We start from the raw sequence: 133966 nt of genomic DNA, 5'->3' as shown, positions 1-133966 counted from the left end.
AGGGGTGAACACTGGCGCGCCGCTGCTTCCGGTTCCGGTACCATGGCGGCCAGGCTCGTGAGTTTGGCTCGGGCCGGATTCCAGAGAACTTTCCGGAACCTGGGTGAGAAAAGGGGGTGGGGAGAATGTGTGTGAGGGTCTCTGTGAGGGTTTGTGTCTGTGTGGGTGGGGAGTTGGGCCCCCACGCCCCGGTTAGACCTGATCGCCGGGTCGATTCTGGAGGGAGAGAGAGACAAGGTCACAGAGAAACAGACAGTGACCCAGAGGGAGGGAGACCCAGAGAGACAGTGACCCAGAGGGACAGTGATCCTGAGGGAGGGAGACCCAGAGAGACAGTGACCCAGAGAGACAGTGACCCAGAGGGAGGGAGACCCAGAGAGACAGTGACCCAGAGGGACAGTGACCCAGAGGGAGGGAGACCCAGAGGGACAGTGACCCAGAGAGACAGTGACCCAGAGGGAGGGAGACCCAGAGAGACAGTGACCCAGAGGGACAGTGACCCAGAGAGAGGGAGACCCAGAGGGACAGTGATCCTGAGAGACAGTGACCCAGAGAGACAGTGACCCAGAGGGACAGTGACCCAGAGGGAGGGAGACCCAGAGAGACAGTGACCCAGAGGGACAGTGACCCAGAGAGAGGGAGACCCAGAGGGACAGTGATCCAGAGAGACAGTGACCCAGAGAGAGGAGACCCAGAGGGACAGTGATCCAGAGAGACAGTGACCCAGAGGGACAGTGACCCAGAGGGACAGTGACCCAGAGAGAGGGAGACCCAGAGGGACAGTGATCCAGAGAGACAGTGACCCAGAGGGACAGTGATCCTGACGTGTATTGAGGGGAGGGAAGTATACGGCTGCCTCTGTTGGTGCTGGTGGAGGGAGTGAATGTTTGTGGAAGGGGCAGCAATGAAGCAGGGCTGCTTTGTCCTGGATGGTGTGGAACTTCCTGAGTGTTGTTGGAGTCACTCTCATTCTCACCAACCTGCCTGCCGCAGATGCGTCGGCTGATTTCAGAGTTTTACAGCTGGTTCAGTTCAGTTTCTGGTCGATGTAACCCCCATTCCTACCATCACTATCATGGACAGATGCAGCTGTGACAGGCAGGTTGCTAAGGATGAGGTTAGGTATATTTTTCTCTCTTGTTGGTTCCATCACCTGCAGTCCCGGTCTAGCAGCGATGTCCTTATGGACCCGGCCAGCTCAGTCTGTGGTGGTGCTACCAAGTTATTCTTGGTGATGGACATTGAAGTCTCCACCCAGAATACATCTGCACCCTTTCCACCATCTGTGCTTCTTCCTAGTGGTATTCAACATGGAGAGGAATGGGGATGGAGTTTGTTTATAGTTTATTTATTAGTGTCACAAGTAGGTTTACATTAACATTGCAATGAAGCTACTGTGAAAATCCCCTAGTCGCCCCATTCTGGCGCCTGTTCGGGTACACTGAGGGAGAATTTTGCATGGCCAATGCACCTAACCAGCACCTCTTTTGGACTGTGGGAAGAAACCAGAGCACCCAGATAAAACCCATGAAGACACGGGGAGAATGTGCAGACTCCACACAGGCAGTGACCCAAGTCAGGAATCAAACCCGGGTCCCTGGCGCTGTGATGCATTAGTGCTAACCACTGTGCTGTCCCATGATAATCAGGCAAGGAAGCCTCCTGGTATGTTGAACCTGATGTCCAGAGTCCAGGGTTCGATTCCCGGCTTGGGTCACTGTCTGTGTGGAGTTTGCACATTCTCCTCGTGTCTGCGTGGGTTTCCTCCGGGTGTTCCGGTTTCCTCCCACAGTCCAGCGGGTTAGGTTGATTGGCCATGCTAAAATTGCCCTTGGTGTCCTGGGATGCGTAGGTTAGAGGGATTAGTGGGTAAATGTGTAGGGATATGGGGGTAGGGCCTGGGGGGATCGTTGTCGGTGCAGACTTGATGGGCCGAATGGCCTCTTTCTATGCTGTAGGGTTTCTAAGATTTCTAAGATGTTGAGGACTCCCTGAAAAATTCCTTCCCAAATCTGTGCCACTGCCACCTCTGCTGACTCTCTGCTGCCAGTAGGGCAGGACACACTCAGGAATGGTGATGGTGGTGTCTGGGACATAGTCACACTCACAGAATCATACCTTAGACACAATGTAAGGCTGTTGTTTGACTAGTCTGTGAGACAGCTCTCCCACGTTTGGCCCAAGTTCCCAGATGTTAGGAAGGAAGATTTTGGGTTTGTCATTGATGTTTTCAATGTCCCAGACCAGGAAAGGATAGCATTGTTTAAAAAGCGATAGCACGAAATGCCCAGCACTTATAGGCCAATTAGTCTTACATCGGTAGTGGGCAAATTAGTAGAATCAGTCCTGAGAGATAGGATTAACTGTCACCGAGAAAGACATGGACTAGTCATGGATGGTCAGCATGGATCTGTTAAGGAAGATCTTGCCTGACAAACTTGATTGAATTCTTTGAGGAAGTGACAAGGAGGGTTGGTGAAGGTAGTGCAGTGGATGTTGTGTACATGGAGCAAGGTGTTTGACAAGGTAGATTGGTCAAAAAAGTAAAATACCCTGTATCCCATGGATATGTGGCAAACTGGATCAAAAATTGGTTTAGTAACAGGAAGCAAAGGATAATGGTTGATGGATGCCCTTGTGAATGGAAAGTTGTCTTAAGTGGGTGCTCCACAGGGTTTGGTGTTGCGACCTTTGCTGGTAGCTATACAGTTGTAGCAATTTGTGACTGTAGTTTTGTTTCTTGCGATGTTCTTGCCTGGCTGAATTTAGTAGCATGAAGCTTCAGTGTGGTATTTGATTACTGAATGCTACCACTAGACCCTCTGGGCCACACCCTTCTTATTGCTTTGTGTAGAAATTATGAAGATTAGTCATGCGTGTGCTGCCGTTTGGTTAGCTGTCAATTCCATTGAGCCTGCTGCCATATCCCTTAATGGGCTAACTCTCGAAAATCTAGTACTTAGTTTTGAAATTATAAAGACCTTGGCTCGATGGTTTAATGGGCAAAGTTTTGATTTCCACACATCTTTTGTGTGCTTCCCAGCATCACCCCTGAATGGTTCAGTTCCAATTTATTCCCCTTATGGACAACTCCCATTATTAAATCCTTTAATCATCTTGAATACTGTACTGAGATCACGCTTTAATCTTCAATGCTCAAGGAATTACAAACCTGGACGATTCAAACTGTCCTCATAATTTAACCCTTTGGCAGTTAGGGTGTTGGTGAGGCCACACCTGACGTATTGTGTACAGTTTTGGTGTCCTTATCTGAGGAAGGATGTCCTTGCCATAGAGGGAGTACAGTGAAGATTTATCAGACTGATTCCTGGGGTGGCAGATCTGTCATATGAGGAGAGACTAAATCGATTAGGCTTATATTCATTGGAGTTTAGAAGAGTGAGAGGGGATCTCATAGAAACTTATAAAATTCTAACAGGGTGAGACAGGGTAGATTCAGAAAGAATGTTCCCAATGGTGGGGGAGTCCAGAACCAGGGGTCATAGTTTGAGGATAAGGGGTAAACCTTTTAGAACTGAGGTGAGGAGAAATTTCTTCACCCAGAGGGTGGTGAATGTGGAATTCATTACCACAGAAAGTAGCTGAAGCCAAAACATTGTGTGATTTCAAGAAGGAATTTATATATAGCTCTTGGGGCTAAACGGATCAAGGGATATGGGGGGAAGGGGGGGGAATCAGGATTTTGAATTTGATGATCAGCCATGATCAGAATGAATGGTGGAGCAGGCTCGAAGGGCCGAATGGCCTACTCCTGCTTCTAGTTTCTATGTTTCTGTGTAATCGGGGGTGGGGGGGCGGGGTGGTGGTCTGTGCTGCACCCGCTCCATTGCCAATATATTTCTCCTGAAGTGAAGTGTTTGTTATGGAATGCAGTGTTTGAAATGGGGTCAAACCAGAGCTCTGCATAACAATGATATAACTGCCATCTGTTTGTATTCCAACTTCCTTACAATAACGGTTAACATTCCAATAGCCTTTTCAATGATTGTTTTGAACCTCTCCACTAGTTTGGTTCTGTACATGAATCTCGAATCTCCCTGTTCCTCCACACTGTTCACTATTTACAAAGTACAATGATCCATCTATCTCTGTTCCACAATGGATAATTTCCCCACACACAACTCCACCTGTCACAGTTTAAGTGAGTGGACAAAACTATCAAAGTGCCTTAGCGACGTTCTGCTTCCATCTACACGAGTTACTGTGCTTCTTATTTCTAACTCTATTTCTTCATCTAAGTCGCTGATAAATACTGTGAAGAACAGAGGCCCAAGTGTAGATTCTGTCAATTGCAATACATACTTACAATTATCTGTACTTGTGTCTCCTACCTCCTAACTGCTTTGACAAAGCGTCATCTGGACTCGAAATGTCAGCTCTTTTCTCTCCTTACAGATGCTGCCAGACCTGCTGAGATTTTTCAGTGTTTTCTCTTTTGGTTCCCTCCAAACCAATTCACTCCCCATTTTGATTGGTTACCACATGCTTTCGTTTTTCCCAGCAGTATGATCTCAAACGTGATAAATATTGGCCAGTATAATCATCAAATCCTCCTTAGATACGCAGATACTGCCAGAGGACTGGAGAATTGCAAGTCATAAAAACATAGAATCAGAGTGCAGAAGAGGCCCCTCGGCCCATCGAGTCTGCACCGACACATTCGAAACAGCTGAACTCCCAATTAATCCCATCTGCCAGCACTTGGCCCATAGCCCTGAATGTTATGATGTGCCAAGTGCTCATCCAGATACTTTTTAAAGGACTAGAGGGATCCCACCTCTACCACCCTCCCAGGCAGCGCATTCCAGACCCTCACCACCCCCTGGATAAAATCTTTCCTCTCATCCCCCTAAACCTCCTGCCCCTCACCTTGAACCTTTGTCCCCTCGTGACTGACCCTTCGACTAAGGGGAACAGCTGCTCCTTATCCACTCTGTCCAAGTCTCTCATAATCTTGTACACCTCGATCAGGTCGCCCCTCAGTCTTCTCTGCGCCAACAAAAACAACCTAAGCCTACGCAACCTCTCTTCATAACTTAAATGTTCCATCCCAGGCAGCATCCTGGTGAACCTCCTCTGCACCCCCTCCAGTGCAATCACATCCTTCCTATAATGTGGCGACCAGAACCGCGCACAGTATTCTAGCTGTGGCTTCACCAAAGTTCTGTACAACTCCATAATAGCAAATTGGATTATTATCTAAATGGAAAAAAATTACAACATGCTGCTGTACAAAGGGACCTGGGGGTCCTTGTGCATGAGACGCAAAAGCCCAGTCTGCAGGTGCAACAGGTGAAGGCAAATGGGATGTTGGCTTATATCGCAAGGGGGATAGAATATAAAAGCAGAGATGTCTTGCTGCATCTGTACAGGGCATTGGTGAGGCCGCAGCTGGAATACTGTGTGCAGTATTGGTCCCCTTATTTGTGGAAGGATATATTGGCCTTGGAGGGAGTGCAGAGAAGGTTCACCAGGTTGATACCAGAGATGAGGGGTGTTGATTATGAGGAGAGACTGAGCAGATTGGGTTTGTACTCGTTGGAATTTAGAAGGCTGAGGGGGGATCTTATAGAGACCTATAAGATAATGAAGGGGCTGGATAGGGTAGAGGTGGAGAGATTCTTTCCACTTAGAAAGGAAGCTAGAACTAGAGGGCACAGCCTCAAAATAAAGGGGGGTCAGTTTAGGACAGAGTTGAAGAGGAACTTCTTCTCTCAGAGAGTGGTGAATCTCTGGAATTCTCTGCCCACTGGAGTGGTGGAGGCTACCTCGTTGAATATGTTTAAATCACGGATAGATGGATTCCTGATCGGTAAGGGAATTAGGGGTTATAGGGATCAGGCGGGTAAGTGGAACTGATCCACTTCAGATCAGCCATGATCTTATTGAATGGCGGGGCAGGCTCGAGGGGCTAGATGGCCTACTCCTGCTCCTATTTCTTATGCTCTTATGACCTCCCTGCTTTTGCAATCTATACCCTGACTGATAAAGCCACCCTTGTTTAAAAAAGGTGCAAGGTTAACCATGGCAACTACTGGCCAGGCAGTTTAACCTTGGTGGTGGACAATCTTTGAAAAATACAATGCAGGACAAAATGAACAGACGCTTAGGATAATGATGGCTCAGAAGGAGGCCATTCAGCCCCTTGAATCGATTCTGGCTCTTTGTTCAGAAATCCAGTCAGTACCGTTCCCCGGTCCTGCAGATGCCTATCCAATTTGCTTTTGAAGTTATCATTCATTTTTGCTTCCACCATCCTTATAGGGAGTGAGTTCCAGATCCTTACCACTGGCCATGTAAAAAATATTCTTCCTCACACCCCCTCACATCTCATCCCAAAATCTTAAATCTGTGTCCTCCAGTCCTTGTACCATCAGCTCATATAAACAGTTTTTCCTTGATTACCTGGATTTCTGAACAGAGAGCCAGAATGGACTCAAGGGGCTGAATGGCCTCCTCCTGTGCCGTAATTATCCTAAGCGCCTGTTAATTTTGTCCTGCATTGTTTTTTTCAAAGATTTTCCTAAACCTGTCGTGGAATCTGCATGGGTCGAGTTAAGAAACAACAAGGGGCAAAAAACACCGGTGGGGGCGGCCGGTGGGGGCGGTTTACAGACCACCAAACTGTAGTGGTGATGTTGGGAAAAGCATTAGACAGGAAATCAGAGATGCATGTGTTAAAGGAACATCTGTGATTATGGATGACTCTAATCTGCATATAGATTGGGAGAGTCAAATTAGTCACAGCACAATTGAGAAGGAATTTCTGGAGTGTATACGGGATGGTTTTCTGGAGCCGTGTGTTGAGGAACCAAAAAGGGAGCAGGCCATCTTGGACTGGGTGTTGTGCAATGAGAAAGGTTTAGTTGACAATCTAGTTGTGTGAGAACACTTGGGGATGAGTGACCATAATATAAATTTCTTCACCCAGAGAGTGGTGAATGTGTAGAATTCACTACCACAGATTCTGCTTGAGGCCAAAATGTTGTCTGATTTCAAGGAGAAATTAAATATAGCTCTTGGGGCTAAAGGGATCAAGGGATATAGGAGGAAGGAGGGATCAGGGTATTGAATTCGACGATCAACCATGATCAAAATGAATGGTGGAACAGGCTTGAAGGGCTGAATGGCCTACTCCTGCTTCTAGTTTCTATGTCATAATCTTGTACACCTCGATCAATTTCTATTCAACATCCTTTGCTCCAAGGAGAACGATCCCAGCTTCTCCAATCTAGTTTTGTAGCTGAAACCCTTCATCCTTGGAAACATAGAAGATAGGAGCAGGAGGAGGCCATTTGGCCCTTCGAACCTGCTTCGCTATTTATCACGATCATGGCTGATCATCCAACTCAGTAGCCTAATCCTGCTTTCTCCCCATAACCTTTGATCCTATTTACCCCAAATGCTATATCCAGCCGCCTCTTGAATACATTCAACATTCTGGTAAATCTCCTCTGCACTCTCTCAAGGACCTTCGCATCCTTCCTAAAGTGTGGTGACCAAATTTGGATGCAGTTTCCTAATTAACCAGAGCTTTAAAAACGTTCAGCATAGCTTCCCTGCATTTGTACACAGTACCTCTATTTATGAATCTCAGTAAGAAGTCTTACAACACCAGGTTAAAGTCCAACAGGTTTATTTGGAATCACAAGCTTTTGGAGCGCTGCTCCTTCATCAGGTGAGTGGAGTACTCCACTCCACTAACTCCATTCACCTGATGAAGGAGCAGCGCTCCGAAAGCTCATGATTCCAAATAAACTGTTGGATTTTAACCTGGTGTTGTGAGGACTTCTTACTGTGTCCACCCCAGTCCAACGCCGGCATCTCCACATTATGAATCTCAAGATCCCATATGCTAACCACTCTCACAATATGTTCTGTCACCTTTAAAGATCAACACATCCCAGGTCCTTCTGTCCCTGTACATTCTTCAGAACTCTGCTATTATGTCGATAATGCTCTTGCCTTTCTGCCTAAATGCATTACCTCACACTTTGTATTAATTTCCATCTGTAATTTCTCTGTCCATTTTGCAAGCCTGTGTCCTGTTACAGTCCATTTGTATTGTCCACATTGTTTGCTACGCCCCTGGGTTTGGTATCATTATCACATTTTGAAAAAAGGCATATCTGAAAAGTCTTAGCACCAACGCTTTCCAACACCCTCCTCTACCACCCTCCAATCTGAAAAACAACCTTTTACTGCAACTTGCTTTTTCCATCCTTGAGCCTTTTTTTAATCCAATTTTTAATCCATTTGGACACTGATTCTACTAACCAGCTTTTTATCCCAAATCCAGGCAAGATTGGTACGTTATGCCCAGCCTTTCTGCTATTTCCACCCTCACTAGCAACTTGGGAAGCAAGCCATCCAGACTAGGTGAACGATTTCATGTTCGCTACCATTCTATTCTTATATTCTCTCTTGGGTAATTGTGGATCAATTAATTGCTAACAGCAAATCATGTCTGGGTGTTTTTGTTGAGGGAAGCGGGTTGGTGAGGGTAATGTGGTTTATGTGTTGTCTGAGGACTTCCAGAAGGGGTTTGACATCGTGTCACATTATAGACTTGCCAACAAAATTGAAGCCCATGGAATAGAATGGACAGGAGCAACATGGAATTGAGGTTTGCTGAGTAACAATAGTGTCAAAGAGGTTTACAGTATGGAAACAGGCCCTTCGGCCCTACTTGTCCATGCCGCTCATTTTTTTAACCACTAAGCTAGTCCCAATTGCCCGCATTTGGCCCATATCCCTCTATACCCATCTTACCCATGTAACTGTCTAAACGCCTTTTAAAAGACAAAATTGTACCCGCCTCTACTACTGCCTCTGGCAGCTTGTTCCAGACATTCACCACCCTCTGTGTGAAAAAATTGCCCTCTGGACACTTTTGTATCTCTCCCCTCTCACCTTAAACCTATGCTCTCTAGTTTTAGACTCCCCTACCTTTGGGAAAAGATGACAAGCAACAGAGTTTATTTTCAGACTAGCAGAAAGTCTATATTGGGTTCCAAATGAGACAAAACATGGAGGAAAAGCTGGTGGAGAGGCATGTACATGGCAGAGGATTCATTTTGTTCAGAATATAATGGAGAGACAATAGAAAAGCGGGTGCAGGAGCAGAGGGTAATGTGTGCACAAAGTTGTGATAGTAGGGGATTTTAATTTTCCACATATAGATTGGGACTCGCATACTGTTAAAGGTTTTGACGGGGTAGAGTTTGTAAAATGTGTTCAGGAGAATTTTCTACATCAGTATATAGAAGTGCCAACTAGAGAGGATGCGATATTGGATCTCCTATTGGGAAATGAGTTAGGGCAGGTGATGGATGTGAGTGTGAGGGAACACTTTGGATCCAGTGATCATAATGCCATTAGTTTCAACCTGATCATGGATAAGGATAGATCTGGTCCTCGGGTTGAAGTTCTGAACTGGAAAAAGGCCAAATTTGATGAAATGAGAAGGGATCTGGGAAGTGTGGATTGGCACAGGCTGTTCTCTGGTAAGGATGTAAATGGAAAGTGGGAGGCCTTCAAAGGAGAAATTTTGAGAGTGCAGACTTTGTATGTTCCTGTCAGGATTAAAGGCAAAGTAAATAGGAATAAGGAACCTTGGTTCTCGAGGGAGATTGTAACACTGATTAAGAGGAAGAGAGAGTTGTATGAAATGTACAGGCAGCAAGGAACACATCAGATGCTCGAGGAGTATAAAAAGTGCAAGAAGCTACTTAAGAGGGAAGTCAGGAGGGCTAAAAGAAGACATGAGGTTGCTTGGGCAGACAGAGTGAAGGAAAATCCAAAGAGCTTCTATAGGTATGTTAGGAGCAAAAGGATAGTGAGGGATAAAATTGGTCCTCTTGAAGACCAGAGTGGTACACTGTGTATGGAACCAAAAGAGATGAGGGAGATACTAAATGGTTTTTTTGCATCCGTATTTACTGAGGAAACGGGCATGGAGTCTACGGAAATAGGGCAAACAGGTAGGGAGGTCATGGAACCTTTACAGATTAAAGGGGAGGAGGTGCTCACTGTCTTGAGGCAAATCAGAGTGGATAAATCCCCAGGACCAGACAGGGTATTCCCACGGACCTTGAGGGAAGCTAGTGTTGAACTTGCAGGGGCCCTGGTAGACATATTTAAAATGTCAGTATTCACGGGGGAGGTGCCGGATGATTGGAGGGTGGCTCATGTTGTTCCGTTGTTTAAAAAAGGTTCCAAAAGAAATCCGGGAAATTATCGGCCAGTAAGTTTGATGTCGGTGGTGGGCAAGTTATTGGAAGGTGTGATAAGGGATAGGATCTACAAATATTTGGATAGACAGGGACTTATTAGGGAGAGTCAACATGGCTTTGTGCATGGTAGGTCATGTTTGACCAATCTATTAGAGTTTTTCGAGGAGGTTACCAGGAAAGTGGATGAAGGGAAGGCAGTGGATGTTGTCTACCTGGATTTCAGCAAGGCCTTTGACTAGGTCCCTCATGGGAGGTTAGTTAGGAAGGTTCAGTCGCTGGGTATACATGGGGAGGTAGTAAATTGGATAAGACACTGGCTCAATGGAAGAAGCCAGAGAGTGGTTGTGGAGGATTGCTTCTCTGAGTGGAGGCCTGTGACTAGTGGTGTGCCGCAGGGATCGGTGTTGGGTCCATTGTTGTTTGTCATCTATATCAATGATCTGGATGATAATGTGGTAAATTGGATCAGCAAGTTTGCTGATGATACAAAGATTGGAGGTGTAGTGGACAGTGAGGAAGGTTTTCAAAGCTTGCAGAGGGATTTGGACCAACTAGAAAAATGGGCTGAAAAATGGCAAATGGAATTTAACGCAGACAAGTGTGAGATATTGCACTTTGAAGGACAAACCAAACTAGAACGTACAGGGTAAATGGAAGGTAAATGGAAGACTTTGAAGAGTGCAGTTGAACAGAGGGATCTGGGAATACAGGTACAGAATTGCCTAAAAGTGACGTCACAGGTGGATAGGGTCGTAAAGAGTGCCTTTGGTACATTGGCCTTTATAAATTGGAGTATCGAGTATAAAAGTTGGAGTGTTATGGTAAGGTTATATAAGGCATTGGTGAGGCCAAATTTGGAGTATTGTGTACAGTTTTGGTCACCTAGTTACAGGAAGGATGTAAATAAGTTGAAAGAGTGCAGAGAAGGTTCACAAGGATGTTGCCGGGACTTGAGAAGCTGAGTTACAGAGAGAGATTGAATAGGTTGGGACTTTATTCCCTGGAGCGTAGAAGATTGAGGGGAGATTTGATAGGGGTGTATAAAATTTTGATGGGTATAGATAGAGTGAATGCAAGCAGGCTTTTTCCACTGAGGCTAGGGGAGAAAAAAACCAGAGGGCATGGGTTAAGGGTGAAAGGAGAAAAGTTTAAAGGGAATATTAGGGGGGGCTTCTTCACGCAGAGAGTGGTGGGAGTGTGGAATCAGCTGCCGGATAAAGTGGTAAATGCGGGGTCACTTTTAACATTTAAGAAAAACTTGGACGGGTTCATGGATGAGAGGGGTGTGGAGGGATATGGTCCAAGTGCAGGTCAATGGGACTAGGCAAAAAATGGTTCGGCACAGACAAGAAGGGCCAAAAGGCCTGTTTCTGAGCTGTAATTTTCTCTGGTTCTATGCTTTTAAAGTATTGAAGGTGGCAGGAAAAGTTGGAAAGTGGCTAAATGCAAATGGGATCCTACGTTTGATCAGTGGAGACTAGAATACAAAAGCAAAGAAGTGATGAATCTTTTAAAAACACTTTCACATGAATACAAATTGTGTTCAGTTCTGGACATCACATTTCAGGAAGGTTGTGAAAGTATTAGAGATGGTGCAGAAAAGATTTATGAGAATGGCTCCAGGGACGAGAAACTTCAATTGCATAGATTGGAGAATCGGAGGTTGTTCCCCGACAGAAGGAAAGATTGAGAGGAGATTTGATGGAGGTGTGGACGGAATTGTTACAGAAACTATTCCCATTTGTGGAAGGATTCAGAACGAGCGAGCACCAATTTAAGATGATTAGCAAAACAACCAACAGAGACATGAGGAAAATATTGCACAGTGAGTGGTTAGAATCTTGAATGCTCTGCCTGAGACAGGGTTAATTGAGGCATTCAGAAGGGGATTAGATAAGTACCCGAGGAGAGAAAAAATGCAGTGCCACAGGGAAAGGGCAGAGCAGTGGGACTAGTTGAATTAACTCTTACAGTAAGCTGACACAGATACAACTAGCCAAATAGCCGCCTTCTGAGCTGTCACCATTGTTACAATCCCTGTAGAGACTAATAATGTTTAAAAAGAGATGAATTTCCTAGTGACCGATGGAAATTACTAAAGGACAAGATTTACTGCTTTTAGATTTTTACTGTAACAAGCAAACTAAAATCAACATTTGCTAAATATTGCTTAAAAGGCAACTAATGCACCAAACTGGAGAAGAAGTACTTTTGCATTAACTAATTAATGTAATCAAGATGCGTCAGCAACACCCACCATTGTGCACTTTACTTCTGGCAGATATACAGCATTACAGGAATATCTCCAAATTATCTGCCAGCTCTCCAATAGGCTACTTCCACTCACTATGCTCGGTTGAAATTTCCAGTGTCCTTCAAAAATTGTTCCATTCAGCCTGCATTTTCTGGATCCAGTTTTCACTCGCAAGGCCCAGGTTGGCCACTCCTTGTTCCTTCAATTTCCAATAGTCCCATTTGTTCCGTTACCTTCCTTCTGAATAAAAAATGAACTCTCACCAGCATACTGTCTGGTTGTTAACAGTCCTTTGCTTCTCCGCAGCAGTATCCATCCCTGCCCCCCCCCCACCATGGAAACCAGATCAAATGGGAATGTCTCCAAACAAGCATTCACCGTTACTCCACCACCCCCCTTTCAGAATATTCTGTTTCGCCTTGTGTTTTATAATGTCCCATGAACAGTCTTGTAAAGCTCAACGTTCATGACCATTCTATGTTTCTATGGATTCGGGGACAACCTATGGAATCTTTTATACCGAAACTGTGAAGGTAGGAACTCTGATAAAGCAGCATTTCCTCAGTACTGCACTGCTGTATCAGCTGGGATTATGTGTGACATTTCCATAGTGGAACTTGAATTCATGAAGTTTTGTCTGCAGGCCAAGGCTGACTATCTTACTGTAATCTCTTTTCATTTCTGGCAGAAGGTGCATCTTCGAGACGTTAATGCACCTCTTCACTGATTGATTTGCTGTTTATAGAGTTTTAGATTTTTAGATTGAAATTCAGATTCCATTAATTATAGATTTATAACTTTTTAGAATTACCTTAGTTTTTTATCAAACCATTTTATGATGCATGTCATGATATCTCCATAATATTGTGAAACGTGACCTATAATATTTAGGGATATAGACCAAAAGTAGGCCACTCTTGAAATTATTTTGCTTTATTTATCTATTTGAGTTGTAAAAAATATTGCTCTTGTGATTTCATTACAGTTCCTGGCCACAGTGTTTTAGCATCACAGACCAGGTTTGAGGGATCTGTTTCAGACGCTCGACGTAAGTAAATATCAAGCTGCAATTAGTTTGATGTTGATGTTGACTAAAATGGACTAAGTAACGCCCGGGAGGTGTGGGACTGACTCCTGCTTGCAGTTTCAGTCCTGTCTACTGCAGCTTCTGGTGTTGCAGGGACCAGGGGCTGCCGGCCAGTCAGACTGACCAGTAGCTCTCTGAGGAAGGACTTATTCCAGAGAGAGAGGGGCTGAGATTCTGCCTCGGAGCGTTAAATGGCTGTGGGGCTGGAAGTATTGGTGGGGATGTGTTTCCTGCTGACTCTTCAGATTCTTTGTCTTGTAGATGATGGACAGGCTTTGGAGAGTTAGAAGATGAGCCAAGCACTGCAGAGTATTCGGCCTCTGACCTACTCAAGTAGTTACACTATTTATTAATGCTTAGATCATAAGAAAGAAATACGAACATAAGAAATAGGAGCAGGAGTAGGCCATCTAGCCCCTCGAGCCTGCCCCGCCATTCAATAAGATCATGGCTGATCTGAAGTGGATCAGTTCCACTTACCCGCCTGATCCCTATAACCCCTAATTCCCTTACCGATCAGGAATCCATCTATCCGTGATTTAAACATATTCAACGAGGTAGCCTCCACCACTTCAGTGGGCAAAGAATTCCAGAGATTCACCACCCTCTGAGAGAAGACGTTCCTCCTCAACTCTGACCTAAACTGACCCCCCTTTATTTTGAGGCTGTGCCCTCTAGTTCTAGTTTCCTTTCTAAGTGGAAAGAATCTCTCCACCTCTACCCTATCCAGCCCCTTCATTATCTTATAGGTCTCTATAAGATCCCCCCTCAGCCTTCTAAATTCCAACGAATACAAACCCAATCTGCTCAGTCTCTCCTCATAATTAACACCCCTCATCTCTGGTATCAACCTGGTGAACCTTCTCTGCACTCCCTCCAAGGCCAATATATCCTTCCGCAAATAAGGGGACCAATACTGCACACAGTATTCCAGCTGCGGCCTCACCAATGCCCTGTACAGATGCAGCAAGACATCTCTGCTTTTATATTCTATCCCCCTTGCGATATAGGCCAACATCCCATTTGTCTTCTTGATCACCTGTTGCACCTGCAGACTGGGTTTTTGCGTCTCATGCACAAGGGCCCCCAGGTCCCTCTGCACAGCAGCATGTTGTAATTTCTTTCCATTTAGATAATAATCCAATTTGCTATTATTTCTTCCAAAGTGAATAACCTCGCATTTGTTAACGTTATACTCCATCTGCCAGATCCTCGCCCACTCACTCAGCCTGTCCAAATCTCTCTGCAGACCTTCTATGCCCTCCACACGATTCACTTTTCCACTTATCTTTGTGTCGTCTGCAAACTTTGTTACCCTACACTCAGTCCCCTCCTCCAAATCGTCTATATAAATGGTAAATAGTTGAGGCCCCAGTACCGATCTCTACGGCACGCCACTAGTTATCATCCGCCAACCAGAAAAGCACCCATTTATTCCGACTCTCTGCTTCCTGTCGGATAGCCAATCCCCAATCCATGCTAACACCGTACCCCCAACTCCGTGTGACCCAATCGTCTTCAGCAACCTTTTGTGAGGCACCTTATCAAACGCCTTTTGGAAATCCAAAAACACCACATCCACCGGTTCCCCTCCGTCAACCACACTAGTCACATCTTCATAAAAATCCAACAAGTTCGTCAAGCACGACTTTCCCCTCATGAATCCATGCTGCGTCTGCTTAATCGAACCATTCTTATCCAGATGGCCTGCTATTTCTTCTTTAATGATGGATTCCAGCATTTTCACAACTACAGACGTTAAGCTAACCGGCCTGTAGTTACCCGCCTTTTGTCTATTTCCTTTTTTAAACAGCGGCGTAACATTAGCCATTTTCCAATCCGCCGGCACTACCCCAGAATCCAACAAATTTTGATAAATAACGACTAACGCATCCGCTATTACCTCTGATATTTCTTTCAGTCCCCGGGCCCGGGGACTTGTCCACCTTCAGTCCCGTTAGTCTACCAAGCACTGCCTCCCTGGTAACATTAATTGTATTGAGTACCTGTCCTCCTACCAACCCTCTATCGTTAATATTCGGTAAACTATTTGTGTCTTCCACCGTGAAGACCGACACAAAAAACTTATTTAAAGTTTCAGCCATTTCCTCATTTGCCACTATTAAATCCCCCCTCTCGTCCTCCAAGGGTCCAACATTCACTCTTGCCACTCTATTCCTTTTTATATATTTGTAAAAGCTTTTACTATCATTTTTTATATTTCGAGCTAGCCGAGCTTCATAACCTATCTTTCCTTTCTTTATCGCTTTCTTAGTCGTTCTTTGTTGTTTCTTAAAGTTTTCCCAATCTTCCGATTCTCCACTATTTTTGGCCACTCTGTACGCATCGGTCTTTAATTTAATACTCTCCTTAATTTCCTTCGTTATCCACGGCTGGTTATCCCTTTTCTTACAGTCCTTCTTTATCACCGAAATATATTGTTGCTGAGTACTGAAAAGGATCTCCTTAAAAATCCTCCACTGTTCCTCAGCTGTCCTACCTACCAGTCTGCTCTCCCAGTCCACCTTGGCCAATTCAGCCCTCATCCTATCGTACTTCCCTCTGTTCAAACGGAGGACAGTGGTATGGGACCCTACTTTCTCCTCTTCCATTTGTATTAGATATGTTTATGATACTGGTTTCCTTCTATGTACATTAACGCTACTAAAGTGAAGGTTTGGTTATTTTTCTGTAATCCAATGAGATAAAGACTGAAATTTGGAAAGACCAGGGTGCCGGTTATGGAATGTGATGTCTCTAGTGTGTGGGTGAAGAGAGTTGCCATGCTCTTTGCTTTTTGTGTGCTAACATGCTTCCCATTTTCTTCACACATGCTGGCTAGCAGCAATGCAAGAAAGAGCCAAAATGTGTAAGTTTCTTCCTGTAAGTGCGCAGCCTGTCCACCAGCAAGTCCTTGGCTCTGTCTCCTTGTGGAAACTTGGTCCCTCGTGGCCCCAGGCTGAAGCTTCAGAGGAGGTTTGGCCTCAGAAGTGTAGTGTTCAGGCCCTTAGACCCACCCTGCTACTTATGAACCAAACTCCTAGCTGCGCGCAAACAACCCCAGTGTGTGAATACTTCAGGAGAGGTGAAAGCCAAAGGAGAAAAGACTGAAGTAAAAATCTGTATTGGAGCCCAAAGGCAGACTAATGTGTAACTCTTGCACCAAGCTGGCAACAAATGTGTTTCTCTTAACTGGAACAATGTCATTGACATTAACAATGGGGGGAAGGGGGGGGTGGGGGGAGTGTTTGGACAGCTTGTTATCTCCATTACTTTTGTTAAGGAATATGCACATTTGGAGGAAATTGGACTAAGTAACGCCCGGGAGGTGTGGGACTGACTCCTGCTTGCAGTTTCAGTCCTGTCTACTGCAGCTTCTGGTGTTGCAGGGACCAGGGGCTGCCAGCCAGCCAGACTCACCAGTAGCTCTCTGAGGAAGGACTTATTCCAGAGAGAGGGGCTGAGATTCTGCCTCGGAGCGTTAAATGACTGTGGGGCTGGAAGTATTGGTGGGGATGTGTTTCCCGCTGACTCTTCAGATTCTTTGTCTTGTAGATGATGGACAGGCTTTGGAGAGTTAGATGATGAGCCATGCACTGCAGAGTATTCGGCCTCTGACCTACTCAAGTAGTTACACTATTTATTAATGCTTAGATAATTTATAAAATTTTCAAATCTGTTTACGTTAACATTCTCTTCAAAATGCACCAAATATGTAAGCTTTCTTACTCGGAGAATGGATGAATGACATTTCTTTCGCAATGCTGCACTTTACCTTGCAGCTACTGTCCGACCGAGGAATGAACTACTGCACAACCGGCTGTCTGCATTTGGTGAATATGTTGCTGAGATTCTTCCCAAATACATCCAGCAGGTGCAGGTAAAGATGTCAGCAATTTGGCTGTTACCTCGACTTAAGTTGGGTTGCTGAGTTTTAAACGTCAGTCAAAGATCTGTATTTGGGTGGTCGGATATTGGGTTGGTGAATCTGAAGTTAGGCTTTTCATTGGATATCTCTTCCCTTGTTGGCCAGGTTAAAAATTGGCCAGGTTAAAAATTGCCCCTTAGAGTCCTGGGATGCGTAGGTTAGAGGGATTAGCGGGTAAATATGTGGGGGCAGGGCCTGGGTGGGATTGTGGTCGGTGCAGACTCGATGGGCCGAATGGCCTCCTTCTGCACTGTAGGGTTTCTTTGATTCTATGATTCTATTGTGTCAGTTAGCTGGCCTAATAAGTAGTTTTCTGAAACCTGGATTGGAATCTAGTGCTGTGCAATGAAATGATTATTAAACAGGAAGCAGTCATCACCGGAAATAACAAGGGGGGTGTCTCATCCAAGTAACTTTTTAAGATATCTTTCTGTGGCACTTCTGTGCAAACATCAGATGTGAAAATCTGTACAATCCTTTGTTTTTAGTTTCTTCAGTTTGGCTTTTTTGTCTTCTGTGATGCCAGCATAAATTATGGTAAGAAATCTCACAACACCAGGTTAAGGTCCAACAGGTTTATTTGGAATTACGAGCTTTTGGAGCGTTGCTCCTTCATCAGGTGAGTGGTGTAGAAACTTGATGTCTGTGTCGAAGGAGCAGCGCTCTGAAAGCTTTGATTCCAAATAAATCTGCTAGACTTTAACCTGGTGTTGTGATGAGACTTCTTACTGTGCCCACCCCAGTCCAGTGCCAGCATCTCCACGCCATAGCATAAATTATGGTAAAAATAAAATTAACCGGAGAAAGTGCTTTGACTATAAAATTGTTTTGCTTCACTGGAATATTATAAAATGTAGTTATTATTCTGATCAACCTCTTTGTCAATACATCATGAGTCATCTTTGCCTTGTCTTTGTTAAACAGGTGACTTGTGTCAATGAGTTGGAGATTTTTATCCATCCGGATGGCATAATCCCAGTGCTGACCTTTCTGCGGGATCACACCAACGCTCAATTCAAATCACTTGCGGATGAGACTGCAGTGGATATCCCTTCCCGTCCATTTCGATTTGAGGTAATAGAGGAAGAGTGAAAGAATGTGATTTTATAATTATTATAACATATTTATCACAGCTTTAAAAACTAGCTTTTAGAAACTATTTGAAAATAATTTACAAATGTTATGGAGACGAATTATTTATTGGTTTGGAGAGCAGTTTTACTGCAGCAGTAATATATTTGTTAAAAGATAATGATGGCAAGTGCTCAAGCTTCTCAGTTCCAAGATCTCACACCCCCATTTGAGACAAGAGGATGGATGCAGCTTGATTTGGCAGAATAATTTTTCCATGTGCAATCTCTTTCTGTTCGTGCAAGATTATTAGATTAGTAAACAGGATGCTGCTGATAATTGCTTCGTAGTACAGAACCAGAGTTTTCTTCAGGACAAATGCAAGAATATCAAATTTCAAAGGGAGCAACAAGTTGCACTGCATGAGAAAATGGTGCTGATTGGTTGACAAGCTGACACTGATTTGTCAATGAACCATTGTTACCTTGTCCTGTCAGAAACTTGGATAAATTGTGGAAGAGCCTCACCTTGATTGGTGCCTAGGTTCTCACTGTTCTATTGTAACTGAGATTTAATTTTACAATCTTTTCTGTAACCTTTCCAGATTGTGTATAACCTGCTTTCACTGCAGTTTAACTCTCGTATCCGAGTGAAGACTTACACTGATGAGTTGACGCCACTGGATTCCTTGGTACCTGTATTCAAGGCAGCAAATTGGTATGAGAGAGAGGTGAGTTGAAGCAATTGGAGGAAATGTTATGATGAGTCGATTATTACTAGTTCATCTCCAAGGATCTTCAGGGTTAGAGAGCAGAAAATAATTAAACCATGGACAAGGGAGTATTCAATTTTGGAGGTCAGAGGGTGTAAGATAGACTGGGATGGACAGGGAATTATGAAGTACAGCGGTGTATTTAAAATGTGCAACCAAATCTTAGCAAAAGCAGTTTATGCTCTGGAAATTTAACTCTTTTTAAAAAGCAGGCATTGAGTCCGATTGCCAGCAGGATTCAAGGTGGAAGGAAAAACGGCGAAGAACGATTTGCAGTGTTACATTTGGGATTCTTCACCGGTTCTGACAAAGGGTTCTACCTGATGTACTAACTTGTCCTTTTGGATGTTAGTGAAGTACACAGAGCGACTAGGATGATGCAGTTATTTTTATGCTGATGGGCTTGTGGGCAAAGAGTTGATTGTGGATTCCAACAGGCCAGGGTTGTTATGTGGCAATAGATAAATGTGTTTGAGGATAGCTGGAGTGGGATCCAAGATTGAGTTAATGTGTGTTGTCTGTAGAAGGAGCAGACTTGGTGAGCTGAATCGCCTCAGCCTGTTTCCTGATCTTCCTATTGAAATCAGGAATGCGGGACTGCCACCGAGAGTCAAACACTGATTTCTGTGTGCTGTAAGGTCCATGTGAACTGTAATGTGATTTGAAATGATTGTCCTCTGCTTCATAATCACAATGTTTTATTTTACAATTCACTTTATTTATTTCTGACTTGACACTTAAGACTAGATTTTTTTTAACCAATTTACAAATGTTGAATAATTTGTTTAAAATTTAAAACAAAAATGTGTAATATCTTTCATGAAATGCAAACACCTGTTGGTGGGTGTACAAGCATTTTGAAACCTTTTACCTAAACCTTAGAATTGTCAATCTTTTTAACCGAGTTCTTTAAGGAAGGCTAGAATGTTACTTTGTCCTCCTACTTCCTCCAGATTTGGGATATGTATGGTGTGTTTTTTGCTGACCACCCAGATCTAAGACGAATTCTCACAGACTACGGGTTTGAAGGTCATCCCTTTCGCAAAGACTTCCCACTCTCTGGCTACGTAGAGGTAAAAAAAAACATTTTGTTTTAATGCTGTACATGTATTAAGTTATTATTTTTCTTTTCCTGTGTCCCATTCTCCCACTCAATACTGCCTGTGTCACCCCCACAAGCCGCCCAGGTCAACTTTGCACGTTTTGGAGTGGAAGTCTGCACCAGCTATTGGCACAGTTTTCTTGAAATAATTGTAAATAAAATGCTGGAGTTGAACGTCCTGTCTTGTTAAATATTATATCCTTGGTCATATCTTTGGCTAACTCCTCCTTTTCCTTCCAGGTACGCTATGATGATGAGGTCAAACGTGTTGTAGCTGAGCCTGTTGAACTTGCCCAAGAATTCCGCAAATTTGACCTGAACAGCCCATGGGAAGCGTTCCCAGCACACCGTGAGCCAACTGAACTGCCCAAACTTGAGGAAGGAGAGAAAAAACCTGAGGCTAAATGAAGGGGCAGCTGAATCTTTTGGGGAAAACCTTGACGCATGTCAATTTTAATGTGGACCTAAAATAGCTGTTTTCTGTATAACCGAATGGATTGTGAGAAACTGATGTAAATAAATGACAGTTATAAGATTATTTTTTTTGTTGCAGTTTTAATTGCATTAATCGTCTCTGTGCCGTGAAGGAACAGGTTTAACTTGGAAGCTGGACAGCAGTGAGATGGTGATGTAGCCCAGCTGATTGCTGTGTGTGCTTTAGACCATTCCTATGGCGAGAGGGCTGGAGACAGCTGCAGCTTGGTGATGGATTGGACCAATCCAGAAGCAGATAATAAAAGCTGTGCTTCCAAACCTTCAAAGAGGTGGAGGGAGGGAGGGAAGGAAGGCTCACTTTGTGTATGGTAAGATCTTTGTGGGAGGCTCTGTGTTTCTTTGGGATCTGTTCTATTTTTGTGTCGGGAGTTATTTTGCAGATGGGGTTTAAATTGCACACAATCATATGAGGCTCACTCATTGGTTTTGACACATCTAACCTGCCTCCCAGTTCAAAGTTATCCTTGCAGCGTATAAACTTGTCCATCATATTTTTAGATGTTTTATTACTGAATTTTATGGCCAGTATATTGAGTTATGTAATTCTTTGGGAAGGTGTGTGAAATTGATCCAAACTTGCATCCTCCATCAAGTAGAAGGTCAAGGGCAGCAGATGCATGGGAACACCTGGAAGTTCCCCTCTAAGGCACACACCATCTTGATGAGGAAATATGTCACTGTTCCTTCCCTATTGTTGGGTCAAAATCCTGGAGCTCCCTAACTGTAATGTGGGTGTACCTACACCTCAGGGACTGCGTGGTTCAAGGCAGCAGCTCACCACCATCACCTTATAAAGGACAACCAGGGATGGACAATAAATGCTGGTCTAGACTGCAACATCCACATCCTATGAATGAATAATTAAAAAAGCCATGACATGATAGGGGCGGCAAGGTGGCACAGTGATTAGTACTGCCGCCTCACAGCGCCAGGGACCCGGGTTTGATTCCGGCCTCGGGTGACTGTGTGGAGTCTGCACGTTCTCCCCGTGTCTGCATTGGTTCCCTCCGGGAGCTCTGATTTCCTGCCAAAGTCCAAAGATGTGTCGGTTAGGTGGACTGGCCATGCTCAATGCATGGGGTTATGGGGATAGTGCGGGATGGATGGGCCTGGGTAAAATGCTCTTTCGGGGAGTTGGTGCAGACTCGATGGGCTGAATGGCCACTCTGCACTGTAGGTATGTTATGTAAATAATTTGCTTCCATTGAAAACTTAGTTGACCTGATTTGACAGGTTCAACATGTATCTGAGCAAATTTCTTTCTAATTATGACGAAAGAAAAACATTTCAAATTGGAACTGTGCTGGAAATGAGAAATTGTTCCTCAGAGGACAAGTTAAATGGTTCAAGAATAGATCATTTGTCAGAACAATGAATTGAACAGTAGACATTGGCTTTGAGCAACTGGAGAGTGGAAGCAGAATAGGAAAAACCAGGAGGTAGCATGCAAACTATATTCACAGAAAAATAAGTAATGAAGTAACGGAAAGAGAGAGAAGCATTTATACAGCGCTTTTCAGAATCGCAGGATGTCTTGAAGCATTTTACAGACCAAGACAACAAAACGATTTTGAAGTGTAGTCACGGTTTTAATGCAAGAAACATGACAGCTGTGTACACAGTGAATTCACACAGTCAGCAATATGATAATGGCAGCTTTGGATAGTGGCAGCACACCCTCAGTAATGCACTGGAGAGTCGGCCCTGATGTCTCAGAGTCAACATTTGTAACATTGAAGGTTTTAGATTTGGAGTGTGTAATGTCCCTAGAGTAGCTACACCAAGGTGAGCGAATGCTACATTATTTGCAGTTCTGTTTGTGGATATAGAGTTAAACCATTCAAGTTGAAGTAAAAGATTCCATTGCACTATTGAGAGAAGACCCTACATTCTCTCTATGTCCTGGTTCAGTCATGACCATTAAAAATATAATTGTGATATATTTGTCTCATTTGCAGTTAGTGGAGCCTTACTGTGTGTTAATTATCTGCTGTGTTTGTCTATGTAACAGTGACTGCACTTCATAAACAATGACTTACTGTTTTGCTTTGAATATCCTAAGGATGTGATTAACTCTGTGTTCTTACAAATGATTGGCCCGATATATATTTTCTATTAATATCCTATTGAGACTGATTCAGCATCAGCGGACTCGCAATTCGCATTTAAATGTTGGCTTTGATGTGGTGAAGCTTCGGTTGTAAAATACCAGAAATGTTCAGCGTGTAGTGAGATGAGGAGTTAACCTTTCAGACTGTTGATCTTCTCTAAGAACTTGTAACAGTTAGCTATGAGCCAGGTTTTGAACAGAGGCAGTGAGTGGTGGTGGGGAAAAGGGGAGGTCTGTGATGGGGTGTGTGGCAGGAGTGATTACAAGATGAGGAATGATGGCATTTTGCAGCTTCCCAGGCTCAGCATCAAGTTCAGCAGTAATAAAAGAACAAAGAACAATACAGCACAGGAACAGGCCCTTCGGCCCTCCAAGCCCGCACCGCTCCCTGGTCCAAACTAGACCATTCTTTTGTATCCCTCCATTCCCACTCCGTTCATGTGGCTATCTAGATAAGTCTTAAACGTTCCCAGAGTGTCCGCCTCCACCACCTTGCCCGGCAGCTCATTCCAGGCCCCCACCACCCTCTGTTTAAAATATGTCCTTCTGATATCCGTGTTAAACCTCACCCCCCTCACCTTGAACCTATGATCCCTCGTGAACATCACCACCGATTTGGGAAAAAGCTTCCCTCCATTCACCCTATCTATGTCTTTCATAATTTTATACGCTTCTATTAGGTCACCCCTCATCCTCCGTCTTTCCAGTGAGAACAATCCCAGTTTACCCAATCTCTCCTCATAACTAAGCCCTTCCATACCAGGCAACATCCTGGTAAACCTCCTCTGCACTCTCTCTAAAGCCTCCACGTCCTTCTGGTAGTGTGGCGACCAGAACTGGACGCAGTATTCCAAATGCGGCTGAACCAACGTTCTATACAACTGCAATATCAGACCTCAACTTTTATACTCTATGCCCCGTCCTATAAAGGCAAGCATGCCATATGCCTTATTCACTACCTTCTCCACCTGTGACGTCACCTTCTAGGATCTGTGGACTTGCACACCCAGGTCCCTCTACGTATCTACACCCTTTATGGTTCTGCCATTTATCGTATAGCTCCCCCCTACGTTAGTTCTACCAAAATGCATCACTTCGCATTTATCTGGATTGAACTCCATCTGTAATTTCTTTGCCCAAATTTCCAGCATATCTATATCCTTCTGTAGCCTCTGACAATGTTCCTCACTATCTGCAAGTCCAGCCATTTTCGTCCGCAAACTTACTGATCACCCCAGTTACACCTTCTTCCAGATTGTTTATATAAATCACAAACAGCAGAGGTCCCAATACAGAGCCCTGCGGAACACCACTAGTCACAGGCATCCAGCCGGAAAAAGACCCTTCCACTACCACCCTCTGTCTCCTGTGACCAAGCCAGTTCTCCACCCATCTAGCCACCTCCCCCTTTATCCCATGAGATCCAATCTTTTGCACCAGCCTACCATGAGGGACTTTGTCAAACGCTTTACTAAAGTCCATATAGACGACATCCACGGACCTTCCCTCGTCAACCATTCTAGTCACTTCTTCAAAAAACTCCACCAGGTTAGTGAGGCATGACCTCCCTCTCACAAAACCATGCTGACTATCGTTAATGAGTTTATTCCTTTCTAAATGCGCATACATCCTATCTCTAAGAATCCTCTCCAACAGCTTCCCTACCACAGACGTCAAGCTCACCGACCTATAATTTCCCGGGTTATCCTTCCTACCCTTCTTAAATAACGGGACCACATTAGCTGTCCTCCAATCCTCTGGGACCTCACCTGTGTCCAGTGACGAGACAAAGATTTGCGTCAGAGGCCCAGCGATTTCATCTCTCGATCTGATTTACCTCGATCTGAGCACATTCTTCACATGAGAACTTAAGAACATAACATAAGAAGTAGGAGCAGGAGTAGGCCATCTGGCCCCTGGAGCCTGCTCCGCCATTCATAAGATCATGGCTAATCTTTTTGTGGACTCAACTCCACTTACCCGCCCGCTCACCATAACCCTTAATCCCTGTACTGTTCAAAAATGTATGTATCCTTGCCTTAAAAACATTCAATGAGGTAGCCTCAACTGCTTCACTGGGCAGGGAATTCCACAGATTCACAACCCTTTATGTGAAGAAGTTCTTCCTCAACTCAGTCCTAAATCTGCTCCCCCTTATTTTGAGGCCATGCCCCCTAGTTCTAGTTTCACCCGCCAGCGGAAACAACTTCCCCGCTTCTATCTTATCTATTCCCTTTATAATCTTATATGTTTCTATAAGATCTCCCCATATTCTTCTGAATTCCAATGAGTTTAGCCCCTGTCTACTCAGTCTCTCCTCAGAAGCCAACCCTCTCAACTCCGGAATCAACCCAGCGAATCTCCTCTGCACCCCCTCCAGTGCCAGTATATCTTTTCTCAAGTAAGGAGACAAAAACTGTTGTTGGGAAATTGTTAGAATTCATTAAGGAGGTAATAACAGGACACTTGGAAAGTCAAAGCACAATCCATCAGAGTCAGCATGGGTTTATGAAGGGCAAATCATGTTTGACGAGTTTGTTGGAGTTCTTTGAGGATGTAACAAGCCAAGTGGATAATGGGGATCCTGTAGATGTAGTATATCTGGACTTCCGGAAGGCGTTTGATAAGGTGCCGCACAAAAGGCTAATACACAACATAAGGTCACACAAGGTTAGGGGTAATATATTATCTTGGACAGAGGATTGGCTAACAGAAAGCAGAGAGGATAAATGTTTTTTTTCTAGATGGCAGGAAGTAACTAGTGGGGTTGCCACAGGGTTCGGTCCTTGGGCCCCAGCGATTTACAATCTATATTAATGACTTTGATTCAGGGATAGATGGCACTATGGCCAAATTTGCAGATGACACAAAATAGGTGGGACAGTAAGTTGCAATGAGGAAATAAGAACCTTACAAATGGATATGGATAGGTTAGGAGAGTGGGCCAAAATGTGGTAGATGGAGTTTCACATGGATAAGTGTGAGGTCATGCATTTTAGTCGCAAAAATAGGATGGTGACTGATTATCTAAATGGAGAGAGACTTTGGGGTGCTCCGGTGCAGAGGGATCTGGGTGTCCTCATTCATGAGTGACAGAAAACTAGCATGCAGGTACAGCAAGTAATAAGGAAGGCAATTGGAATCTTGGCATTTATTGCTCAAGGAATAGAATAGAAAAGTAGTGAAGTGTTGCTGCTACTGTACAAAGCACTAGTGAGACCCCACTTAGAATATTGTGTACAGTTTTCATCCCCTTGAAGAGGGATATATTTGCATTGGAGGCGGTTCAGAGGAGGTTCACTCGATTGATTCCAGAGATGAGGGGTTTGCCTTACGAAGCGGGTTTGGGCAGTTTAGGCCGATACTCCCTGGAGTTTAGAAGAATGAGAGGAAATCTGATTGGAGTGTACAAGATGATGAGGGGGATTGACTAAGTAGATGAGAGGATGTTTCCTCTTGTGGGGCAATCCAGAACGAGAGGTTGTAGTTTTAGGATAAGGGATGGCAGATTTAAAACAGAGTTAAGGAGTCAAAGGATGGTGAATCTGGAATTCACTATCGCAGTGTGCGGTGGATGTCGGGACATTGAGTAAATTTAAGGAGGAGATAGACAGATTTTTAATTAGTAATGGGTTTGAAGGGTTATGGTGAACAGGCAGGAAGGTGGAGTTGAGCCATGATCGTATTGAATGGCAGAGTAAGCTCAAGGGGCTGAATGGCCTCCTCCTGCTCTACCTCACACTTCACTGACCTGAAACCTGGCCTCTATGGCCAACCGCGACCACCCACCCAGATCAGTGACACTTATCCCCCCCCCTCGTATCAGGAGCCTTGTAGCTGGCCCTGCCTCCCCCCACCGCACCCCCCCCCTCCTCCCCACACTGCCCAGTACCCTCTGCCTCCTGGGTGGCAATGCCAATTTACATTCTTACCTCCAAACTCCCCCTTGGAAGTGAGGTCAGCAGGTTGTCGTTTTAAAAAGAACGGCTGTAAAACCTGTCAGTGTGAAGTGGTGACACTGGGCACGGATTGTCGAGTGTTAGGGGAGGTTACAGTGGGACTGCCCACTATGAACTTAAATTCAGTTCCTGACTTTCTGGGGGAGGGGTGGGGGCAATCACTGTGGGATATCTCACCATTGTAAATCCCAGCTTTTTGGCTCCCGTGATATTTATCCCCGGCCCCAAATCCATCCGTGGCAAATGGGGACGAAAATCCCAGCCAGAATTTCTCCTTCTGATCAAATCCATTCATCATTTAAAACATTTTAATCACGATTCGCCCCCACTCCATCACAACCTTTTTCTGTTGAAAATAATTTGAACTCGCCACGTCTTTACATCAGTATAACTGCTGGAAACTGTCCCCTTCCCAATCTGACTTACACCAAATCTGTTGATATCAAAGTGATGATGTCACTAGAGAGGTTAGAAATTCTTGACTGTCGATGTTTGTCGACAGATTGTCAGCGTCTTGTCGCAATTCAGAGTCGATCCATTTCACTGGTATTCTTTCCAACAATAATGCTTTTGAAATGTCACTCGCAGACCAATGGTTTCAGATATTTCAGCACACCAGGATGATAGAGAGTGGGATAGCTTGATCTTGGTTTCAGATAAAGCTCGGCACAACATTGTGGGCAGAAGGGCCTGTTCTGTGCTGTACTGTTCTATGTTCTAATTTGTGTTTGTCCGCGGATCACAGAATTTATTCTGTGTCAGTAATCTTTGCTGACGAGTGGCTGTGAGAGTTGTCTAACAATTAGAATGATTTTTCTTTCGCTTCAGATCAGCCATGATCTTGTTGAATGGCGGGGCAGGCTCGAAGGGCCAGATGGCCTACTCCTGCTCCTATTTCTTATGTTCTTATGAATGTCAGTGCAGGTTCACACACACTGTAGTTTACAGATATATTGTCTGAGAAAGTTTGAGTTTTGCAGTTTTGCAACACAGCTGTAAGCCTTGGCAAAGAGGCAAGTCTGAAACCTGGAATGCCAATGAGGAGTGTAGGATTCTGTAGCAACGCTGAATTGAATTGAGATACCTCCCCTCATCCAGAACTTGTCTTACTCCAGTGTCAGGATAAATCCTGCCCCCAATAGGCTGCAAAGTCAGTGCAAAGCAGAATACAACAACAGAAAGTTATTAAAATATACAAAGACTAAGTAATGGAGTTAACCTTTTATACTTTGAAAATCCTAGAGTAGGTACTTCTGTTTTCTGAAGGTGTTTTTACTGCATTGATGTAACTTTTAGCCTCCTTGAGTACAGACTGTGAAAGGACTGGCTGACTGTGTTAAGTGTAATTTCCTCATTTCTTTCATATCTTTTATAAACCCAAATCAAATCCTCTTATTAGATGCATTCGATGTGTTATTCTCTGCATCCAAAGATGTGCCGGTTAGGTGGATTGACCATGCTAAATTGCTCCTTGGTGTGGAGATTAGGGGGATTGGCCTTGGTAAATGTGGGGGTTACAGTAGAGTGGGAGAGAGTCTGGGTAAGATACTCTGTCACTCAGTGCAGACTCGATGGGCTGAATGGCCTCCTTCTGCACTGTGGGGATTCTATGACATTGAGAAAGAAGCTCAGGAGAAACAGTGAACTTAAATCAATCCACAAGATGGCAGTATCTTACATGTCCCCAAACAAGAGAGGTGGAGAACTCCAGTAAGCGCAAAGTTTAAGCATCATGGAGGGAATTCAAAAACAGCATTGGGAGATAAATAACAATGACAAAATTCCAACAGTCAGAATAAATTAATGAATTAGATTTTACACATACAGGAAAATAATGAAAGATGAAAGGGAAAAATAAAAAACTTAAAAAAGATTAAAACATAAAATAAAAATCTTGATGCGTAAGCCAAAGTATTAAGAATACCCAAAGTATTAATTTAACACTGGGGAAAGCAGCACAGAAAGTAACATTCCCGTGTAGGAGTGTGGTTAAATGTGATGGTTGGTTTAAGAGACAGACCACCACAGCAGCTGCTTCAGGGCAGAAGCAGACGAGGCAGCCAGAGTTCCTGTTATTTCACAGTTAATTTCATGGTTTGGAACAGATGGGAGCCGCTCTGAGAAACACATTCGGAGACAGAAAGATAAATGTCGAGATTGCCACTGCTGTCAACACTTGTACAAGTGTGGAGTTACTTTCAGAGCTTTGTAGCAGTAAGTTTATCAATCTTGTTACTGGAGATCTTGCATTTATGAGATGTGTAATATATGCGACTAAGTAGAGAAATAAGAAGTTGAACACGAAACATGACATGGTTAGTTTAATAGATTTTATATTTTAATTTTTTTAAATTTAAGTGTTTTAAAGTAAGAGAGAATAAATAAATGTGCACCATAAAGATTATTTTTAAGTTGCCAGAAGCTTTCTTACCTTTTGTACTGGATATAAAATGATCTTGTGGTTTAATTAGATGTTACATTTGGGATAAGGAGAGATGGTGCAAAATACTTCATGGAAGCGGCTGCAGTTGATCAATTTTATGAAATGGTGGCGACTAATTTCCTAAAACTCACCAGAGGTGATTATTTTTATAGAAAACAATCCAGATTGTTCTCCCACCTCGATTAGTTTTTATTTACTCATGGGATGTGGGTGTCATTGGCTGGATCAGCATTTGTGACCCATCTCTAATTTTCCTTGAACTGAGTGTCTCCCCCGGCTGTTTCAGGGGACCGTTAAGAGTCAATCACATTGCTGCGGCTCTGGAGTCACATGTCGGCCAGGTAAGAATGGCAGATTTCCTTCCCTAAAGGACATCAATGAACCAGATGGGATTTTGTTTTACAGTAACCTGTGAAAGTTTGATACAAGTTTTATATTCCAGATTTTATTCATTGAATTTAAATACTACCAGCTGTGGTGGGATTTGAACCTATGTACCTGGGGCATTAGCCGGGGCATCTGGATTAATAGAAAAGCAACGTTGTCCCATCTCCCCCAACACTTGATTCTACTGAAACTCCTCAACTATAGTTCAAATTAACATTGGTAAATTTGGTTATTTTTGATGTATTACGTTTTTGAGAAGTCCAAACCTGTTGCCATTAATCTCTGTGTGAGTGATTGGATTTGTTTGTGAAGGTTTTGAATAAGAACAATTGTAATGCAAAGCGACATTATCTGTCAGTGGCTCTGACATGGTAGCACTAATGTTCAGAAAATGCCAAATTTCAAGTTATCATTGCAAACTCTTGTTCTTTGTTTAATTTTGTGAAATATTAAGAACATGTTAAAGATGTGAGCTGTGTTGTGCTGGCTTTTGTGTAACTCAAGCCTTGCTCTTTCTGGTTAACATATGAGTCTGATGTTTTATCGATGATTCTTATTAATCTCAAACATTATTTCCTCGAGTGTAAGATCATAAAACGCAAGAACAGAAGTAAGCCATTCGGCCCATCGAGTCTACTCCGCTATTCAACGAGAGTGTCTACCTATGTCTATTTTCACACTGAAAAATTGACACATTACAGACAAGACGAAACTAGTGTAGGCATGGGATAGAGATCAGAATGTGAGGATTACAGAAATAAAATGTGTTATTACTCAATGAGAAGTTTCATCGTGAAAAGATCTTGGGGTTAATGAGAGAAACTTCAAATTTGGATTCTTTCAGATTTGAGTCACCTTAACCCAAGGGGAAATATTTGATCTCAGGCTGACAATTATTAATTTTGTGACAATTTAAGATTTATTTCCACAAACCTTTGGTTTTCTGCCTTTTGTTAAATACTCAAGTCAGCAGCAGCTACTTTTATGTAAGATATCATTTATGTTAATGCTGACAACACTGATAAAAGTCCACTGGGTAATAGCAGGCAGCAGTGACACCGGTTCCATTTGTGTAAAGTAATTGCAGCCAATTCAGCTTTCTATTCTATTCTATTTGTGTTCTAAGCTAAGGAAATTGATTGGAACTATCTATTCTTGTGAAGGTAAATAAAGTTTTAAAGTTTAAAGTTTATTTATTAGTATCACATTAACACTGCAATGAAGTTACTGTGAAGTTCCCCTAGTCGCCACAGTCCAGCGCAAGTTTGGGTTAATGCACCTAAACAGCACGTCTTTCGGACTGTGGGAGGAAATCGGAGCACCCGGAGGAAACCCACGCAGACACGGGGAGAATGTGCAAACTCCACACAGACAGTGACCCAAGCTGAGAATCGAACCCGGGTCCCTGGCACTGTGAGGCAGCAGTGCTAACCACTGTGCCACCGTGCCGCCCCGGGTCCCTGGCGCTGTGAGGCAGCAGTGCTAACCACTATGCCACCGTGCTGCCCCGGGTCCCTGGCACTGTGAGGCCGCAGTGCTAACCACTGTGCCACCGTGCCGCCCCGGGTCCCTGGCACTGTGAGGCAGCCGTGCTAACCACTGTGCCACCGTGCCGCCCCAGGTCCCTGGCACTGTGAGGCAGCCGTGCTAACCACTGTGCCACCGTGTTGCCCCAGGTCCCTGGCACTGTGAGGCAGCAGTGCTAACCACTGTGCCACCATGTCGCCAAATACAAATTGGTTCAATCTGTTATCTTTCTCTTATCTATTTCTGTGTATTTATAAATATGCAAATGTGAACTTTGCCTATGAAATTGTGAGAATCTTCAATAACAATCTTATTAACTGGCAATATTTTTCTATTTTTTTCTCCCTTAGTTAAAATTATGCTTTTCACCCTCAAAGAAGGTGTAACTTTAATCTAACCCACCCACTGGGAAAAGAATGGGGTTGATTAGCTGTCTTACACCCTGCCCAGAATCATTCTTTATCTAGTGTGATCTTTTATAAGGATCTTTTATAAGCCGGTTCAATTCCCAGCTTGGGTTACTGTCCGTGTCACATTCTCCCGTGTCTGTGTGGGTTTCCTCCGGATACTCTGGTTTCTTCCCACAGTCCAAAGATGTGCGGGTTAGATGTATTGGCCATGCTAAATTGCCCCTTAGTGACAGGGGGATTAGTTGGGTAAATGCATGGGGTTATGGTGATGAGGCCTGGGTGGGATTGTGGTCGGTGCAAACTCGATGGACTGAATGGTCTACTACTACACTGTAGGGATTCTATGATTCTGTATGAAATAAGCAGCATAGCTAAACCTGCCAGATTCCCCCCCAACAGGGTAATATTAACCCCGATATTGGATGTGATGGTCTTTATTGAACAGAATCAGAATCCCAGTTTGAGTCCAGTCCTAATGTTGTAAAACACAGTTGTCTGAATAATGAATGAGTAGAATGTGACTGTAGTTCATTAACATTGAATATAGAACAACGTTATTCACAAAGCTGCTGAATCATCATCACATTTTAATCAGTTATCACTCTTTATTTCACTGTTAGGTACCAATGTTTAATGGAAATGGAGAGGCCTCTGCAGATGATGCCGGATTGTTTTAGACATGTAGAAATGTCTTTCGGAAATTTCCAAAAGGAAGCCATGGTTTCAAGGGAAAAGCTTTATGAGACAGAGATTCTTGCACCAGCTCATGGCCAATTGTGGCAATTCTCCAGCTCTCAAAGCAAGCCAGTGGCTGCCATGTCTTTGGAAACACTGCCTTTGGACAAGAAGACTTTGGAAGATAAATCTCTGGGACACGTGTCTTTAGAGGTCAACCCACCAAAAAAAAGGTTTCGTAACTTCAGCCAAATGAAGGCAAAATCTTTGGAAGAACACGTATTACGATTACAAAATCTTTGTCGTATCTGTGGTGCTTCCTTTAACACCACCAGTTATGACATGAAATACTCAGTTAGTGGCCCTGTCGATGATGTCACACAAGAGGTGCTCAGAAAAATGGGGTATGGTGACTGTTTCTGGCCAGAGCTCATTGCTAATGCTTTTAGGATTGATGTCAAAATGGATACAGAAGCGAGATGTCCCACCCACTTCTGCTACAACTGCTGGCGAGTTGTTATTCAAACAATCAACAACACAACAAATGAAGATGCGTTCTTCCCGATCGGTACAGTTGTTGAATGGAAGCCACATTCCAACCTCTGCAGCATCTGCAATTTTTCAAGTGGGACTCGCAAACGAAAAGGTCTCAAACGAAGTCCACCAGTCGTAAAGAAGGCCAAAGTAACAGTTGACACTCCAATCAGACCAGGAGTCATTAAAAGAAAAGATCAAAAAAATAGTACAAGTATTATGTTGGCTAAAAAGATTGTCAACTGCAAGAAAATCCATCTAACTTCCAAACTCCTTGTACTGGATTATCCCAATAATTTTATCCAGTCAGTTTCCTGTCAGGTTTGCGAGCACTTACTTGCTGACCCTGTGCAATCACCATGCATGCACCTTTTCTGTAGAACATGTATTCTCAAATGTATCACAGTCCTGGGCAAGTATTGTCCAGTCTGTAGGTTTCCTTGTGATCCCAAAGAGTTTCGAAGCCCAGTCAAATCATTTCTAAATGTTCTGAATTCACTGGTTTTAAGATGTCCAGTGACAGACTGTGAAGTAGAGGTGAGACTAGGTGAATATTCTAACCATGCCCGAAACCACAAAGAAAGGAGAATGAAGCATGCTTACTCACCAGTAAACAAAGGTGGACGGCCAAGACAGCATTTGCTCTCTTTAACCCGAAGAGCTCAAAAACATCGCCTGCGAGATCTGAAACTTCAGGTGAAGACTTTTGCAGACAAAGAGGAAGGTGGTGATGTGAAGTCTGTGTGCCTCACTCTGTTGTTGCTGGCTCTCCGAGCTGGGAACGAGCACAGACAAGCAGATGAGTTGGAAGCGGTCATGCAGGGACGGGGATCAGAGTTGAAGCCAGCAGTCTGCCTTGCCATTCGAATTAATACATTTCTAAGTTGCAGTCAATATCATAAAATGTACAAGACAGTCAAGGCTATTACTGGGAAGCAGATCTTCCAGCCATTACACGCACTCCGAAATGCAGAGAAAACATTGTTGCCGGGTTATTATTCATTCGAATGGCAGCCTCCTCTTGCAACGATCTCCACAAACACACAAGTGGGGATAATCGATGGTTTGACTGGTTGGGTTCAGTGTGTTGATGATTACCCAATGGAAACTATCTCAAGGCGGTTTCGGTATGACGTGGCGCTTGCTTCAGCTGTGAAGGAGATGGAGGACGATATCTTGGAAGGTTTAAGAAGCCAAAATGTAGATGAGTTTGTGAGTGGACCGTTTACGGTTGTAATCAAGGAATCTTGTGATGGGATGGGGGATGTGAGTGAAAAACATGGATGCGGTCCCATAGTTCCAGAAAAGGCAGTGAGGTATTCCTTCACAATCATGAGTATAAGTGTGATGAATGAAGATAATGAAAAAGTGAAGGTGTTTGAAGAGATGAAACCAAATTCTGAGCTGTGCTGCAGGCCGCTTTGCCTGATGTTGGCTGATGAATCTGACCATGAAATATTGACTGCAATACTGGGGCCAGTAATTGCTGAAAGAGAATCAATGAAGACCAGTGATTTAATCGTTGAAATTGGAGATTTGTACCGATCTTTCCAGTTTATCTTTCGAGGCACGGGATATGATGAGAAGCTTGTTCGGGAAGTGGAAGGGCTTGAAGCCTCGGGTTCTATCTATGTCTGCACATTGTGTGATTCCACACGAAGTGAAGCTTCAAAGAACATGGTTCTTCATTCCATAACAAGGAACCATGCAGAGAACTTGGAACGCTATGAAATCTGGCGTTCAAACCCATATCACGAGACAGCTGATGAGTTACGTGATAGAGTGAAAGGAGTTTCAGCGAAACCATTTATAGAAACTCAACCCTCCATAGATGCCTTGCATTGTGACATTGGAAATGCGGCAGAATTCTACAGAATCTTCCAGGATGAGATTGGGGAAGTATACAAAAATCCAAATACATCAAAGGAGGAAAGGAAAAGGTGGCAATCAATGCTGGATAAACACTTGAGGAAAAAGATGAATTTGAAACCTATAATGAGGATGAATGGAAACTTTGCGAGAAAACTAATGACAAAAGAGACTGTGGAAGCCGTGTGTGAACTGGTTCCATCTGAAGAAAGGAGAGAGATTCTCAGAGAGTTAATGCACCTTTATCTACTTATGAAACCAGTGTGGCGTTCCACATTTCCAGCTACAGAATGCCCAGATCTTCTGTGTCAGTACAGTTTTAATTCCCAGAGGTTTGCAGAACTGCTTCATACAGAATTCAGTCACAGATATGAAGGAAAGATCACCAACTACCTGCACAAGACCCTAGCTCATGTCCCTGAGATCATCGAGAGAGACGGTTCCATAGGCGCGTGGGCAAGTGAAGGCAATGAATCGGGCAACAAGCTTTTCCGTCGCTTCAGGAAAATGAATGCAAGGCAGTCCAAAAGCTATGAGTTGGAAGACATTTTGAAGCATCATTGGCTGTATACTTCAAAATATTTACAGAGGTTCATGGATGTGCACAATATGTTAAAGCTTGGAAGGTGTGCATCTGCCCCAGCTGAAATAATCAGCCAAGATAATACAATAATACAAAGTAATACAATACCTGGAGATGATGCAATACTTGGAGATGATGCAATACTTGGAGATGATACAATACTTGGAGATGATTCTCTTGATTTTTAAGCTGAATTATTGGAGCTGGAATTCTGAGTATCTTTAACCTGCAGCAGACTGTGAACAGTCTGTACAATGTGGGTAGTTGGGATTATCATGGTCAAACCTGATATGTAATGTTGACATTGGTGAAGAAGTTCCAACAGTGTTATGGAAAGTTAGCGCAGTGTTGGACAGGTTGAGTGAGAAACATGTCAACTGCAGCCCAAATAAAAAGTGTTCACACATGAACCTTTCTATTACTTTTGGACCATGTTAGATATTCACAAAATGTAGCAACATCGGTGCTTAAATGTGAATGAAAAGTGGGTGAGACAGTAACATTGAGTAAGGTGCAATTTTACCAGATAGTGGTTAATATTTTCTGAATTCAGACTTTTCAAAATCAGTAATGGTGGTTTTACTGTGGGAAGGGAATGTTGACGATGTTCCTTCCAGTCGGTTCGTATCGCTCAATCTTTGCTGTTTTTAAATTCCCATCCAGCGTGATTGATTTATTTTGGTAAATACGGCAGCAGTATTTAAGATTAATTTTAAGATTTTAAAATGTTTTTTAAATTAGATTGGAGATAAAGCAGGAGCAAGTGATTGCTGTGCTATTTCATAGCCTTTTTTAAAAAGGTATTTGGAAAAAGTTACTCTGCTCCTATATGTTATCAATTAGTTTGATTTATTGAGAATTACGAATGGATTGTCTGCTTGTTCATTTAGTGAGGCCAGAAGATTGCCTGTTTTAGAATGACAGGAGCATCATGAAGTGATCAGTGTAACTCACCGTATCTATGACATTGGGACCATGGAGCCATTGTCTTTTCAAAACAAAATCAATGAATACTTTTTATTTTGGTGACACCGCTTCTAGTTATTGAAGCTGAGGTGACCTTTTCTTACTTTTTCTACAGAGACACAATAAAGGCTTGGTTTTATATATATATATACCACTTGCTTCATGGATGAAGGAGCTTTTAAAACTTTGGCTGTTATTTGTTTTCCAACTTTGAAATATAAAGTAATAAAATCAAATGAAACGTTGGCGAGTCACTGGACCTGACATTATTCCAAGATCTGATAATTAGCCAGAACACTGGGAAAACACAGTCTAATGCATCGTATGTATTCTGCCTCAGATAGTTAATGTTGTACTTGGTTTTGTTTTGTCCAGAGTTGAGTGTTAAGGCTCCAATGAATGGACACCACTTTGTCCAATATCAAACCCATTGGAAATCACTTGTGTAAAGTCGCTGCTGCCGATGTGTTTACCCAAGGTAGCAAAACCAAATTGGGATAGAAGTTTAAAGGCAGTATGATACAGGCTGAAGTTGTGTCTGTTGACAAGCAAAATAAATCATAATTACTGATGTGTCGAATTTATATTCATCCAGATTTGAATTGTGATCAATATTATCTAGGATAGGATGGGGTCAAATGCTTGATTTTTCTTTATTCTTTCATGGGAAGTGGGCGTCACTGGCAAGGCCAGCACTTGTTGCCCATTCCCAGTTACCCTTGAACTGAATGACTCGCTGGACCATTTCAGAGGCAGTTAAGAGCCAATCACATTGCTGTGGGTGTGGAGTTAGATCGAAATACTAGATGGATCGGAGAATGGTTTGCATTTTATAGCAGATTTAATCTTTAACTTTGCAAAAGTAAATGCTTCTTATGTATCAGTGACTTTTTTATTGATCATACATAGAACCGAACTGGGTTGCAGAATTGTTTCCAACCCAGAATTATTTTGCATTGATGCTTGTCATATTTGTAATGTTGAATTTTTACTGGAATCTACATTTTCAGGAATTTTTGAAGTAAATTTTGATATTAAAGAACTTTGTGCTTTCAATGAAGCAGGCTGAAACTAGTTTCCCATGTCGATTGCTTCAATCACTATTTCATGGACTCTATTTACTGAAAGACCCTTGGCGTTAAACATTAGTTTGATAATTCCGTTTCTTTCAATTGTCTACTTTTGTGTTGCTTTTTAAAAAAAATAAAGATTTACAACTTAACTTTGAAGCATTTAGTTGTGTATAATTTGTAGTTTACTGTGTTTTCCGTGTTTTTGGGGCGAATGAGATCAAAGGTTTTGGGGAGAAAGCAGGATTAGGCTATTGAGTTGGATGATCAGCCGTGATCGTAATAAATGGTGGAGCAGGCTCGAAGGGCCGAATGGCCTCCTCCTGCTCCTATCTTTCTATGTTTTCTAGTTATGTTCATTCCATTCTCTTACAATTTACCTGTTAACGGAACTGTCGGTAATTTTCTGGCTGAGAAATTTGACTTCCACCAAAAACTGGTGTGAAGTCATAGAATCCTACAATGCCGAAGAAGGCCATTCGGCCCATCAAGTCTGCACTGATCACAATCCTATCCAGGCCCTATTCCCGTAACCCCACATATTTACCTTGCTACTCCCCCGACAATAGGGTCAATTTAGCATGGCCAATCAACCTAACCCGCACACCTTTGGAAGTCTGTGGATGATTATCCTGCAGGATGGTTCGAGCTACTGTCCAGGTCATTTCTGATCGGTGACACATGTCAGTGCCATTGCTGAGTTGCAAACAATACACGGGCACCTTGCTGCAATTCGCTGGATCCAGGAGGCAAGGAAATCAGCCGGACCCTAAACTGAGGCAGCAACAGTTTGGGTTTGAGAATGGGAGGTGACGGGGAGGGAGGGGGTGGAGGGAAGTTTGAACAGATCAGGGTTTTTCTGTGGTTCTGGGATGAGCAATTCCATTCCCAGAACACAAACTCCGAATTTCCTTGCCCAGTTGAGAAGTCGGGTTATTTTGCACACACCTGGTATAAGGAAAGCGAGTGTACACGACATCCATTCGCTTGTTGCTGGATTTTGCAGTTGGCGTCCTCACACCAGCAGAGAACCCTCATTTAAAGTTTATTTATTTAGTGTCACAAGTAGGCTTACATTAACACCGCAATGAAGTTACTGTGAAAATCCCCTAGTCGCCACACTCCTGTTCAGGTACACTGAAGGAGAATTTAGCACGGCCAATCCACCTAACCAGCACATCTTTCAGACTATGGGTGGAAACCGGAGCACCCGGAGGAAACCCACGCCGACACAGGGAGAACGTGCAGACTCCACACAGACAGTGACCCAAGCCGGGAATTGAACCCGGGTCCTTGGTGCTGTGAGGCAGCAGTGCTAACCACTGTGCCACTGTGCCACCCCATTTACACATTTACACAGCTTGCAGCTATCTCACTTATCTCACTTTCTAGTGCAGGGATGGACAACCTGGGCGAGTGAGTGGGCCACACGAGTGATCCTACTTAATCCCAGTGGGCTGCAGGATTGAAATTGGGCTTCTTCACTAACTATAACTCACGAATAAGATTAAATACATTCAATGCACCCTGAATATTTCATGAGTTATAAAAAATGCATAATCAGTTTGGGTTTGACCAGGTCACCCAACTCCTGACCTCATAGCAGCCTTATAGGAAGGATGTGATTGCACTGGAGGGGGTGGAGGGGGGATTCACCAGGGTGCTGCCTGGGATGGAGCATTTAAGTTATGACGAGAGATTGGATAGACTTGGGTTGTTTTCGTTGGATCAGAGAAGACTGAGGGGTGACCTGATCGAGGCCAATCCACTTAACACGCACATTGTTGGACTGTGGGAGGAAACCGGAGCACCCGGAGGAAACCCACGCAGACACGGGTAGAACGTGCAGACTCCACACAGACAGTGACCCGAGGCCAGAATTGAACCCAGGTCTCTGGCGCTGTGAGGCAGCAGTGCTAACCACTGTTAAACTGATGAAAGAATCCACTGTTTTCAGTATCTTCAGGATGTACCACAGAGTACAGCACGGATCCAACTGTTGTCAATAAGCTCACTTTCTGCAGACCAGTGCCCAGTTGAGCTTCTTTCATGTTGATAGGGGTTACATAAGAACATAAGAAATAGGAGCAGGAGTAGGCCATCTAGCCCCTCGAGCCTGCCCCGCCATTCAATAAGATCATGGCTGATCTGACGTGGATCAGTACCACTTACCCGCCTGATCCCCATAACCCTTAATTCCCTTACCGCTCAGGAATCCATCCATCCGCGCTTTAAACATATTCAGCGAGGTAGCCTCCACCACCTCAGTGGGCAGAGAATTCCAGAGATTCACCACCCTCTGGGAGAAGAAGTTCCTCCTCAACTCTGTCTTAAACCGACCCCCCTTTATTTTGAGGCTGTGTCCTCTAGTTTTAACTTCCTTACTAAGTGGAAAGAATCTCTCCGCCTCCACCCTATCCAGCCCCCGCATTATCTTATAAGTCTCCATAAGATCCCCCCTCATCCTTCTAAACTCCAACGAGTACAAACCCAATCTCCTCAGCCTCTCCTCATAATCCAAACCCCTCATCTCCGGTATCAACCTGGTGAACCTTCTCTGCACTCCCTCCAATGCCAATATATCCTTCCTCATATAAGGGGACCAATACTGCACACAGTATTCCAGCTGCGGCCTCACCAATGCCCTGTACAGGTGCATCAAGACATCCCTGCTTTTATATTCTATGCCCTTCGCAATATAGGCCAACATCCCATTTGCCTTCTTGATCACCTGTTGTACCTGCAGACTGGGCTTTTGCGTCTCATGCACAAGGACCCCCAGGTCCCTTTGCACGGTAGCATGTTTTAATTTGTTTCCATTGAGATAGTAATCCCATTTGTTATTATTTCCTCCAAAGTGTATAACCTCGCATTTCTCAACGTTATACTCCATTTGCCATATCCTCGCCCACTCACTCAGCCTGTCCAAATCTCTCTGCAGATCTTCTCCGTCCTCCACACAATTCACTTTTCCACTTATCTTTGTGTCGTCTGCAAACTTCGTTACCCTACACTCCGTCCCCTCCTCCAGATCATCTATATAAATGGTAAACAGTTGCGGCCCGAGTACCGATCCCTGCGGCACGCCACTAGTTACCTTCCTCCAACCGGAAAAACACCCATTTATTCCGACTCTTTGCTTCCTGTCGGATAGCCAGTCCCCAATCCACTTTAACACACTACCCCCTTATAGGGATCAGATGGGTAAGTGGAACTGATCCACTTCAGATCAGCCATGATCTTATTGAATGGCGGGGCAGGCTCGAGGGGCTAGATGGCCTACTCCTGCTCCTATTTCTTATGTTCTTATGTTAAGGTCGGGGTCTTGGTGGGTTGGTGTGTGTCAGAGTTGCTGTTCATAGAATCATAGAAACCCTACAGTACAGAAAGAGGCCATTCGGCCCATCGAGTCTGCACGAACCACAATCCCACCCAGGCCCTACCCCATATCCCTACATATTTACCCGCAAATCCCTCCAACCTACGCATCTCAGGACACTAAGGGGCAATTTTTTTTTAGCACGGCCAATCAACCTAACCTGCACATCTTTGGACTGTGGGAGGAAACTGGAGGACCCGGAGGAAACCCACGCAGACACGAGGAGAATGTGTAAACTCCACACAGACAGTGACCAAAGCCGGGAATTGAACCCAGGTCCCTGGAGCTGTGAAGCAGCAGTGCTACCCACTGTGCTACCGTGCCGCCCCGGGTCCCTGGAGCTGTGAAGCAGCAGTGCTACCCACTGTGCTACCGGTGTTGATGGTGATTTGCTGCTCTGAAGTAAAAAAACATTCCAGAGTGTGATGATTATTTTTATTTCTTTACAGAATTAGCACCAGAGGAGTAAAGTTAATTATGGTTGTTTGAACAAACACAGCACCAAAAGTACATTTTCAGCCTTGTTTTGTGCACCCAATATTAAAGCAGTGACATCACCAAAATATTGGAGCTAAATTTACAAAATGTTCAGACAACAAACATCCAATGTTTCTGCACAGACTCGTTTAAATATTCCAGTTTATATAATAATGATTATTTTATAAATGACTCTGCTTCCCTGTACATTGAGAATCTTGTGCAATTTGTAGCAAAGTCGAAATAAGAGCAGACAATACTTACCCCGCAGGCGGTGAGAGAAACAGATTTCATAACCACAGATACTGCCTGACCGGCTGAGTAGCTCAGACTTCCAGATGAATATAGAATCACAATAAATACAGCATTGAGGGAGGCCATTTGGCCCATTGTGTCTGTGCCAGCTGTCTGAAGGAGCAATTCACCTTGTGTCACTCTCCTACCTTCTCCCCATAGCCCTGCACACTCTTCCATTTCAGAGAGTAATCAATGGTCTCTGAATATTTTCATTGAATCTGTCTCCACCACACTCCCAGACAGTGCATTCCAGATCCTAACCACTCGCTGTGTGAATCTGTCTCCACCACACTCTCAGACAGTGCATTCCAGATCCTAACCACTCGCTGTGTGAATCTGTCTCCACCACACTCTCAGACAGTGCATTCCAGATCCTAACCACTCATTGTGTCAATCTGTCTCCACCACACTCTCAGACAGTGCATTCCAGATCCTAACCACTCGCTGTGTGAATCTGTCTCCACCACACTCTCAGACAGTACATTCTGATCCTAACCACTCGCTGTGCGAATCTGTCTCCACCACACTCTCAGACAGTGTATTCCAGATCCTAACCACTCATTGTGTCAATCTGTCTCCACCACACTCTCAGACGGTGCATTCCAGACCTTAATCACTCGGTGTATGAATCTGTCTCCACCACACTCTCAGATAGTTTCAGATCCTAACCACTCGTGATAAATTTTCTCCTCATGTCGACATTGCTTCATTTGCCAATTACCTTAAACATTTGCACTTTCCTCTTGATCCTTCCACCAATGGGAACAGTTTCTTCATATCTGGTAAATGGGATTAGCGTGCTTTTAGTTGTTGTTATTGTTGGTGCAGACCTCGATGGGCTGAATGGCCTTTTCTGCACTATATGACTCTGTGACTCTCCCTGTTCTGACCAGACTCCTCATGATTTTTAATTCTGTTATCAAACCTCTCAGCCTCATCTTCCAGGAGAAAAAACAGTCCCAACTTTTCCAATCTATCTATATCCCTGGAACCTTTCTCGTGAATCTATTCTGCACCCTCTCTAATGAAGCATATTTTACTTCTGCACAGTACAGTGATATTGTCACATGGCAATTCTAGATTTGGAGTATTGTGAGCAGTTTTGGGCCCCATATCTAAGGAAGGATGTGCTGGCCTTGGAAAAGGTCCAGAGGAGGTTCACAAGAATGATCGCTGGAATGAAGAGCTTGTCGTATGAAGAACAGTTGAGGACTCTGGGTCTGTACTGGTTGGAGTTTAGAAGGATGAGAGGGGGGATCTTATTGAAACTTATAGGATACTGCGAGGCCTGGATAGAGTGGACGTGGAGAGGATGTTTCCATTAGTAGGAAAACTAGAACCAGAGGGCACAACCTCAGGCTAAAGGGACGATCCTTTAAAACAGAGATGAGGAGGAATTTCTTCAGTCAGAGAGTGGTGAATCTGTGGAACTCTTTACTCCAGAAGGATGTGGAGGCCAGGTCATTGAGTGTCTTTAAGACAGAGATAGGTAGGTTCTTGATTAATAAGAGGATCAGGAGTTGTGGGGAAAAGGCAGGAGAATGGGGATGAGAAAAATATCAGCCATGATTGAATGGCAGAGCAGACTTGATGGGCCAAGTGACCTAATTCTGCTCCTATGTCTTATGGTCTTATGGTCCAATGGTCTTAGATCTTTTTGTTAAATAGGAAAATGGACATTGTTTTATTTAACAAGAGTTCAAATCTTGGTACAGTCTTTATGTTTTGTTCAATGTAAACTATACGATGCTAACACTGAGAGGACTTTTAGCTGAATATTTGTTGTGTGAAGCATATCGAGACCATACAATTATGTTGGCTATTTTTGTGCAATGATAAATTTAAAATAAGATGGATATCAGAATGCACAAATATAGCCGTGACCCCAAAGGTTAATTTCTAAATTGCTGCAAATTGTTAACCATTTCCAAGTCTCCGATTAAACCTAAAGGTTTCACATTTTCAATCAAACAGTCTCTTCAGAAAACTCTTCTTCATCGGAGTCCTCTTCAGAGTTGCGGGTGATTTCTTACGTGGAGATTTTATTGGGGTTCGCTTTATCTGTTTTTTATTTTGTGGAGTTTGAATTCCTCTGTCAATGTGATGCTCTTTACAAAAATACTTGGTGTTTTCCTGAGAAAACTGGATGAGCTGAGATTCTGTGAGATCCATGCACTGGGCATGTACCCAGTGCCCATCATCCCCGCCACTGGAGCAGAAAATCATCGCAGGCTTGTTGAATTCGGTGGAGTAATACGGAACCCAGATGTTAACGTTCACATTGCAGGTTGGGCTGCATTTAATCCAGTAACCTTCCTCATCGCCATTATCCAAATTCTCTGCATCATCAGAGCCCTCAGCCTCCACTTCAAAGGTAAATTCTTCTGAATCTTCGAGTGTGCTGCATTCTTCGGGATCAGTGAAGGATTCCTGGCTTGCAGAAACTTGGCTTTCTTCCTCCAACTGTCCGAAATTTACAATGTAGAAGAAGTTTGCATCAGTTGTATTTTGTTTGCTTTCTCCTGGGATGCCAATTAACACTGCACTATTTCCCATGTTGCTCCCAAACCAGGTTTTACTTGCTTTAATGTCATTCGACCATTCTGGGGGCTCCCTCTCCAGAATCTGAATGTTATCATCCTCCAGAATGATGGTGTTACAAACCATTCTCTTCTGGCTCTCTGACTCATAACCACCGACAATGATGAATTCATCTGAGCTCGCTTGGGTCACTATTCCACTGGAGACAGCAATGCCACTATTAAATATTGTACACTTTACACTGGAAGAGACCCCCAACAGATCGACTTTAAGACTCAGTAGTCTTGAAGGGCGATGGTTGTTTTCAATCGAATGGCCGCCGAGTATGTAGACTGTGTCATTTTTTGCAATAGAGACATGAAATGAAAAGCCAGCGTCTATTTCTGGGATCAGATGTGAAGTGCAGTGACCCGTGTTTATATCAATCAGAAAAACCTCTGGTGAACAATCGACCACGCTGTTCCAGTTTTCTGTGGTTCTTTGCCCTGGGGGCCGGTAACTTCTGCCCCCAAACAAGATGCCCAGGGTTTGCCCCTTGTTCTGAATCACATTGAGGCTGTGACCATATCTTCCCTGAGGGACGTCCCCTTTCAAATTCTTTTCAATGCAGCAAAGCAAAGTTCTCTTATTCCCAGTGCTGCTGTGAACCATCATGGAGTAAAGCAAATTGGACAACTCGCTATTCGGATCTCTCCCACCGTGGATGAGGTAGAAGAGGCTGTTTGATTCTGAGGGGTCAGAGTAATGAGTTACTGCGGGACAGCGCAGAGGGGGGAGGTAGCAGGAATCAGGAGAAAATGAAACTGCTTTCAGTTTGAAAATGTGGCCTTTGAGATGAAGAAGGAAAATGCCTGTGCTGCAGGACCTCTTTGGCCACCCTTTCTGACCAAAGAGAAAGACTTCATCACGGAAATTGAATAGTGAGAATCCAGCGTAGATGAGATTAGTGTTGGTGCTGTGGGAAACCATTCGCAGGGACATTTCTGCACTGGAGGAGCTGGTAACCCTTGCAAAGGAAAGAAACATGAGATAATATTAGAATTGGAAGATTTATCACAACATTGATGACCATGGATTGTGCTAACCACTCTGCAACTTTTTATATAGCTGCCAAGATGCTGCTTTTCCCTGGAATCTGTCTGATCAATCAACAATTAAAAATGACCTTCGCTTTATATTTCAAAATTCAATTACTTTAGGTTGTGAAGATATTTTGTTATTAAATGATGAAAACATTGTACATTGATTTTTTGTAATGTGCAAGCTGTAATTGCTTTCAACCTTTGTACTAAACTTCAGTTGCAATAAATCTTCACCCAACTCAGTAAAGCCTTTGACAAGGTCCCACATGGGAGACTTGTAAAGAAGGTAAATTCACATGGGATACAGGGTAATTCGATAAAGTAGATTCAAAATTAGCTCAGTTGTAGGAGACAGAGAGTGATGACAGAAGGCTGCTTTAGTGGCTGGAATGATGTGCAGATGCTGGCGTTGGACTGGGGTAAGCACAGTAAGAAGTATCACAACACCAGGTTAAAGTCCAACAGGTTTATTTGGCAGCACTAGCTTTTGGAGCGCTGCTCCTTCATCAGGTGAGTGAGAACTTGTGTTCACAAACAGGGCATATATAGACACAAACTCAATTTACAAGATAATGGTTGGAATGCGAGTCTTTACAGGTAATCATGCCTTAAAGGTACAGACAATGTGAGTGGAGAGAGGGTTAAGCACAGGTTAAAGAGATGTGTATTAGAACATAGAACATAGAAAAAATACAGCACAAACAGGGCCTTCGGCCCACAAGTTGCGCCGGTCATGTCCCTACCTACCTAGGCTTATATATAGGCTTACCTATAACCCTCAATCCTATTCAGTCCCATGTACTCATCCAGAAGTCTCTTAAAAGACCCTATCAAGTTTGCCTCCACCACCACCGACGGCAGCCGATTCCACTCACCCACCACCCTCTGAGTAAAAAACTTACCCCTGACATCTCCTCTGTACCTACTCCCCAGCACCTTAAACCTGTGTCCTCTCATAGCAGCCATTTCAGCCCTGGGAAAAAGCCTCCGAGAATCCACCCGATTGTTCCCAGCTAGGACGGTTAGTGAGATTTTGCAAGCCCAGGCTAGTCGTGGGGGTTACAGATAGTGTGACATGAACCCAAGATCCCGGTTGAGGCCATCCTCATGTGTGCGGAACTTGGCTATCAGTCTCTGCTCAGCGATTCTGCATTGTCATGTGTCGTGAAGGCTGCCTTGAAGAACGCTTACCCAAAGATCAGAGGCTGAATGCCCGTGACTGCTGAAGTGTTCCCCGACTGGAAGGGAACACTTCTGCCTGGTGATTGTCGAGCGGTGTTCATTCATCCGTTGTCGTAGCGTCTGCATGCTCTCCCCAATGTACCATGCCTCGGGACATCCTTCCCTGCAGTGTATCAGGTAGTCATGATGTGGAGATGCCGGCGTTGGACTTGGGTAAACACAGTAAGAAGTTTAACAACACCAGGTTAAAGTCCAACAGGTTTATTTGGTAGCAAAAGCCACAAGCTTTCGGAGCCTTAAGCTCCTTCTTCAGGTGAGTGGGAATTCTGTTCACAAACAGGGCATATAAAGACGCAAGCTCAATTTACAGAATAATGGTTGGAATGCGAACACTTACAGCTAATCAAGTCTTTAAGATACAAACAATGTGAGTGGAGAGAGAAGAGATGTGTATTGTCTCCAGACAGAACAGCCAGTGAGACTCTGCAGGTCCAGGCAAGCTGTGGGGATTACAGATAGTGTGACATGAACCCAATATCCCGGTTGAGGCCGTCCTCATGTGTGCGGAACTTGGCTATCAGTTTCTGCTCAGCGACTCTGCGCTGTCGTGTGTCATGAAGGCCGCCTTGGAGAACGCTTACCCGAAGATCAGAGGCTGAATGCCCGTGACCGCTGAAGTGCTCCCCAACAGGAAGAGAACAGTCTTGCCTGGTGATTGTCGAGCGGCGTTCATTCATCCGTTGTCGCAGCGTCTGCATGGTTTCCCCAATGTACCATGCCTCGGGACATCCTTTCCTGCAGCGTATCAGGTAGACAACATTGGCCAAGTTGCAAGAGTATGTACCGTGTACCTGGTGGATGGTGTTCTCACGTGAGATGATGGCATCTGTGTCGATGATCCGGCACGTCATGCAGAGGTTGCTGTGGCAGGGTTGTGTGGTGTCGTGGTCACTGTTCTCCTGAAGGCTGGGTAGTTTGCTGCGGACAATGGTCTGTTTGAGGTTGTGCGGTTGTTTGAAGGCAAGAAGTGGGGGTGTGGGGATGGCCTTGGCGAGATGTTCGTCTTCATCAATGACATGTTGAAGGCTCCAGAGGAGATGCCGTAGCTTCTCCGCTCCGGGGAAGTACTGGACGACGAAGGGTACTCTGTCCACCGTGTCCCGTGTTTGTCTTCTGAGGAGGTCGGTGCGGTTTTTCGCTGTGGCACGTCGAAACTGTCGAACTTCAGCGGTCACGGGCATTCGGCCTCTGATATTCAGGTAAGCGTTCTCCAAGGCGGCCTTCATGACACACGACAGCGCAGAATCGCTGAGCAGAAACTGATAGCCAAGTTCCGCACACATGAGGACGGCCTCAACTGGGACATTGGGTTCATGTCACACTATCTGTAACCCCCACAGCTTGCCTGGACCTGCAGAGTCTCAGTGGCTTCATCTTCATCGATGACATGTTGAAGGCTCCGGTTGTCTGTACCTTTAAGACTGGATTATGTGTAAAGACTCGCATTCCAACCATTATCTTGTAAATTAAGTTTGTGTCTGTATATGCCCTGTTTGTGAACACCAGTCCTTACTCACCTGATGAAGGAGCAGCGCTCCGAAAGCTTGTGCTGCCAAATAAACCTGTTGGACTTTAACCTGGTGTTGTGGGACTTATTAGTGACTGGAAGCCAGTGTCCAGTGGTGTACCACAACGATCTGTGTTGTGCTTTTCATCTGTGTTGGGCTTTTCATCATTTATGTAAATGACATTGATGACTATTTGGGGGGTAGGATTAGTAAGTTTGCGGATAACACAAAGATTGGCCAGGTGGTGAACTTGGAGGAGTGTCTTGGGCTATGAGAAGATATAGACTAAATGGTCAAATAGACTAAGTGGCAGATGGAATTTAACCCTGAAAAGTGTGAGGTGATGCACTTTGGAAGGAGTAATTTGACAAGGAAGTATAAAATGAATGGTAGGACACTGGGAAGTTCTGTTAACAAAGGGACCTTGGTGTGTTTGTCCACAGATCTCTGAAAGTGGAAGGGTATGTTAATAGGGTGGTGAAAAAGGCACATGGGACACTTGCCTTTATCAATCGAGGCATAGATTACAAAAGCAGGTAAGCCATGTTGGAGTTGTATAGAACTTTGGTGAGGCCACAGCTGGAGCACTGTGTGCAGTTCTGGTCACCACATTATAGGAAGGATGTGATTGCACTGGAGGGGGTGCAGAGGAGATTCACCAGGATGCTGCCTGGGATGGAGCATTTAAGTTATGAAGAGCGGTTGGAAAGACTTGGGTTGTTTTCTTTGGAGTAGAGAAGACTGAGGGGGCGACCTGATCGAGGTGTACAAGATTATGAGAAACATGGACAGAGTGGATAGGTAGCAACTATTCTCCTTATTTGAAGGGTCAGTCACGAGGGGACATAGTTTTAGAAACATAGAAACATAGAAAAACTACAACACAAACAGACCCTTCAGCCCACAAGTTGTGCCGAACACATCCCTACCTTCTAGACCTACCTATAACCCTCCATCCTATTAAGCTCCATGTACTCATCCAGGAGTCTCTTAAAAGACCCTATTGAGTTCGCCTCCACCACCACTGACGGCAGCCGATTCCACTCGCCCACCACCCTCTGTGTGAAAAACTTACCCCTAACATCTCCCCTATACCTACCCCCAAGCACCTTAAACCTGTGTCCTCTCGTAACAGACATTTCCACCCTGGGAAAAAGCCTCTGAGAGTCCACCCGATCTATACCTCTCAACATCTTATAAACCTCTATTAGGTCTCCTCTCATCCTTCGTCTCTCCAAGGAGAAAAGACCGAGCTCCCTCAATCTATCCTCATAGGGCATGCCACTCAATCCAGGCAACATCCTTGTAAATCTCCTCTGCACCCTTTCAATCTTTTCCACATCCTTCCTGAAATGAGGCGACCAGAACTGAGCACAGTACTCCAAGTGGGGTCTGACGAGGGTCTTATATAGCTGCATCATTATCCCTGGACTCCTAAACTCAATCCCTCGATTGATAAAGGCCAGCACACCATACGCCTTCTTAACCACCTCCTCCACCTGCGGGGCCGATTTTAGAGTCCTATGGACCCGGACCCCAAGGTCCTTCTGATCCTCTACACTGCTAAGAGTCTTTCCCTTTATAAGGAGAGGGACAGGAGGTTTAGGGGGGGTGTGAGGAAAAACGTTTTTACCCAGAGGGTGGTGACGGTCTGGAATGCGCTGCCTGGGAGGGTGGTGGAGGCGGGATGCCTCATATCCTTTAACAAGTATCTGGATGAGCACTTGGTAAATCATAACATTCAGGGCTATGGACCAAATGCTGGCAGATGGGATTTGGTGGGAATTCAGGTGTTTTTAATGTGTCGGTGCAGACTCGATGGGCTGAAGGGCCTTTTCTCCGCTGTATGATTCTATGATTCTATGAACTCATTTTGTCTCTTTTCAATCCCAGCCCAGGATATGCATCATATTTTAGCTACTGTTCCATCTTTGGAATGTTACAGGCTTGGGGCCGGTGGGGGGTGGGGAGGTGGGGGGCGGGGAGGTGGGGGGCGGGGAGGTGGGGGTAGGGTTGAGTGAGGGTGGGCGGGGGTGGGGTGGGAGGAGGAGAATGTTGGCAGTGTCTCTCTCCCAACAGAGCCATGGCATTGATGCTTCTGGAAGGGTGGATTATACATTAGCTGGAGACAATGACCGAGAAACCGGTAAGTGGGAACTAGAGTAGAAATAATCCCCGTGATGGGAGAGGTTGACAGGCTGGAGTGCGATGGTATTGCTGACAAGTTCTGGAGAATTCCACTGTGTACGGCCTGCTATCTGAAACAGCCTCTCACTACAACACTCTGCTTTCTCCCCTTCACCTCAATCTCCATCCATCTCACTGCTGCCTATTCCTTTAGTCCATGCACAACATCAAATGCACTTCCCTCATCCAAATAAAAACCTCAATCCAGTTAATTAAACAGGATTTCCCCTGAACAACTCCCTGCTGGTTCTCCTTTAATATCCACACTTGTCCAATTGGCTGTTAGTTTTCTCATGGGCTTTGTTTCCCCATTGTCAACGGTAACCTGGCTGCCCTTGTGTAACATTTCTAATCCTCCAGTCCTTTGGCACTGTGGTAAACCACTGTTAGCTTATTGCCTGTCTGTGTGTGTGACATGCCTGGACATGCCCCTGCCGGCCCGGCCTGGGACTCCTCCCCCCTGGTCCAGGTATAAAGGTGACTGCTCCCCACCCCCTGCCTCAGTCTCTGGACCAGTTCATCGGCATGGGTGTGCTCCAAGTCTTTTGCTAATAAAAGCCTATTTGTTCTAGCATACAAACTAGTCTTTGCTTGATTGATAGTGCATCAGGCACCAGCCCTGCATTGAATTGGAAGATTGAGGTCAGTATCTTACCCTTTCTGTCCCCTCACAAGTAGAGACCACCTCCCCCACCCTGGGTGGCTGATCCTCCCTATGTACCTCTACTTTATCTATTTTATCTCATCTATCATTCCAGCGACCTCTTTGTGAACCCTAGCTTGGAAAATACTTTTCCCTTTTTGGGAAAGTCTGTCTCCTTGATAACCATGGCAACTATTACTTAAAGAACAGCCTTCCTGAGTAAGGTTCATGTGGTCTGAACAATAGTCAACACCTAACATGGGGAATGAGTGTACCATTGAATGAGCTCAAAGCATACAGCTAATAAAGCAACCTTGTAAATAAAGTCCCGATCATTCAGGTTGGGTCAACAATTGCAAATGCAGTTAAAGGACACACTTACACTATTTAAGTGGTTGTAACTTGTGAGTTCAATGTGCAAATATAATAGAGAGGTTGAAGGTGAACTGACATTCAGATAAATAAAATGGCCATGGTGATTTGCAACTTAAGGAATATCTCTTGCCTGAACTTGCTGGTCAATTTGAGTCATATGGAATGATATTGAGTTTACAGCAGAGACAACGGCCATTTGGCCTTTGTCAGAATGTATGTGCCACATGAATCTCATCCCACATGCTACTTCAATTGACCCTCTCAGCATCTGGGGGCTTCACCCCCACCCCCTGCTCCCCCAGTATTTATCTCGTTTCATTTTAATAAATTTGTTAGTCGCCTTGGTGACTTCTTCTGGTAGCAAGTTCTATATGGTTTGGGCAAGGAGGTTTCTCTGGAAATCCGGCGTTCCTAACATTCAAAATCAACTCCCGATGGATCCTCATATCACCACTTTGCCAGTCAGCTTATACTTGGCCTTTGTGATTTGCCTGTGCTGTGCTGTGAGGATTTGGGGCAATAAATAAGAGTTAATATTAATGTAAAATGTGTAAGAATTAGGGTAAGTTTATGTAATAGGAGTGACTAAATTAATGTGTCCCAATGACTAGCTGCTATTGAAAGCTGTCCTGTTTATTCTGCACTGTGCTATTCATGGGGTTAATTATTTGGGGTAACAATATGTTGGAGGTATTTCTGGGACATATTGTGAAGCCACAGGAGACACGAGGCCTCAATCTGTCCCCCGAAGCCAGAACGGAGATTCCGGGATGGATCTTCCCGGGGGACCATTTCTGGCGGGACCATGTCGCTCAGCCTTGTGGGAATTGTAGTTTCCGACCCCACCCACCCAGCCTACAGCTCCCGGCGTGCCCCGCGCCCCTCGGCGTTGCTCGGCGACAGGGAGAAGGTAAGAAAGCCGCAAACTGCTGCAAAATGTTCAATTGTGCGTTTTATAGAATAAAAAACCGCAGCGCAGCCTGTCATCAACAAATAACACCTGGAACAGGAGCTGGAGCTGGAACAGGAACTGGAGCTGGATCTGGAACAGGAACAGGAGCTGGAGCTGGAACAGGAGCTGGATCTGGAACAGGAGAGGGAACAGGAGCTGGAACAGGAGCTGGAGCTGGATCTGGAACAGGAGCTGGAACAGGATCTGGATCTGGAACAGGAGCTGGATCTGGAACAGGAGAGGGAACAGGAGCTGGAACAGGAGCTGGATCTGGAACAGGAGCTGGAACAGGATCTGGATCTGGAACAGGAGCTGGAACAGGAGCTGGATCTGGAACAGGATCTGGATCTGGAACAGGAGCTGGATCTGGAACAGGAGCTGGATCTGGAACAGGAGAGGGAACAGGAGCTGGAGCTGGAACAGGAGCTGGAACAGGAGCTGGAACAGGATCTGGATCTGGAACAGGAGCTGGAACAGGATCTGGATCTGGAACAGGAACTGGAACAGGAGCTGGATCTGGAACAGGAGCTGGATCTGGAACAGGAGCTGGAACAGGAGCTGGATCTGGAACAGGAGCTGGATCTGGAACAGGAGCTGGAACAGGAGCTGGATCTGGAACAGGAGCTGGAACAGGAGCTGGATCTGGAACAGGAGCTGGAACAGGAGCTGGATCTGGAACAGGAGCTGGATCTGGAACAGGAGAGGGAACAGGAGCTGGAGCTGGAACAGGAGCTGGATCTGGAACAGGAGCTGGAACAGGATCTGGATCTGGAACAGGAGCTGGAACAGGAGCTGGATCTGGAACAGGATCTGGAACAGGATCTGGATCTGGAACAGGAGCTGGATCTGGAACAGGAGCTGGATTTGGAACAGGAGAGGGAACAGGAGCTGGAGCTGGAACAGGAGCTGGAACAGGAGCTGGAACAGGATCTGGATCTGGAACAGGAGCTGGAACAGGATCTGGATCTGGAACTGGATCAGGAACAGGAGCTGGATCTGGAACAGGAGCTGGAGCTGGAACAGGAGCTGGAACAGGAGCTGGATCAGGAACAGGAGCTGGATCTGGAACAGGAGATGGAACAGGAACTGGAACAGGATCTAGATCAGGATCAGGATCTTTGTCAGGATCAGAATCAGGATCAGGTTTTGGGTCAGGATCTGGATCTAGATCAGGATCTGGGTCTGGATCTAGACCAGGATCTGGGTCTGTATCAGGATCTGGATCTAGATCGGGATCAGGATCTGGATCTAGATCAGGGTCAGGATCTGGGTCATGATCAGGATCTGGATCTACATCAGGATCAGGTTCTGGGTCAGGTTCTGGATCAGGATCAGGAGCAGTGCAATGTCTTGGATACTCTCCCACATTCCGCACCTTCACCGCAATCACTTTCCCACTTTCACAGAGTGACAACAGGTGCGAATAAAACCAAAACCTTATTAGTTAGGGGAAATGTTAGGGGGAAGTTTTTCACTCAGAGGGTGGTGGGCGAGTGGAGTCGGCTGCCGTCAGTGGTGGTGGAGGCAAACTCAATAGGGTCTTTTAAGAGACTCCTGGATGAGTACATGGGACTTAATAGGATTGAGGGTTATAGGTAGGCCTAAAAGGTAGGGATATGTTCGGCACAACTTGTGGGGCCGAAGGGCCTGTTTTGTGCTGTCGTTTTCTATGTTTCTATGTTTCTATCACAAAGTGGCCAATTTCTGTTCCTTTCTGGGGTGTTATTGGCTGGGCCAGCAGTTATTGTCCATCCCTAATTCTGCTGTGAGCCACCTTGAACCACTGCAGTCCCTGTAGTGTAGGTACACCCACTATGCTGTCAGGGAGGGAATTCCAACATTTTGACCCAGTGACAGTGAAGGAGCGACTGATATATTTCCAAATCAGGATGGTGAGTGACTTGGAGGGGAACGTCCAGATGGTGGTGTTCCCATGTATCTGCTGCTCTTGTCCTTGTAGATGGCAGCCGTGTGTACTATCCACTGCAGCAACTCATCAAGTTCCTTAGCACCTTCCAAACTCATAACAAAGTACTGTTCTTTGTTCTTTGATAGTGGTCATGAGTTTGGAAGGTGCTGCCTAAGGAACTTGGTGAGTTGCTGCCATGCATCTTGTAAATGGTGCACACGGCTGTCGCTGTGCATCAGTTGTGGAGGGAGTGAATGTTTGTCGAGGGGTCGCAATCAAGCGGGCTGCTTTGTCCAGGATGGTATTGAGCTTCTTGAGTGTTGTTGGAGCTACACTCATCCAGACAAGTGGAGAGTATTCCATTACATTCCTGATTTGGGCCTTGTAGATAGTGGATAGGTTTTGGGAAGTCAGGAGGTGAGTTACTTGCTGCAGTATTCCTAGCCTCTGACCAGCTCTGGTAGCCACATCTGTTTATGGCTAGTCCAGTTCAGTTTTGGGTCAATGTTAATCTTTAGCATGTTGACAGTGGGGGATTCAGTGATGGTGATTCGATTCTCTCTTGTTGGAGATGGTTCCTAGTACTTGTGGCGTGAATGTTATTGCCACTTGTCAGCTCAAAGCTGGATATTGTTTAGGTCTTGTTGATACTCAGGATATGTTTCCTCTTGTGGGGGAAGATGAGAAGTAGGGGACATAGTTTAAAAATTAGAGATCTCTATTTCAAGATGGAAATGAGGAGAAACTTTTTCTCCCAAAGGGGGTGATTGCTGCTTGGAAGCAGCGGAGGCTGGGTCTCTGGATTTATTTAAGGCAGAGTTGGACAGAATTCTGTTAGGCAAGGGAATCAAGAGTGATGGGGGCCACACAGGAGTGTGGGACTGAGATCAGCCATGATCTTATTGAATGGTGAAGCAGGCTACAGCGGCTGAGTGGCCGATTGCTGCTCCCATGTTCCTACATTCAGCTGAACAGTTGAACTATGGCACTTCTGACAGTGCAGTGCTCCCTCGGTGCATCACTGAATTGTCAGTCTTGTCCTTGTACAAACAAACATCCTCGTGTGTTTGGAAGACATACTGTAGTAATATACAGTACATGAAGGCCCTCTGCTGCTTATCTCTGCCCTCTGCCCTTTATCTCAGTACTCTGCTGTATACGAAGGGCCTCTGCTGTTCCCTCATTATATATTGAAGAGACTCACCATCAGGGTGCAATGTGTTTGTCAGTTTTGAGTTACTCTGTTTTTTATTTTCTATACTGTATCCAGCCTACAGTATGGATATAAAAACATAGAAACATAGAAAACTACAGCACAAAACAGACCCTTCGGCCCCACAAATTGTGCCGAACATATCCCTACCTTTTGGGCCTACCTATAAACCTCCATCCTATTAAGTCCCATGTACTCATCCAGGAGTCTCTTAAAAGACCCGATTGAGTTTGCCTCCACCACCACTGACGGCAGCCGATTCCACTCGCCCACCACCCTCTGTGTGAAGAAATTCCCCCGAACATTTCCCCTGTACCTACCCCCTAGCACCTTAAACCTGTGTCCTCTTGTAGCAGACATTTCCACCCTGGCAAAAAGCCTCTGAGAGTCCACCCTGTTAATATCTTATATACCTCTATTAGGTCTCCTCTCATCCTACGTCTCTCCAAGGAGAAAAGACCGAGCTCCCTCAGCCTATCCTCATAAGGCATGCCACTCAATCCAGGCAACATCCGTGTAAATCTCCTCTGCACCCTTTCAATCTTTTCCACATCCTTCCTGTAATGAGGTGACCAGAACTGAGCACAGTACTCCAAGTGGGGTCTGACGAGGGTCTTATATAGCTGCATCATTATCCCCGGACTCCTAAACTCAATCCCTCGATTGATAAAGGTCAGCGGGGCCGATTTTAGAGTCCTATGGACCCGGACCCCAAGGTCCTTCTGATCCTCTACAGTACTAAGAGTCTTTCCCTTTATATTGTACTCCTTCATCCCATTTGACCTGCCAAAATGGACCACTACGCATTTATCTGGGTTGAAGTCCATCTGCCACTTGTCCGCCCAGTCTTGCATCCTATCTATGTCCCTCTGTAACTTCTGACATCCCTCCAGACTATCCACAACCCTACCAACCTTCGTGTCGTCGGCAAACTTACCAACCCATCCCTCCATTTCCTCATCCAGGTCATTTATGAAAATGACAAACAGCAAGGGTCCCAGAACAGATCCCTGGGGCACACCACTGGTGACCGACCTCCAATTAGAAAAAGACCCATCTATACACACTCTCTGCCTCCTTTGGGCAAGCCAGTTCTGGATCCACCGGGCAGCAGCAGCCCCTTGGATCCCATGCCCTCTCACTTTTTCTAGAAGCCTTGCACGGGGGACCTTATTTTTACATTTACAACATCTTGCATTAACAGTTTTGTTGTGGACCATTTTCTCCTTTGAATTCTAACATTCCTGCTCTTGTCTTTAGGCTTGGTGCATGTGAAAAATAAGTTTCAGTGAGGGGGAGGTGATGGCCTCGTGGTATTATCGCTAGACTATTAATCCAGAAACTCAGCTAATGTTCTGGGGACCCAGGTTTGAATCCCGCCACGGAATTTGAATTCAGTAAAAGAAATCTGGAATTAAGAATCTATATGAAACCCGTCCAGTTCACTAATGTCCTTTAGGGAAGGAAATCTGCCATCCTTACCTGGTGTGGCCTACACGTGACTCCTGAGCCACAGCAATGTGGTTGACTCTCAACTGTCCTCTGAACCAAGAGCAACTAGGGATGGGCAATAAAAGCTGGCCATGAATAATAAAAAAAGGGTTTTCTTCTGAAATACAGTTCATTGCAGGTTGGCCTCAGTGGTATTTGTTGCAATGAAAGATGGTGTTAACCACTAAACCACCTGCAAGGCTGAGGAATCCACTTGGCAGTGTTTGTATTAGAACCAGTTTTTAAAAAAAAGAGTTTGGTTTGCCTTCACAAACCGATGCAGCAGCATCCGTTTTTACAGAAATCTGACAATATCACGCCATTATCATTTCTAGAACCGTTCCTAGTATTTTTAATATGGAATTTAGATTGAAATTCTTCAGTCTCTGAGTAAATAATTAACTTGGACACAATCAGCATGTTAAATAACGGGAATTCGCCACCAACCAGCAAGCGGCAGAAAATGGGCCTCTTGCCCATGTTCTGAAGGTGTTTGTGTAAATGGAAAATCTTCATTAGTTACGGAATGGATAATGAGAGGATCATGCCTACTTTTTAAAGTAATTAGTCTTATCCCAGAAATACAATGTTTTAAATATCTCCCGAAGTCTACTTGCACGGTTTAAAACAACAGTTAAAAAACTCAAAATGCAGATTATTTTAATCGAGCAGATGTAATTTTACATGAATGTAAAAACAAATGATGAGGAAATCTACAGGAATTTTGAATGATTTATTGTTTTAAGTTTAAAGTTTATTTATTAGCGTCACAAGTAGGCTTACATTAACACCTCAATGAAGTTGCTGTGAAAATCCCCCAATCGCCACACTCTGGCGCCTGTTCAGGTACTCTGAGGGAGAATTTAGCATGGCCAATGCATCTAACCAGCACATCTTTCGTACTGTGGGAGGAAACCGGAGCACCCGGAGGAAACCCATGCGGACACGGGGAGAACGTGCAGACTCCACACAGTCACCCAAGCCGGGAATCGAACCTTGGTCCCTGGCGTTGTGAGGCAGCAGTGCTATCCACTGTGCCACCGTGCCGCCCATATTGGGTGAATTGGGTAGTTTGGCATTTATTTTGATCTGTCATTTCTTTATTAGGTGTCAGCTCTGGCTCAGTTATAAACTCTCAGCTGCAATGTTAACCCGTTCACGCCGGCGGGATTTTCCCATCCTGCTGCAGTGAACAGAGATTTGGCTGGGTGCCAGATTCACTGACCTCGCTGCAGCAGGAGCGTGGCATGAACGGCCGGTAAGATCACACTCAACATCTTTGAGGCAGCAAGTTGTGGGTTCAATCCCACTGCAGAGACTTGAGCACATTACCCTGTCTGATACTTAAGTGCAATACTGGAGAATTGCTGCACTGTTGGTGGTACTACCTTTTGGATGATATTTTAATCTCTGAACTGAATGTAAACAATCAGTGCTATACTTGAGGAGGTTATTCTAGTGTCCTGATCAACATTTATTCCAGAACCCAGTGCTCCAAGTGGCTACAGGAAGGCACTGGGCCTGCTCACTGAATTTAAATATTTGGATTTGTTAGATCCAGCTGACTGAACTAGCAGTTTTACTTTCAGAGTGTAGCTTTTATTCAGATCAGTTTAGATTTTAGCTGTTCACTATTATTGAATCCTTCAGCAGTTTGAAGTGGGAACAGCAAACAGTTGATCTTCACGTTTTTCTTCATCAGTACATACAGTGGAGTAGAGAGTCTTCTATTCCTCTATGTTTACTGGTTTAGAATTAAAAACACTGTTGCCCATTGAGTCTGCACCAACTCTCTGAAAAAGCATGTTACCCAGGCCAATCCCATCCCCCGCCCTATCCTCATAAACCCGTGCTTTTACCATGGGTAATCCCCACCTAACCTGCACATCTTTGGCCACTAAGGGGCAATTTAGCATGGCCAATCCACCTAACCAGCACGTCTTTCGGACAGTGGAAGGAAACCGGAGCACCTGGAGGAAACCCACACAGACACAGGGAGAATGTGCAAACTCCACACAAATAATGACCCAAGGCTGGAGTCAAACCCAGGTCCCTGATGCTGTGAGGCAGCAGTGCTAACCACTGTGCCACCGTGCCGCACATTGTCAAGGAGATAATGTGCAGAATAGATTTCTGTTTGCAGTTTTCATGGTTAATGATAACCACGGCAGACTGGGTACTAACTAATATTTTCCTTTGATTAAGTATCATCTAAAATTCAGCATTTACACAGAATTTGCTTTGTCCAAATTTATAATTAGTCTGACTTTAGCAGGTAGAGTAACCCTTGGTTACTCTGCGGAGACCTTTCAGATATTTGCACTTTTTGAAAAGGCATCGAGCCAACCTCCAGTTTGTTAATTTTATTGCTATTGTAGAAACAGAAGAAGTTTGTGGACTGTCCTTCCTTGAATCTCCTTCTTGTTTTCTCTATTTTCCCTTACTCAGTTTCACATTGGCCAACCCTGGTATCTCACCTATCTGACCAGTCTCCATGTCTAAGACCAGCCTTGATTATGGAGAGAGTTTACCTCTCCAAATATCAACACTGCCAAGGTGTAAACAACTACAACCGTCATTTTAATGTGATTTAGATTTAACTTTGAGGCAGTTACAATTGGAAACTAACTGACCTATTAAAGAGTTTAAATTCAAACCCCCTGCCATGGGGATCGTAGTGGGTGAGGGGCGGAACATGCAAAGGTGTGTTGACCTCGGGCGGGATTTTCAGGTTTTGGGCCGAGCACGACTGGAAAATCCCACCCAAAATGTTTGTTCTTAGACTGTGACTTAAACAGATTACAGGATAACTAAATGATATTTACAGTATTTCAAAAACTGGACCGTATAGACCAGCATATACCAGAGGTCGGAACATCATCAAATTTAAATTAAAATGGTTGTCGAGAGTTGTTTTTCAAACTGGAGGCCTGTGACCAGCGGTGTGCCTCAGGGATCAGTACTGGGTCCAGTGCTGTTATTTGTCATTTATGTTAATGATTTGGATGCGAATATAGGAGGCACGGTTAGTAAGTTTGCAGATGACACTAAGATTGGTGGCATAGTGGACAGTGAAGAAAGTTATCTCCAATTGCAAAGGGATCTTGATCAATTGGGCCAGTGGGCTGACGAATGGCAGATGGAGTTTAATTTAGATAAATGCGAGGTGATGCATTTTGGTAGATTGAACCAGGGCAGGACTTACTCAGTTAATGGTAGGGCATTGGGAAGAGTTACAGAACAAAGAGATCTAGGGGTACATGTTCATAGCTCCTTGAAAGTGGAGTCACAGGTGGACAGAGTGGTGAAGAAGGCATTCGGCATGCTTAGTTTAATCGGTGAGAACATTGAATACAGGAGTTGGAATATCTTGTTGAAGTTATACAAGACATTGGTAAGGCCACACTTGGAATACTGTGTGCAATTCTGGTCACCCTATTATAGAAAGAATATTATTAAACTAGAAAGAGTGCAGAAAAGATTTACTAGGATGCTACCGGGACTTGATGGTTTGAGTTATAAGGAGAGGCTGGATAGACTGGGACTTTTTTCTCTGGTGAGTCGGAGGTTTAGAGGTGATCTTATAGAGGTCTATAAAATAATGAGGGGCACAGATCAGCTAGATAGTCAATATCTTTTCCCAAAGGTAGGGGAGTCTAAAACTAGAGGGCATAGGTTTAAGGTGAGAGGGGAGAGATACAAAAGTGTCCAGAGGAGCAATTTTTTCACACAGAGGGTGGTGAGTGCCTGGAACAAGCTGCCAGAAGTAGTAGTAGAGGCGGGTACAATTTTGTCTTTTAAAAAGCATTAGATAGTTACATGGGTAAGATGGGTATAGAGGGATATGGGCCAAATGCTGGCAAATGGGATCAGCTTCGTGGTTTTTAAAAAAAAGGGCGGCATGGACAAGTTGGGCCGAAGGGCCTGTTTCCATGCTGTAAACCTCTATGACTCACTGACTCTAACTCTTCTTACAATTTGGGCTAAAGAAATGGGTACTTGTCATTGTCTGTATTTATGTTAAATCTATTTCAGTTGACCTTTTATCTCTATCTCTGTGCTAAGTGTATTTCAAGTTACCTTAACTTTCTTCCAATACAGTGACAGTTGTCAAATATAGTTTTTGATTGCTGTCTTTTCTGGTTCCAGGTTTCCTTCGAATAAGACTTGAGTAGATTAACTATCAGTCTATTGTATCTCTGATCCATTTTACTGACTGCATTACTATTCTTTGAATGCAGAAATTAAGCGTGATTGGTATCAGTTAGATATTTATATATTAGTACAGTATGAGATCTTCACTGTTAGAGAGAGAGGAAATAGACCTATACAATGACATGATCCTTCTCCCACTCAATTTTCTGAGTCACAAATGGTAATTACTTTAGTGTCTGAACTTTTTTTCCAGTTTGTCCCTTCTTAATATATAACATAACCATAACATTAATGGATAGAGTTTTGTAATAAATTGTATTTAGTATTTTTCTGCGCTAAGTTATTTATGCAGAGACTGGCTCCGATTATAATAATTCCTGGCCAACACTCAGCAACTTCCCTATACATCCAAAGACTTTGATTAATCAGTCACTGACAAGAGCCTTTCAAAACAGTCACGCTATTTTAAATATGTAATAAATCTATCGACACACATGATTGCAATGGGCTGGAGCAGCCACTGTGGCAGGACAGTACCCTTACCTCCAATCAATGTTTTTACCCGTACAGCACAAAGCGTTTTAGGAGACTGAACTTGCTTGTAGAATGAGAAGTTGCAGAAAACTTGGTAAATACTCTGCATAAGTCAGCGTTGCAGAATTTTGAGAGTTTACAGCTGGGTGCAGATGGTACCAGGCACTATTCTGATGCGAGTGGCTGTCTGATTGCTGCTGTACAGCAGATGCAACAATGATGTGGTAAATGTATAAGATAACCAGGACATCAATGAGTACACAGCTATCTGCTAGGTTTAATCTTAAATCCTTTAACACTCACACCCTCCCAAAACTTGGTAAAATCCTTCAAAGGAAGTTTCCTTAGTTATCTTACTATTAATCTCATTTTAAATGAAAGCCAGGGTTTAAGCGTTAAGGAGAGACTTTCTGCTGGTTCTTGCCAACAATATCAGCATAATCTGGATGGAATTGGACAAAGCAGCAGAATGTAATTGAGACATTCGAAATGCTTTTACACTGGGTTCAATATTCAGTCTGACTCCATACATTCAGTTGAGAGATTCCCACTGATTCTGCTTTGCAGGGAGAGCTCTTCAAGTTGCTCTTATTTTTTTAGCTGTTACAGGTGCAGGCCCATTTTAAGTTTATCGTGTCAAAAAGTATTTATTAAGGAACTGACTTGTGTACATCAAGAAACCAGCAAATAGTTCATATAGTATTTTAGAGTCAAGTTTAGTGATTTGAAATCAAGCTACATACAGATGGAGGGTTGCATTCCCTTATTATCAATGCTTAATTTTAGTGATTAACCCATTTTCAGCGAGATTAATAAAACTGCAGAACACCTTTGCTCTGCCCGTAAACATGAGCCTGACCTTCCTGTCACTGCCATTGGAACTCAGCATCTTGCTTTCCTGCCCATATTTCTGTCCTCGGATAATGCGATGCTCCAGTGAAGCCCAACGCAAACTGGAGGAACAGCACCTCATCTTCTGATGAGGCACTTTACAGCAAAACAAAGAACAAAGAACAATACAGCACAGGAACAGGCCCTTCGGCCCTCCAAGCCCACGCCGCTCCCTGGTCCAAACTAGACCATTCTTTTGTATCCCTCCATTCCCACTCCGTTCATGTGGCTATCTAGATAAGTCTTAAACGTTCCCAGTGTGTCCGCCTCCACCACCTTACCCAGCAGCGCATTCCAGGCCCCCACCACCCTCTGTGTAAAATACGTCCTTCTGATATCCGTGTTAAACCTCCCCCCCCTCACCTTGAACCTATGACCCCTCGTGAACGTCACCACCGACCTGGGGAAAAGCTTCCCACCGTTCACCCTATCTATGCCTTTCATAATTTTATACACCTCTATTAGGTCACCCCTCATCCTCCGTCTTTCCAGTGCGAACAACCCCAGTTTACCCAATCTCTCCTCATAACTAAGCCCATCCATACCAGGCAACATCCTGGTAAACCTCCTCTGCACTCTCCCTAAAGCCTCCACATCCTTCTGGTAGTATGGCGACCAGAACTGGACGCAGTATTCCAAATGCGGCCGAACCAACGTTCTATACAACTGCAACATCCGAACCCCAACTTTTATACTCTATGCCCCATCCTATAAAGGCAAGCATGCCATATGCCTTCTTCACTACCTTCTCCACCTGAGACGTCACCTTCAAGGATCTGTGGACTTGCACACCCAGGTCCCTATGCATAGCTACACCCTTTATGGTTCTGCCATTTATCGTGTAGCTCCCCCCCTACGTTAGTTCTACCAAAATGCATCACTTCGCATTTATCTGGATTGAACTCCATCTGCCATTTCTTTGCCCAAATTTCCAGCCTATCTATATCCTTCTGTAGCCTCTGACAATGTTCCTCACTATCTGCAAGTCCAGCCATTTTCGTGTCGTCCGCAAACTTACTGATCACCCCAGTTACACCTTCTTCCAGATCGTTTATATAAATCACAAACCGCAGAGGTCCCAATACAGAGCCCTGCGGAACACCACTAGTCACAGGCATCCAGCCGGAAAAAGACCCTTCCACTACCACCCTCTGTCTTCTGTGACCAAACCAGTTCTCCACCCATCTAGCCACCTCCCCCTTTATCCCATGAGATCCAACCTTTTGCACCAACCTACCATGAGGGACCTTGTCAAACACTTTACTAAAGTTCATATAGACGACATCCACGGCCCTTCCCTCGTCAACCATTCTAGTCACTTCTTCAAAAAACTCCACCAGGTTAGTGAGGCATGACCTCCCTCTCCGGCCTTCCGGTCTCAACATTGAGCTCAACTTTAGACTGTAATCTTTTTCCTCCATTTTGACCGTTTTCTTAAGTATCCCAAACACTTTTAGTCCTAATCCCCTCCCCTCCCCCGCCCTGCCTTTCTCACTTGTTCTTTAGTTTTGCTTTGCACTCAGCACTGATCTTTACTCTTCCATTATTGTTCCTTCTGTGGCCAACAGGTCCGAGCATTGGACTTGAACCTGGAGCTTCTGGTCCAGTGGTCGGGGAGCTATCACTATGCCACATGGCCTCATGTTTATTCAGTAACCAGACATCAAAAGCATTCAGATGACAGCTCAATGTGGTGAATAGATACAGAAGGTGCTCAGGATTAGTTGTTAATAGCACCGTTAGATTATAAAGAGGTTTTTGTGTTGCAGTGGACACTGTCCTTGTCGAAGAGCCAGAAGCTCTGGGTTCAAGTCCCACTCCAGAATTTGATGGCCTAGGAAGGTGCATTCATGAGACAGTCAAATAGGTTAACTATCAACCCCTATCAATCCTTACAAAACATGCCAATGGCAGGCAGTGAGAATGGGAGAGATTTCTCCTCAACCATGTGATGGAAAGAACATTGGAGCCTTGGCCATCACTATCCATTGCTCCAGACTACAACATGCAGGGAAAAGTTCATGTTGCCTCAGCAACTTGGACTCCCTGAGTGAACTGGAGCATACTATCACCCCTCTTGATTCTGAGTTTATAGAATTCATAAGATAATTGTAGGCATAATGTGGGACTGCTATTGGCAGCATTCTCAACTTAATTTCCATAGAAATAGTCACTACTTTATTAGACAAATTTGCTAATGCTTAACAAGTTAAGTATTAATATTCTAAATTGGGGCAAGGCCAATTTTGATGGTATCAGGCAGGAACTTTCAAACGTTAATTGGGGGAGTCTGTGGGAAGGAAAAGGGACGTCTGGTAAGTGGGAGGCTTTCAAAAGTGTGTTAACCAGTGTTCAGGGTAAACACATTCCTCTTAGAGTGAAGGGCAAGGCTGGCAGAAGTCGGGAACCCTGGATAACTCGGGATATTGAGGCCCTGATCAAGAAGAAGAAAGAGGCACATGACGTGCATAGGCAGCTGGGATCAAGTGAATCCCTTGAAGAGTATCGGGGGTGTAGGAGTAGAGTTAAGAGAGAAATCAGGAGGGCAAAAAGGGGACACAAAATTGTTTTGGCAGATAAGGCAAAGGAGAATCCAAAGAGCTTCTACAAATACATAAAGGGCAAAAGAGCAACAAGGGAGATAGTAGGGCCTCTTAAGGATCAACAAGGTAATCTATGTGTGGATCCACAAGAGATGGGTGAGATCCTAAATGAATATTTCTCATCAGTATTCACTGTTGAGAAAAGCATGGATGTTAGGGAACTTGGGGAATTAAATATTGATGTCTTGAGTGTACATATTACAGAGAAGGAGGTGTTGGAAGTCTTAAAGCGCATCAAGGTAGATAAATCTGCGGGACCTGATGAGGTATATCCCAGGACGTTGTGGGAGGCTAGGGAGGAAATTGCGGGTCCCCTAGCCGAGATATTTGAATCATCGATAGCCACGGGTGAGGTGCCTGAAGATTGGAGAGTGGCAAATGTTGTGCCTTTCTTTAAAAAGGGCTGCAGGGAAAAGCCTGGAAACTACAGGTGCAAAAGGTTAAATCTCACGGGATAAAAGGTGAGCTAGCTAGATGGGTGTAGAACTAGCTTAGCCATAGAAGACAGAGGGTAACAGTGGAGGGGTCTTTTTCCGGTTGGAGGTCTGTGACTAGTGATGTTCCGCAGGGCTCTGTATTGGGACCTCTGCTGTTTGTGATATATATAGATGATTTGGAGGAAGATGTACCTGGTGTGATCAGTAAGTTAGCGGACGACACAAAGATTGCTGGAGTTGTGGACAGTGATGAACATTGTCAGAGAATACAGCAGGATATAGATAGGCTGGAACATTGGGCGGAGAAATGGCAGATGGAATTTAATCCAGATAAATGCGAAGTGATGCATTTCGGTAGATCTAATGTAAGGGGGAGCTATACAATAAATGGCAGAACCATCAGGAGTATAGACACACAGACGGACCTAGGTGTACAAGTCCACAGATCCTTAAAGATGGCAGCACAGGTGGAGAGGGTGGTCAAGAAGGCATATGGCATGCTTGCCTTTATTAGACAGGGCGTAGAATATAAAAGTCGGCATATGATGTTGCAGCTGTATAGAACGTTGGTTAGGCCACATTTGGAATACTGCGTCCAGTTCTGGTCGCCACACTACCAGAAGGACGTGGAGGCTTTGGAGAGAGTGCAGAAGAGGTTTACCAGGATGTTGCCTGGTATGGAGGGTCTTAGCTATGAGGAGAGATTGGGTAAACTGGGGTTGTTCTCCCTGGAAAGACGGAGGATGAGGGGCGACCTAATAGAGGTCTATAAAATTATGAAGGGCATAGATAGGGTGAACAGTGGGAAGCTTTTTCCCAGGTCGGAGGTGATGAACACAAGGGGTCACGATTTCAAGGTGAGGGGGGCAAGGTTCAACACAGATGTCATGGGGACGTATTTTACACAGAGGGTGGTGGGGGCCTGGAATGCACTGCCAGGCAAGGTGGTGGAGGCGGACATGCTGGGATCGTTTAAGACTTATCGAGATAACCACATGAACAGACTGGGAATAGAGGGATACAAACGAATGGTCTAGTTGGGCACATGAGCGGCGCCGAAGGGCTTATTCCTGTGCTGTATTGTTCTTTGTCCTTTGTTCTTTTGTTCTTTACAGGCCAGTTAGCCTCACATCTGTGGTGGGTAAATTGTTGGAAGGTATTTTGAGAGACAGGATCTACAGGCATTTAGAGACGCAAGTACAGATTAGGGACAGTCAGCATGGCTTTGTGAGTGGAAAATCATGTCTCACAAATTTAATTGAGTTTTTTGAAGGGGTAACCAAGGAGGTAGATGAGGGCAGTGCAGTTGACGTTGTCTACATGGACTTTAGCAAGGCCTTTGACAAGTTACCACATGGTAGGTTGTTGCATAAAGTTAAATCTCATGGGATCCAGGGTGAGGTATCTAAATGGATACAAAATTGGCTTCTTGACAGAAGCCAGAGGGTGGTTGTAGAGAATTGTTTTTCAAACTGGAGGCCTGTGACCAGCGGTGTGCCTCAGGGATCAGTGCTGGGCCCACTGTTATTTGTCATTTATATTAATGATTTGGATGAGAATATAGGGGGCATGGTTAGTAAGTTTTCAGATGACACCAAGATTGGTGGCATGGTGGACAGTGAGGAAGGTTATCTCCAATTGCAGCGGGATCTTGATCAATTGGGCCAGTGGGCTGACAAATGGCAGATGGAGTTTAATTTAGACAAATGCGAGGAAATGCATTTTGGTAGATTGAACCAGCGCAGGACTTACTCAGTTCATGGTAGGGCGTTGGGGTGAGTTACAGAACAAAGAGATCGAGGGGTACATGTTCATAGCTCCTTGAAAGTGGAGTCACTGGTGGACAGAGTGGTGAAGAAGGCATTCGGCATGCTTGGTTTCATTGGTCAGAACATTGAATACAGGAGTTGGGACGTCTTGTTGAAGTTGTACAAGACATTGGTAAGGCCACACTTGGAATACTGTGTGCAATTCTGGTCACCCTATTATAGAAAGGATAGTATTAAACTAGAAAGAGTGCAGAAAAGATTTACTGGGATGCTACCGGGACTTGATGGATTGAGTTATAAGGAGAGGCTGGATAGACTGGGACTTTTTTCTCTGGAGCGTAGGAGGCTGAGGGGTGATCTTATAGAGGTCTATAAAATAATGAGGGACATAGATCAGCTAGATAGTCAATATCTTTTCCCAAAGGTAGGGGAGTCTAAAACTGGAGGGCATAGGTTTAAGGTGAGAGGGGAGAGATACAAAAGTGTCCAGAGGGGCAATGTTTTCACACAGAGGGTGGTGAGTGTCTGGAACAAGCTGCCAGAGGTAGTAGTAGAGGCGGGTACAATTTTATCTTTTAAAAAGCATTTAGATAGTTACATGGGTACGATGGGTATAGAGAGATATGGGTCAAATGTGGGCAATTGGGATTAGTTAAGGGGTTTTAAAAAAAAATAAGGGTGGCATGGACAAGTTGGGCCGAAGGGCCTGTTTTCATGCTGTAAACCTCTATGACTCTATGATTCTATGACTAGTCAATAATTGAAAATTGGCTAGTGAGGTGAAATTCGGCTGCTTATAGTGGCCCCACTTGTCCTGACGGGAATGCAGGTGAACAAAGAACAAAGAACAATACAGCACAGGAACAGGCCCTTCGGCCCTCCAAGCCTGCACCGATCATATGTTCCTAACTAGACCATCCGTTTGTATCCCTGTATTCCCAGTCTGTTCATGTGGCTATCTTGATAATTCTTAAATGATCCTAGCGTGTCTGCCTAAACCACCTTGCTTGGTAGTGCATTCCAGGACCCCACCACCCTCTGTGTAAAATACGTCCCCCGTATGTCTGTATTGAACCTTGCCCCCCTTACCTTGAACTTGTGACCCCTTGTGTTTGTCATTTCTGACCTGGGAAAAAGCTTCCAATTGTTCACCCTATCTATGCCCTTCATAATTTTCTAAACGTCTATTAGGTCGCCCCTCAACCTCCGTTTTTCCAGGGAGAACAACCCTAGTTTACTCAATCTCTCCTCATAGCTAATACCCTCCATTCCAGGCAACATCCTGGTAAACCTTTTCTGCACTCTCTCCAAAGCCTCTACGTCCTTCTGGTTGTGTGGCGACCAGAACAGGACGCAGTATTCCAAATGTGGCCTAACCAACATTCTATACAGCTGCAACATCATATGCCGACTTTTATACTCTATGCCCCGTCCAATAAAGGCAAGCATGCCATATGCCTTCTTCACCCCCTTTTCCACCTGTGCTGCCACATTTAAGGATCTGTGGACTTGTACACCCAGGTCCCTCTGTGTGTCTATACACCTGATGGTTCTGCCATTTGTTGTATAGCTCCCCCCTGCATTAGATCTACCAAAATGCATCACTTCGCATTTATCTGGATTAAATTCCATCTGCCATTTCTCCGCCCAATTTTCCAGCCTATCTATATCCTGCTGTATTCTCTGACAATGTTCATCACGATCCACAACTCCAGCAATCTTTGTGTCGGACGCAAACTTACTGATCACACCAGCTACATCTTCTTCCAAATCATTTACATATATCACAAACAGCAGAGGTCTCAGTACAGTGCCCTGCGGAACACCACTAGTCACCGACCTCCAATCAGAAAAAGATCCCTCCACTGCTACCCTCTGTCTTCTATGGCCAAGCCAGTTCTGTACCCATCTAGCTAATTCACCTTTGATCCCGTGAGATTTAACCTTTTGCACCAGCCTGCCATGAGAGACCTTGTCAAATGCTTTACTAAAATCCATGTCGACAACATCCACGGCCCTTCCCTCGTCAATCATTTTTGTCACCTCCTCAAAAAACTCAACCAAATTTGTGAGGCATGACCTCCCTCGTACAAAACCATGTTGTCTATCGCTAATGAGATTATTCAGTTCTAAATGTACATAGATCCTATCTCTAAGAATCTTCTCCAATAATTTCTCTACCGTGGACGTCAAGCTCACTGGCCTATAATTACCCGGGTTATCCTTGCTACCCTTCTTAAGTAATGGGACCACATTTGCTATCCTCCAATCCTCTGGGACCTCACCTGTGTCCAATGAAAAAACAAAGATTTATGTTAGAGGCCCAGCAATTTCATCTCTTGTCTCTCTCAGTAATCTAGGACAGATGCCATCTGGCCCTGGGGATTTGTCTACCTTAATGCTTCCTGAAACACCTAACACTTCCTCCCTTGTAATTGACATTTGTTCTAATGGGTCTACACATCCCTCTGAGACACTACCAATCAACGTGTCCCTCTCCTTTGTGAATACTGATGCATAGCATTCATTTAGCATCTCACCTACTTCCTTGGGTTCTAAGCATGATTCCCCTCCTTTGTTCTTGAGAGGTCCGACTCTCTGACAACCCTCTTGTTCCTAACGTATGTATAAAATGCATTTCGATTCTCCTTAATCCTGTCTGCCAAGGACATTTCGTGACCCCTTTTTGCCCTTCTAACTCCCTGTTTGAGCTCTTTTCTACTTTCTCTGTGTTCCTCCAGTGCTTCATCTGTTTTTAGCTGCCTGGACCTTATGTATGCCTCTTTTTTCTTTTTGATTAGACCCACAATTTCACTGGTTATCCACGGCTCTCGAATCCTACCTTTCCTGTCCTTCCTTTTTACAGGCACATGCCTGTCCTGCACTCCTATCAACTGCTCCTTAAAAGACTCCCACATGCCAGATGTGGATTTACCCTCGAACAGCCTCTCCCAATCTTCAGCCACCAAATCCTGCCTAATCCGGCTGTAGTTAGCCTTCCCCCAATTCAGCACCTTACCCATAGGACAACACTCATCCTTTTCCATGACTATCCGAAAGTTTACAGAATTGTGGTCACTGTTCACCATATGTTCCCCCATGAGGAGCCTCATTATAATATATTTAAATATAATTTGTGGGTTATATTTAATTTAATTATATTTAAATATAATTAGTGGATTTTCCTCCTGTAATATCCTCCCAACATGGCATAGACATTTTGAGACTCTCCCTCGGTTCTCTGTCTCCTCTGTCATTCCTGCCTTCTTCAATTTAGTTTATTCTATACACTGCTCCCAATGTGGTCTCCTCTACACTGGGGAGACTAAACGCAGACTGGGTGATTGCTTTGGGGAACACCTTCACTCAGTCTGCAGTGGTGAGGCTAACTCTTCTGGTGTTTGCCATTTTAACACAGCATCCTACTCCCTTGTCCACATATCCATCCTTGGTCTGCTGTGATGTTGCAGTGAAACCCAATGGAACTTGGAAGAACACACCTCATCTTCTGATGAGGCACTTTACAGCCTTCCAGACTTAGCATTAAGGTCAACAACTTCAGATCATGAACTCACTTCTCCATCTGAACCCCCTTTTTTAATCCATTTATTTGTCCCAACCTACCCACAATCTCCATCTCCCTTGTCTTGTGCCCATGATATCTTTGTCAAACCTCTCCTGAGATCCAACCTACCCTTGACTTTCTGTTTTGCTCTACCGGCTCCACACCCAACCTCCCTTAAACAGTATAAAATCGATCAGATTTCCTCTTCTTAGCTCTGAAGAAGAGTCATACGGACTTGAAACATTAACTCTGTTTCCCTCTCCACAGATGTTGCTGAGTGTATCCAGCTTTTCCTGTTGTTATTGGAAGATCAGTCTGGTATATGCCAGTCAGGAGCGCGCACTAAGACTGTAATTAATGCCCCTTTTTGCTCATCTGGGAGTCACATTTATTTCCTTGTGGATTTGACATCTCAGACGTAGAGAGCCACAGACTTTGCCCAATTAGCAGGCTTCCCTCGGGTGCAGGATTTTATTGATTGCATCCATGATGCCAAGAGACCCCAACATAACGTTCAGACACCTTTGACAACCCAAAATCCTTCCACTCACTCAATGTCCAGGTAGTTTGTCACTGCAACATAACCTTCCTTCACATGTGTCCAACGTTCCCTGGCAGCTGCCATGACCCCTTCATACTGAAGCGTTATTTCAGCAGCACGGTAGCACAGCGGGTTAGCACTGCTGCCTCACAGCGCCAGGGACCCGGTTTCGATTCCTGGCTTGGGTCACTGTCTGTGCGGAGTCTGCACGTTCTCCCCGTGTCTGCGTGGGTTTCCTCCAGGTGCTCCGGTTTCCTCCCACAGTCCAAAGATGAGCAAGTTAGGTGAATTGGCCAAGCTCAATTGCCCCTTAGTGTCAGGGGATTAGCAGGGAAAATATGAGAGGTTACGGAAAAGGACCTGGATGGGATTGTGGTTGGTGCAGACTCAATGGGCCGAATGGCCTCCTTTTGCACTGTAGGGATTCTATGATTCTATGAATACAGATGCTTGGCTGGCTTCTAGGGGACAAGGGAGAACTTGGCTAATGACCCCCTGTAGGAAGCTACAAACGGAGGCAGAGCAGCCATATCGTCACCAGGAGCACCACTGAACAGGGCATTGGCATTTTAAAAACGCACTTCAGCTGCCTCGATCACTCAGCTGTAGTTCTGCATTATGCCTCAGTGAGGGTATGCAGAGTAGTGTTGGACTGCTGCATGCTGAACATTGCAGAGTGGAGGAGCATACAGATCGATGATGACAAGGCTTTGGGCAGAGCCCCAATCTCTGGGGAGGAGGAGGAAGTCCCTGTTCAATCTGATCATTCAGAACTGGATATAGATGAGGAGGCCGCCAATGGCAGGGCAGGTAGGGTAGTTTGGGAAGAGGTGAATGGCCAGGTAGTCAGTAGGGCAGCTCTGTATTTTATAGACATACACCAAATCATGTACAAGTGTAAGTAAATATATTCACCAAGTGCTCAAACATGATATATACAATGTGAAAGATGCAACCACAGTGAATCCATTCGTGCTCTAGACAAGACAGCACCCTTTGCTCTCACACTTGTTCAGTCTTCTTGTTTACTGAACCTGGGAATTTGTCATTCCTGAGGCCCAATGAAGAGAACAAATGTGGTGAAAACCTCCTGGCAGGTCTCCAGCCCCTCCCACTTTGCATCTTCCCAGGATTTTCCAAGTGTTCCAAGTAGTGGTACACACTAGCGGTACACTCTGGCGATACACTCGAGCAGTGCACGTTAGCAGTGCCCATTTGTGGCACACATTATCGGTACACACCTGGAGTAGGTGCCAGCTCAGTGATCCAAAGATGTGGGGTTAGGTGGATTGGCCATGCTAAATTCTCCCTCAGTGTACCCGAACAGGCGCCAGACTGTGGCGACTAGGGGATTTTCACAGTAACTTCATTGCAGTGTTAATGTAAGCCTATTTGTGACTAATAAATAAACTTTTTGAACTTTAACCATTTTAACTTGGTGGGACGGAGCATTCTTGGCCTCAGATTCTTCTGCCAATGATTATTGGTCACATCTGAAGAAACCCGGCACAAGGACGTACTTCAGGAGTCCTCTGGGCTGGAAGGTTTATGAGGTCCATGCTGCAGGCGGGTAAGAAATTCCCCTCAGCCTTCTCCAATGAAGACCTCTCAGGCCCACAACTTCACTCGTGTTTAGAGTTTGATTTTCAGACACAGAGTTTTACCATGTGCTGAACTTGGGCTGAATGCCTCTCGAGTAGGACAATCGCATCTTTCTCTGTGATCCAGATAAATTGAGCAATGAAGAGTCATCAGTTGAAACTGCAGAATGTGTGATGCAGAAGATTATGGAACATGGAAAGCTTTTCTACAGGAAGCGGTTATGATTTGAGCAGTTTTAGTATAGTTAGGGCATCATGATCAGCACAGGCTTGGAGGGCCAAAGGGCCTGTTCCTGTGCTTTTCTTTGTTCTTACCCGTTTCCCCTTCCTTAAGATGCCTTACGGTAATTCAGGATAGGTGTTGGTTAAATTGTTAAAGTAGTGTCTCTCTAATTCATATATAGGAATGGACATGCCTTAGTTATGGCCCAAAGCAATATTGAGATGACTTGATGGGTGTAATCCAGCCCTTGGGTCTAAGATGTGCGGGTTAGGTTGATTGGCCACGCTAAAATTGCCCCTTAAGTGTCCTGGGATGCGTAGATTAGAGGGATTAGCGGGTAAAATATATGGGGATAGGGCCTGGGTGGGATTGTGGTCGGTGCAGACTCGATGGGCCGAATGGCCTCTTTCTGTACTGTAGGGTTTCTATGATTTCTATGATTTCTATGATACGAGGAATGTTCAGAGTTCCATGTTGCTGCAATGCAGGTGTTTGACTTCTCAACATTTTTGTGCGCTTGTTTCAAGTTGAATCTGATGTTTTCAAAATGTATAATATTTAGTGAACTGATCACTGGAATATAGTTCTCTTTATTCTGTAATGTTATGCTTCATAGGATCTCTACAGTGCAGAGCGAGGCCATTCAGCCCTACGAGTCTACACTGACTCTCTAATAGAGCATCTTACTCAGGCGCTATACCTGTATTTACCCAGCTAATCCCCATAATCTATACATCCTGGGACACCACGGGGCAATTTAACATGGCCAATCTACCTAACCTGCACATCTTTGGACAGTGGAGGAAAATGGAAACCCACGCAGACACAAGGAGAATGTGCAAACTTCACACAGTCACCCAAGCTGGGAATGGAACCTGGGTCCCTGGCGCTGTGAGGCAGCAGTGCTAACCACTATGCCACCCCTAATCGTTGACATTCTTTAGAATGTACTTCGGCAAATGTTACATTTTTTGTGGTTGTTTCTGTGTGAAGGGCGCTTCTCAGAAAGTGAGCTGACAGATGCCAGAGTTTAAACCACAGAATGAAAAGTTATTTGCCTTGTTTGATTCATTACAATTGAACTCTTCTCCACGATTTAGAGATTTAGATCAGTAAGCTTACAGCTTGGCTCATTAATTTTTTGGATGTTATTCTCATTACTGAACAGAAAACAAAATCCTGGATTGTTAGTGTTCAGGTGCAAGTTGTAAGGTGAAGTTGGCTCATTATAATGAATATTTGATCCTCTCAGTGTTATTGGGACAGGATAACGGACAGATTATCTCTGACAGAAGCTCGACAGAAGCTGATGGTCACTTTAAAGCAACTGTGGGCAAAGGTGGAACTAGATGAGGTTGAACAATGCCCCGTTCAGTAACAAACCTTTCGTGGTCTCGCAGGGAAGGCTGGCTTCTTTTTGCAGGTGAGAACCATCCTGCAATAAACAGCAGTGTCAAAGCAGCAGGGATGTCGGTGATAGAGCGTGTGGATGTTATTTTCCAAAGGCCAAAGCCTAGGAGCAGGGATTTGCTGGGCTTTGCAGTGTTTCTCGGGTAAATGTACAAATATATGTTGCTTCCAGCAAGCCACAGTTTGAGCTTGACCGACCATCTTAAATCAGTTGTTAGTCGAGCTTTTAGGTCACTCAGGATTGTTAGCCATTGGCCGACCCAGTGATTGGTTGATTGAAGCAAACAGCTTGTTGCCTGAGTACAGACCGTACTCACCCAGCCCTCCCTTGTAAAACCCACTGTGAGATGTGATTCTATGATTGGGCAGCACTATCGCCCAATTCATTCTATGCTGTGTACTGTTGACCACATGACCTTCTCGAAGCACTAAGTACGCTGTCAGAACAAGGAGTCTCAACTTTCATGTTGAGGAGGTGACTGATGACTCCAATGATTGGATGGCACATGTCTACTGTGTACCCTCTTCCAGAGATATATCTCTTTTATATTTGAGGATGTGACACCCCTCTAGCACTATCAAAGAGAAAAAGAATAAGATGAACATGATATACCAATCACATGAGCTTGGGGAAGGCCTTCTACCTGTCCTACCTCACTGCCTCTTTGCCACCCACCCCAGAATCTCCATGATTCTCTCCTTGTTAAGACTCAAGGATCACAGCTTCAATTTACATTTCAGCCTCCAGTTACCTCTGAATACAGCTGACTTCGTATATGTCCACGTACAAGAACCTGACCCTGTGTTTAAGGGTGGCAGTTAAAGATGGAGCATGGTGGGACGTGTAGGTGGTTGTAAGGCCTTGATGAACAAAAGTGTTTTAACACTTTCTTAACTTTGTGTCCATGAGCTATGACTGCAGATTTAGGAACTAAACGGATACACGTGCTGGCCGAGGGCCTGTCTGCTGGTTCAGGCAGATCTAAGCATCATCCCATGGCAGTTCTTGAAGAAGGGCAGTGAGCTCTCCCATTGTGCAGCATTCCTTCCTTAACCCACCACCAAAACAGAATAATGAGACACGCAACTCGACCGCTGTTCGTGGAATCTATAAATTGTTGGCTGTGGCACATTTTGGGACATTGTGAGAATGTTATAAACTGCAAAGTCTTCATTCTTTCAGGAGGAAAGTTATTCTGCTACTTGTATGAAAATAAACAGCGCAGTGAGCATGAGTATTTGCACAACACGATGGTGCTATAAGAAAGTTGTCTGATCACTTACTTGGTAACAGTTGCGTTCTCCGGGATATCTTTGGCCACTCCAGCGTGTCAGTTGTCACCTCAACAAATAAATAAATGATGTAATTGATTAAAATAGATTTTTCAGGTAAGTTTTAAAAGTTCTGCAGCAGTTTGTATGTTTCCTAACTCAGTTGTCAGTGATAGAAGTCAAAACAATCGATAGCAAGAATGTTTCCTGTTACAAAACCACGGAGTTTTGCATAGACCATTCAGAAAGCCTGGTGTAAACATTTTGTGCAGGTTCATTTGAGATTCCCCAGAGATCGGATTTGCAGAAGTTCGAGTTTTGCTCAATTACAGATTTTGTTATTTTTTGAAATGTTAGACAGCGTGTTTCATGATGCAGCACCTTGATCTCATTGTTAAAGACAGTAAGGAGTCTAACAACACCAGGTTAAAGTCCAACAGGTTTATTTGGTAGCAAACGTTGCGTTTGCTACCAAATAAACCTGTTGGACTTTAACCTGGTGTTGTTAGACTCCTTACTGTGTTTACCCCAGTCCAACGCCGACATCTCCACATCATTGTTAAAGAGCATTTTACATTTCAGAAACACCTCACTCGGAGTTTGTTTTTATGTTCCATTTTACTTTGAAGGTTTCTCAGTTAAAATGCGAGAAATTTTTAAGCAGTTCAATTTTATCACCTTTAATGATGAATGATAAATATATCAGTAAAAAGACACGCAATTCCCAATAAAAATCTTACTGGAATCAGTTTCAACAAGACCTTGAGTTTCCACTAAGCTGCATTTATACAGCATGTGAATTTTTAAAAAGTCACATATATGTCCTTGCTTATCACCAAACTTTAGACTAAAGAAAATGGCGAAGAAATTTGAAGGCACCATGCCTGTAATTTAGACACCGAGTGGGTGCCTCAGCATCATGATCAACTAGGAGTGGTGCTGGGTGCTGGTCACATTGGATTAGACAGCCCTGTCCAGGGTACCTGCCAGAACTAATTAAGATAATGAAGAAAATTTTCAAATTAAGGTCCTACACCTACTGTTGCTTTTTCAAAAAATGCTTTTCATGGTTGAATAGTTGGCGTGTAAGCTGTTGGAGGTGTGAGCAGAGAATTAGAGAGCAGGATTCTTAGCTTGGCAACACTTTATTGATTTTTGTTTCCAGCATTGTAGTCATTACCTGGAAGATATGTTCCTGGCATTGGCCTCATCAACATCCTCGTGGCACTGGTGGCAAAGGTGTAGTCTGGAGGACTTCCTGCCCCAAGCAGAGACAATGATCTCCCTTCTTCTCTCCAGTGTCTGCACCAGGGTCTCCAATGAGGTAGCTGACAGCCTGGGGTACTCTGCCTGGAGCCCTTGCAGTGGAATTAGCCCTTTCTAGTCTGCAGCCAAGGTGCCCCGATCCTTTAACAGGTGCTGCCTCTCTTTAAATGGTGTTGGAAATGTTCACTTTTCTGATAAAATCTTCTGGTGACCATCCATTTGCAATTTTCCATGGAAATTCTCAAGTTGTGGTCAGTGACTCCCAGCTTCTCCAGAGAAGGTGCTGTTGAAGCCCTGGCAGATGGAATTCATTATGATAAAAATTACATAGATTTTTAACTTTTGTGTTTTAAAGTTTGTTTATGATTTTTCACTTTGTTTCTAAATCCAGTGTACGTCCTAGTCTTTATTTTGTCATGAAGTGATCAAAAAAATCAAGGATAATCAGTACAATTTCTTTTCCTGGTTGAGAAATAAAAGCATGCTGGAAGTACTCAGCAGGTCAGGCAGCATCTGTGGAGAGAAACCAAGTTAATGTTTCAGCCCAATGACCTTACATCAGAATTGGTTACTTCCCAGTTAGCTGTTGGTGAGAATCCTTCAACGTGATTGGCTGCTTAACCTGTTCACTGTCAGCACTATTGCTAGACACTGCCAGAAGCCAGACTCCCCGAGAATTGACGGCAGGAAGGTGGACTACCTGCCACAGGGATTACTAGGTCTTTGTGGGCAACCTTCTTTGACGTTAATGTTGAGTGCCATCACCAAAATATTCAGGCCCCCATGTTATATTTTTAATAACTACTGCCACCTTCCTTTTGTATTCTAGGTTAAATGTCTGCTGTATTCGATATGCCTGTTGCGTTGGGATCACAACCTAAGCAGGAAGGAGGAATAGCCTTTGATGTTTTGGAAAGGTTTTGTAGCAGCCATGAGCAAACGTATGCTGAATTCCTGGAATCATTTATGTACCTGAGAAAAGGTAAGCAGCTTTGTCAGAAGATGAATTTTAAATGATGATGATGAGGAAACCATAAAGAGATGCTGTTCCTTTTGGCACCATTGATAATTCCACTGCAAATAATGTAAAATTGCACTTGTTTTGAAAGGTGTCCCTTCTCCCCCCGCCCCCAGGATCCGCTCAATCCTATTTGCATGTCACCAATGTAAAATCTGCAATGAATTTGCATAATTAGACAGCATAATAAAACTTAATTTTAAAAATTGCCTTAGAAGTTAATCCCTGATATATTTTAAAAGTTGATTAAATTAGCTGAAAATGGGGCATGTCATAATGGAGAGGTGATGGCCTAGTGGTATTATCATTAGATTATTAGTCTAGAAACTCAGCTAATGTTCTGGGGACCTGGGTTCGAACCCTGCCACGGCAGATGGTGGAATTTGAATTAAATTAAAATAAAATCTGGGATTAAGAATCTACTGATGATCCTGAAACCATTGTCAATTGTCGGAAAAACCCACCTGGTTCACTAATGTCCTTTAGGGAAGGAAATCTGCCGTCCTTACCTGGTCTGGCCCACATGTGATTCCAGAGCCACAACAATGTGGTTGACTCTCAACTGCCCTCCAAGGGCAACTAGGGATGGGCAATAAATGCTGGCCAGCCAGCGACGCCCATGTCCCAGGAATGAATCATTTAAAATCAGTGCCCATTCACCACTTGGCTAAACTGATTTAAAATGGCGAAACATTTTCAAACATACTGTAAAACTATTTCTCAGTTAAATCGGCGAGTCCATGAAATGAAAAGTTAATTTGAAATCTTGTCAAATGTACCTATTAATGTCCTTGTGCCCATAAATGAGTAGAATTAGTGCAAGCTCCCAATGGTGATGGATTCACTCTGGGGAGGGTGTTGTGAGCGGATTCTGCTTCGAGGATGATGGGTGGAGTTTTCTTCTCCCCCCAGCAGCAGGATTTGTGATGGGCTGGAATGCAAAAGTCAGATATCCACCAGCGGGAAGACAAGTTGGAAATTCCCCCACAGGGCTTTGATGGGGAGCAGACAGGGCTGTGCTGTACATCTGAAACTGAGCGTGTTACATTGGCAAATCTGTATCCCTGTGTGGACACATGAACAAAGGAAATGTGGAAGAGGAATAAAGAGACACATTCCTGTTCAGATTATAAAATGAAAAACTTGGGGGTAAAGTGTGTGCAAATATTGGTGCTTATTACTTTCATGTCGAAAGGATTGGTGATTGTACCAAGCATCAGACAATAGCTCCAACCAAAGTGCATGTTTAAAATTTCTCAAAAAAACAACTGTAGAATCCAAACTGCTGAAAACCCAGACCATAGCGCAGCGAGTCACTGGAAAAGCAGAGGAAGGCATTCTTGGAAAGATTTGTGACAGTTTGAATGCATCTCATTTAGAGGCATCTTGTGCAGCTTTCTGTTCTGGATACTACCTGGCTCAGAACAACACCTCTTACTCTGAACACTTAGCCTTGCTGGGACTTCAAGGTTACAATGGTGTTGACACAGGAATTGGATTGCATTTCAGCTTCAGTGCTGCAGAAATTACTGACCATGTAGCTACCCAGATGGGGAAGAACATTTGCCAGCATATCCAAAATGATGATTCTTATTCATGAATGCATCAGCCTAAGTAACAAAACTACTCTTGGAGTTTACCTGAAACGTGAAAGTGATAAAAAGGATGGTCCACACTTCATTTTTAAAACGGATTGAAGTTCCAGATCAAAAAGCTGATCCAATTGTTTAATATTCATAGAATCATAGAATCCCTACAGTGCAGACCACAATCCCACCCAGGCCCTATCCCCATAACCCCATGTATTTACTCTAGTAATCCCTCTGACACTAAGAGGCAATTTAGCATGGCCAATCCACCTAACCCGCACATCGGAAACCGGAGCACCCGGAGGAAACCCACGGAGACATGGGGGGAATGTGCAAACTCCACACAGACAGTGACTCAAGCCAGGAATTGAACGCAGGTCCCTGGCGCTGTGAGGCAGCAGTGCTAACCACTGTGCCACCGTGCCGCCCAAATATCGTCTTCATTATCTCAAGAAACATGGTTTTGATGACTCCTACCTGAAGCAGCATCTTGTAGGGTTTTCTGGTGATGGAGCGAGTTATACTGGGCACCAAATCAGGTATAGCTCACAAACATCTGAACAATACCCAGATATTATTGTTTGGCATTGCCTGAGCCACAGATTACAAGTTGCAGTAGGCGTTTCGGTGACAGGAGTTAGTGGACTGAAACATTTCCATTCATTCATGGACAGGTTCTACTCTGTGTAAACAGATTGCCTCTCAATCAGAGCAGCTGGATTTAAAGAGAAATGGAAAATCCTGGACAGGAAAGACCTGTTTCTCCCTAGCTGGGGGTCAACTACCAGGGGGCATTGATTTAGGGAGGTTGGTGGAAGGATTGGAAGGGACATGAGGATAAACTTTTTCATTCAGAGGGTGGGCATCTGGAATTCGCTGCCACAAAGTTGGTAGTTGAGGCTGAAACCTTCTAATCTGTGGTTCAGGCAATGCCAAATAATAATATCTGTCTCTGTGTCTGAAATGCTGGAAACTGCCAGGCTATGGACCAGGTGCTGGAACGTGGAATTAAAATAAGCAGCTTTTTTTAGGCCAGTGCGGACACGGTGGGTGAAACTCTACCGCCCCGGGGCGGACAAGGTTCCCAGAATGGAAATCTCCGTTGGCCTCGGATGGGATTTTACGATCTCGCCAGAGCAAGGCTATAAAATCCCGCCCAATGGCTGAATGGCAAGATGTAACCAGTGGGCTGCCACAGGGTTCGCCCCTTGGGCCCCAACTATTTATGCTTGATATTAATGAGTTGGATACAGGGATAGTAGGCACCAGAGCGAAATTTGCAGATGACACTGAAATAGGTGGGATAATAAGTTGCGATAATGAAATCAGAAGTTTATAAATGGATATGGATAGGTTAAGTGAATGGGGCAAAATGTGGCAGATAGAGTTTAATGTGGTTATCCATTATCCATTTAATGTGGTTATCCATTAATATGAGGTTATCCATTTTGGTCAGAAAAATAACAAGGCAACGTATTATCTAAATGGAGAGAAACTTTGGAATGCTTCAGTGCAGAGGGATCTGGGTGTCCTTGTGCATGAGTTGCAGAAAACTGGTATGCAGGTACTGCAGGTAATAATGAAAGCAATTGGAATTTTGACATTTATGGTAAAGGAATAGAATATAAAAGTAGTGAGGTATTGCTGCTACTGTACAAAACATTAGTGAGACCGCATTTAGAATATTATGTATAGTCTTGGTCCCCTTACTTGAGGAGGAATGAGTTGCATTGGAGACAGTTCAGAGGAGGTTCGCTAGATTGATTCCAGAGGTGAGGGGTTTGTCTTACGAAGAGAGATTGGGCAGTTCAGGCCGATACTCCCTGAAGTTTAGAAGAATGAGAGGAAATCTGATTGGAGTGTACAAGATGATAATGAGGATTGACAAAGTAGACGTGGAGAGGATGTTTCCTCTTGTGGTGCAATCCAGAACGAGAGGTTGTAGTTTTAGGCGAAGGGGTGGCAGATTTAAAACAGAAATGAGGAGAAACGACTTCTCCCAAAGAGTCGTGAATCTGTGGAATTCACTACGGCAAAGTGCGGTGGATGCCGGCATCTCCACATCATTAACTTAAGGAAGAAGTGGATAGATTTTTAATTAATAATGGGTTTGAGGGGTTACGGTGAACAGGCAGGAAAGTGGAGTTGAGTCTGAGATGAGATCAGCCATGATGGTATTGAATGGAGGAGCAGGTTCAAGGGGCTGAATGGCCTCCTCCTGCTCCTGTTCTTACGTTCTTATGTTTCTGCACCATAGCATTTCTATGGAAAGCTCATAACTGAAACTGTAAAGTGTGATTATACTGTGACAAATTTATATACACAGTTTCCATTATAAATAGGAATTTTAATGGAAGCAGTTGACAGAAAAAGTACCAAAAATGATACAACACGCAGGGTGTTTTGTAAAAAGGAGGCGTATATAAATGTAAGATTTTTAAAGCATGTATTATGTGTTCAGTGGTTTTTTTTATTCATCGGATGTGGGTGTTGCTGGCTTGGCCAGAACTTATTGCCTGTCCCAACTTACCCTTCAGAGGCAGTTAAGAGTCAACCACATTACTGAGGCTCTGGAGTCAAATGTGGCCAAACCAGCATAGCATATTTCCTTCCCTAAAGGACTTTAACCTACCTGCCAGATGGGTTTTTACAGCAAGCGGTCATGGTTTCCAGAATTTTATTGAATTCAAATTTCACCATCTGCCGTGTTGGGATTTGAACCTGGGCTCCCAGAGCATTACCCTGGTCTCTGGATTACTAGTCCAGTGAGAATACCACTGCACTGCCAACACCTCGCTGTTAGGGCAGAATCTTCCCAAAAAATGCAGTGTGTTGTCTCAGGTGAGAAAAGCTGCCTGTGGAGCCTGTGAGCTTCACACTGTTTTCTCGCTGTATTGCTTTTTAAAAGGGGAAACAAGATTCACACCGCCAGCAGCAGAAGGAGACAAAGCCAGGAACACTGAGATTGGGGCCCTGATCTCCGACTTGTCCCTCACCACCCCGGGCTATACTTACCTGTGCGTCCCCAGCTTGGACATCACCACTGGCTTCCATGTGTGAATTGAGTGCAGGAATCACACTGACTGGGATGGCAGATACATTGTGGGTGGACATTACAGCATCAGCCTGGTAACTACATGTTAATGTATTGAAATATGTAGAAATTTAATTACACATTAATTAATTCAAGTGAATTATTTAATTAAATAATATTTTATTTAATCTTCCTGTCCCACCGGCGAGATTTAGTGGCCATTACACTAATTGTGCCCACTATCAACAGGACTGCGAAATCATGGCCTTATTATTTGGAATACATCAAAGACCACAAAATCCTGTATTCTAAGAAAGTTTGTAGTTTTATAGCCTGTTATATGGCAATAATTCTGGAAGTGGTTATTTGAGTTAATTTTGTACTGCTATGACCAACAAGAGAGAGCCTCCAGCTAAAATCAAAGGACATTCTACTTGTGGTTACCTCTTGGGTTTATTTCGAAAAGATTACAGGATTTGCCCTATATTGCAGAACAACTTTCAGCACTCCTCTTGTATTTTCTAAACGTTACTGTTTGAATTTGAAAACAATTGCTGTTTGAAAAACATGTCCTTCATAATGATCCAAATCCTGCGGTCTGCCCACATACTCTTTAGATGTGTCGTTCAGTGAAAGATGCTCTGCGGCTTCTGGTTGCAAGTTCGTACCCCGCTTTCTGGAGTTAATTTGTAAACAAGAGTATCACTAATGGTTACCTGTGTAAATGGAGTGATGAGCTTGCACTTTCTTTCAGAGAATCTGGAGAAGCAGAAGGTGTTGCCTCCTGAACTTGGCACCAAAGCAGAAGGTTATGATGAATACAAACTCGCTCAGAGGGAATTGTCAGAAAATTCAGTACAGGAAGGAGGAAAATCACCTAAGAATGACCAAGAGGCAAGTTTGGAAAGATTTGATTTGATTTATTATTGTCACATGTATTAACATACAGTGAAAAGTATTATTTCTTGCGCACTATACAGACAAAACATACCGCTCATAGAGAAGGAAATGAGAGAGTGCAGAATGTAGTGTTACAGGTGTAGAGAAAGATCAACTTAATGTAAGGTAAGTCCATTTAAAAGTCTGAAAGCAGCAGGGAAGAAGCTGTTCTTGAGTCGGTTGGAACGTGACCTCAGACTTTTGTATCTGTTTCCTGACGGAAAAAGGTGAAAGAGAGAATGTCCGGAGTGTGTGGGAACCTTAGTTATGCTGGCTGCTTTGCCGAGGCAGCGGGAAGTGTAGACGGAGTTAATGGATGGGAGGCTGGTTTGAGTGATGGATTGGGCTACATTAACGACCTTTTGTAGTTCCTTGTAGCCTTGGGCAGAGCAGGAACCATACCAAGCTGTGATACAACCAGAAAGAATGCTTTGTATGATGCATCTGTAAAAGTTAGTGAGAGTCGTAGCTGACATGCCAAATTTCCTTCATCTTCTGAGAAAGTAGAGGCGTTGGTGGGCTTTCTTAACTGTAGTGTCGGCATGGGGGGACCAGGACAGGTTGTTGGTGATCTGGACACCTAAAAACTTGAAGCAAAAAAGAGTGGCATTTATAAGTTTCCATTCAATTTCGTTGAGTACAATAACTTTAGATTTTTTATGCAGAAAGGCAATACTTTGGTATTCATGAGGAATGTATGAGGAAGCTCAGACTTACCATGGAGGCTCCTGAAAGGACAGTTACACTTTCACACTTATGGCTGATTTAGGTTTACCAAAACACTCTTCTGAGATTAAAACTTGTAACAATATTTGCATATGTCGCATCCTTCATAATGATACAGATTGCAGCTTCAGTGGGTCTGCCCACATACTCTTCAAATGTGAGCTGTAAACCTCTTGTTTCCATGTTGTAAACCTCTGCGACTCAAGGATACTATTAAACTAGAAAGAGTGCAGAAAAGATTTACTAGAATGCTGCGGGGATTTGATGGTTTGAGTTATAAGGAGAGGCTGGATAGACAGGGACGTTTTTCCCTGGAGAGTCGGAGGTTTAGGGGTGATCTTATAGAGGTCTATAAAATAATGAGGGGCACAGATCAGCTAGATAGTCAATATCTTTTCCCAAAGGTCGGGGAGTCTAAAACTAGAGGGCATAGGTTTAAGGTGAGAGAGGAGAGATACAAAAGTGTCCAGAGTGGCAGTTTTTTCACACACAGGGTGGTGAGTGTCTGGATTGAGCTGCCAGATGTAGTAGTAGAGGCGGGTACAATTTTATCTTTTAAAAAGCATTTAGACAGTTACATGGATAAAATGGGTATAGAGGGATGTGGGCCATATGCAGGCAATTGGGACTAGCTTAGTGGTAAAAACTGGGCGGCATGGACAAGTTGGGCCGAAGGGCCTGTTTCCGTGCTGCAAACCTCTATGACTGTATGACTCAAAACCCCAGGATCTTCCATAGATCTTTTTAAAAATGTTTAGTTCTATTTATGGTGAAGAATTGATTGTCAATTGAAGAATTGGTGGGCTTGATGATAGCTGGAAGAGTTAAGGTATTCATTCCAAGTGCAATCATTGTCTTTTTTGCTTTAAGCAGTCTGATATTTCAATGTAAAAGGAAGGAAGCAGAATACTTATTTGTAGAATAACTAAACATTGATACGGGGAGAATCAGGCTGACTAGGAGATTGCGGTTATATTTTAAACTGTTTTGGTCGAACCTGTATTTATACTTGGCAAAAAAAGTCACATTTCAGCTTCCATTATGAGTGAGTGATCTCAAGATCACAGGGAGGTGGTACTCTTACTTCAAACATAGTTCACTAAAAAACCTTATCATAACTGAGGTAAGAATTGCATGTTCCTGTTAAAAGCTTCTAGAAACTGAAAAGATGGTAGTTCATTTTAAAAGGGAGATCAAGACTAGACTTAAACTTGAAATATTCACCCAGCACATCAATAACTCTGGCATCTACCTGAAAACGTAGAAAATTGCCTAAATATGCCCTGTCCACAAGAGCAGGACAAAAAAAGAGGAGCTCCTCATGGACACAGAACCCCCCAACGGACATGGAACCTCTCACTCCACCAATAGACATGGACCCTCCCCACCCACCCCCAGTGAAACCATGCCAACAGACCCGGGTGGCAGTCCAGGTGGAACACTGTTACCTCTGTGTTCACACTTTGTGACACTTCAATTTCTGTTATATAGAACATAGAACATAGAACATTACAGCGCAGAACAGGCCCTTCGGCCCACGATGTTGCACCGACCAGTTAAAAAAAAAAACTGTGACCCTCCAACCTAAACCAATTTCTTTTCGTCCATGAACCTATCTACGGATCTCTTAAACGCCCCCAAACTAGGCGCATTTACTACTGATGCTGGCAGGGCATTCCAATCCCTCACCACCCTCTGGGTAAAGAACCTACCCCTGACATCGGTTCTATAACTACCCCCCCTCAATTTAAAGCCATGCCCCCTCGTGCTGGATTTCTCCATCAGAGGAAAAAGGCTATCACTATCCACCCTATCTAAACCTCTAATCATCTTATATGTTTCAATAAGATCCCCTCTTAGCCGCCGCCTTTCCAGCGAAAACAATCCCAAATCCCTCAGCCTCTCCTCATAGGATCTCCCCTCCATACCAGGCAACATCCTGGTAAACCTCCTCTGCACCCTCTCCAAAGCCTCCACATCCTTCCTGTAATGTGGGGACCAGAACTGCACACAGTACTCCAAGTGCGGCCGCACCAGAGTTGTGTACAGTTGCAACATAACGCTACGACTCCTAAATTCAATCCCCCTACCAATAAACGCCAAGACACCATATGCCTTCTTAACAACCTTATCTACTTGATTCCCAACTTTCAGGGATCTATGCACACATACACCTAGATCCCTCTGCTCCTCCACACTATTCAAAGTCCTCCCGTTAGCCCTATACTCAACACATCTGTTATTCCTACCAAAGTGAATTACCTCACACTTCTCCGCATTAAACTCCATCCGCCACCTCTCGGCCCAACTTTGCAACCTGTCTAAGTCTTCCTGCAAACTACGACACCCTTCCTCACTGTCTACCACACCACCGACTTTGGTGTCATCAGCAAATTTGCTAATCCACCCAACTATACCCTCATCCAGATCATTAATAAATATTACAAACAGCAGTGGCCCCAAAACAGATCCCTGAGGTACACCACTTGTAACCGCACTCCATGATGAATATTTACTATCAACCACCACCCTCTGTTTCCTATCCGCTAGCCAATTCCTGATCCAATTTCCTAGATCACCCCCAATCCCATACATCTGCATTTTCTGCAGAAGCCTACCATGGTGAACCTTATCAAACGCCTTACTAAAATCCATATATACCACGTCCACTGCCTTGCCCCCATCCACCTCCTTGGTCACTTTCTCAAAAAACTCAATAAGGTTAGTAAGGCACGACCTACCTGCCACAAAACCATGCTGACTATCACCTATCAATTCATTACTCTCCAAATAACTATAAATCCTATCCCTTATAATTTTTTCCAACATCTTGCCGACAACAGAAGTGAGACTCACCGGTCTATAATTCCCGGGGAAGTCTCTGTTCCCCTTCTTAAACAATGGGACAACATTCGCTAACCTCCAATCTTCTGGTACTATACCAGAGGCCAACGACGACCTGAAGATCAGAGCCAGAGGCTCTGCAATCACTTCTCTTGCCTCCCAGAGAATCCTTGGATAAATCCCATCCGGACCAGGGGATTTATCTATTTTCAGACCCTCCAGAATATCCTGCACATCCTCCTTATCTAGACTGTGCTAGAAAAGTTACAGCACAGAAGGAGGCCATTCAGCCCATCTTGTCCATGCCAGCCGGTGGACACCCAGGTGTTACTTGTAGCAAATGTTTCCTGTTTGCGCTAACCAAAGCACAGTTGCTAACATGTTTATGGTCGAGTGAACAGAGAGCATTTCTTCTGTCTTGTTTCGCACAGAATATATTAGTTATTGTACTTTATCTTAGCAGTATGTCAAATATATTTATAAATTAAATAACATTTGGTGTACTTCATGAAGACTGTAGAAAAATGTGAAGTTATGCTTTTCTATTCACCTTTATAATTGTATTTTTCTGACAATGTGATGTTCAAACATTGTAAACCTGAAATGAAACAATGTGGGAAAGTGCAAGTCACAAAGGAAGCTGAGTGCCAGAGTTCCAATCGTCTTGCCAAATGGGCTGTTTCATCGGTTTCTTGCTGATTGAAACTTTCCACTCTCTTATCCCAGGACAAGCTGCCTCTAAAGCTGCTTATTCAGCATTTGTGTTGACAAAACATGTAGAGCTTTGCTGATTTAGGTATGCCTCCTACAGGCAGAGTCTATTACCTACCAACTGCCTGTCCAACACAGAGTGCGCTGTTTTGGTAGATTAAGCGGGACAGTGAAAGTAAACAGACTAGTCAGAACGGTTATAGCACAGCAGGAGGGCATTTTGCCTGTTGCGTTCTTGCTGGCATTCTGCAGAAACAGTTTAACCGGATTAGCTCCCTGCCTGTTCTTCAGAGCCTTGCATTTATTTTTCCTTCAGGTGTTATCCCTTTTGAAATTGATGATTTAAATCTGCCTCCCCCACTCTCATTGGCAGCTTGACATTTTAAATTCAAACTCAAAGAACAAAGAACAATACAGCACAGGAACAGGCCCTTCGGCCCTCCAAGCTCACGCCGCTCCCTGATCCAAACAAAACCATTCTTTTGTATCCCTCCATTCCCAGTCCGTTCATGTGGCTATCTAGATAAGTCTTAAATGTTCCCAGTGTGTCCGCCTCCACCACCTTGCCTGGCAGCACATTCCAGGCCCCCACCACCCTCTGTGTAAAATACGTCCTTCTGATATCCGTGTTAAACCTCCCCCCCCCTCACCTTGAACCTATGACCCCTCGTGAACGTCACCACCGACCTGGGGAAAAGCTTCCCACCGTTCACCCTATCTATGCCTTTCATAATTTTATACACCTCTATTAGGTCACCCCTCATCATCCGTCTTTCCAGTGAGAACAACTCCAGTTTACCCAATCTCTCCTCATAACTAAGCCCTTCCATACCAGGCAAACCTCCTCTGCACTCTCTCTAAAGCCTCCACGTCCTTCTGGTAGTGCGGCGACCAGAACTGGGCGCAGTATTCCAAATGCGGCCGAACCAACGTTCTGTACAACTGCAACATCAGACCCCAACTTTTATACACTATGCCCCGTCCTATAAAGGCAAGCATGCCAAATGCCTTATTCACTACCTTCTCCACCTGTGCCGTCACCTTCAAGGATCTGTGGACTTGCACACCCAGGTCCCTCTGCGTATCTACACCCTTTATGGTTCTGCCATTTATTGTATAGCTCCCCCTACGTTAGTTCTACCAAAATGCATCACTTCGCATTTATCTGGATTGAACTCCATCTGCCATTTCTTTGCCCAAATTTCCAGCCTATCTATATCCTTCTGTAGCCTCTGACAATGTTCCTCACTATCTGCAAGTCCAGCCAAACTCCCTGGTTTTCAGACAGTAAGAAATTAGTTAGCATTTTCCTGTAGTGTATTGGACTGCTTCAAGATTATCAAATTCGTAATGATTTTAAATATAACATTGAGAAGATGGACAGAAAGTCATGATTCAGTCTGTATTATTTGTGTGAATTAAGCACTTTAAAAAAATTAGAAAACATCTTCTTCATAGAACAGAATTGTAGAATCTCTACTGTGCAAAAGAAGGCCATTCAGCTCATTCAGCCTGCACCGACAACAATCCCACCCAGGCCCTATATCCATAACACCATGTATTTACCCTGTTAATCCCCCCGACATTAAGGGGCAATTTATCATGGCCAATCCACCTAACCTGCACATCTTTGGAGTGTGGGAGGAAACTGGAGCACCCGGAGGAAACCCACACAGACACAGGGAGAATGTGCAAACTCCACACAGACAGTCACCCAAGGCTAGAATTGAACCCGGGTCCCTGGCGCCATGAGGCAGCAGTGCTAACCACTGTGCCACTGTGCTGCCCATGTTTCGACCTTGGGGTTGAGCCCAAGTGTGATCGATAATGTTCAGATCTGAACAAGTTTACTCCATGCTGCAATCCTGTCCACTACATCACCCAGCAACATGGCACAAGCATGTTAAACATTTATATATGACCATTATCAATTTGGAAGTTCTTTCTTCTTATTTCTGTTTAGTTAAGAGCTCTAATGGACGCAGCGGAGAATTAATTTTAAAACCCAACATGATGGATGGTCAGGAGTTAAATTGGTCAAAATGTGGAACTGACCTGAACTGCTAAGAACGCACCTGTTCCAGTCTAACCATGGCAACCATCTCAGTAACCCGCCCAGGAGAGACACAACAGTGTTTAAATTAGGCTCTGTTCCTCAGAGTTTAGGAACAATTTAAATTTAATGGTTGCAGTTTGGAAAACACTGAAGTCGACAGGAGGCAAAGTCACCAGGATCTCTGCTATTTCCCAGTGTTCTGGACACAGGTATACACCTCCATTTTCTCCCCATCTCCCACGGCCAGAGTTGGAGTGAATAATTCCATTTTGACATGAATTAATCCATTAGTGAAAAGAGTATTTGGAAATGACTTCTTTCTCCCTTTGCTTCAAGAAATATTGTATTGTTGCAATAGTTACTTCATCAGGAAATGTAACAATGCTTCCTTGTTTGACTTTCTTTCAATGTTTTAAACTTTCCACTGTTAGGTCTAGGGGGACATGGCGGCACAGTGATTAGCACTGCTGCCTCACAGCGCCAGGGACCTGGGTTCAATTCCTGGCTTGGGTCACTTTCTGTGTGAAGTTTGCTTATTCTCCCCATGTCTGCGTGGGTTTCCTCCGGGTGCTCCAGTTTCCTCCCACAGTCCAAAGATGTACAAGTTGGGTGGATTGGCCATGCTAAATTGCCGAAGATCTGTAGGTTAGATGGCCTCTTCTGATAGCCAGATAAATATCTACAGATAACAAATAGATTTCACAAGTTTACAGTTTAGTTTTGAAGATGTTAACGATTGAAGAATTTCTGTTCACTTTCTTCTTGTCTTTTAATTTATTTAAGGTAAACAATTACCTTGTCATTGAGGAAATGCACAGTGAGATAGTTACTGCTCACTTAAACAATGCTGGTAGGTATCAGTATTTTATGTCGCTGTTTTTGCTCTGTCATTATTATGTAAACTGAGCAAGTGAATTTCCCAAATTTTGTAGTCAGGACTTGTCCAGAAACATTTGATTTCAAAAATGAAGACTTCTCTGTCAGACAAACGCGTTGGCATTTACATTTTCCTTGATTCGCGGGGAAAGTGTTTAGCTTACATTTCCACTCTCCCATTAGCTGAAATAGTTTCCAGTCAACAGAGAAACCCTACAGTACAGAAAGAGGCCATTCGGCCCATCGAGTCTGCACCAACCACAATCCCACCCAGGCCCTACCCCCATATCCCTACATATTTACCCACTAATCCCTCTAACCTACGCATCTCAGGACACTAAGGGCAATTTTTAGCATGGCCAATCAACCTAACCCGCACATCTTTGGACTGTGGGAGGAAACCGGAGCACCCGTAGGAAACCCACATAGACACGAGGAGAATGTGCAAACTCCACACAGACAGTGACCCAAGCCGGGAATCGAACCCAGCTCCCTGGAGCTGAGAAGCAGCAGTGCTAACCACTGTGCTACCGTACCGTGGCAAACATGGAACTATTTGCCAAGAATAAATCCATTTGATTCTAAATCCAATCAAAAATAGATACTGTCTGGTACTTTAATCCTTGCATTTCAATATTATGAAGTATTCACTCATTAATGAGAATTTTAAATAAACTGAGGCACTCTGTTGACATGACTAGTTAAAATCATTGAATCATAGAATATTACAGCACATCATTGGCCCAATCAGCCTCTGCTTTTGAGAGAATTGTCCAATATATATCTCTCTGCTACTCTTTTCTGGAGCCCTGCCAATCTGTTCCCTTCAAGTGTTCAGCCAATACACTTTTGAATATTATTCTGAGCCTCATTTCACCCCCTTTCAGGCAGTGCATTCAGGTGACAGTAACATCCTGTGTGAAAAAATATTTGGCTGAATTCTATGGGGCATTGTAGTCTCTGCTAAAAGGTGTCTGGGAGGCCACCAGCTAAAGAGTGGCTTTCCCTGGCCGTTAACCCCTGGAGGTGGGGTTTCTGCCCCCCAGAGACGGGACGTCCCACCTGGATGAGCTGCTGGTCAGTCACAGCTCAACTGCTCCACTTGGAGTGGTGGCCACTGCTGGTACTGCACTCAAGGCTGGAGGAGGCAAACTGTGCGGAATCACGTCGTAGGTGTTGCAGATTTCATTGAATGCCAAGCTGGCAGGCCCAGGCCAGGGCGGAGGTGGGGGTCGAGGTTTGAGAGATCATGTGGGGAGGTAATTAGCACCTTAAGAGGGTGCTCTGATGAGTCAAGGACGGTTAAAGATGGACCTCAACCACCACCAGCAGACCTGCTGGATCAGGTGCTTGGCGTGGGCCTCTGTTGCCACCAATTAAATCCTGAGGGCAGTGGCAGGGTGAGGTGCTTAGGTAGGCATTAATTGTCCAATTCAGGGCTTCAGTTGGCCCACTAATGGGCAGGCCCCACAATGCCTCTGCAACCACTGGTAAATTACAGTAGGAGTAGAGGCAGGTCCCTCCTTGGATTATACATCTCCCCACCCTCCGACCTCCTTCAATTCCACCGATTCGGGAGTGTAAAGTCTAGCCTGTTTTGCAAGCAGCCTTTTTTTTACCTATCACCACAAGTCTGTCTCTTTGGTTATCGACTTCTGTGCCAGTGGAACCATAGAATCCCTTGAGTGCAGAAAGAGGCCATTTGGCCCATCGAGTCTGCACTAGCTCTCCAAATGAGCACAATTGGAAGGAAAAAAGTACCTGGATTTGCACCGTAAGTGCTGTGGGCTGGGTGCAGGAAGGTGGGATTAGAAACTGTACCTTGGTGTCTTTGAGTCGGCATGAACAAGATGGGCCAAATGGCCCTCTTTCTGTGCTGTATCATTTCTATGGTTCTAACAGTTGGGATTAGTTTAAAAATAATTGGTCACTAATCATTTTATGAACTGAAATGCAAGTTCTCCCTTTTAGTTGTATCATGTTCAGGTTCTCTGCTGCAATTATAAATATTCACACAGTTAATGCATTGATTTTAATTGTTTCTATGTTTACTGAGCTCCAGAAGGTTTTTGTTTTGTGAATTGGATTGCTGGGAGTATTTAGCGCCCTCTGTATCTGAATGTGAGTTATTAGTAATGAGACGAATGCTGATTCCAGCGACTGGTGCCCAGGGACTGTCCCTGCTGTTCCGCAGTTGCCTCTATCTGGGCTGTTCTGCTTCATTGCGGCTCATCAAAACACAGCTGGGCTTTAAGCCTGAAAACAGCAGCTATCACCAATGAGTACACTTATTGGCTAAGCAATTGTCCAATGTTGTATTTGGACATCCTGATAATGCTATTGTTTAATGTACTGATGCTGTATTTGCTCAAATAGAAACAGGAAACAGAAACAAAATTGCATTGGGTTTGTGCAGCATGTTCTGTGTATGGTGAGACATCTAGAGTTATACTGGTCAGTAACTGTACTCTGTTCATATTAAAGCAGAGGCTATGAAGTAATTTAGTGAGTGCAGTTGGATTTTAAAAAATTCTTAGGCCATGAGTATTGGTGACAAAGCGGTGTTTCTTATATACAAACATGGAGAAGGACTTTGCTGCCATTTCCCAATTGCCGAGAAGGACCTTAGAGTCATAGAGGTTTACAGCATGGAAACAGGCCCTTCGGCCCAACTTGTCCATGCCACCCAATTTTTACCATTAAGCGAGTCCCAATTGCCCGCGTTTGGCCCATATCCCTCTATACCCATCATACCCATGTAACTGTCTAAATGCTTTTTAAAAGACAAAATTGTACCCGCCTCTACTACTACCTCTGGCAGCTCGTTCCAGACACTCACCACCCTCTGTGCGAAAAAATTGCCCCCCTGGGCCCAATTGTATCTCTCCCCTCTCACTTTAAACCTGTGCCCTCTGGTTTTAGACTCCCATACCTTTGGGAAAAGATGTTGACTATCTAGCTGATCTGTGCCCCTCATTATTTTATAGACCTGTATAAGATCACCCCTCAGCCTTCTACGCTCCAGGGAAAAAAATAAAGAGAGTCAATCCAGCCTCTCTTTATAACTCAAACCATCAAGTCCCGGTAGCATCCCAGTATATCTTTTCTGCACTCTTTCTCATTTAATAATATCCTTTCTATAATAGCGTGACCAGAACTGTACACAGTATTCCAAGTGTGGCCTTACCAATGTCTTGTACAACTTCAACAAGACATTCCAACTCCTGTATTCAATGTTCTGACCAATGAAACCATGCTGAATGCCGCCTTCACCATCCTGTCCACCTGTGACTCCACTTTCAAGGAGCTATGAACCTGTACTCCTCGATCTCTTTGTTCTATAACTCTCCCCAACGCCCTACCATTAACTGAGTAAGTCCTGCCCTGGTTCAATCTACCAAAACGTATCACCTTGCATTTATCTAAATTAAACTCCATCTGCCATTCGTCAGTCCACTAGCCCAATTGATCAAGATCCCTTTGCAATTGGAGATAACTTTCTTCACTGTCCATATGCCACCAATCTTGGTGTCATCTGCAAACTTTCTAACCATGCCTCCTAAATTCTCGGGGTGAAGATTTCCTGACCTTCTTGAACTGCTGCAGTCAGTTGTACGAAGGTGTTCCCATAAGGTTGATTGGTGGGTTTTTCCAGGATTTTGACCTGATGAAGGAAAGATGATTTATATCCATATCAGGATGGTCTGATTTTAGAAACATAGAAACATAGAAAAACTACAGCACAAAACAGGCCCTTCGGCCCCACAAGTTGTGCCGAACATATCCCTACCTTCTTGGCCTACCTATAATCCTCCATCCTATTAAGTCCCATGTACTCATCCAAGAGTCTCTTAAAAAACCCTATTGAGTTTGCCTCCATCACCACTGACGGCAGCCGATTCCACTCGCCCACCACCCCCTGTGTGAAAAACTTCCCCCGAACATTTCCCCTGTGCCTACCCCCCAGCACCTTAAACCTGTGTCCTCTCGTAGCAGCCATTTCCACCCTGGGAAAAAGCCCCTGAGAGTCCACCCGATCTATGCCTGTCAACATCTTATATACCTCTATTAAGTCTCCTCTCATCCTACGTCTCTCCAAGGAGAAAAGACCGAGCTCCCTCAGCCTATCCTCATAAGGCATGCCACTCAATCCAGGCAACATCCTTGTAAATCTCCTCTGCACCCTTTCAATCTTTTCCACATCCTTCCTGTAATGAGGTGACCAGAACTGAGCACAGTACTCCAAGTGGGGTCTGACGAGGGTCTTATATAGCTGCATCATTATTCCCGGACTCCTAAACTCAATCCCTCAATTGATAAAGGCCAGCACACCATATGCCTTCTTAACCACCTCCTCCACCTGCGGGGCCGATTTTAGAGTCCTATGGACCCGGACCCCAAGGTCCTTCTGATCCTCTACAGTACTAAGAGTCTTTCCCTTTATATTGTACTCCTTCATCCCATTTGACCTGCCAAAATGGACCACTACGCATTTATCTGGGTTGAAGTCCATCTGCCACTTCTCCGCCCAGTCTTGCATCTTGGAAGGAAACTTAGAAGTGGTGGTCCTTGCAGTCTTTGACTTTTTGTTGGTGGATGTTGTGGATTTGAGAAGTGTTTCCAAAGAAGTCTGGGCGAGTTGTTGAAGAGCTTTCTGGAGATTCTACCTACTGCAGCTCAGATAAAGTTGTGATAGAAAAGGTGGTTGTTTATTCTAGTCCTCAAAGCGCTGGTCAACTGAACTGCGTTGACCTGGATCCTAATGAAATTCTTGACGGTAAAGTTCTATCACTTTCCAGATTTATACTGTACAGGCTGTCGAGAGGCTTTGAGGAGTCTGCTCGTGCTGGACAATTGTGAATCATCTCTAACAGTAGAGATTTTGTTTTGGGTTTTGGGCTGAATGAGTCTGGCCTACATTCTGAACAGCCGACTAGTGTCTGCTGTTAGATGTGATTTCACAATTAGGCAGCACCTGCTGAACACTCCTGAGAGTGCTAATAGCTCCACTAACAACCAATTCACATCACTTGAGTTTATAACATAACTCACTTCTGCTTGCGTTAAGTAATATACATTCATACACAGGAACCCATTCTCTGAAAACAGAAGGAATATGTCCAACCCTGTGCCTTTCTGAATTAGCTGAGAGCTTGGAGATCCCATGGTTCCCTCTTGTTCTTTGTATGGCAACACCTGCACCATCAGAGTTGACCTGTCAACCAGTCAGCACCCTTGTATTATTTTGGTGATTGTTTGAAATCTGGCGTTCTTGCATTTGTCCGAATGAGTGTCAGCAACATGTTTCTTTGTTCATCACGATCACAGCAGTGCAAGATAACTCAGACAGGAGCGGAATACCGATTCCAACATCCTACTCTTCATTTATATTTGAGCCCCTTTGTTACGAGGTAGGGAATATCACAAGCTCCAGAGGGTGATGACAGAAGACTGCTTTAGTGACCAGAAGCCAGTGTCCAGTGGTGTACCACTGGGATCTGTATTGAACCCTTATTATTTGTCATTTATATAAATGATATTGATGACTATGTGGGAGGATTAGTAAGTTTGTGGATGATACAAAGATTGGACAGGTGGTGAACAGTGAGGTGGAGTGCCTTGGGCTACAAGAAGATATGGATGGAATGGTCAAATGGGCAGATAAGCGGCAACGTGAAAAGTGTGAGGTGATATACTTTGGAAAGAGTAATTTGACAAGAAATTACTCGGTGAATGGTCGGACACGAGGAAGTTCTGTGGAACAAAGAGAACTCAGTGTGTTTGTCCACAGATCTTTGAAAGCGGAAGGACATGTTGGTAGGGTGGTGAAAACGGCAGATGGGACACTTGCCTTTATCAATTAGAACAAAGAACAAAGACAATTACAGCACAGGAACAGGCCCTTCGGCCCTCCAAGCCTGCACCGAACATGCTGCCCGACTTAACTAAAACCCTCTACGCTTCCGGGGACCATATCCCTCTATTCCCATCTCATTCATGTACTTGTCAAGACGCCCCTTAAAAGTCACTACCGTATCCACTTCCACTACCTCCCCCGGCAATGAGTTCCAGGCACCCACCACTCTCTGTGTAAAAGATCTGCCTCGTACGTCTCTTTTAAAACTTGCCCCTCGCACCTTAAACCGATGCCCCCTAGTAATTGACTCTGCCACCCTGGGAAAAAGCTTCTGACTATCCACTCTGTCCATGCCTCTCATAATCTTGTAGACTTCTTTCAGGTCTCCCCTCAACCTCCGTTGCTCCAGTGAGAACAAACCAAGTTTCTCCAACCTCTCCTCATAGCTAATGTCCATCATACCAGGCAACATCCTGGTTAATCTTTTCTGTATCCTCTCCAGTGGTCAGTGATTGGTGATAGTTAGAAGAGGTCACGAGACAGAGGAACTGTTCATGACAGGAGAAGGTGCCAGTCATGCCATGAGGGTAAGGCAGCAGAATGTGTTAATGGGAAAATAAAGGTCAGTGCCAAGTGAAAGCAAAACTAAAGAACAGGTGAGAGATGGCCCGGTGGGGGAGGGGGAGGAGGGTTTGCATTGTGACAAATGTATTTTGGATGTAAAATAAAGGATCAAGATAGAGGAGAAAGACCACAGTCTGAAGTTGCTGAACTCAATGTTGAGCCCTGAAATCTGTAATGTGCCTAATCAGAAGATGAGATGCTGCTCCTACAGCCTTACATTGGGCTTCACTGGAGCATCGCAGCAGGCCAAGAATGGACATGTGGGCATGAGAGCAAGATGATGAGTTAGAATGGCAGTGACAGGAAGGTTGGGACTGAGTGAAGGATATTCCACAAAGCGGTCACCCAGTCCAAACTAATGAGTTGGCCGTATGCACTTTCGGATATTCTGGGGTCATGAAAGGTACAATGTGCAAGTTTGCTCTTTTTATTCAGTATTGTTCTGTGGCTGGCTGCGAGGATGCCTGTCACCAGCTTACAGCATGATCACATCGAGAACTTGCTTTGTGGGAAATTGAGTGATGAGGCAGGAGTGTGGTTACTCCAGTGCACAGTGTGTGTTGGAGGTTAACAGCATGTTGTGACATGCACAGCATACCATCCTGAAACAGCTATCAACAAATTTCAATGACTGAATATAATAAAGAAGGACTGAAGGAATACGTGAAATAAAAAGATGTTGAGTAGTTCAAGAACTAAAGCTAAAATAGAAATGCTGGTTATGTCTGTGGCTGAAGGTATTGCATTAAATCCCCAGTCAGAAAAAAGTTAAAAAGAATTCTGATGAGGGTCATGCTAATTTCATAGAATCCCTACAGTGCCGAAGGAGGCCGTTCGGCCCATCGAGTCTGCACCGACAATCATCCCACCCCAGCCCTATACCCACAACCCCACACATTTACCCCACTAGTCCCTCGAACCGATACATCCTGGGACACTAAGGGGCAATTTAGCATGGCCAATCAACCTAACCTGCATATCTTTGGACTGTGGGAGGAAACTGGAGCACCCGGAGGAAACCCACGCAGACATGGGGAGAATGTGCAATAGGGTCACATTTATTGGGCCTGATTTTACCAAAACCTGGCACCTGTTTTTGGGCGCGAAGTCGCGGTAAAGTTGGGCATCGGGCCTATACCGCGATCTGCACCCGATTCCGAGCAGATCACGGCTTTACTGACACCCGATCCGGGCGCGGGCTGAATCGGGCAGCCCGACGATTTAAATGCATTAGCATGCATTTAAATCGACTTAATGAACCGCGCGCCCAACCTTACCGCCAAATCCCACTTTACCGTCTGCTGGCTCGATCCGGATCCACGCTTTTAACAACCTGGTAAATAAAAGTCTGAAGTCATCGCTGCAGCTTCCGAAGAGCGGGGTCAGAGCTTCCAACGGCTCTCTGACCCAGGTCATCCTCTGGTTGGGGGGGGTGGGAGGGGGGGGGAGGTGGGGGGTGGAACGAGAGGGGGGGTGGGACCCAGATCATCCTCTGGTGGGGGGCGGGGGGGGTCTGCTGCCAGTCTGCGGCCGATCAGTGGGGAGGGAGGGGGAGGGGAGTCTACTGCCACTCTGCGGGCGATCCCTCCTCCCCACCGGAGAAACGAATCCCTCCTGCCGGAGTGGACGTGCGGCCATGCCATCCCACAAAACCTTCAGGATGAAGCCATTCCTCGCTAAGATGAAGCAGAATCGGCCGATTCCACAGTGGATCCGCATGAAAAATGGGTACAAGATCAGTACAAGTCCAAGAGGAGACACTGGAGAAGGACCAAGCTGGGCCTGTAAAGGGATCCACCATCACTGGTACACTACCAGCCACAGATTACTCTACCCTGCAGGGGCAAGAGAGCGGGAGAGATGGCTGTGGCTGGTAGTGAACCAGTGATGGTGTATCCCTTTACAGGCCCAGCTTGGTCCTTCTCCAGTGTCTCCTCTTGGACTTGTACTGATCTTGTAGCCGGTTTTCATGCAGATCCACTGTGGAATCGGCTGGTTCTGCTTCATCTTCTTAGCGAGGAATCGCTTCATCCTGAAGGTTTTGTGGGATGGCATGGCCGCACGTCCACTCCGGCAGGAGGGATTCGTTTCTCCGGTGGGGAGGAGGGATCGCCCGCAGAGTGGCGGTGGAGCCCCCTGTCCCCTCCCTCCCCACCGATCGGCCGCAGACTGGCAGCGGACCCCCACCCCCGCCCCGATCAGAGGATGATCTGGGTCCCCCCCCCCACCCCCCCCCCCCCCCCCCCCCCCCCCCCAACCAGAGGATGACCGTCAGCTGCTCTCTCCGCTTTCTGCTTTTTTTTCTTTCGCGCCCGGGTGCGCTGCTTTGGATTTATTTTCGTAATGTGCATGCGCAGTTCAGTGCTCCGATTGGTCCGCCAGCGCTAAGCCCCGCCACAGCGCGGATCGGACTGGAGCCGGCAAAACGCACGTGGGCGCGCTGGGAAGAGGATTCCAGGCGCTGATCTATTTGACGCCCAGATTCGGCACTTAGGCTCAAAATGGTAAAATCAGGCTCATTATCTTGAGGAGCTGATGTTGGGCCTTTTCCTTAAACACCTGCTGTCCTTTCGAAGTGGCACTCCTACACTTTTTAAAAAAGCTAATCAATTATATCGATATTAATTGTTATTTATAAAAGAAAATAGTCTTCAAAATATGACCCCTTTAGTTGGTAATTTTTAAATTGCATTTGTTGAGGTGTTCTCATTTCGATGTTATTGATTTGCCTGGTCTTGGCCGTGATGTAATACTGATTGGCATTTGCAGCTTGTGTTATTCTCTGTCACTGGGTTTAGGGGGACAGGTCCTCCCAGGTGAAATAGAAGAGGAGAATGCTGCAGCTCATCATCATTATAAATGTAAACACACGGCACTGAGCTTCAGAGACACGCCGAAGGTTAAAGAGTTTAACAATAAAACACTTGATCAGGTACGTCAATTATTGAAGACCTTCTGAAAATATTTTAAAAGTTTTATATTGTTTCAGAGTGACGTGTTGTGGGCGGCACGATGGCTCAGTGGTTAGCACTGCTGCTTCACAGCACCAGGGACCTGGGTTCGATTCCCGGCTCGGGTCACTGTCTGTGTGGAGTTTGCACATTCTCCTCGTGTCTGCGTGAGTTTCCTCCGGGTGCTCCGGTTTCCTCCCACAGTCCAAAGATGTGCTGGTTTGGTGTATTGGCCATGCTAAATTTTTCCTCAGTGTACCTGAACAGGTGCTGGAGTGTGGCGACTAGGGGATTTTTGCAGTAACTTCATTGCAGTGTTAATGTAAGCCTACTTGTGACACTAGTAAAATAAACTTTAAACAGAGCAGCTTGTTGATTTGTTTTATTATTGTCACATGTATTGGGATACAGTGAAAAGTATTGTTTCTTGTGTGCTATACAGACCAAACATACCATTCATAGAGTACAGAGGGGAGAAGGAAAGGAGAGGCTGCAGAATATAGTGTTGAGTCACAGCTAGGGTGTAGAGAAACATCAGCTTAATGTAAGGAAGGTCCATTCAAAAGTCTGATGGCAGCAGGGAAGGAGCTATTTTTGAGTCGGTTGGTCCATAATCTCAGGCTTTTATATCTTTTCCCAACGGAAGAAGGTGGAAGAGAGAATGTCCAGGGTGTGTGGGGTCCTTGATTATGCTGGCTCCTTTGCCGAGGTAGCAGGAAGTCTAGACGGAGTCAATGGATGGGAGGCTGGTTTGAGTGATGGACTGGACTACATTCACAACCCTTTATAGTTTCTTGTGGTCTTGGTCAAAGCAGGAGTTGTACCAAGCTGTGACCTAATGCTTTATACTGTTACAGAGTAGCTTGTTGCTTTATACTGGAAGCACAGAAGTTAAGGAGTGTATGTTGAAAGAAAAAGGATATGAGGAGGCAAAAGTCAGTGATTGCCCCAAGGACTGGGATAAATTCAGAATAAGAAGTCTCACAACACCAGGTTAAAGTCCAACAGGTTTATTTAGTAGCAAATACCATAAGCTTTCGGAGCACTGCTCCTTCGTTAGATGGAGTGGATATCTGCTCTGATATATAAACCTGTTGGACTTTAACCTGGTGTTGTGAGACTTCTTACTGTGCCCACCCCAGTCCAACGCCGGCATCTCCACATCATCAATTCAGAATCCAGCAAAGGAAGGCTAAAAAGGTAATAAAAAGAGAGGAAATAAACTATGAGGATAAACCAGCGAAGAATATAAAAACTGACAATAAGAACTTCTTTAAATATATAAAAAGGAAGAGAGAGGTTAAAGTTATAAAATGAATCTGGAAAGATTATTATGGGGAACAAGGAAATGGCAGAGGAGTTAAACAGATTAATTCAATCATAATTATTTATTTTGTGGCCAAAAAATCCAAATTAAAAGAGATAATATTCAGTGCTTTTAATGACCTGGTTTGCTGTCTGTGGAAATGCTTCAATGTGATTGGCTGTTCACCTTGCTTGCTGAGTGCCTGGACTTGCTGCCAGATTTTAAACCAATCAGAAAAGTGAAATCCACACCTCACAGATCACTGCATCGCTGTGGGCTGCTTGCTTTGAACGCTGTTGCCTTATCGCTAATTGTGAAATCCGGCCCATTAACTTTAATCCTGGAAGGTTCTGGTGATCAGAGTAAACATGGGGGAGTGCAGAGGTTTCATACAGTTTGCAATTTTTGTCTTTTTCCCGTTAAAGCACACAGGGCAGAGCAGGTGTTGGCTCTCACATCATATTTTGATATCTTATCAAATTGCACAAAATCCTGTGCCATGTCGCATTCGGCGCAGACCGTGTCCCCATCACAAGTTGCCAGCAGTAAAATGTGCTTCTCCATATTTTTCACCAGGTGTTGACAGATGAAGTCCAGGCTTTCACATTGGATGAAGATTTTGACTATGACTGTGTCCATCTCATGCCCAAATACACAGAGGCTGAACTTAAAGCTATCTCTGCCTTGTCAAAACAGAAGGCAGCTCGCGGAGAGTTTAATGCAGAAAAGCTGGAGGATTTTGCTGTTCCCTGGTGCAGCCAATCAGACAGCTAAACCTGAAGCAGAGCTGGAAAGTGAGAGATTTCCATCCGCAGGGTGAACCATTGTGGGTTGGAACATGCTGTTCAGTATTAACAAACGCTGTGTTTTATTAATGGCATTGCCTCTTATTTTAGATCATTAAAGGACAGAAACATTTCTAATGAACATTGCTACATTTGTTATTGGTATTTGCAATAAGAGCAGACAGTTATCTGATTGCACAGTTATCAGTATTTACAACACTAACCTGCTCGTGGCTTTCTTTCCTTCTTCCCACTTTTACTGAAACTGATTTTGTCTTTATTAAAAAATAAGACAGGAATAAGTTGCAGGGAAGAGAAATAACAATAATTTCTCATTGTTCTTTTTGAGATATATACAAATTAAATGGAAATATTTATTTCAACTCTCAATGTAACCGATGATACACACTTAGATAGTCCACAGACAGGTATGCCTCTCGTCAATTACTGGGAAAAATCATTTATATCTGGGCTTGCTATTTCTCTTTGTACTAATATCCAGCAGAGGCGATAGAGAGACTTGACTGAGCAGCATTCTGGGAGAAGTCGCGACAGTCACCCTGACTCAGTAAGTCGTCTCACAACACCAGGTTGAAGTCCAATAGGTTTATTTGGTAGCATGAGCTTTCGGAGTGCCACTCCTTCATCAGGTGGGTCACTCACCTGATGAAGGAGCAGCGCTCCGAAACTTTGTGCTATCAAATAAACCTATTGAACTTTAACCTGATGTTGTGAGACTACTTACTGTGCCTACCCGAGTCCAACGCCGGCAACTCCACATCATGGTCACCCTGACAGTATAGTGGGTGAAGGAAGAAGTGGTGTCAAGGAGCGGTTAAGCCCGAGACACAACATTAGTGTTTCCCTGTCTCTCTCCTCCTCGAACCAAAAAAGGGCATTGTGAGGAGGACAAGCAAGGTAAAAGCAAGGTGTGGTCTTGTCCTACTGCAGTAGTGGAGAGCACGAGGGAAAGAGCTGATTGGTAAGTAGAAAGGTCGGATAAGTGTTTAATCATTTAATCACCTTTCTGTGGTTTATAGTTTGGAAAGGTTATACTCGGTAGTAACAAGGAGCAGGAAAGAAGGGCCCAAGAGAATTGGATATAATCTGGAACAAAACATAGAACATTACAGCGCGGTACAGGCCCTTCGGCCCTCGATGTTGCGCCGACCAGTGAAACCAATCTAAAGCCCATCTAACCTACACTATTCCAATATCATCCATATGTTTATCCAATGACCATTTAAATGCCCTTAATGTTGGCGAGTCCACTACTGCTGCAGGCAGGGCATTCCACGCCCTTACTAGTCTCTGAGTAAAGAACCTACCTCTGACATCCGTCCTATATCTATCACCCCTCAATTTAAAGCTATGTCCCCTCGTGCTAGCCATCACCGTCCGAGGAAAAAGGCTCTCACTGTCCACCTTATCTAATCCTCTGATCATCTTGTATGCCTCTATTAAGTCACCCCTTCACCTTCTTCTCTCTAACGAAAACAACCTCAAGTCCCTCAGCCTTTCCTCATAAAGACCTTCCCACCATACCAGGCAACATCCTGGTAAATCTCCTCTGCACCCTTTCCAATGCTTCCACATCCTTCCTATAATGCGGCAACCAGAACTGTACGCAATACTCCAAGTGCGGCCGCACCAGAGTTTTGTACAGCTGCAATATGATCTCATGGCTCCGAAACTCAATCCCTCTACCAATAAAAGCTAACACACTGTATGCTTTAACAACCTATCAACCTGGGTGTCAACTTTCAGGGATCTATGCACATGGACACCGAGATCTCTCTGCTCATCCACACTACCAAGTATCTTACCATGAGCCCAGTACTCTGTATTCCTGTTACTCCTTCCAAAGTGAATCACCTCACACTTTTCCGCATTAAACTCCATTTGCCACCTCTCAGCCCAGCTCTGCAGCTTATCTATGTCCCTCTGTAACCTGCAACAACCTTCCGCACTGTCCCCAACTCCACCGACTTTAGTGTCATCTGCAAATTTACTAACCCATCCTTCTACGCCCTCATCCAGGTCATTTATAAAAATGACAAACAGCAGTGGCCCCAAAACAGATCCTTGCGGTACACCACTAGTGACTGAACTCCAGGATGAACATTTCCCATCAACCACCACCCTCTGTTTTCTTACAGCTAGCCAATTCCTGATTCAAACTGCTAAATCACCCTCAATCCCATACATCCGTATTTTCTGCAATAGCTTACCGTGGGGAACCTTATCAAATGCTTTACTAAAATCCAGATACACCACATCAACAGTTTTACCCTCATCCACCTCTTTGGTCACCTTCTCAAAGAACTCAATAAGGTTTGCGAGGCACGACCTACCCTTCACAAAACCGTGTTGACTATCCCTAATCAAATTATTCTTTTCTCGATGATTATAAATCCTATCTCTTATAATCCTTTCCAAAACTTTGCCCACAACAGAAGTAAGGCTCACTGGTCTATAATTACGAGGGTTGTCTCTACTCCCCTTCTTGAACAGGGGGACAACATTTGCTATCCCCCAGTCTTCTGGCACTATTCCTGTAGACAATGACGACATAAAGATCAAAGCCAGAGGCTCTGCAATCTCCTCCCTAGCCTCCCAGAGAATCCTAGGATAAATCCCATCCGGCCCAGGGGACTTATCTATTTTCACACTTTGCAGAATTGCTAACACCTCCTCATTATGAACCTCAATCCCGCCTAGTCTAATAGCCCGTATCTCAGTATTCTCCTTAACAACATTGTCTTTTTCCTGTGTGAATACCAATGAAAAATATTCATTTAGTGCCTCTCCTAACTCTTCAGACTCCACGCACAACTTCCCACTACTGTCCTTGACTGGCCCTAACCTTACCCGAGTCATTCTTTTATTCCGGACATACGTTTAGAAAGCTTTAGGGTTTTCTTTGATCCTACCTGCCAAAGACTTCTCATGTCCCCTCCTGGCTCTTCTTAGCTCTCTCTTTAGGTCCTTCCTGGCTAACTTGTAACTCTCATGCACCCTAACTGAGCCTTCACGTCTCATCTTTACATAAGTCTCCTTCCTCTTCACAAGAGATTCAACTTCTTTAGTAAACCACGGTTCCCTCGCTTGACCACTCCCTCCCTGCCTGACAGGTACATACTTATCAAGGACACCCAGTAGCTGTTCCTTGAACAAGTTCCACATTTCAATTGTGCCCATCCCTTGCAGTTTCCTTCCCCAACCTATGCAACCTAAATCTCGCCTAATCGCATCATAATTTCCGTTCCCCCAGCTATAACTCTTGCCCTTCGGTATATAACTATCCCTTTCCATCGCTAAAGTAAACGTAACCGAATTGTGGTCGCTATCACCAAAGTGCTCACCTACCTCCAAATCTAACACCTGGTCTGGTTCATTACCCAGTATCAAATCCAATGTGGCCTTGCCTCTTGTTGGCCTATCTACATACTGTGTCAGGAAACCCTCCTGCACACATTGGACAAAAACTGACCCATCTAAAGTACTCGAACTATAGCTTTTCCAGTCAATATTTGTAAAGTTAAAGTCCCCCAGAACAACTACCCTGTTACTTCCGCTCCTATCCAGAATCATCTTTGCAATCCTTTCCTCTACATCTCTGGAACTTTTCGGAGGTCTATAGAAAACTCTCAGCAGGGTGACCTCTCCTTCCCTGTTTCTAACCTCAGCCCAGACTACCTCAGTAGACGAGTCCTCATCAAACGTCCTTTCTGTCACCGCAATACTGTCCTTAACTAACAATGCCACACCTCCCCCTCTTTTACCACCTTCCCTGCTCTTACTGAAACATCTAAACCCTGGAGCCTGCAACAACCATTCCTGCCCCTGCTCTATCCATGTCTCCGAGATGGCCACAACATCGAAGTTCCAGGTACCAACTCATGCTGCAAGTTCACCCACCTTATTCCGGATGCTCCTGGCGTTGAAGTATACACACTTCAAACCACCTTCCTGCCTTCCCGTACACTCCTGCGACCTTGAAACCTTATCCATGACCTCACTACTCTCAACCTCCTGTACACCGGACTTACAATTCAGGTTCCCATCCCCCGGCTGAATTAGTTTAAACCCTCCCGAAGAGCATTAGCAAATTTCCCCCCCAGGATATTGGTACCCCTCTGGTTCAGGTATAGACCATCCTGTTCGTAGAGGTCCCACCTACCCCAGAATGAGCCCCAATTGTCCAGGTATCTGAATCCCTCCCTCCTGCACCATCCCTGTAGCCACGTGTTCAATTGCTCTCTCTCCCTATTCCTCTCCTCACTATCACGTGGCACGGGTAACAAACCAGAGATAACAACTCTGTTTGTTCTAGCCCTAAGCTTCCAGCCTAACTCCCTGAATTTCTGCCTTACATCCCCATCCCCTTTCCTACCTATGTCTTGGGTGCCGATGTGAACCACGATTTGGGGCTGGTCCCCCTCCCCCTAAGGATCCCGAAAACACGATCCGAGACATCAGGGACCCCGGCACCTGGGAGGCAACAAACCAGCCGCGAGTCCCTCTCGTTCCCACAGAATCTCCTATCTATCCCCCTAACTATGGAGTCCCCAATGACCAAAGAACAAAGAACAATATAGCACAGGAACAGGCCCTTCGGCCCTCCAAGCCCGCGCCACTCCCTGGTCCAAACTAGACCATTCTTCTGTATCCCTCCATTCCCACTCCGTTCATGTGGCTATCTAGATAAGTCTTAAATGTTCCCAGTGTGTCCGCCTCCACCACCTTGCCCAGCAGCGCATTCCAGGCCCCCACCACCCTCTGTGTAAAATATGTCCTTCTGATATCCGTGTTAAACCTCCCCCCCTTCACCTTGAACCTATGACCCCTCGTGAACATAACCACCGACCTGGGGAAAAGCTTCCCACCGTTCACCCATCATCCTCCGTCTTTCCAGTGAGAACAACCCCAGTTTACCCAATCTCTCCTCATAACTAAGCCCCTCCATACAGGCAGCATCCTGGTAAACCTCCTCTGCACTCTCTCTGAAGCCTCCACGTCCTTCTGGTAGTGTGGCGACCAGAACTGGACGCAGTATTCCAAATGCAGCCGAACCAACGTTCTATACAACTACAGCATCAAACCCCAACTTTTATACTCTATGCCCCGTCCTATAAAGGCAAGCATGCCATATGCCTTATTCACCACCTTCTCCACCTGTGACGTCACCTTCAGGGATCTGTGGGCTTGCACACCCAGGTCCCTCTGCGTATCTACACCCTTTATGGTTCTGCCATTTATCATATAGCTCCCCCCTACGTTAGTTCTACCAAAATGCATCACTTCGCATTTATCTGGATTGAACTCCATCTGCCATTTCTTTGCCCAAATTTCCAGCCTATCTATATCCTTCTGTAGCCTCTGACAATGTTCCTCACTATCTGCAAGTCCAGCCATTTTTGTGTTGTCCGCAAACTTACTGATCACCCCAGTTACACCTTCTTCCAGATTGTTTATGTAAATCACAAACAGCAGAAGTCCCAATACAGAGCCCTGCGGAACACCACTAGTCACAGGCATCCAGCCGGAAAAAGACCCTTCCACTACCACCCTCTGTCTCCTGTGACCAAGCCAGTTCTCCACCCATCTCGCCACCTCCCCCTTTATCCCATGAGATCCAACCTTTTTCACCAGCCTACCATGAGGGACTTTGTCAAACGCTTTACTAAAGTCCATATAGACGGCATCCACGGCCCTTCCCTCGTCAACCATTCTAGTTACTTCTTCAAAAAACTCCACCAGGTTAGTGAGGTTAGTGACTAATGCTCTACTCATCTCCCCCCTTCCCTTCTGAGCAACAAGGATAGACTCTGTGCCAGAGACCTGTACCCCATGGCTTACCCCTGTTAAGTCCCCCCCCCCAACAGTATCCAATACGGAATACTTGTTATACAGAGGAACGGCGACAGGGGATCGCTGCTCTGACTGCTTCTTCCCCCTTCTAGCAGTCACCCACGTATCATCATTTCTAGGAGTAACTACCTCCCTGTAGCTTTTATCAATAGTTGCCTCTGCCTCCTGAATAATCCTGAGTTCATCCAGTTCCAGCTCCAGATCCCTAACACGGTCTTCAAGGAGCTGGAATTGGGTGCACTTCCTGCAGGTGTACTCAGAGCTGGGACACGACTGATGTCCCTCACCTCAAACATCCCACAGGAGGAACATTGCACTGCCTGCACTGACATCCCTGCTAACTTCCCTTACTGAGCAACGAAAGAGAAAAAAAACGCTTACCTGCTCTCACTCCGAGTCTTTTCTTTTAGGTTAGAGGAGGGGGGAGGGTGGGGGACATTGCACTTGTAGTGTCTCGGGTTTCCTCCCTGTTCAAATTCATTGGGCAAAAACCTTCCCAGGCCTCTCCGCGGCCTACTTCCCGTTTCCTGTTTCCTGCTGCGCTGAAAAAAAAACTCCCAGAAAAAAGTAAGGTAAAAATCAAACTCTCCTACCTTCCAACTCTCCTCACACGAATCGCTCCCTCTCTGCTTGCTCTGGTGGAACAATGAGCAAAAACATCTTTCAAAAGTTTAATTTAAAGGGGTAAGACATGATAGGAGAGCTCCAAGCCGTGGTCTGCTCTTCATGCTCAATGTGGGAGGCTGGGAACGTTTCTGGTGCCCGGGGGCTACACTTCTCCAGACTTAGTCTCCTCTCATCTGCCAGACCTGCCATCCCAGGAATCAGCCTGGTAAACCTTCGCTGTACTCCCTCTATAGCAAGGACATCGCATCCTTCCTCAGGTAAGGACTAGACTGTCGGAGGTTTTATTTGGTTTAGGGTTGTATCTGAGTGATTTCTCTCAGAAATAAGCGTTCATCTTGGGAGCAGGGTTAAGGCAGACAGAAAGAGAGAGAATTTACCAAGAGCTCCAGGAGCAGTTTTTGATTTAAAGTCGCTAAGCAGGAACACAGTGAGGCCCATTCTTGAACTGGTGTGTCCACAGTCATGTTAAAGGAGATTTGGAGGGTTTGCGTAGCCGGGCGTTAGTGGAAAGACCCGTAGAAATCTCATTGCTCGGGGGAATCGTGGCAGCACTGAGGAGAATCAAAGTGAATTCTGGAGAAATGGTTTGGTCCCAGAAGAAAGGAAGCCTCACGATCCTGTAAAGCATTGGGGACTTTGTGGGTGGAACTAAAAGTAGAATTGGGAATGTTCTGTTGTGGTTTTAGGGTGTAAGGTGTCCGTGATTACAGAATGTAGGCTAGAATTTTCCAGTCCCCCTATGGTGGGGGTTTCTGTGGTGGAGGCGGCTCACCATTGGTCATTGGCTGGATCTTCTGGTCCTGCTGTCAGTGGCAGTTTATGTACCTCACCTGCCCCACAGTGGGGTCAACCTCAGCAGGACTGTAAGATCCCGCCGCGGGGGCGGGGTGGGGGGGGGGGGGGGGGGGGAGGGCTAGAAAATCCCACCCAGAGAGCGGAATTTTCCCATCCCACCGCCATGGGAATCATAGCGGGCGGGGCAGGACCATGCAAAGGTCCGTTGACTTTGGGCGGGATTTTCTGGTTTTGGGCCAAGCGCGGCTGGAAAATCCTGCCCTTCGTGCTAAATTAATTGTGCTTGCTTTGTTTAATTCTTGTACAGTAAAAGTTTTTGTTTAAAATGTAAAATCTTGTGGCGTTTTACTTTCAGTTAATGACTGGGAGTTCAAATTTCTTTTCCAGACTGCTGGTTTCTACCAAGATTGTAACAGTACACAATGGGGCTAAATGAGGTGACGATTTCTTTGTCTCATTGCTGATAGAAGACATTGCGCTAATCACCAGCTAATGTGATAGATAGATAGATAGATAGATACCCTACAGTGCAGAAAGAGGCCCTTCGGCCCATCGAGTCTGCACCGACCACAATCCCACCCAGGCCCTACCCCCATATCCCTACATGTTTTACCCACTAATCCTTCTAACCTACACATCTCATGACTCTAAGGGGCAATTTTAGCACGGCCAATCAACCTAACCCGCACATCTTTGGACTGTGGGAGGAAACCGGAGCACCCGGAGGAAACCCACGCAGACACGAGGAGAATGTGCAAACTCCACACAGACAGTGACCGAAGCCAGGAATCGAACCCAGGTCCCTGGAGCTGTGAAGCAGCAGTGCTAACCACTGTGCTACCGTGCCGCCCAATGTGCTTTGTTACCCTGGAAATGTGAACTCATCTTTGCAGTAGTGTTAGTGACTGTGTTGCAATTCACTTTATCAATTGATGAGCCACATTTGATTTCTTGGAAATGGCACATATATATTTTAATCTGAGTGCAGAGATTTATGGAATCTTGTCTGGAATGCAGTTAGTATCAGTATAGTTTATTTGACATTATATTTCAGAAAACTGTTCTTCCTCAGAGGCTTTTTATGGCTTATGTGCTACATGAGGTGAGCCTGTTTTTACTGCTCACCATTACTTTAGCAAAAATATCAGTTTATTGGTAACCTCTGCAAGTTTCATTGCAGTTACCCCGGTGTGCTCATCCACATTACCCCAGCCTTAGCAGTAAAAGAGGAAATAGTGGGCTATTGGTGAGTAGAGGACTTGAACTGAAAAATAAGGCTTTATTTTCTCTTCTTTATCTGTATTCCAACCACAAAAAGCATTCCGGACTGACAACATTTACAACTCGTTTAGAATGCGCCAGGTGGTAAATTCTGCTTAAGCAATCCCAGATAACATTCGGCAAAGTTTAACTCGGAACAAGTAAAGGTTTTCCGGGATGTGAGTGGTAGGATAAGAATTTATTTCAGTAGTTGTTGACCAAATTGAAAAAGCAGAAATTTTTTTCTGGAGCTTTAGATAAGGTGAACAACATATCCCTGCATCCTAAGTGGTTGTATTTGTCTGCTTATGGGAGGACAGCAAAGGAAGGAAACCTCATGCTGATGCAGATAATGGCTTTTGTTGTTATTTTTCAAGCAGTGAAGAAATTTCTGGTAGTTCAGAATATTATGTAGGTATAAATGCAACTGCTCTCACAGAGTGGGAAGACTTAAGTGTGGAGTGGCACAGTGGTTAGCGCTGCTGCCTCGCAGCACCAGGGACCAGGCTTCGATTCCTGGCTTGGGTCACTGTTTGTGCGGAGTTTGCACGTTCTCCCCGTGTCTGCGTGGGTTTCCTCTGCGTGCTCTGGTTTCCTCCCACACTCCAAAGATGTGCTGGTTGGGTTAATTGGCCATGCTAAATTCTCCCTCAGTGTACCGGAACATGCGCCGGAATGTGGCGACTGGGGGATTTTCACAGAAACGTCTTTGCAGTGTGAATGTAAGCCTACTTGTGACTAATAAATAAACTTTACTTTAAGCCTGCCATTATTTGATCCTTTAATAGGCATTTTGTAACATATTTATGCTCCCCTCTACCACAGTTTGTGAGAGAGAAGTTATGCATTTACTCATCTTTCTCATGCTATGTACTTTTTGACTTTTGTTTTTGAAAGGATCTTACTGATCTATTTTTCCATGTATGGCAAATGGTACCAACAAGTGGATTCTGGCATGATTGGTTCAGTGAAATTGATAGTTATTTAGGTAAATGCCTTTTTGTTTCAGGAGAGACTGATCGGTAATCTCGAGGCAGACCTGAGTCTACTCTCATTTTGTAAAGTTTCTGGAACTGATTTGAGAAAAAACTTTTTACTGATCTGCAGGTTTCACATGTTGCTGCCAGTCACTGACTATCCCATTGGCTTAAATCTCAGGAGTCATTCGGACATCAAAGGATGAACATTCAGGAGCTGTAAATCAGGGAAGGTACTGAGAATGTACAAGTGAACATTTTAAATCATGTGGATTCATTCATTTCCAAACAGAAACAGTTTTTTGGAATGGACTAGAAAATGTGTTTGTGCTTCCCTCTGTCACGTTGTGTTTTCAGGATGAAAGTGGTGCACAGGGTACAGGAGAGACATGATTCTGTTACTGAACTGATAGTCCAGACGTCTGGACGAATGATCCAGAGACAAGAGTTCAATCCCACCATGACAGCAGGGAAATTAAATTGCACCAATTAAATACTCCTGGAATAAAAGTCTGGTCTCAGTAAAGGTGACGCTGAAACTACTGTATTGCTGTAAAGGCACACCTGGTTCATTTAATGTACTTTAGGGAAGGAAATCTGCCACCCTTATCCAGTCTGGTTGATATACTCTCAGCAACGTTGTTGAGTCTTAACTGTCCACTGAAATGGCCGAGTAAGCTGCTCTAAGTTGCATTGAAAAGGGAAGATTAGCAGCAGCTTCTGAAAGACAATGAGGAATGGGTAATGAATGCTGGCCTTGCTTCAAATGGCAAGGGTTCCACTATCTATCAGGAACTAGGTGGACATTTCTAACTTTCTGTTTACCATGTGTCATAGAGTCATAGAGGTTTACAGTATGGAAACAAGCCCTTTGGCCCAACTTGTCCACGCCGCCCTTTTTTTTTAAACCCCTAAGCTAATCCCAATTGCCTGCATTTGGCCCATATCCCTCTATATCCATCATACCCATGTAACTATCTAAATGCTTTTAAAAGATAAAATTGTACCCGCCTCTACTACTACCTCTGGCAGCTTGTTCCAGACACTCACCACCCTCTGTGTGAAAAAATTGCCCCTCTGGACACTTTTGTATCTCTCCCCTCTCACCTTAAACCAATGCCCTCTAGTTTTAGACTCCCCTACCTTTGGGAAAAGATATTGACTTTCTACCTTGTCTATGCCCCTCATTATTTTATAGACCTCTATAAGATCACCCCTCAGCCTCCTACGCTCCAGAGAAAAAAGTCCCAGTCTATTCAGCCTCTCCTTATAACTCAATCCATCAAGTCCCGGTAGCATCCCAGTAAATCTTTTCTGCACTCTTTCTAGTTTAATAATATCCTTTCTATAATAGGGTGACCAGAACTGTACACAGCATTCCAAGTGTCACCTTATCAATGTCTTGTACAACTTCAACAAGATGTCCCAACTTCTGTATTCAAAGTTCTGACCAATGAAACCAAGCATGCCGAATGCCTTCTTCACCACTCTGTCCACCTGTGACTCCACTTTCAAGGAGCTATGAACATGTACCCCTAGATCTCTTTGTTCTGTAACTCTCCCCAACGCCCTACCATTAACTGAGTAAGTCCTGCCCTGGTTCAATCTACCAAAATGCATCACCTCGCATTTATCTAAATTAAACTCCATCTGCCATTTGTCAGCCCACTGGCCCAATTGATCAAGATCCCGTTTCTGTGATTGTCGAAGTTCTGGGGCAGAATGTTTTGGCCGTTTACTCCCCGCTGCTGCTGCAAGCGAGGACAGAGAACTTGGCGCTCAGCCAAGCCGACCTTCAGTGCAGTGGGAGCAGTGAGAATGACGATTGTCCTTCAGTATTGCTATCATCATGTCAATGACACATTTACACTGAAATAAGAGGCTGACACAAGAGTGGACCAAAGTCGGGAGAGGGGAAGGCCACAGCTGCGGTTACTATGTGCCTCTGTGTGCAGGACTGTATGGAACAGAACATTGGAACTTTACAAGGAGACCTTATGTGAGGAAAGGGATGGGCAATAAATGTTCCCCTAGCCAGTGACGTGTCACATCCTGTGAATGAATAAATAAAAATATGCAATTACAAATTGCACAGCTAAATTCAATGTTACCTCTCTCTGAAATGTTTGAGAAAGATCAGAATATATCTTTGTTGTGCATTGATTTTTCAGCCTTGGTGACCAGATTTAGAAACACAAATTATTAATCTCTTATCCTTATCCTGCTCACTTTCATCAACAACTGCAATGTATATACTTTCATTGCAAAATACTATTTTATATAGATAGCAAGCAGAATACCAGATAGAAATGAGTTTACAGTTAAGAGGATTAGGACCAGTGATAGTGCGCATCATTAAAGTGTTCCTCTGAGTCAGCGCTCACTGTGTAAGGTAATTGCAGATGGTTCAGGCACACATTTGTAACAATGAAGCCTCAGGTCACAGTGAAGACCACATGAGTTTCAGTTACGTACACCGCACAGATGTGTGGATGTGATTATGGGCTTTCCCACTCCAAACAGTTCAGATGTGGGTTAAAATGACAGTTGCCACAGGTGGGCGAGGGTACAGCACATGCGGTAAGAACTACCTTAGACTGAGGGAACTCTAATGTGATTGGATCGTTTCTAGGTCATTAGAAGAAGCTGCATTGAACAGTCTGTCAGGTGTTTAATGCCTCGAGTGTTCCAGTGCAGGATCGTTACCTCTGCGCAAATCCAACAAGACTATCCAAAATATTAACGCAAACCGATGTCATCAATAAAATGTGGTTATGTCTGGATCCAACGGTGATAGAACCGTGTTACTACCTGAACTGACCCCACAGGGTGAGAGGTCGCTGAAACATCTATTACAGCATCAAATATAATAACTGGTTCCATTTGAATTGGACCAGAACCAATAATCAATTCCCATTCTCTTTTATAAATCAAGTTTTGTAATTAATAATTTTTATTTTTAAAAAGCTTTAAGATGACTTAAGTCATATTTTTATATCCAAATGAAACTAAATTTGGAGAATGTTGCATATTGAAGAAAATGCTACTTGATTCCAGAACTTAAGCATTATAGAATCCCTACAGTGCAGAAGGAGGCCATTCTGCCCATCGAGCCTGCACCGACCACAATCCCACCCAGGTTCCATCCTCATAACCCCACATATTTACCCTCCAAATCCCCCTGACACCAAGGGGCAATTTAGCATGGCCAATCCATCTAACCTGCACATCTTTGAGGTTTAGGGGTTTATATTTTGTTGTGGTACCAACCCTGCTGTAATACAGCATTGTGAATGTGTGACAGAAAGGATCTGTTGCCTTTACAAATGTTTAATTTCAGACCCATTGTAGGCTCACAATGGAACCCACACTCGCTCTCAGCAGAAATGGGACAGCTTGGTGGAAGAGAGCTGAATTGGGTGCAATTCCTGAGGTCTCAAAGCATGTTGGCACATTACAAAACGTTACCAGGATGTGTGCCATGTTGAAGATGTGAGGCTGAAGTTGTGCCATCTCCACTCTCATCCATGTGTTGAAATGTTATGGGGAAGTTCAAAACAGAGACCTTTCCTGATGTGGATTCATCCCAGATCCCAGCTGTCATTGACATGCCAAAATCCTGGTGTATTCTGAGGGTCACAATTTCTAGGCCACATTTAACTCATAATAACGGGATGGAAATGTCTCTGCAGCATTGCAGTGTTCCCAAGTGTAATTTCCTTTAGTAATCTCAAGTTAGTATTTAGATGTGCACTTGCGATGCCAAGACATACAAGGCTATGGGCCAATGGAATTAGAATAGTTTTGTGGTTTGTCTAACTATAGGGTTCGTGGTGGGAGATATAGGAAGGATATCAGAGGTAGGTTCTTTACGCAGAGAGTGGTTGGGGTGTGGAATGGACTGCCTGCAGTGATAGTGGAGTCAGACACTTTAGAAACATTTAAGCGGTTATTGGATAGGCACATGGAGCACACCAGGATGATAGGGAGTGGGATAGCTTGATCTTGGTTTCAGATAAAGCTCGGCACAACATCGTGGGCCGAAGGGCCTGTTCTGTGCTGTACTGTTCTATGTTCTATGTTCTATGTTCTTTGACTGGCACAGGTGCGATTGGCCGAAGGGCCTTTTTCTGTGCTGTGTACATCAATCACTCCATGGGTGGGATTTTCCGGCCACGCTCACTCCGAAACTGGAAAATATTGCATGAGGTCAATGGACTTTTCCATGGTCCGCCCCTCGCCTGCTACAATTCCTGTGGTGGGTGGAACGGGAAAATTCCCCCCATGGCTTTTGATTTGATTTATTATTGTCACATTTATTAGCATACAGTGAAAAGTATTGTTTCTCGCGCGCTATACAGACAAAGCATACCGTTCATAGAGAAGGAAATGAGAGAGTGCAGAATGTAGTGTTACAGTCATAGCTAGGGTGTAGAGAAAGATCAACTTAATGCGAGGTAGGTCCATTCAAAATTCTGACGGCAGCAGGGAAGAAGCTGTTCTTGAGTCGGTTGGTATGTGACCTCAGGCTTTTGTATCTTTCCCGACAGCAGAAGGTGGAAGAGAGAATGTCCGGGGTGTGTGGGGTCCTTAATTATGCTGGCTGCTTTGCCAAGACAGTGGGAAGTATAAACAGAGTCAATGGATGGGAAGCTGGTTTGTGTGATGGATTGGGCTTCATTCACGATCCTTTGAAGTCTCTTGTGATCTTGGACAAAGCAGGAGCCATACCAAGCTGTGATACAACCAGAAAGAATGCTTTCTATGGTGCATCTGTAAACGTTGGTGAGAGTCGTAGCTGACATGCCAAATTTCCTTAGCCTTCTGAGAAAGTAGAGGCGTTGGTGGGGCTTTCTTAACTATGGTGTCGGCATGTGGGGCCCAGGACAGGTTCTTGGTGATCTGGACACCTAAAAACCTGAAGATCTCAACCATTTCTATCTTGTCCCCGTTGATGTAGACAGGGGCATGTTCTCCACTACACTTCCTGAAGTCGATAACTCTAAGCTCCCGAATAGTTTTGTACTCCAGACTCATCTGTATCTTTTGACATGAATGTCCACTAAAGTTGGAGTCTTACCCAGGGTGTAAACATGGTGTAGAAAATGAAAATGTAATTTTAATGTATTGAGATATTCTTTAAAATCGGCATTGTTTGAGAAGGATTTTACACAGTTCTTAGTTCACCTTGCAAGTCTCCTGTACCATACCAGAACTAGGAGTGTGCGAAACAAGGTGCAAAAATTATTAAATGTCTTCTGACGTCCAGAGGTAGCTTGCTGGTTCCACAGGTATGAAACTGGGTCATGCTGTGCTGATTGGCCAGATGCTGGGAGCCAGGCAGCCCTCATGAAGGGCTTGATAAAGGAAGGTGTGATTGGACAGGAGAGTTGTGTCGAGTGATTGGGAGTGGACTGAGCAGGGCTTTGGGATTGCTGTTTGTACGAGAGCAGCCCTGAATCTACTCTGCAGCCTATGCAACATCAGTATATCGGACCTGAGGTTTGGTACCTATCAGTTTCCAGATGGGGGTCTGAGCAATGCAACTGCAGAAGTTAGTGGGATAATAAGTGAAGATAGTGGAAGAGCCTATTCTTGTGATAGGAATAAGTCCATATTTAAGTAGTCTCTTGGTAGTACAGACTTGAGTGTTACTGAAAAAGAGAAATGCTGCCAAAGTTTTTCATCTTGCACTTATCAGGACAGATTTGCATGTTTGCCAGATCTCAAAGAAAACAACAATTCATGGACTCTGATTGGTAGAGGCAGTTCTTTGGAGCATTCTCCATGCCAATGCTTCGATCAATTTAAGTCCACTTGCCAACCAATCACCATCGTCTTGTAATGCAGTATGAATTATTCCCATTACAATTGGCATTCTTGTGATCTGTCCTGATGAGTGCCAGATGAAAAGCTTTAACAACATGTCTCTTTTTTCAGCAACACTCAAGTCTGTTTTGGTAACAGGTCATTCTCCCTGAAGATTTATGTGTTAAATTTTGTGAATTTACTGTTTTTTTGTCTTCAGATAATATAGAGATTTGGTTCAGAAAATATCTAGAACTAAATGGAACAACATTACATTGGACAATTCTCATCTACATGCAAGGTTGAAACTTGAGAACAGTAGAATATGTAAAAGCAAATTAGTTGAATTTAAGATATCTTGCATTCCAATCTGGACAACTTTCTGCGCAATGAGAGGACTACGAGCTAGATCCATTATCACAAAATAAGCTTGAATATTAAAATTCTTCTGTGGCTTTCAGCAAAATAAAATTGCCCATTTTTTAATAATGAATGATGCAAATGGTGACATTGGAATATTTGGGTGGGAATAAAACAAATGGAAACCATTGTCAGACCAAACCAAAAGCACTGGTATTGATATAACAGTGAGGAATGGTTTTGTTGGGCTGGGCGAGAATGACACAACACAGAAAGGCCAATGTCCACACCCATCCTTTGGAATTTAATCTTATCTAATGGTTGAGAGTTTTTTCCCAGGGTGGAAGAGTCAATTACTAGGGAGCACAGGTTTAAGGTGCGAGGGGCAAGGTTTAAAGGAGATGTACGAGGCAGATTTTTTACACAGAGAGTAGTGGGTGCCTGGAACTCGTTGCTGGGGGAGGTAGTGGAAGCGGATACGGTAGTGACTTTTAGGGGGCGTCTTGACAAGTACATGAATGAGATGGGTATAGAGGGATATGGTCCCCGGAAAGGTAGGGGGTTTTAGTTAAGTTGGGCAGCATGGTCGGTGCAGGCTTGGAGGACTGAAGGGCCTGTTCCTGTGCTGTAATTTTCTTTGTTCTTAGTTCTTTGTAACAACCATAATTTTCTATAAGTGATTGTTGGATCTATAATAAATCCCTAAATGTGTTATCCAAGATATCAACAAGTCTGTGATGAGTGTCTTCTGATATTTATCCCATGAAATAACATAACATAATAACTGTTCCTGAAGATAGCAAGAAGTCTCACAAAACCAGGTTAAAGTCCAACAGGTTTATTTGGTAGCAAAAGCCACTAGCTTTCGGAGCGCTGCCCCTTCGTCAGGTAAGTGGGAGTTCTGTTTTTTACTCCCACTTACCTGACGAAGGAGCAGTGCTCCGAAAGCCAGTGGCTTTTGCTACCAAATAAACCAGTTGGACTTTAACCTGGTGTTGTGAGACTTCTTACTGTGTTTACCCCAGTCCAACGCCGGCATCTCCACCTCAAGATAGTGCCAGAGAGAGGTGACTTCTTGCAAGCTGTGCCCAGCATACGTTCTAATTCTATCTTTTACTCTCATTCTATGCTTCTAAAACTTCACTCTAATTCTTTTACACCCTAGCTATGACTGTAACACTACATTCTGCACCCTCCCCTTTCCTTCTCCATGAACGGTATGTTTTGTCTGTATAGCGCGCAAGAAACAATACTTTTCACTGTATGTTAATACATGTGACAATAATAAATTAAAACATTGAAGTAGATATTCTTGATAATCAACTGTAAGTTACTTCACAAGCAAGCTTATAGTAATGTAGCCACAAATGTTAATATTTCAGTTTGAACTTCATCATAACAGAGCTCAGCATCTCTGTCACTGTCTCGACAGTACAAATGACCCAAAAGTGAATATCACTACCCTGTAAGATTCATAATTTATGAAATCATGAATTCATCGATTAGATTAAATCTTGTGATCACTTCCTAATATTCATCATTCTACATGTAAACCATCTGATTAAATTGCAATTCTGAGGCAAGGTTTACTGTCTTGGATTCAGATGAAACTGAGTGATTTACCAAAATAAATCAGATTCCAACTGATGTTGACTTTAATCTAGAAAGTGACTCATGTTGTTCCAAGACATTATTAATGTTAGGATTGGGATAATTCCTGGAATTGTGAAAGATAATTATCACTTACGAAATAATCTCTGAAGTGGTATCTAATATCTGGAAATTTGGGTTTGTTACATTTTTAACTTGTTTGTTCTGAACCAATTCGCATTTCACTTGATTTGATTTGATTTATTATTGTCACATGTATTAGCATACAGTGAAAAGTATTGTTTCTTGCGCACTATACAGACAAAACATACCGTTCATAGAGAAGGAAAGGAGAGAATGCAGAATGTAGTGTTACAGTCATAGCTAGGGTGTAGAGAAAGATCAACTTAATGCAAGGTAAGTCCATTCAAAAGTCTGACAGCAGCAGGGAAGAAGCTGTTCTTGAATCAGTTGGAACGTGACCTCAGACTTTTGTATCTTTTTCCCGATGGAAGAAGGTGGAAGAGAGAATGTTCGGGGTACGTGGGATCCTTAATTATGCTGCCTGCTTTGCCGAGGCAGTGTGAAGTGTAGACAGAGTCAATGGATGGAAGGCTGGTTTGTGTGATAGATTGAGCTACATTCACAACCTTTTGTAGTTTTTTGTGATCTTGGGCAGAGCAGGAGCCATACCAAGCTGTGATACAACCAGAAAGAATGCTTTCTATGGTGCATCTGTAAACGTTGGTGAGAGTCGTAGCGGACATGCCAAATTCCCTTAGTCTTCTGAGAAAGTAGAGGCATTGGTGGGGCTTTCTTAACTATAGTGTCTGCATGAAGAGACCAGGACAGGTTGTTGGTGATCTGGACACCTAAAAACTTGAAGCTCTCGACCCTATCTACTTTGTCCCCATTGATGTAGACAGGGGCATGTTCTCCTTTATGCTTCCTGAAGTCGATGACAGTCTCCTTCGTTTTGTTGACATTGAGGGAGAGATTATTGTTGCTGCACCAGTTCACCAGATTCTCTATCCCATTCCTGTTCTCTGTCTCGTCATTGTTTGAGATCCAACCCACTGCGGTGGTGTCGTCAGCAAGCTTGAAAATCGAATTGGAGGGGAATTTGGCCGCACAGTCATTGGTGTATAAGGAGTATAGTAGGGGGCTGAGAACACAGCCTTGTGGGGTACCGGTGTTGAGGATGATCGTGGAGGAGGTGTTGTTGCCTATCCTTACTGATTGTGGTCTGTGGGTTAGAGGTTCAGGATCCAGTCGCAGTGGGAGGAGCCGAGGCCTGGGCCACGGAGTTTGGAGATGAGTTTCGTAGGAGTAATAGTGTTGAAGGCTGAGCTATCGTCAATAAATAGGAATCTGACATGGTGTCTTTGTTATCGAGGTGCTCCAGGGTTGAGTGCAGGGCCAGGGAGATGGCGTCTGCTGTGGACCTGTTGTGACGGTAGGCAAACTGTAGTGGATCCAGGTAATCCGGATAATCACTATTGGTTGATATCATTATTATGTAGAGACAATAGCTGACACGTGCCCCCTCAATTAATACTGGGTTCCTCACTGTTCTTGATCTTTTTCAAATCTAAACGGTGTTCCATCTCCAGCCTTTCAGAGAAATACTTTCATCTGGGGAAAGAAATATGGAAAAGAGAGGAACAATCGCTTTTCCTTTTTGAAAACATTTATTTTCGCAGCTGCTTTAATGAGGATGAAATCAGAGAATGCTGCAATATTTGTCAAATAGTAGCTAAAATGAAGTATGGGAATTGTAAACCTTCACAATGGCAAATTATTCAACAAGTCAAAGATAAATATGGACTGGGTGCATTTTGGGGATTTGTAATTATCCTTTTTTGGACAGTTAACAACATGTTGGTTATTATCAGGCATTTGACACTTTCTTTAAGTATTCATGTCTTTATCTACCACCCAGACTGCTGATGTTTGTAACAAACCAAATTCTCTTATGTGGTATTTTGCAAACTCAGATGTAAATCTCTTTTGAAAGCACGCTAAATACTTTGTGAAAGGTTGCAGTATCTCTTTTCCAGCACTCTTCACAGGAATTTCAGTTTAGTTTCAGGAATTGAGATTAAACTTGACAATGATTGCTGCGCTGTTGAGTTTTGCTTATTGTGATGACATTTCAGCAAACAGAACAAAACAGTTTTGAAATTACTCAGCTCCAAACAAAAGTGAAAAATCACATTTTGTTGCGCGTGTATTTTCAGACAAAGTGTCGAGCTCCTGATCCCCCCCCAGCCCAGGATAAAACCCTCCTGTCTGTGTCTCCATACCAGCTGCTTATTGGTGATTCCAACAGGACTTGCACATTGAGCATGGTCGACAGAATGGACCATCTCCATCAGATGTGCTCCATCCAGTGGCTGAGATTGGAACTGACAAAACAATCACCAGAAATACTCCGCAGAAACGGCAACAACCTTTTGTCAAAACTGGTGAAATTAGAGATTAAATAGTTTGTAAAGAAGTGAAAAGGGGAGAGTGGGAACCAGAACAAAAGGGAAGATCTGTGATAGGGTGGAAAGGAGGAGAGATTAAATGACATGTTCATGGTGCAAGGCCAAACGGAATGGGAACGTGTTTATGAGGTTCATAAAATTGGGACTGTGTCTTTAAGGTAAAATGAAGGGGGTCATGTGACCTCTCCTGACAACAAGCCTGGGAAGGTTGAATGTTGGGTTATAAAGAGCTGTGCTGTAAATGGTCCATTTAGCAGGGGTAAATATGTGGGGTTACAGGGTTAGGGTCTGTGTGGGATGCTCAGTTGGAGAGTCGATGCAGACTCGATGGGCCAAATGGCCTGCTTCTGCACGGAGGAATTCTATAAATGCAAGCACTCCATAGTACTGTTCTTTCCGGCGTGGTTTGTATTCATGGCATGCACTTTATCACAATGGCAATACGGAAAGCTAATATTGTTCAACCAAAAGGGTTAGATTCATAGTCCGTCCCCCCCCCCCTGCCCCCCCCCCCCCCCCCCCCCGGCGCCCCCCTGGCATGTCTGAAATTGTGAACCTTGTAAAATACAAGGCTGGGACCTTCCTGCTGCCTTTCTGCCGACCCCGATTGACCTGTGTCCCATCCTACAGCAGCTGGGGGAGGATGCATAACCATGCCCCTAACCCCCACTCTGCCCTTGGCCGACTGAGGCCCTTAAGCAGTCAGTTAATGGACATTGAAGTGCCCCATTCCACCTCCATCGCTATTGTACCTGCAGCAGGGGAGGCCCACACCAGGTGGCCACCCCAGCAGCTTTTATTACCTGGTGCATTGGGAAAGTTGGTGGGGGTGGGGGTAGGGGTGGCGATCTCCTTTGGGGGTCCTTACGCCCATCGGAGGCCCCTCCCATGGTTATACTCCCCTTTATCCTTTCCACTCGCCCCTCAAATCCAGCGCCCACCCTTCCCCTATCACTGGGGTCTGCCCGCAAGGCATTGCCAATGTCCTGGGCTTGGTCTGGCATGATGTGGAGATGCCGGCGTTGGACTGGGGTAAACACAGTAAGAAGTCTAACACCAGGTTAAAGTCCAACAGGTTTATCTGATAGCAAATGCCACTAGCTTTCGGAGCGCTGCCCCTTCGTCAGGTGGAGTGGGAGATCTGCTCATAAACAGGTCGCATTCCAATCATTATTCTGTAAATTGAGTTTGTGTCTCTATCTGCCCTGTTAGTGAGCAGACCTCCCACTCACCTGACGAAGGGGCAGCGCTCCGAAAGCTAGTGGTGTTTGCTACCAAATAAACCTGTTGGACTTTAACTTGGTGTTGTTAGACTTCTTACTTGTTCTGGCATCCATGCCCTGCTCTTATTTGGGGGCTGCCTGCAGGCCCAGGAGTGGTCACTGCTTGAATCTGTTGTTGCTGGCACTGGTCGGCAGCTCCCTCGGGTGGGACTTGCCCCACAAGGGCAGAACTCTCGGCCTGAGACAATCAGCACTATTTCCAGCATTAAATAGCTGTGGGACAGTCGGCTTTCAGTCGGCGGTCTCTCTATCAACCTTTTTGTGGGGGGTGTGGGATGGGGGGTGTGGGATGGGGGGTGGTGGGGGTGGGGGTTGGGGGGTGGTGGTGGGTGGGAGTAGGGGGATGTGTTGGGGGTGGGATAGGGTGTGGGGGGTGATGGGTGTGTGTGGGGGGGTGGGGTGGGGGGTGGGAGATTGGGGGTGGCGGGTGGGTGTGGGGGGGTGGGATGGGGGATTGGGGGTGGCGGGTGGGTGTGGGGGGTGATGGATGCGTGTGGGGGGTGGGGTGGGGGATAGGGGAGTGGCAGGTGGATGTGGGTGGGGTGGAGTGGGGGGTTGGGGGATTGGGGGTGGCGGGTGGGTGTGGGGGGGTGGGATGGGGGGGATAGGGGGTGGCGGGTGGATGTGGGTGGGGTGGAGTTGGGGCATTGGGGGTGGCGGGTGGGTGTGGGGGGGATAGGGGGTGGCGGGGGTTGCCGCTGGTATAATCGCTCAGGAATGTCAGAGCCCCGCACCTTATTCTCAAATTAAAGGACGGAACTCCCATTAAAAAACCCTCTGAAATTAGCCTTCCTTCCTTTCCCTGAAAACATCCCAAAAACCAGTCACTTCATTGGTGCGTGAGCTAATCTGCACTTTCCCAGCCTCACTCGGGATGGTAAAGCATTGGAAGCCAGGAAGAATTACAGGAATTTCAGCAGGAATAATTTCAATCTACAAACCAAGTTCATCTCCATAAAGCGATCGCTGTGACAGAGTGAAGATTGCAAAACCGTTCCGTGTCGTTAACGTATTATTTCACTGAAATCAAACCTTGACCATGCTGCCTGATACGGATTCACTCGGTTAATTCTGGACTAATCAGCATTCGCTTTCAGCATCGATCTCTCCCTCAGAAATATGGATGTTTTTAGCTTGCACCAGATGGTGGCAATCTTGTCCAATATCGAGCGATGGTGGGATTGTTCCAGTGAACCCAACGCAAACTGGAGGAACAGCACCTCATCTTCCCATTGGCCACTTTACAGCCTTCTGGACTGAACATTGAGTTCAACAACTTCAGAGAGTGAACTCTCCCCCCCCACCTTCACCCCATTCCCATTCATTTTATTTTGTTTCATTTCATTTTTTCTTATTTTTTTCATTTCTTTCATCGTTTCATTTTTAAATAAATCATGCATTTGATCTTTTTTCCACTCACCGTGGCCTCTGGATTCTTTGTCAGTTCTCCCCTCCCCTCTCTCACACGGACAGTAGAAATATCACCCTATTTTCAATTGTCTTTACTCTGACAAAGAATTATCCAGACTCAAAACATTGGCTCGATTCTCTCTCTCTCCACAGAGGCTGTCAGACCCACTGTGAATTTCCAGCATTTCCTGTTTTTGCTTCTGTGTTTTAGACAAACTCAGTCAGCTGGTTTTCTGACACTCTGCTTCACAGAGTCTGCCGGGGGAAATTCACGCCAAGGGGATTCACGCCGGGGGAAATTCACGCTGAGGGGGATTCACGCCGAGGGGGATTCACGCAGGGAGGGGGATTTACACCGAGGGGGAGGGGATTCACGCCGGGGGGGGGGATTCACACCGAGGGGGAGGGGATTTACACCGGGGCGGGGGGGGGGGGATGGGGGCGGCACCGCACTGCACCGTGTATATTTGCTCAAATATGAGCGGAAGGACAGAAGATTGGGAAAAATTTAAAGAACATTAAAGAATGACAAAATGATTAATAAGGAGGAAATAAACTAGAGTATGAGACAAAGCTAGTCAGTAATAGAAAGAAGGATCATCAGAGTTTTTATAGATATTTAAATAAGAAAGGAGATAACAAAATGAGTGTTGCTCTTATAGAATGTACGCCTGGGGAATTAGTCATGGAAAGTAGGGTTCCGGTGGGTGGATTTTGTATTTGTCTCCACCATAGAGAACACCAGTAACATCCCAGGAATAGTAAATCAGGAAACAAAGGGAGGGAGGAACTCATGGTGCTATAGTGGTTAGCACTGCTGCCTCACAGCTGATCTAACCCTAACCCTAATCCTAACCCTCACCTGATAAAGGCGCAGTGCTCTGAAAGCTTGTGGCTTGTGCTACCAAATAAACCAGTTGGACTTTAACCTGGTGTTGTGAGACTTCTTACTGTGCCTCACAGCGCCAGGGACCCAGATTTGATTCCCGGCTTGGGTCACTGTCTGTGCGGAGTCTACACGTTCTCCCCGTGTCTGCGTGGGTTTCCTCCAGGTGATAGTCATAGAGACATAGAGGTTTACAGCATGGAAACAGGCCCTTCGGCCCAACTTGTCCATGCCGCCCTTTTTTAAAAAACCCCTAAGCGAATCCCAATTGCCCGCATTTGGCCCATATCCCTCTATACCCATCGTACCCACGTAACTATCAAAATGTTTTTTAAAAGACAACATTGTACCCGCCTCTACTACTACCTCTGGCAGCTTGTTCCAGACACTCACCACCCTCTGTGTGAAAAAATTGCACCTCTGGACACTTTGAATAGAGTGGCTAGAGTGAATGTTGGACCCTTGGAGGACGAGAGGGGGGAGTTAATAGTGGGAAATGAGGATATGGCTGAGTCTTTAAATAAGTTTTTTGTGTCGGTCTTCACGGTGGAGGACACAAATAGTTTGCCAAATATTAACGACAGAGGGTTGGCAGCAGGAGAAATACTTAATACGATTAATGTTACCAGAGAGGCAGTGCTGGGTAGACTAATGGGACTGAAGGTGGACAAGTCCCCGGGTCCGGATGGAATGCATCCCAGGGTATTGAAAGAAATGTCAGAGGTAATAGTGGATGCGTTAGTGATTATTTATCAAAACTCGTTGCATTCTGGGGTAGTGCCGGTTGATTGGAAAACGGCTAATGTTACGCCGCTGTTTAAAAAAGGAAGGAGACAAAAGGCGGGTAACTATAGGCCGGTCAGCTTAACGTCTGTAGTAGGGAAAATGCTGGAATCCATTATTAAGGAGGAGATAGCAGGGCATCTGGATAGAAATGGTTCGATCAATCAGACGCAGCATGGATTCATGAGGGGAAAGTCGTGCTTGACGAACATGTTGGATTTTTATGAAGATGTGACTAGGGCGGTTGATGGAGGAGAACCGGTGGATGCGGTGTTTTTGGATTTCCAAAAGGCCTTTGATAAGGTGCCCCATAAAAGGCTGCTGAAGAAGATTAGGGCACACGGAGTTGGGGGTAGTGTGTTAAAGTGGATTGGGGACTGGCTATCCGACAGGAAGCAAAGAGTCGGAATAAATGGGTGTTTTTCCGGTTGGAGGAAGGTAACTAGTGGCGTGCCGCAGGGATCGGTACTCGGGCCGCAACTGTTTACCATTTATATAGATGATCTGGAGGAGGGGACGGAGTGTAGGGTAACGAAGTTTGCAGACGACACAAAGATAAGTGGAAAAGTGAATCGTGTGGAGGACGGAGAAGATCTGCAGAGAGATTTGGCCAGGCTGAGTGAGTGGGCGAGGATATGGCAAATGGAGTATAACGTTGAGAAATGCGAGGTTATACACTTTGGAGGAAATAATAACAAATGGGATTACTATCTCAATGGAAACAAATTAAAACATGCTACCGTGCAAAGGGACCTGGGGGTCCTTGTGCATGAGACGCAAAAGCCCAGTCTGCAGGTACAACAGGTGATCAAGAAGGCAAATGGGATGTTGGCCTATATTGCGAGGGGGATAGAATATAAAAGCAGGGATGTCTTGATGCACCTGTACAGGGCATTGGTGAGGCCGCAGCTGGAATACTGTGTGCAGTATTGGTCCCCTTATATGAGGAAGGATATATTGGCATTGGAGGGAGTGCAGAGAAGGTTCACCAGGTTGATACCGGAGATGAGGGGTTTGGATTATGAGGAGAGGCTGAGGAGATTGGGTTTGTACTCGTTGGAGTTTAGAAGGATGAGGGGGGATCTTATGGAGACTTATAAGATAATGCGGGGGCTGGATAGGGTGGAGGCGGAGAGATTCTTTCCACTTAGTAAGGAAGTTAAAACTAGAGGACACAGCCTCAAAATAAAGGGGGGTCGGTTTAAGACAGAGTTGAGGAGGAACTTCTTCTCCCAGAGGGTGGTGAATCTCTGGAATTCTCTGCCCACTGAGGTGGTGGAGGCTACCTCGCTGAATATGTTTAAAGCGCGGATGGATGGATTCCTGAGCGGTAAGGGAATTAAGGGTTATGGGGATCAGGCGGGTAAGTGGTACTGATCCACGTCAGATCAGCCATGATCTTATTGAATGGCGGGGCAGGCTCGAGGGGCTAGATGGCCTACTCCTGCTCCTATTTCTTATGTTCTTATGTTCTTATGTATCTCTCCCCTCTCACCTTAAACCTATGCCCTCTAGTTTTAGACTCCCCTACCTTTGGGAAAAGATATTGACTATCTTGCTGATCTGTGCCCCTCATTATTTTATAGACCTCTATAAGATCACCCCTCAGCCTCCTATGCTCCAGAGAAAAAAGTCCCAGTCTATCCAGCCTCTCCTTATGACTCAAACCATCAAGTCCTGGTAGCATCCTAGCAAATCTTTTCTGCACTCTTTCTAGTTTAATAATATCCTTTCTATAATAGGGTGACCAGAATTGCACACAGTATTCCAGGTGTGGCCTTACCAATGTCTTGTACAACTTCAACAAGACATTCCAACTCCTGTATTCAATGTTCTGACCGATGAAACCAAGCATGCTGAATGCCTTCTTCATCACTCTGTCCACCTGTGACTCCACTTTCAAGGAGCTATGAACATGTACCTCTAGATCTCTTTGTTCTGTAACTCTCCCCAACGCCCTACCATTAACTGAGTAAGTCCTGCCCTGGTTCAATCTACCAAAATGCATCACCTTGCATTTGTCTAAATTAAACTCCATCTGCCATTCGTCAGCCCACTGTCCCAATTGATCAAGATCCCACTGCAATTAGAGATAACCTTCTTCACTGTCCACTATGCCACCAATCTTGGTGTCATCTGCAAACTTACCAACCATGCCTCCTATATTCTCATCCAAATCATTAATATAAATGACAAATAACAGTGGACCCAGCACTGATCCCTGAGGCACACCGCTGGTCACAGGCCTCCAGTTTGAAAAGCAACTCTCTACAACCACCCTCTGGCTTCTGTTAAGAAGCCAATTTTGTATCGAGTTAGATACCTCACCCTGGATCCCGTGAGATTTAACCTTATCAAAGGCCCTGCCAAAGTTCATGTAGACAACATCGACTGCACTGCCCTCATCCACCTTCTTGGTTACCCCTTCAAAAAACTCAATTAAATTTGTGAGACATGATTTTCCACTCACAAAGCCATGCTGACTGTCCCTAATAAGTCCTTGCATCTCTAAATGCCTGTCGATCCTGTCTCTCAAAATACCTTCCAACAATTTAGCCACCACAGATGTGAGGCTCACTGGCCTGTAGTTCCCAGGCTTTTCCCTGCAGCCCTTTTTAAACAAAGGCACAACATTTGCCATTCTCCATTCTTCAGGCACCTCACCCGTGACTATCGATGATTCAAATATCTCGGCTCGGGGACCCCCAATTTCCTCTGTAGCCTCCCACACCCCCTGGGATACACTTCATCAGGTCCCGGGGATTTATCTACCTTGATGCGCTTTAAGACTTCCAGCACCTCCTTCTCTGTAATATGTACACTCCTCAAGACATCACTATTTATTTCCTCAAGTTCCCTAACATCCATGCTTTTCTCAACAGTAAATACTGATGTGAAATATTCATTTAGGATCTCATCCATCTCTTGTGGATCCGCACATAGATGACCTTGTTGATCCTTAAGAGGCCCTACTCTCTCCCTTGTTACTCTTTTGCCCTTTATGTATTTGTAGAAGTTCTTTGGATTCTCCTTTGCCTTATAGAACATAGAACATAGAACATAGAAAGCCACAGCACAAACAGGCCCTTCGGCCCACAAGTTGCGCCGATCACATCCCCACCTCTAGGCCTATCTATAGCCCTCAATCCCATTAAATCCCATGTACTCATCCAGAAGTCTCTTAAAAGACCCCAACGAGTTTGCCTCCACCACCACCGACGTCAGCCGATTCCACTCACCCACCACCCTCTGAGTGAAAAACTTACCCCTGACATCCCCCCTGTACCTACCCCCCAGCACCTTAAACCTGTGTCCTCTCGTAGCAACCATTTCAGCCCTTGGAAATAGCCTCTGAGAGTCCACCCTATCCAGACCCCTCAACATCTTGTAAACCTCTATCAGGTCACCTCTCATCCTTCGTCTCTCCAGGGAGAAGAGACCAAGCTCCCTCAACCTATCCTCATAAGGCATGCCCCCCAATCCAGGCAACATCCTTGTAAATCTCCTCTGCACCCTTTCAATGGCTTCAACATCTTTCCTGTAATGAGGTGACCAGAACTGCGCGCAGTACTCCAAGTGGGGTCTAACCAGGGTCCTATAAAGCTGCAGCATTATCTCCCGACTCCTAAACTCAATCCCTCGATTAATGAAGGCCAGTACGCCATACGCCTTCTTGACCGCATCCTCCACCTGCGAGGCCGATTTAAGAGTCCTATGGACCCGGACCCCAAGGTCCTTCTGATCCTCTACACTGCTAAGAATGGTACCCTTCATTTTATACTGCTGCTCCATCCCATTGGATCTGCCAAAATGGATCACTACACACTTATCCGGGTTGAAGTCCATCTGCCACTTCTCCGCCCAGTCTTGCATTCTATCTATGTCTCGCTGCAACTTCTGACATCCCTCCAAACTATCCACAACACCACCTACCTTGGTGTCGTCAGCAAACTTACCAACCCATCCCTCCACTTCCTCATCCAGGTCATTTATGAAAATGACAAACAGCAAGGGTCCCAGAACAGATCCCTGGGGCACTCCACTGGTCACTGACCTCCATGCAGAGAAAGACCCCTCCACAGCCACTCTCTGCCTTCTGCAGGCAAGCCAGTTCTGGATCCACAAGGCAACAGCCCCTTGGATCCCATGCCCTCTCACTTTCTCAAGAAGTCTTGCATGGGGGACCTTATCGAACGCTTTGCTGAAGTCCATATAGACCACATCCACCGCTCTTCCTTCGTCAATGTGTTTGGTCACATTTTCAAAGAACTCAACCAGGCTCGTAAGGCACGACCTGCCCCTGACAAAGCCGTGCTGACTACTTTTGATCATACTAAACTTCTCTAGATGATCATAAATCCTGTCTCTCAGGATCCTCTCCATCAACTTACCAACCACTGAGGTTAGACTCACCGGTCGGTAATTTCCCGGGCTGTCCCTGTTCCCTTTCTTGAATATAGGGACCACATCCGCAATCCTCCAATCCTCCGGAACCTCTCCCGTCTCCATCGACGATGCAAAGATCATCGCCAAAGGCTCCGCAATCTCCTCCCTCGCCTCCCACAGTAACCTGGGGTACATCCCATCCGGTCCCGGCGACTTACCAACCTTGATGCCATTCAATAGTTCCAACACATCCTCTTTCTTTATGTCCACATGCTCGATCCTTTCTGTCCTCCGCAATCCAGCAGTACAACCACCCAGATCCCTTTCCACCGTGAATACCGAGGTAAAGTATTCATTAAGCAGCTCCGCCATTTCTAACGGTTCCGCACAAACTTTTCCCCCTTCACCTTTTAAGGGTCCTATGCCTTCACATCTCATCCTTTTACTCTTGACATATTTGTAGAAAGCCTTGGGATTCTCCTTAATCTTACCCGCCAAGGTCTTCTCATGACCCCTTCTCGCTCTCCTAATTTCCTTCTTAAGCTCCTTCCTACATCGCGTATACTCCTCTAAATCCTTAATACCTCCTAGCTCTCTGAACCTTCTGTACGCCTCTCTTTTCTTATTCACCAGGTTCATCACAACCTTCGTGCACCACGGTTCCCGTACCCTACCAACACCCCCCTGTCTCATCGGAACGTTGTCATGCAGAGCTCCAGACAAACATTCCTTGAAAATCCTCCACTTTCCTTCGGCACTTTTCCCCAAGAATGCCTCCTTCCAATTTACCCGTCTAATTTCCTCCCTGATGACACTGTATTTCCCTTTACTCCAGAGAAACACTTTCCTAGCCTGCCTGACCCTATCTCTTTCCAATGCTTATCTGCCAAAACAATCTCGTGTCCCCTTTTTGCCCTCCAGATTTCTCTCTTAACTCTACTCCTGCACCCCCTATACTCTTCAAGGGATTCACTTATTCCGGTTTCCTCCCACAGTCCGAAAGATGTGCTGGTTAGGTGCATTGACCCGAACGGGCACCGGAGTGTGGCGACTAGGGGATTTTCACAGTAACTTCATTACAGTGTTAATGTAAGCCTTACTTGTGACCAATAAATAAACTTTAAACTTCAAACTCAGGACAATTAGAATCACCAGAGAAGAGGTGCTGAGCAAATTGTTGGCTCTGCAATCTGACAAATCCCTGGCTCCAGATAAACTTCACCCGAAAGGCTCTGAAAGAGTGGAAGTGGCCAATGAGATCGTTGATGTATTGGTTTTAATTTTCCCAAATTCCCAGGATTTGGGGAACGTTCCATTAGATTTGAAGATAGCAAAAAGGGAGGGAAGCAGAAAGCAGGAAACTAAAGGCCAATTAGTCTAACATCTGTCATGGGGAGAATGTTAGAAGCCGTTATTAAAAATGTTCCGGCAGGGGATTTGAAAAAATCCAAGGTTATCAGGCAGAGTCAAGGTGGTTTTGTGAAAAGAAAATCACGTTTAACCAAATTACTGGGATTCTGTGAAGGTGCCACAATTTGGAGTCTCTTTGTTCTTCCATGTGGGTTTTTATGGGAAAGGGAATAGAGTTTTTAAACTTCTCACAGAGGATCACCTCGGTAAGGTTTTTACAGGTGGACGCTATTTCAAATGGCTGTTCCCACTGGCTGAAAGAAAGTTGCTGAACTCTTTTGAACTCAGTGGGCAGGATTTTCCGGGCACGCTCGCCACAAGCCAGAGGTCAACGGCACTTTGCATGGTCCGTGTCCCGCCTGCAACGATTCCCGTGGCGGGCGTGATGGGAAAATTCCATCCAATGTTTGTTTGGCCTTTTTTGAAGAGTTCAGAGTTTTTGTTGCTATCAGCTCCCAGTATCAGCTCCGAGCATCAGCTCCCAGTATCAGCTCCCAGTATCAGCTCCCAGTATCAGCTCCCTGTATCAGCTCCCAGTATCAGCTCCCAGTATCAGCTCCCTGTATCAGCTCCCAGTATCAGCTCCCTGTATCAGCTCCCAGTATCAGCTCCCTGTATCAGCTCCCAGTATCAGCTCCCAGTATCAGCTCCCTGTATCAGCTCCCAGTATCAGCTCCCTGTATCAGCTCCCAGTATCAGCTCCCTGTATCAGCACTCAGTATCAGCTCCCTGTACCTGCTCATAGAGTACCTATGACTCTATGACCTTCTCCCAGTACCAGTATCAGTATCAGCTTGTATGTGATTAGGATAGTTTGATGACGTCTCATTGAACAATAGGAAATGAACCTCATGGGCTTTTCCTGTTAGTTTTGCAGTAACAGGGTCCATCCCTCCACTGGCCTCTTCAACTGTTTTGCAATCTTTTCAAATGAGAAGAAAAATACTTCCACATCTCTCTTATCGATCTTTGGTATGAACTGAGATTTGGGTCTGGATTTCTCTCCCGTTGGGTGTACACACTCAGTGGGTCTGGAAGAGGATCCGAAATGCATTCCTGGCTGTGGTAGGCCCCTGGTTGGCCAATTCACAGCCATTCAGCATAAAATGCGCTCTGTGGAAGGCTGAGTGATGGCGGGAGGACGAGCACCAACTACAGGGTGGATGTGGGCTGGTGTTTCTAACATGTTCCCTCAGGAGGGCAGTCATTGCAGTGCTGTCTCAGTGACTTACTGACCCTGGAAAAATAAGTTTCAATGTCATAAGCCACCAGTGTCTGGCAGCACAATCAGGATGTGGAGCTCAGTCCCTGGTCAGACTTGTGAACATTATTTGAGCTTTGACAATTCATCCCTCCATCCTTGTCTCCCTCTCTCCTCCTTATGTTCCTCTCTCTCCCTTTCATTTTCTTAACACCAGGTTAAAATCCAGCAAGTTTATTTGGAATCACGAGCTTTCAGAGCACTGCTTCACTCACCTGATGAAGGGGCAACGCTCCGAAAGCTCGTGCTACCAAATAAACCTGTTGGATTTTGACCTGGCATTGTGAGACTTTTTACTGTGCCCACCCCAGTCCAACGCCGGCATCTCCACATCATTTCATTTTCTTGTGATTTCCTTTCTCTTTCTTTCTCCTATTGTCTCACCCT

The 133966-nt window shown here is 44.7% G+C and overlaps 4 protein-coding genes across 5 annotated transcripts; 3 read left to right on the top strand and 1 right to left on the bottom strand.

Annotated features, from left to right (window-relative positions):
- Nucleotides 1–6: 6 nt before the first annotated feature.
- On the top strand, nucleotides 7–21008 carry ndufs3 (NADH:ubiquinone oxidoreductase core subunit S3). The gene is made up of 7 exons (XM_078221334.1): nucleotides 7–103; nucleotides 13496–13558; nucleotides 17380–17477; nucleotides 18450–18599; nucleotides 19201–19326; nucleotides 20322–20441; nucleotides 20711–21008. The coding sequence occupies exons 1-7, from the start codon at nucleotides 43–45 to the stop codon at nucleotides 20876–20878; spliced, it is 786 nt and encodes a 261-aa protein (XP_078077460.1). The 5' UTR covers nucleotides 7–42; the 3' UTR covers nucleotides 20879–21008.
- An 11380-nt stretch (nucleotides 21009–32388) lies between these two features.
- rag1 (recombination activating 1) lies at nucleotides 32389–37649 on the top strand. The gene has a single exon (XM_078221332.1). The coding sequence runs from the start codon at nucleotides 32435–32437 to the stop codon at nucleotides 35648–35650; it is 3216 nt and encodes a 1071-aa protein (XP_078077458.1). The 5' UTR covers nucleotides 32389–32434; the 3' UTR covers nucleotides 35651–37649.
- A 5964-nt stretch (nucleotides 37650–43613) lies between these two features.
- On the bottom strand, nucleotides 43614–45173 carry rag2 (recombination activating gene 2). The gene has a single exon (XM_078221331.1). The coding sequence runs from the start codon at nucleotides 45171–45173 to the stop codon at nucleotides 43614–43616; it is 1560 nt and encodes a 519-aa protein (XP_078077457.1).
- A 6908-nt stretch (nucleotides 45174–52081) lies between these two features.
- On the top strand, nucleotides 52082–102513 carry iftap (intraflagellar transport associated protein). Of its 2 annotated transcripts, none has more exons than XM_078221329.1 (6): nucleotides 52082–52139; nucleotides 77891–78043; nucleotides 83457–83596; nucleotides 90762–90828; nucleotides 100134–100267; nucleotides 102169–102513. In XM_078221329.1, the coding sequence occupies exons 2-6, from the start codon at nucleotides 77896–77898 to the stop codon at nucleotides 102364–102366; spliced, it is 687 nt and encodes a 228-aa protein (XP_078077455.1). In that variant the 5' UTR covers nucleotides 52082–52139; nucleotides 77891–77895; the 3' UTR covers nucleotides 102367–102513. The 2 variants fall into 2 exon arrangements, with proteins under 2 accessions (XP_078077455.1, XP_078077456.1); XM_078221330.1 differs by lacking the exon at nucleotides 52082–52139 and adding an exon at nucleotides 73842–74536.
- Nucleotides 102514–133966: the final 31453 nt, after the last annotated feature.

Source organism: Mustelus asterias, chromosome 9, assembly GCF_964213995.1.
Source record: "Mustelus asterias chromosome 9, sMusAst1.hap1.1, whole genome shotgun sequence".
Taxonomy (NCBI): Eukaryota; Metazoa; Chordata; class Chondrichthyes; order Carcharhiniformes; family Triakidae; genus Mustelus; species Mustelus asterias.
Note: the sequence above shows the minus strand (reverse complement) of the source record. Positions and strands in the feature narration are given on the sequence as shown.

What these genes read in the sequence shown, in the direction of transcription:
- ndufs3 (XM_078221334.1), top strand. Translation starts at nt 43, where the DNA reads ATGGCGGCCAGGCTCGTGAGTTTGGCTCGGGCCGGATTCCAGAGAACT. An exon ending in GAGAACTTTCCGGAACCTGG is followed by an intron (nt 104 to 13,495) that starts GTGAGAAAAGGG and finishes ATTTCATTACAG; the next exon opens with TTCCTGGCCACAGTGTTTTA. An exon ending in ATCTGTTTCAGACGCTCGAC is followed by an intron (nt 13,559 to 17,379) that starts GTAAGTAAATAT and finishes TTTACCTTGCAG; the next exon opens with CTACTGTCCGACCGAGGAAT.
- rag1 (XM_078221332.1), top strand. Translation starts at nt 32,435, where the DNA reads ATGGAAATGGAGAGGCCTCTGCAGATGATGCCGGATTGTTTTAGACAT.
- rag2 (XM_078221331.1), bottom strand. Translation starts at nt 45,173, where the DNA reads ATGTCCCTGCGAATGGTTTCCCACAGCACCAACACTAATCTCATCTAC.
- iftap (XM_078221329.1), top strand. Translation starts at nt 77,896, where the DNA reads ATGTCTGCTGTATTCGATATGCCTGTTGCGTTGGGATCACAACCTAAG. An exon ending in CACCTAAGAATGACCAAGAG is followed by an intron (nt 83,597 to 90,761) that starts GCAAGTTTGGAA and finishes AATTTATTTAAG; the next exon opens with GTAAACAATTACCTTGTCAT. An exon ending in ACAATAAAACACTTGATCAG is followed by an intron (nt 100,268 to 102,168) that starts GTACGTCAATTA and finishes ATTTTTCACCAG; the next exon opens with GTGTTGACAGATGAAGTCCA.